At 39.1% G+C, this 144179-nt stretch overlaps 3 protein-coding genes and 1 long non-coding RNA gene across 5 annotated transcripts in view; 2 read left to right on the top strand and 2 right to left on the bottom strand.

Annotated features, from left to right (window-relative positions):
• The window catches only part of LOC112921657 (uncharacterized), a 20002-nt gene extending 5527 nt beyond the window's left edge, over positions 1 to 14475 (bottom strand). Inside the window, exons 1-3 of the long non-coding RNA XR_003235282.2 lie at positions 14331 to 14475; positions 14071 to 14158; positions 13432 to 13533 (exon numbers count right to left, since the gene is read on the bottom strand). This is a non-coding gene — a long non-coding RNA (uncharacterized lncRNA). The remainder of the gene's footprint in view (positions 1 to 13431; positions 13534 to 14070; positions 14159 to 14330) is intronic.
• Positions 14476 to 24764: 10289 nt separating this feature from the next.
• Positions 24765 to 116324, top strand: OXSR1 (oxidative stress responsive kinase 1). Of its 2 annotated transcripts, XM_026001004.2 has the most exons (18): positions 24765 to 25065; positions 40546 to 40658; positions 49124 to 49232; positions 57780 to 57921; positions 70402 to 70457; positions 83483 to 83592; positions 86919 to 87020; positions 88113 to 88246; positions 93283 to 93331; positions 93908 to 93973; positions 96499 to 96621; positions 101888 to 101923; positions 106065 to 106211; positions 107572 to 107636; positions 110085 to 110137; positions 111595 to 111663; positions 112926 to 112990; positions 113609 to 116324. In XM_026001004.2, exons 1-18 carry the CDS (start codon positions 24996 to 24998, stop codon positions 113681 to 113683), a joined length of 1584 nt encoding a protein of 527 aa, XP_025856789.1. In that variant the 5' UTR covers positions 24765 to 24995; the 3' UTR covers positions 113684 to 116324. The 2 variants fall into 2 exon arrangements, with proteins under 2 accessions (XP_025856789.1, XP_025856790.1); XM_026001005.2 differs by lacking the exon at positions 111595 to 111663.
• Positions 47833 to 48467, bottom strand: LOC112921655 (ubiquitin-conjugating enzyme E2 N-like). Its single transcript, XM_026001006.2, has one exon. The coding sequence runs from the start codon at positions 48446 to 48448 to the stop codon at positions 47990 to 47992; it is 459 nt and encodes a 152-aa protein (XP_025856791.2). The 5' UTR covers positions 48449 to 48467; the 3' UTR covers positions 47833 to 47989.
• Positions 116325 to 140608: 24284 nt separating the features above from the next.
• The window catches only part of SLC22A13 (solute carrier family 22 member 13), an 11079-nt gene continuing 7508 nt past the window's right edge, over positions 140609 to 144179 (top strand). The window contains exon 1 of the mRNA XM_026001003.2: positions 140609 to 141114. Within this exon, the coding sequence (XP_025856788.1) occupies positions 140737 to 141114 (378 nt within the window). The 5' untranslated portion in view covers positions 140609 to 140736. The remainder of the gene's footprint in view (positions 141115 to 144179) is intronic.

Below are 144179 nucleotides of genomic sequence, written 5' to 3' on the forward strand. Positions count from 1 at the left end.
AATAACAAGAGTTAGCAAGGATGTGGAAAACTTGGAGCCCTATACACTCTAGGTGGGAATGTAACATGTTAGAGTTGCTATGGAAAATGGTTCAGCACTTTCTCAAAAAACTGACAGAAGTATCATATGATCCAGCAATTCTACTTCTCAGTATATACCCAAAAGAACTGAAAGCAGGGTCTTTAAGAGATATGTATATGCATATTTATAGCAGTGTTATTCCCATCAACAAAACTGTGTAAGCAACCTAAATACCCCTTGACATATGCATGGATAAGCAGAATGTAGTATACACACACAGTGGAATACTATTCAACCTTTTTTTTAAAGGATTTTTATTTGAGAGAGAGAGAAAGTACGAGATGGGGGAGGGTCAGAGAGAGACGCAGACTCCTTGCTGAGCAGGGAGCTTGATATGGGACTTGATCCTGGAACTCTGAGATCATGACATGAGCCAAAGGCAGACACTTAACCGACTGAGCCACCCAGGGGTCCCAGGAATAGTATTCATGCTTAAAAAGAAATGAAATTCTAACATATGCTGCAATAAGAATGAACATTGAGGACATTATGCCAAGTGAAATAAACCAGTGGCAAAAAGATAATTCCATTTTGTGAGGTATCTAAAATAGCCAAATTTATAGAGAGAAGATAGAATGGGGGTTTCCAGAGCCCAAGGGGAGGAGAGAATGGAAAGTCATTGTTTAACAGGTACATGGTTTCAGTTTTGCATAAGGAAAAATGTTCTGGAGATTGGTTGTAGGAAAATGCAAGTGTACTTAACATTGCTGAACTGTATACTTAAAAAAAGGCTAAGATGGTACATTTTATGTATATTTTGCCCCTAAAAAAAAAAAAAGACATCTTTGGGACACTTGGGGAAATCTGGGTATACGATGATGCTAAAGAATGGTCACTATTTTTTAAGATGTGATAATAGCATTGCAGTTACATAAGGAAATGTCCAAATTTGTTAAAAGAGTCCAAATCTGAAGCATATTGACATGAAATAAGTGATACCTGGGATTTTTAAATACTTGAGTAAATTGAGAGAAAAAAAATAAGGAATATATAAAGCAAATGAGACCATACAATAGTTATTAAATAAGTTCACTTTTCTCTTATTCTTGTGTGTTTAAAATTTTTGATAATTAAAAGATGCGTTAAGTTTAAAGGTACAAGTGTTGTTGCTACTCCACTTGGACAGCTGTCTCCCTTGCTGCATCTCCCTAAGGTGGGTCTTTTAAAATCATTAATTAGGAATGACTGAAACAAAAAATAATCTTTTCTCACCTGGTCAGGGAAGTGGAGGGGAAATTGGATAATATATTTTCAGACGTCTGAAAAGCTCATCTCCGACAATTGATTTTATTTTTATTTATTTTTTAAAGATCTTTATTTATTCATGAGAGACAGAGAGAGAGAGATTGACCAAGACAGAGAGGGAGAAGCAGGCTCCATACAGGGAGCCTGACATGGGACTCGATCCCGGGTCTCCAGGATCACGCCCCTGGCGGAAGGCGGCACTAAACCGCTAAGCCACCGGGGCTGCCCTGACAATTGGCTTTAAAAAATTATCTGTTAATTTTGAGATTCAAAAAAGTATACCAAAAATATTTTCTTTCAGGGGATCCCTGGGTGGCTCAGCTCAGCAGTTTAGTACCTGGAGTTCCAGGATCAAGTCCCACATCAGGTTCCCTGTGTGGAGCCTGCTTCTCCCTCTGCCTGTGTCTCTGCCTCTCTCTCTCTCTGAGTGTGTCTCTCACGAATAAATAAATAAAATCTTTTTAAAAAATGTTTTCTTTAGCTCAAATTTTTTTCTGTAACTTTATCTTAAAAGGGACTTTCATGAATGGCATGGCATTCGAGTCAGAAGGACCAGACCTACTGACCCTGGACAAAGGAAGAAGTGCCATGACTCCCTGGCAGCCACGCTGAAAGCCTTGCTTCATAGCAAAGGGGCACCATGGCTCTTTAGCCAAGCCAGGAAGACATGAATACAGTTCTTTCCCACAAACAATGCAGGAGCAACCTCTTTAGGACCTCTGGTTGACAGAGAATTCTGGGCTGTGGCGCTGAGAAGTGGCAAGGGGTGGAAAACTGGAGTATGCCTGTTCAAACCAGGCTAGAATGACTTCAAATTCTAGAAGGTGAACTCAGAGTCACAGAGCAGAACACATTGGGCCATTGTGCTGGTAGGCAGGTGGGTGAGAGGGGAGTTCACCATCAATTCAGGGGAACTTTGTCCCACTGGCGGCTCTGTGCCAGATCATGCAGAATAAATGGTCTAAAAGGCCCTGGGGACTTTTGGTTCTGAGAAAATATGGAGTAAACACACATTTCCCTATTCCCTCTGTTAAGTACAGTTAAAAAAAAAACCTAAACCTTGGATTTCATATATAATAAAACAAAATAAGGAGATTCTGAAAGATGGAGAGAAAAAGACAGACTGGCTAGGGTCCTGGGGACCCACAGAATGACATGGTGACGATTCCCCGGGCTTTCTTTCTGTCTCATATAGCTCTGACTGAGTACTGGAGAAGCCAGCAACCCAGAAATTAATTGGTACAGACTGGGGAGAAAAAAGGCTTGCTCTCTCAAGCTAAAGGACAAGAAAAACTGCAATACCAACTATACCCTGCCAGCCAAGCCCAGACTTCTCCTGCCTGCCAGGGTGGTGTCAGAAGAGGCTCAGTGGAGAGTCTGGATTTTCACCACTGCCAGCAGCCATGTGCTCCATCATGTCAGTGGAGGCCACAAGGGGGGAAGGAATGAGGCATCCTTTCCCCTCCAGCCAGGGTGGTATCAGCGGAGGCCCAGCAGTAACTAGGTACCCCCCCATCCCCACTTCCCAGGGGAACCTGAACTTCGACCTCCATCTAAGAGCACTGAGAAGGCTTTCTAAAACAGAAGGTTGAAATAAGATCCAGAGCCTCATAGTATTCAAATTTTTCAGGACAGAAATATCATTCTTTATACCAAGAACCAGGAAAATCTCAAGAAAGAAAAGACAATCTCACTGATGCTAACACCAAGGTGACACAGATGTTGAAATTACCTGACAAGGATTTTAATTTTTTTTTAATTTTTTATTTATTTATGATAGTCACAGAGAGAGAGAGAGGCAGAGACACAGGCAGAGGGAGAAGCAGGCTCCATGCACCGGGAGCCTGATGTGGGATTCGATCCCGGGTCTCCAGGATCGCGCCCTGGGCCAAAGGCAGGCGCCAAACCGCTGCGCCACCCAGGGATCCCCTGACAAGGATTTTAAAGCAGCCATTGTAAAAATGTTTCAATGAGCAATTACAAATGCACTTCATTTTCTATTTGTTTTTTATGAACAAGCAAAATAATGATTAGAAAACAGCAATACAAAGGGCTCCTGGGACAGAACATGAGAGACTCCTAACTCTGGGAAACAAACAAGGGGTGGTAGAAAAGGAGGTGGGTGGAGGGTGGGGGTGACTGGGTGGTGGGCACTGGGGTGGGCACTTGGTGGGATGAGCACTGGATGTTATGCTATATGTTGGCAAATTGAACTCCAATAAAAAAAAATAATTTAAAAAAAAGGGCTCCTGGGTGGCTCAGTCAGTTGAGTTTCCAACTCTTGAGATCAAGCCCCATGTCGGGCTCCATGCTGAGTGTGGAAACTCCTTAATGTTCTCCCTCCCTCTCCCCCTGCAACTTGCATCCCCTCACACACATGCACGCACTCTCTCTAAAAACAGCAACAACAACAACAACACCAGAACAACCTTAAAATTGGTAGAGCAATGAGTGAAATTGCTGCTGGAGTTCCTGGATGTACCCGGGTCCATGCTCTCTCATGGTGAGGCAGGCACAGGACTGTGCACTTAGGTATATATACAACCAAGAAGAGTCATAGATGGAAACCACTGAAGAACAGAAAGTGTGAAGAGCTTTTCATCAGGCAATCCCAAAGCACTCTGCCCTATTCCTCTTCGTTGCCTGTCTCCCAAATCGTTCCTTCCTCTTTCTCAGCTTCTCATCATCTTCAGACTTTCTGAAGATTTAAGAGAGATTCAAACCAAATCTCTGAGTGCTTTCCTAGATGAGCCCTAGCTCTGGCTTTGCTTTCAAAATATGCCTGGAGCCTGTTGATAAAATCTTGTTTTATTCCCTTAATCTCCAAACCATGAGCAAGACATTCCTGCTTTAGTTCAGCAAGCTTTGCTTATGGAGTTCCACCATCTCTGCTGCCATCTCGTTGTCCCTCTAGACTAACACTTCAAACAAACAAACAAACAAAAAAATATTCTTGATAAAGCAATAAAAGAAATGAAGGACTAATTTGAAAATTTTAAACTGAAAAAAAGTAAGAAAAAAAAAACTTCATTGGATGAAGGTAAATACATCCACTTGGATGTAGTAAAATGGAAAGGACAAAGGAAAGATTCAGTGAACTTGAAGATAGAATAATAGAAATCACCCACTCTGAACAACAGAGAATAGATTGAAAAAATATCAACAGTATCTCAGGAATTTGTGGGACTTTAAGAAAACATCTAATATTTGCATCCCAAGCACTTGTTAATGAGCTGTCATAGGGAGATTTAATTTTATGTAAATTTCATTTGCCTTTGCTCCACACGTCAACTGGAATCCCAAAAGTAGAGAGAGAAGGTGGAATTTTAAAAGTATTCAAATAAATGTGGCTGAATATATTTCCAAATATAGCAAAAGACCTAAACCTACAGATTCAAGAAGCTGATCAAATCCCAAACAAGACACTCCCCTCCAAATCCATGCCAAGATAGATCATAGTCAAACTTCTGAAAACTAAAGACAAAGAAAAAAATCATGAAAGCAGCCAGGGAAAAATGATACTGTCCCTATTTGAATGACATCAAATTTTCATTGGAAGCTTCAGAGGTCAGAGAAAGAAAGTGACACAATATTTCCTTTCCTTTCCTTTCCTTTTTGCACGATTTCCACGTGCTGAAAGAAAAGAACTGTCAACTCAAAATCCTATATCCAGTGAGAATCAGGAATGAAAAGGACGTGACGACAGTCTCAGATGAAGAAAAACAATAAGAATTTGTCAACAGCAGACCTACCCTTAAAAAGTAGCTATAGGGAATTTTTGAAAGAGAAATTAAATGACTAAAAAATTAGAATATTGGAATATCAAGAAGGAAGAAGTGTAAAAATAAGTTAATATAATATGCTTTCCTTCCCCGTTTGAGTTTTCTAAATGACATCTGATGGTTTAAGCAAAGCATTAGCAGTTGTATGCAGGCTAAATTAGGGAAGTTGGTAAGTATGGTTATAATTCTCCTTCAAGCAACTGCACAATGAATAGGAGAAATGAAGTGATGGCTGACCAGGAGGAGGACTCTGTGGTCTCTATGATTTCCTCTTTCCTTAAAAGATCACAGATCCAGTGTAGAGTCCCCTGTCCCACACACTCATGCATTGTCTGATGTGATTCTCAATTTATGTAGAGAAACTATTAAGACTGTTATTTATCAACAGAGAAAGGTAAAGGGACTTGAAAGGAAGAAACTTTTGACACCGCATTAAAACTGGCAATGTCAACACAAGTAAACTTGAGATAAATTATATACATACAATATTATCCTGAGTACTTAATAAATATCTATACAAAGAAATACTCTCCAAACACTGTCAATAAATCAAAATGAAATTCTACTCAAAATGACTAAAATTATAGAAATGGAGAATAGATTAATCAGGTGTTAGGAGCTGGGAACTGGGAGTGGGTAGTCTATAAAAAGGTAGCCAAAGGAGATCTTGAAGGTAAGAGTTTTGTATCCAGATTGTACTGGTGGTTGCACAGGTCTCCACATGTGATAAAGAGGCAAAGGACTGTACACACACATTGTACGATGTCAAGTTCCTGGTTTGACATTGTATCACAGTTACTTAAGATGTATCCATTGGGGGAAATTGTATGAGAGGTTCAAAAACTACCCTGTACTCTTCTTGCAACTTCCTGAGAATCTAAAATTATCTCAAGATCAAAGTTTTTAAAAAATTTAACATAAAAATGAAGTAAAAAAAATTTGCACAATGATTAAGCTTAATTTTCCATCCTGTTTTTCCCCCATTTCATTGAGATGTAATTGGCATACATAGCACTATGTAAGTTTAAGGTATACAGCATAATGAATTGACCTACATGCATTGTGAATGATTACCACAGTAAGTTCAGTTGGCATCCATCATCTCATATAGATTTAAAAAAAAGAGTTTTTTTCCTTGTGATGAGAACTCTTAGGATCCACTCTCTTTAATAAGCTTTAATATGAGCAGCCCGGGTGGCTCAGCGGTTTAGCGCTGCCTTTAGCCCAGGGCGTAATCCTGGAGACCCAGGATCAAGTCCCACATCAGGCTCCCTGCATGGAGCCTGCTTCTCGCTCTGCCTGTGTCTCTGCCTCTCTCTCGCTCTCTCTCTCTCTGTAGCTCATGAATAAGTAAATATTAAAAAAAAAAAAAGAAAGGTGGAATTGTTGGCCACAGATTCAAGCAGTAAGGGAATAATTTAGTTGGGGAAAGTAAGAAAGGAGGCTGGTGCGTTGGTGGGTTCAGTAGGGAGCCCTTGGAATGAAGACTACAACTGAGTGCATGTGTCTGTGCAGGAAAGGGCTAAACCAGAGTGTAGAGATTAATCTAGTGGTTGTGTGCAGGACAGATCAGGGAAGTTTGATAAGCACTGTGGTAATTTTTGCCTCAGACAACTGCATAAAAAATGAGAAATAGTCCCACGTCAGGCTCCCTGCATGGAGCCTGCTTCTCCCTCTGCCTGTGTCTCTGCCTCTGTCTTTCTCTGTGTCTGTTGTGAATAAATAAATTAAATCTTAAAAAAAAAGAAAAAGAAAAAATGAGAAATGAAGTGACTGCTAGTTGAAGTGACTGCTAGTTGGGAGGGAGCAATTCTGGGATCCCCAGAATCTCCTCAAACCTCACCAGGCTCATTCAGGTGACCCCTATCCTAAACTCATGCATTACTATAGCCTGTAACTACCTAACTCTGAGGTCCTGAGGTCTTAGAAGTGGGCCAAGTGTAGGGACCCATGAGGCAAGTCTCATGTGGTCCCTGCTGTATTAGGTTCTTCTGATTGAGTATCCATAAGTGAAAATGAATGTGGCGTTTTAAAAATATTTTATTATTTATTTCAGAGAGAGAGAGAGAGAATGAGCAGGGAGGAGGAGCAGACAGAGAGGAACAAGCCAACTCTCCACTGAACAGGCAGCCTGAAATGGAAATCTATTCTAGGACCCTGGGATCATGACCCAAGCTGAAGGCAGATGCTTGAGCAACGCAGGCACCCTGAAGATGAACATGTTTAAAAACTACCACTCATGCACTTCATTACCTTACTCTAGACTAGCACTATCCAACAGAAACATACAAGCCACAAGCCATGTATTTTTAAATTCTCCAGTAATGGGGATCCCTGGGTGGCGCAGCGGTTTGGCGCCTGCCTTTGGCCCAGGGCGCGATCCTGGAGACCCGGGATCGAATCCCACGTCGGGCTCCCGGTGCATGGAGCCTGCTTCTCCCTCTGCCTGTGTCTCTGCCTCTCTCTCTCTGTGTGTGACTATCATAAATAAAAATTTTAAAAAAAATTCTCCAGTAACTATGTTAAAAAACTAAAAAGAAATAGGTGAAATTAACTTTAAAATACATTTTATTTAACCCAATATGTCTAAAATATCGTTTTAACATGTATTCTATATAAAAACTATTGATGAGATTTTTAACTAGTTTTCATATTAAGTCCTCAAAATCTAGCACGTATATACACTTACAGCACATCTTCACTTAAACTAGCCACATTTCAAATGCTCAATAGCCACACACGCAGCTGGTAGCTACCATATTGGACTATGTAGCTATAGAACCTTGCTACTCAAAGTGTGGTCCCTGGATCAGTAGCATTGACATCATGTGTTAGAAATAAGGAATCCCAGGCACCACTCAAGACATAATTCATCAGATTCTGTACTTTAATAGGATTCCCTGGTGATCCATAGGTACAAAAAATTGTACCTATGGATCTGCCTCATACATTGGGGAAGAGAGATAAAGGGTACAAATGTTTTGGCAATGCAACATCAACATTCCTCCTAGTCATCGAATTTCCGTGCCACGATTTCACTCAGTCCTAACTCCAGACAGGGATCTAAGTCAAGCAGCACTTCTCCTCAGTGCTGAGCACTATGGTTGTTAGGTCAGGCATTTCATGTGACCCAACGAGAGTCAATGAGACCAATGAATCCTTTGATAGATTCCACTGTGTTTGAATAAAAAAGGCTGTGTATTTCTGGAGCCATTCTGGAGCACAATGGGAGAGCCTGCCTGTATATGAAGCCTGTGAATGGAGGAAAATCAGATACTGATGATCTCATTTGAGGCTCTGATTCAAGCCTTACAGCTTGACTTCTCAGATATGTGAGCCAGTACATTACCTGCTTGTTTAAACTTGTTTGGGTTGTGGGATGCCTGGGTGGCTCAGCGATGGAGCATCTGCCTTTGGCTCAGGGTGTGATCCTGGGGTCCTGGGATCGAGTCCCACATCGGGCTCCTTGCTGGGAGCCTGGTTCTCCCTCTGTCTGTGTCTCTGCCTCTCTCTTTATGTGTCTATCATGAATAAATAAATCAAATCTTAAAAAAAAAATAAACGTGTTTGGGTTGCATGCGAATTAGTTATCTGTCTTCTCCTCCACCTCTCCTCCCCTTGTTCTCTACCAGGCTCAGTGCTTCAGGGTATTGACCTTCAAGAATTACATCAATAGGCTCCCTTTGCCCTCTGGTTTTCTGTTGGGCTTGGCCAGTGGGAGGTATCAGCAGGAGATCAGAGAGTAGGAAGAGATGGAAGTTAGGGTATTTATTTGCTTACCTCCCTTCTTATGAGCTTGTTAAGGGCAAACTTCCCATCAAAGGCTACTTTGATAGCTACTTTCTGGTACTTTCCTTCACTTACCTTCTCTGGTTCCGATAGTCTTCTGTCTCCCTGCTCTGTCATGGCCTAGGGCTGTTTGCTCCCAACATTGCGAATCCTGGACTATTACACATTTCTTTTGGTTTCCCTATCCCCTGACCATGACTCTGCAAAAAGCTCTTTGGCCAAATTCTTCTCAAGGTATCCATTTTGAGTGTGCCATTTATTTCCTTTTCAGACCTGACTAGTACAATAATTAGTAACAGGAGTGGTCTTAAATAGGATTCCGTGGATAAAGAAGATGTAGTATGAATATATATAAACAATGGACTATTTCTCAGACACAACAAATAATGAGATCTTGCCATTTGTGACAACATGGATAGACCTAGAGGGTACTATGCTAAGTGAAATACATCAGATAGAGAAAGACAAATACCATATAATTTCATTTATACATGAAATCTAAAAAATATATACATAAAAAAGCAAACAAAAAACAGAAACAGACTCATAAATGCAGAGGACAAACTAGTGGTTGCCAGAGGGGAAGTGGGTGGGAGGATGGGTGAAATAGATGAAGAGGATTAAGAGGTACAAACGTTCAGTTATAAAGTAAATAAGTCATGGAGATGAAAAGTACATATAGGGAATACAGTCAATAATATTGTAATAAAACCATACGGTGACAGATGGTAACTCCACTTACTGTGGTGAGCACTGCATAATATATAGAATTGTTGAAAAAATAAAGGATTCCAGAATTGAGTTGCTTATGTATATGAGGAGGACATGGAATCTCCTTATTTTGGTGAAATGGAGCCCTGGCAATCCATAACATGCAGTGTCATCATAAATAAGCAAATTATCACTGGCAGTAGCATGGGATAAAGCACAGGTAATAAAGGATAAAGACGTGAGGAGATTAAACCAACCTGAAGTACTTATCACAAACTGTGTATTATTTAGTCTAGTGAGCCATACAATTGGAAAGGCATATCAGCCTGCCATTATAACATAGAAATGGGTATGTCCTGGGCAGATCCAAAGGCATAGTGAACTATCTGATTTCCCTGGTATCCAATGCCATTGCCTGACTACATCTCCTCCAACATTCTTCTGCCTATGCCCTCCAGAGAAACAGATAAGGTCAGTTAATGGAGGAAAAGAAAGCACAGGCTTCTTTTCCAGAAGCAGCCAAAAGTGTTGTGCCACAGCCCACTCTGGAGTGGTTCCAAAAGCTTGTAGTGAAGGGACATTCTCCAGTGAGCAGTACTCTGTTGCAAATCCAGCTAATGACAGATCTAACCTGACTTGTCGGTAGTGACTTAAAGGCTAGCCCGCTGGTCAGGAATTTATAAAGAACAAGATCGTCAAGTGAAACATGGACTTCTTGCCATCCACAAAGTATAAAGATATTCATGTTCCACATAAATGTTCATCCAAGGGTCTCTGTTGTAGATAAGACTCTCAATAATCAGGAGGACAAGATGACCCAACCTGTGGACATAAGATGGCCTCTTCCTCAGATTCTCTGGTGCTTGGTCAATAGACCCATTTACAAAGTGGCCATAGTAGCAGGAAAGGAGACAGTGATGGGCTCAACATAGACTTGCCCTCCCCAAGCTGACCTGGCTACTGCCAACATCTTTTGTGTGTGTCAGGGAGGATTTTAACTACAAATTTAAAAATTTGGGGATTACTGGGTGGCTCACCAGTAGAGTGTCTGCCTTTGGCAGCTCAGGGCATGATCCTGGGGTCTGGGGATCTAGTCCCACATTGGGGACTCCTATGAAGAGTCTGTTTTCCCTTTGAACTATGTATCGATCCCCTCGCCCCACCCCACTGCTCTGTGCCTCTCATGAATAAATAAATAAAATATTTAAATATAAATAAATATAAATGTAAATAATTATATATATTATATATAATTTTATATAAATATAAAATATATAAATAAATTTTATATAAATATAATTTTATATAAATAATTAAATATAAATAATTTTAATAACTCTATGCAGGTTATCTATTTCTTCATAAATGAGATTTGGCAGTTTGTTTTGTGTTTCAAGAAATGCATTCGTTTCATTTGTTAAACTTACTGACATTTAAGTTGTTCATGATATTTCTAAATTATCCTTTCAATATCTGTAAAAACTGTGGTGATGTCACCTCAGTCATTCCTGATCTTGGTAATTTGTGTTTTCTATACTTTTTCCTGATCAGTCTGACTACCAGTTTAACAATTGTAGAGACTTTTTTTTTTTCCTCAAAGAATCAAGTTTTAGTTTCATTGATTTTACTCTCTTTTTTGCTTAGTATTTCACTGAATTTCCACTGTGGTCATTATTTCTTTTCTTCTGTTCCTTTTGAGTTCAAATTACTCTTTTTTTTTTTTTTTCAATTTATTAAGATGGAGGCTGAGGTCATTGATTTTTGACTGTTCTGTTCTTCCTCTGTAATATAAGACATTTAGTGCTATACATTTCCCTGAGTACTGCTGCTGAATGCCCCACTTATCTATTCAGAAGCTTTGTTGAGCCCAGAAATGGCACCAGTGCTACAAGAACCAGCCAGACACCCAGTTACTGAACCCCTTTCAACATGCTGGGGAAAGCTATTTGCCTTTATAGGAGTAGACACATAGCATGGGTATGGATATGCCTCCCCTGCCTGCAGCATTTCTTCTAGCACCACCAGTTTATGGACTTGCAAAATGCCTTATTCATTGCCATATTATCTCACAGGATGCTGCTTCCATCAAAGGGACATTTTTTATGGCAAATCAACTGGGACAAGTGGCCTCACATTTTTAGAATTCCAGGACTTACCATATGTCCTATCACCCAGAAAGAGCTAGTTTGGTAGAACAGTGGGTTTGCCTGTTTAAGTCTTAGTTTATAAGCCTTAATAATCAGCAGTCAGTCTTTGACGCCATCTCCCCCATAGCCAGAATGCATGGCTTTGGGAAAAAGGGATAAGGATGGGCATGACCCTCTTGTTAATATGAACACCCTGCTGAAGACCATAGACTAGATTATCATTTAAAAGGCATTGATTCAAAAAAAATAAAAATAAAAAAATAAAAGGCATTGATTCCCTCCCTCCTCTCCTCTTCATGAGAATATACTTCCTGCTCCACTGATGTTGAGCTTGGGTATGCGACTTGTGTTGACCAATGGGATGTTAGCAGACATGATCCAAGCAAAGGCTTTAAATGTACTGGTGAGGGGGCAGCCTGGGTGGCTCAGTGGTTTAGCGCCGCTTTCAGCCCAGGCTGTGATCCTGGAGACCCGGGATCAAGTCCCACTTTGGGCTCCCTACATGGAACCTGCTTCTCCCTCTGCCTCTCTCTCCTCTCTGTGTATTCTAATGAATAAATAGACAAAATCTTAAAAATAAATAAATAAATAAATAATATTTAAATAAATAAATGTGCTGGGGAAATTGGTGGGCTCAGACCTTCATCTTGCCATTCTGATTCTGGACAGGTAAGTAAAACGGTTCAGACCTGTGCCAGGTGACCAATCCTGTTCTAAGGCAACCTTCTCCACATAGCTTCTAACCTATGTACATGACTTCCCAAGGCATGCATGTTGTTATTACCATGAAAGTCATTACTATGAGGATCACATGGCCTGGGAAGCTTGCTGGTGGCAAGAGAATGAGAGATATGGAACAGATCTGAACCCAAGCTGTACGGAGCCATACCCAGCTGAATCCAACATAGACTAGCCAAACACCTGTAGACAGGTGAACAAGGAATTAATGCTTACTGTTGGCTGCCACTGGTATTTTGTGGTTGTTTGTAACATAGCATGTTTGTGGGCATAGCTAACTGAGACCCTGGGTGTGGCCATGTGACTATGTTTTGGGCATTAGGATGGAAGAGGAAGATATATGTGCAACTTTGTTCATAACCTTAACAGAAAAGTGTGTGCCCTCTACTTTCCCTCTTCCTCATGCTGTAGGAATGTGATTATGGGAGCTAAGAGCTGCAAGTTGAGGATGGTAGACACAAGATGGGAAGGGCCTGGGACCTTGGCAGTAGGACACTGAACTATTAGCATAGGACTGCTTATACTCAGACTTTTGTGTCAGAAAGAAACATTTTTATTTTTGCTATTGTTGTGGCAGGAATGCAAGCAGCCTAATGCAGTTGGGTTTTCTGGCACTAGCAACCAGGAGGTCCTAATCTAGAAAATGGGTTTGTTGCAAGCCCCCTGCAGAGTTTATCCAACCACAGTCCCATGATGTCTGCTCCTGGTCTCCTCTTCACTCTACTGTGGGTCCTGTCCATTTTGCTGTGGAATGTGGCACCCATGCTTTGCCTTGGATCACTGCTGCTCCTGTCACAAAGGCCTCCATTTCCTGGTGCACTGCTAGTGGTCAGGGTCTATCTAGCTTGACTGAAGGGCCGACTGTACGTGGACACTATATGCCTGCCCTATAGTATAAAGCACAGGAAAAGTTAAAGCAGGGATGCATGTTTACTCACCCTGTAAGTTGGAGGTGCAGAGACAATGGAGTTTCTTGTTTTCTATAATCTAACACTTCTCATAAGCCCATGCCCTGCTGGATGTGGAGGGGAGATTTAGATCTGCCAGTAAATAACAGATGGGATTAGTTTCGTTCAAACAGTGTCTTTGGGGGTAACTCGGTCTCTCTCTCTTTTTTTTTTTTAATAATAAATTTATTTTTTATTGGTGTTCAATTTACCAACATACATAATAACACCCAGGGCTCATCCCGTCAAGTGCCCCCCTCAGTGCCCGTCACTCAATCACCCCCACCCCCAGCCCTCCTCCCCTTCCACCACCCTAGAACTCGGTCTCTCTTAAGTAAATGCTGCTTCTCTTTCCCCTTCCCCTTCATCTTTTCAGGATGGTATCTGGGAGTATGGGAAAGGAAAGGCACACTCATATCTGTGTGGTAGGAGGAAAGAGTTGCCTTGGATCCCTGTGAGCAAGTCCTTGTACTGTCCTCTGGTTCTGTCATGAAATACTGGGTCTGATTTCTGAGTTCTATAATTATCGGCTGAGATGCAGTGCGTCTAATCTGGTCTTTGGAGTGTGATGCAAGCACCCAGAGCTGAAGTCCATGGTCCCAACATTTGCCTTGTGCCACAAAGTCCTACCTCTGCAGGATTTTCATTTCAGTTCTCTGTGCAAGCCTCTACGGTACTTCCTCATGCCTTCATGGGGAAGAGGGAAGCTTTTGATCTCCTGCAGAACAAGAATAGGCTGTAAGGGACTGGGTATGTTATCCTGGTTTTCACTGGCCTAGATTCTGCCCTCCATCATTGCTACACTATTGTTCCTTCAGTATTTTGGACATGATGCAAAGCCAAGTGCAAGGCTTCGCCTAAGCCTACAGGCAGCCTCCCTCATGCCATACCTGAGGAAGTGGTCCACAAGTCTCTGATGTTTTTGGGTTCTTCATAGTCTCCATATTTGCCTTCTGTAGCTTCCCCTGGTCAAGATCTGGATGGATTGGGGAGGATAGATAGGGGAAAGTGAGAACCCTGAAGCCTTCCTGCCCTCCTTTCTTTCCCTCTTCTGTTTCTCCTCTCCACATCCCTGCAGGTTGGAAAACACAAGTGTGACTTTTATTTCCTCTTCCTTTTTTCTAGGGCAGTGACCCTCATGGTCTGGACATCACAGGTAGGTGGGGTTTCATCCCTACAGTAGGGAAGGAGCACCATGCTCTGAGTGAATTAGGCATGGCTTTTGATATGAAGGCTGCAGGACAACGGTGAACTAGGGCCCTCCAAGGACAATTATATTGATGGTCTATCCCTTGAATTTTACCTGTTAAAAGGTTAAGACACTCTACTTTGCAGGGATGCTTTGTGCAAGCATCCTAGTTGCTGGTTCTACTCTACTACCCTCAGGTTTGCCCACTTCTCTTTTTCAAATATTCAGAGTGCAAATTCCTTTCTATCCTTTCTACATTGGGGTGATGGCACTAAGATCTGCTCCCTTACCCCCAGGCAATCTGTGGGCATGCTCTCCTGGCAGTACATTTCCTACAGCCTGGTTTACTTAATCTAGAAGAATGCCACATTTGTATGTGCCCTTGCATATGCACTGCTTCTCCAGGACACTCCAAGGGGTTCTTGGCACTCCAAATTTGCTTCCTTCCAAGGTCTCCCTGCCAGGTGAAATGTTAGTAACATACCATATGCACATTTATAAGTAAATTCCACAACTCCTTACTAAGGTTTTTTTTTTTTTTTTTTTTTCCTAGCTGCAGCATAGTCTGTACAGCTTTACTTTCTGAAGACCAGTGGGTGTTTTTGCAATACTTGGAGTTAGTTCCTATTTGTTTCCCTGCTTTCAGGCTGTTCCCCAAGGCTTACCTGGCACATATGAAGGCCCATGAGAACATCAACTATTCTGTAATAGTTACCACAATGCTACCAAATCTCTATTTTTTTCTCTAGAATTTGGGTGGATTAAATTTTTGGGCAGGGCATACTGTAGAACACCTTTATGTAATTCTATATAAGGTGGGCTGTATTATCTTCATGTCCAACTAGATGCTCTATGGGAGATGGCGTGAAGAAGTGAGGGGTGGCTAATTGGGCTAGCACTTACCTAAGAAAGATCAAGTTACCCCCAAAAGACTGAACCAGAAGAGTCTGTTAATAGTAGAATAACACCTTCTCTGTCTCCTAGATGGGGTGCTTAGAGTGTAGACTGCTCTAAACTCGCAGGGAGCTCTCCCTCTGTCATGATCCACTGCCCTTCACCAGGGAATTAACACTAGTTCTGGGATCCAGGTCCCTTTGGATGATGGAAGGCAATTTCCTCTTTAGGCAGACTGTTCACAGCTGTGCATATGGAGAATGGTTCACAAATGTCCAGGCACTGCATTTGATAGGGCACTTTTTCCCCTATTTTTTTTTTTTTAAGGATTTTTAAATTTGACAGAGTCAGCACAAGCAGGAGGAGTGGCAGGCAGAGGGAGAGGGAGAAGCAGGCTCCCTGCGAGCTTGACATGGGGCTCAATCCCAGAACCCTGGATGTATGATCTGAGCCACCCAGGCACCCCATCCCCATTTCTTAAGTCCTGAATTTTCCAACTCAATGTCCAGTCAGTTGGGGGCCTAGTTTGGTAGACATGAAACCCTAATTCATTTTTTTCAGTTTGGGTGCTCAAGGCAATGAACCTTCACAATTTACTAAGAATCAAAGAGAAAGCCTTCATTTCCTTCATCAGATTTTGCAATAGGAAATGAGGCAGTGCCATGGGCTGCAGGGCAGCAGCAGTGGTATAGTGTGAATGACATCATGCTCACGGTGGTAGAAACCTGTTTTGTTTTTTTGTTTTTTTTTTTTTTCCTGAGTAAGCAGACCTGGGTCAGACAGACAGCAGGCACTGCTGCTCAACCTCCATCCCATAATACTTTTTTTGCTCTCTTCCTACCAAGTAATAAATGATAGCTATCGCTTACTGAGCACTTACAACAAGGCAGGTACTGTGCTAGGCATTTCCAGGAATTTCTGGAGGCAAGTTCCTCAAACTTTGAGTTTATTTCCTCATCTGTAAAACTGGCATAAAAACCTCACAAGGCTATTTTACTAACTATATATCCTTTAGCATGTTGTCTGGCACATTATAAGCACTTAAATATAATTGTTGCTATAAAGTTTTTATTGGGCTTTTTATCTGAATTTATATTAGGAAACTAGGCATTAAGTTCCAAGCTGTCTGCATCTATTCAGTTCCTGAATTCAGAGAGGGAGGGATACCAAGTTATGAGAAGATAAATGAGTATTAGGTTCCTGAGTTTAGTGAGAGATACCTGTATTTTTAAATGCTTTTATAAATTACAGTCACCCTCCAAGATTCTGGAATCCCTGCCTGAGGTTGAGAAGTAAGTGGCACGTACCTTTTTGCAAATTTTCCCAGAAAGGAGAGAAATGTGGCTCTTCACGAATTTCTAAATTATCATCATGCTGGCAGAGTTTAAGGTGGGCAAAAAGGCAAAACAAAATACCAAACCCCCAAATCCTTTACTTTCTTTCTAGTGAGAGGGTATTCCTTGCCCCTAATTGGTGACTCACAACCTAATTTGAAATACAGAATAATCACAAAAAGAGAAGACTGTAGGTCCATGGCACTGTAGGCTCAGTGCCCAGAAATGGTTTGGGTGAGGTGGAAAGTGTACTTCCCTTAGGCCTAGAACAATCTCAAAGCATTCACAGCAGGGGGTGAGTGAAGGTGGGCCATTGGCTGAGACTGACAGAGCCAGCAAGACTTGTACAGGTGGTGGGATGCTTGCGTGGCTCAGTGGTTGAGCATCTGCCTTTGGCCCAGGACAAGACCCTGAAATACCAGGATCGAGTCCCACATCGGGCTTTCTCCATGGAGCCTGCTTTTCCCTCTGCCTATGTCTTCTCCCTGTCTCTCTGTATCTTTAATGAATGAATGAATAAAATCTTAAAAAAAAAAAAAAAAGAAGAAGACTTGGACAGGTGGAGAAAAGTGGCATCCCTGGAAAGAGGACTGGTTTGGCCAAGGGAGGCGTAATGAAACCTGGTTGAAGAGTGTTAGAGGTCCCCTCAGTTTGAAAGAACAGATTATGGGGTACCAGCAACATTAGTACCACCTGAGATATGAGAAAACAAACTTTATATTATGAAATATACTTTAAAAGAACACATAAACATATACAAATAATTGAACTTTTTTTTTTTAATTTTTAGAAAGATTTTATTTCAGAGAGAGAGCGAGCGAGTGCACAAGCATGAATAGGCAGAGGGAGAGGGACAAACAGACTCCTCGCTGAGCAGAGAGCCTGAGGAGCAGGACTTGATCTCAGGATCCTGATATCATGACCTGAGCTGAAGGCAGACACTTAATCGAATGAGCCACCCAGGGGCCCCATAATTGGGCACTTGTAACCCAAATCTTGGAAGTCTTCAGTGGGCCTGATCCGGGTGGCATCCCTCTCCTTTCCCTCGAGCCAATCACCAAACTGGATTTTTTTGTTTCCTTGCTCTTCTTAGGTATTGAATACAGAAAAGCTTATTCAACTGTGCCTACTTTCGACCTTTTTGTGAGTACAATCATAGTGTATGTATTCTCCTGTTATTTTGTTTCTATTGTTTTGGAGATTCATCTGAGTTTTTTAAATAGCTGTAATAAGTACATTTTTCTGTGGATGTTTTTACATTCCATTTGGGTGGCTTCCTTTAGTTATTATAAGCATACTGATATATTTTTATATATATTACTTGGAATATATGTTCAAGAGTTTACTTAGGATATATACCAAGGAGTGGAACTGTTGGACTGCAGGGGAAGCACAGTTTCTATTTACTAGGTAATACCAACCTGCTTTCCAAAGAGGTTGCACCAAGTGATGTTCTAACTAGCAAAGTCTGAATTTCTGCTGTGCTTCATCTTGGCCAACACTTGGTATTATCTGGCTTTTAAAATTTCCCCATCTGGTGAGGGTGAAATGGAATCTAATTTTAGTTTTAATTTGCATTTTCTTGGTTACTAATGCAGCTGGGGTTTATATTTTCGAGCTCCTAAAATACTGTTGTGGAATCAATCTTTTTTTTTTTTTTTAAGATTTTATTTATGTATTCATGAGAGACACACAGAGAGAGACAGAGACACAGGCAGAGGGAGAAGCAGGCTCCATGCAGGGAGCCCAACATGGGACTCAATCCTGGGTCTCCAGTATCAGGCCCTGGGCTGAAGGCAGCGCTAAACCGCTGAGCCCCCCAGGCTGCCCATGTGGAATCAATCTTAATGAACTACTTTAAGAATTTACTTTGTTAGTGCTATAAATTACTGGAATTTTTTTTTTTTTTTAAGATTTTATTTATTTATTTATTCATGAGAGACACAGACAAAGAGGGAGAGAGGGAGACAGAGGGAGAAGCAGGCTCCTTGCAGGGAGCCCGATGCGGGGCCTGATCCCTGGATCGGGATCACACCCTGAGTGGAAGGCTGACGCCCAACCACTGAGCCACCCAGGTGTCCCTGTTTTTTGTTCTTATAGTTAAAACAACACACATAAAACTAATGTGTGTTGCACCTCCAAACATCTCCCATACCTTACTCTATACATTTGCATACATGCACATTATGGACTGAATGTGTGTATCTCCCCCAAATTCATATACTGAAATCCTTACCTGGAACATGCTATTAGGATTACTTTCTGAAGGTAATTAGGTCAGAAGGGTGGAGCCCTCATAAATGGGATTAGGGCTTGCTCCTGCTCTCTGTCCTACAAGGATGTAATGAAAAGATGGCCACCTACAAGCTAGGAAGAGGGCTCTCACCAGACAACAGATCAGCCAGCATCTTGATCTTAGACTTCCCAGACTCCAGAACTGTGAGAAAAAGATATTTGCTGTTTAAACAAGCAGTCTATGGTAATTTGTTATGGTAGCCCAAACTAAGTAGTGCTGAAATCTAATTTATCTACAACTTGCTTGTTTATCTAATTAGATTATCCCATTCCAGTATGCATAGATGTACTTCATTCTAACTGCTGTATAATATTTTACAGTATGAATGACCCACAGTTTCATGGTCTCCTCTTTAAAATTTTTTTTTTGAACACAAGTAATATTTGGGTTTATAAAATCTAACGTGTACAAGAGCATATTCTTCTTACTCCTCTTCCTCAGCAAGTCAGTAGCACTGGCTCAGAGGCAATCAAAGTTAGCAGTTTCAATACAGATTGGCCAGATGCTGACCATTCCCATTTCTTCTTCCTTGAGCACACAGGAAGTCATGTTCTGGTTTCCTTGACCTAGGTTGGGGTCAGATAATCAGGTCTGATCAACACAACATGGAAGAAAGTAACAGACACAATTTCCAGTGTTCGCCACCTTTTGTGGTTTTCTCTTAGCCTACCAGCTGGCTGAATGCTGAGAGTCCACTTGGAGGACTCCAAGGAGGCCCTAGAAGATAGTGCCTCAAGACATCAGAAGCCAAAAATCTTAGATTCTCTGCTTGATGAAGAGGTACTAGGGACTTTAGGTGAGAAATAAGCTTTTGGGTTAAACCAGCCAACTTCTGGGGTTGTAATTTTAGCTAGCATTAATTAAAACACACACTTTTCTTAGGTATCCTGAAATGTTTCACATTAATATACACAAGCAATTGCCAATCCTCTATTGACATGTAGATTGTTTCCAGTTTTTCCCTATTACAATGATGCTATGATAAACAACCTGATGAGGTAGGTTTTTAGACATATTAAACCCTTAAGAGTAATGTTTGAAATGGAGCAGGTCCCTAGGAACCTGCTCCACCTCAGTGAGGTATTTCCCATCTTCTGGTTAATTTGGCTTGAACTCATCAAGTTGGCAGCATTGTGCCAGTCTGGGTGAACCTCGAACTACTCTCTGGCTCAGAATCCAGCTTAATGCTGAGATTTTCCTTTCTGCACAGACTGATTTTTTTTTTTCCTACGGTAACCTTTGCACCTACCTATTTCTTACAGGTTCTGAGTGCCTGTCCTCTTGAACATTTATTTCCTGGGTTTACCAAGATACCAGCTTCTCACCAGGTCCCATACTCCTACTTTGTAGAAGTCTCCTGTACTCTCATGCTCCATCTATTTATTCAACATGACACCTGAAATATGTGCCTATGTGGAGTACTGTTCCAGGCACAAGGGAGGAAGTACAACTACGTAAGGTATGAGTGTTGTCCCCTCTCCAAACAGCAGATAATGTTATACCACATGTAACGTGTGATAACGGACTCAAGATGAGGGGGGCAGGTTCTAGCAATCTACAGTTGGTCCTGACACTGACATGGAACTGCTGAGAAAACTGGTTTACTTTTTTAAAGATTTATTTATTCATGAGAGACAGAGAGACGTAATCAGAGATCTACATCATAGACCTCCCTGCTTGGAGCCTGCTGTGGGACTTGATCCCAGGACCCCAGGATTATGACCTGAGCCAAAGGCAGATGTTCAACCACTGACCCACCTAGATGCCCCAAGAAAACTGCTTTATAACAAATACATAAAATTGTGCTTTTCTTTTATTTTTTTTTTTAAAGATTTTATTTATTTATTCAGGAGAGACACGCAGAGAGAGGCAGAGACACAGGCAGAGAGAGAAGCAGATTCCAGGTAGGAAGCCTGATGCAGGACTCGATCCTGGGACTCTAGGGCCGAAGGCAGATGCTTAACTGCTGAGCCACTCAGGCGTCCCAAAATTGTGCTTTTCTTTATTCAGGTTATTTATATAGGATACACACAAATTTCTAGACTTCAACATTTTTATTTAATTGAAGGAGCCTATAAAACTTGAATTATTAAAACTGTAGTTACCACTTCAAGGCATCACTAGTCCTAAAGTTAGTCCTTTTTCCTCTATCCTACAGGTGCTAAAAAAGCAGAACACAATGCAAGTAAGCTGCTCAAAGGCAAGAAAGAAGGGGAAGCATGAATATACCTTCCCTCTAGGTTTCTCAGTCCAAGTAGCAATTCTCAAGTTTTGGGTCGTAGATGCTGTCTATACTCTTTGGGCTTACTCTGGAGTTTGCTTTCAGAGCATTCTAGTACATGAGGAAGATTGCCTATGTCTGTTGCCTGAATGCATTCTCTGACTTTAGGAGAATGTTTCCCCAGCACTGAACTGAGTAGAAGTACAGGAGCATTAACACTCTAAGAGGGAAAGGATGTGGTGGGTGGCTACCTTGACTCTTTGGAGGAAAATTCTGGGGGTGTGTTCCAGTTTCTCATTTCACAGTGTGACTGAGCCCACACAGGAACCCCTCATTAATTCATCCTTTAATGGCTTTCCTTCCTGTCATCAGAGTGCCTCTTAGCACCTCCTAAATAAACTATTTGCATCCAAATCCTGGTTTCAGTGCTTGATTTTGGGAGAAATCAAAACTCAGACAAGGACTTCTTTGTAAATGTCTGGAAAAGTAAGATCTCCCTCCCTAGGAAAATACGTCATACTTTCAAGAAACATAGGTAGGATTTGGTGAAATTTTGGTCCAAATTTTGGACCAGGCTTCCAGAATCACCCTAACTTCTCTCCCTCCTCCCACTCCCCATCCTCCAAAACATTACTGAGGGAGCCATATACTAGGACCAGCAGCCTAACAGGAATGAAAGTATCATTTTAATAGCTTCAAAAGTGCCTCAAACCCCTTTCACCTGTTTTAACTATTCTCTGCACGGCTGGCTTCCTGTTTTCTCATAGAGGGTGTTCTCCAAACTCCTCCAGTATCCTCTAGCACAGTATACAGATGGATCTGATTCATAATGGTCTGACTTACAATTTTTAGACTCTATGATGGTACGAAACTAATACACATTCAGTAAACTTGTACTTCAAATTTTGAATTTGGATCTTTTCCCAGGCTAGTGCTCACAGTATTTTCAATTTATGATGGGTTTGTTGGGACATAACCCCATCATAAGTTGGAGATCTGTACTGGTCTTTTCTACATGATGCTTTATAACATATTTATCTATGTATCTGCTTAGTTGTTTACTGTTTCTCTACCAAATTATAAGCTCCATGAAAACAGGAACTAAGTCACTTTGTTTACCGCTGTACACTCGGTGTTTACGACAGCACTCTCACATGAAAGATACTCCAGAAGTTGAGAAAGAGGTTGAGGTTTGGGCTCCTGGGCACAAACAGCCACCAATTCCCTGCTATTAAAAACATGGGAGTCTTAACCTCTATCAGGCCACATGAAGAAAGCTCTAAAGACAGGCAAAATAAAATGACCAGAGAGTATCCTGGCTCAACTACACCATGAAGCTGTGTGTGTGTGTGTGTGTGTGTGTGTGTGTGCAGAAGGCAGAAAACCCATTAATGAATGTAGAGTGGCCCTCCCTGCCCACCAAGAATGTGGGTCAATTAATACACTAATTTTCACTATTAGGTTAGTAGCTACTTTCCATGGGGGAAGAGGTAAGGAGAAAGGTGGTCAAAATCTCTCCCTAGGGCAGCCCAGGTGGCTCAGCGGTTTAGCACCTGCCTCCGGCCCAGGGCGTGAGCCTGGAGTCCCGGGACCAAGTCCCTTGTCGGCGTCGGGCTCCCTGCGTGGAGCCTGCTTCTCCCTCTGCCTCTCTCTCTCTCTGTTTCATGAATAAGTGAATAAAATCTTTAAAAAGAATAATAATTTCTTAAAAAAAAAAATCTCTCCCTGAAGTATATACTATCCTGCATAGAATTTCAAGGGAGTAAAACAAGCAAACAAACAAAAACGTACACAACTTCTGAGGTCTGTCCTGGTCCCTGCAGGCTAACCAGCCCAGGTTAACAATCTCTACGGATTTTTCTATTGGTACAAACCTTGAGATCTCTACTCTTTACCGTCAGCTGTTTAGCTCCTATCTGACATATTTGCTCCTCATCCCTCCTCTCCCTGCAAAAGGCAGGCAAGGTATGGCAGCGAAGGCGTTCGTGGTCATGACCGAAACCAATTTCTACAGCGAGGCCGGTGTTCTGCTTTCCAACTCCGGAAACGGCCTCTCTTCTGTCTCCGCCCGCTGAAATCGGGGGACGATTGCAGGGCCTGGTACCAACGGCACCTCTGCCACCAAGCAGGTGGAGACCCTCCCGCCGCTCCCAGTCGGCTTCTGCTCTGTGGGCAGCTGCCCACCTCCCAGCAGAGCTCAGCACGGGGCCCCCCAGGGCCTCGGCGGAGCTCGGTCTCCCTTAAGGACCACTGCCGGCCGCAAGGACCTTCAAGACGGAGCCGCCTCAGCAGCTGGCCCAATTCTTGCTGATGCTTTTTTCCACTTTGCCAAGAGCGTTCAATTTTCACCTCAGGAGTTTCCCCAACCGACCTGAGTGGCCAACCCAAGAAAACTCAGGTCTAGTGAGGTCACACAGAAGTCAAGACCCTTGCAACGACGCCGAGCCCCATGGACCCAAGCTGCGGCAGGAGAAAAAGCCCAACGTCTCGAGGCTCCGCAAGGCAGGTGCTCACTTGAGCATGGACGAGAGCCCCCTCCCTGCACAACAACGTGACCCGGGGGCGGCGACAGACGCTGCGGGGAGCGCTTCCGCCTTGAACACAGCGTCGTCAAGGGGCAAGCTCCCAGCTCCGTTCCGTCCCACAGCTCAAGGCCTTTCATTCCAGCAGGCGGTTGTCCACACCCCAAGGCTACCCCACCCAGCTGCGCCGGGCAGCTTCTCCACACCCGGACGAGCCGGTGGCACGTCTCGAGGGTGTGACGGTGACGCCGTGACATCACCCGGCAGAGAAGGGCAAAGCGACCAAGGCACCGGCGATTCTGAAGCGGCCCCGGCGCTGAGAAGCGCGCCGAGAGTCCGGAGGAGGGATTAACTTTGACTGACGTCCACACCCACCCACTGCCTTTCCGATTCCTTCTCAAACAAACCAATCAATGAGACGACGGAGACGGCAACGTGCCCCAGCCGCCAGGAGCGGCTCCGCCCCCTCCGCTCGGTCGTCGTTCGGTCGCCATGATTGGTGTGGCTACTGTCTTGGTCTACTTTAGCTCTCCTCTGGCTTTCCGATACCCTCTCTGAACTTCTCCCTAACCATTTATTCCCTCCCACTGTCACCTTCTACCTTCACGGGATTCTTGCTAGCTCGGTTGCCTGTACAGCCACACTTGAGATGGCGGCCGGAGGCGGGGCCACGGCTGGGCCTGCCCGGCGCGGTGACGTCAGCGCGCTGCGTGTCGGCAGGTGGAGGGAGAAGGGAAAGTTTGGCCCGTGCGTGGGGCTGGGGTTGAGGGCGGGACGGAGGGGTTGGGCCCAGGCGAATACCCTGTAGCTGCTGCAGCGGAGGCCGAGGCCGGGACCTGGGCCGGGCGAGGAGTGCCGGCCGCCGGGGAGCAGTGGGCGAGGTCCGCCGGAGCTTCGAGCCCCCGCCGCTCTGCCGCGCGGTGACCCCGCGCCCAGACGCCGTCCGACCCGTGGCTGTTCCCGAGGCGGTTGGTGGGGGCGCGGCGGCGCGGCAGCGGCGGCGGCGGCGGCGGCGGCGGTTGGGGGTGGGGGAGGCGCGGCGAGGAGACGAGAGAGAGGTCAGCGAGTTTGAGGGAGGATCGCGAGCCGCGCCGCCGTCATGTCCGAGGACTCGAGCGCCCTGCCCTGGTCCATCAACAGGGACGATTACGAGCTGCAGGAGGTGATCGGTGAGAGCTGGCGCCGCCGAGGGAGGCGGGGGGGACGCGAGGACCCGCGGGAGCGCGGGGAGGCTCCGGGTGTGTGCAGCGCGCCGGTGAGGCTGGTGGGCTGAGGTTGGAGGGGCTGGAGGGGCTCGGGGGAGATCTGGGCAGTGACAGATATTTGAACCGGAGCGATGGACGGGTCTGGGAGGGGAAGAAAAGTGCGGGCACAGGACAGGCCTTTAGGAGGCTGTGCGAGAAAGGGGGCTGTTGGGGTTGTGGGCACAGCTACCTATTTTGGGGATCGTCTGTAGGGGGTTTTAGTGCATTCCCGCGCGGGTGTGACAACACCTAAGTGCTCACGAAGTGCCAAACGTTGCCGGGGTGGAGCTGGGGGAGCTGGAGATCCTCTCTAGATGCAGCTGAAGGTACCGGGCTCCGCGCTGCGTAGACACAACTTCCCACTGTTGGAGACTGACTTTCTAGTCAGGGAGGTAGGCATTGAATAACTAGACAAATAGAAGGAATTGCAAGGTTTGGCAAGTGCTAGGGAGGAAACAAACAAGATGTTCTGATAGCGAGTGACCTGGAGACCTAGTTAGGGTGATTTCAAGGAAAATTCCTTTTCTGAGGCGTTGACATTTAAGAGGAGCGCGGAAGGATGAGAAGCAGTCTTAGGGTTCCAGGGCAGGTTTTTCCCTGCCGAGGGATGAGGAAGTGCAAAGGTCCTGAGGAGGGAAAGAGCTTGATGTGTTTCAGGACCTGTTGGAAAACTGGCAAGGGGAGAAGGGGGATCTTCGCAGGCATGGTAAGGATTTTAGAATTTTGAGTGTATTGGAGGGCTTCAGGCAGAGGCAGCATTATTTGACGGATCTGGCTGCTGTGTGTGGAGTGGTTTTGAGGGCCCGGAATACCAGTTGGCAGGGACCAAAACTTGCACAAATGTGGATTGTAATTCTTAGGCACAGGGATTGGGGGAGGGCGGAGGCTTGGGATGAGGGGAGTATTTGTTGGACAACAATAATCCAGTGACTTTAGAAATCAAAAGGGGGTGGGTTTAGCTACACAGAAGCTCGGTCTAACTGACATGAGCAGACCCCTCTGTATGGGAGGAAGGAGATTGTCTGCTCTGCTAGATCAGCATCCTGTCCTATAATTAGTTTTATAACAAAGACTGGCTGAAAACTGTAGCTGTCTCAGAGGTGTGTTTATTGCAGTGTGTCTGTATTTTAGGGAAACTTTATCATATCTTTTTTTTTCCTTTTTTTGCCTCTTGTTTCAAAACAAATCTGGGCTAAGTTTTATCTGAAAGAAATCACATCTTTTTCCTTACGCCACGTCATACCCAGTGTCCTTGCTGGGTGTTCGACATATACTGGTTGTTTCTAAAGACAGCTAGCTAGGTCTCTGTCTTGATGGTTTCTCAGTCCCTCAGTCAGTATCCTATGATGAAGAAGTTAAGTGAGAGATTTGAAAATGATGTCTGAAAAGTAAAGGAGGAGGATCTCTGTCATTGTTTTAGAAGAGGAATTTTGCCTTCCTTTCTGGTACGGTATACATCTTTCTGTGGTCCTTTTTTATGCCTAGTAGTTAAGATGGCTCTAGAGATTTTAGAGATTTATTGGCTCTAGGGTTCTAGAGATTTTAGAGATTTATTAATTTGTTATCCTCAAGCAAGTAGGGTGTCTGTGAGTGGGCAAAAGGGAGTCTCAGTCCTCAGGGATAGGGTTAGTTTTCATCTTAAGGTGGGCCATAGGTAAAAGGTTAAGGACTTAATGTGATTTGACCATCTTATTTTTATTTATTTATTTTAAAATATTTCATTTATTTATTTGAGATAGAGCAAGAGCACAGGAGCTGAAGTGAGGGGCAGAAGGAGGGGGGAGAAGCAGGCTCTTTGCTGAGAAGGGAACCTGACGATGCACGGAGTTCCATCCCAGGACCCTGGGATCATGACCTGAACTGAAGGCAGATCTTAACTGCCTGAGCCACCCACGCAGCCCTTCACCATCTTATTTTTAAAATTAACTTTACTGAGGTATAATTTAGTGCTATAAAATTCACCCATTTTTAAGTATAAAATTCAGTGTTTTTTAGTAAATTTACTGTGCTGTGTCCCAGCCAGCATAATCCAGGTTTAGAATATTTTCATCACCCAGTAAGATCCTTGTGCTTGTTAACAGTTAATCGCTGTTCCCACTCCCAACCCCAGGCAACCACAAATCTTTCTGTCTATAGATTTGCCTTTTCTGGACACTTAATATACATGAGATCATAGTAACATATTGTCTTTTGTGTTTGGCTTCTTTCACTTAGCATGATATTTTTTCATTTGTAAAAACAATTTTACTGGGTTATAATTTATATACCACAAAATCACCTGTATTAAGTGTATAATTGTATAATTAAGTGTATAATTTTTTTGTAAATTTACAGAGTTGTTCAATCATCCCCACAATCCAATTTTAGAACATTTCCATCATTCCAAAAAGATGCCTCATGTCCATTTGCAGTCACTCCCTGTTCCCACCCCCTGCCTCAGGCAACTACAAATCTACTTTCTGTCTCTATAGATTTGCCTTTTCTGGGTATTTCATGTAAATATAATCATATAATACGTGATCCTTTCATTGGTTTCTTTGACTTGGCATAATATTTTCTGAAGTTCACCAACATTGTAGCCTATATCAATACATTATTCCTTTTTATTGGACACCACATGATGGACATTGGGTCGTTTTTGCTTTTTGGCTATTTGGAATGATGCTGTTATGAACATTCACTCATCAAATCTTCCATGTGAACATGTTTCATTTTCCTTGAGTGGAATTTCTGGGTCACATGGTAAATTTATGTTTAACTTTTTAAGAAATTGACAAGCCTTTTCAAAATCATTTTGCATTCCCACCAGCCATGTATGAGAGTTCCTATTTATCTTTGTCAGCATTTGTTGTCTTTGATTATAGCCATCCTGGTGTGTCTGAAGTGGTATCTGGTGGTTCTATTTTGCATTTCTTTAATGACTAATGATGGTGAGCATCTTGTCATGTGCTTATTAATTAGCTTTTCATATATCTCCTTTGGTGAAATATCTATTCAAATGTTTTGCCCATTGGGTTGCCCCTGGGTTGTTTTCTTACTAAGTTAAAGGGGGTGTGTGTGTGTGTGTGTGTGTGTGTGTATGTGTATGATGTGTTCGTTTGATGGTCAGTCCTTCACCTGATAGATGATTTCAGATATTTTTATCCTGGTCCCTAGCTTGTCTTTTCATTTTCTTAATGGTGACTTTCAAGGCCAGAAAGTTTTGAATTTTGATAAAGTTTAATTTATTACTTTTTCCTTTTACTGATTGTGCTTTTTTGATGGCTTAACTAAGAAATCTTTACTAATCCAACATCACAAAGATTTTCTTTCCCGTATTTTCTTCCAAGTGTTAACAGTTTTAGCTCTTAAATTTTGGCCTCCAGTACATTATGAGTTCATTTTTTAATGTATGGTGTGAGATGAGATGAACCATCTTGTTTCACAGATGAAGACACTGAAGCATAAAAAGATAAAATGACTGTCTAAAATCATAGAGCTAATTAGTGGCACAGCGAATACCTGTGTTCTACTCTCCTGCTGCCTAATTCAGTATCCTTGTTTCTATGTAGGAATTTGATTGGTTTTTATATATTAAATGGACGATAATGGTCATGGTCTAAGGGAAATTTTGAAGGTTTAAGTGAAATTAATTAGGGGGAATATCCTTACAATGAAAAATCTAATAGATATTTTGAAGGTGACCCTTTTGGATATAGATTTTTCTTCTTTTATTTTTTTTAAAGATTTTATTTATTTGAGGGAGAGTGAAAGTGAGAGAGATCATAGAGGAAGAGGGAGAAACAGACTCACCGCAGAGTGGAGAGCCCAATGAGGGGGCTCGATTCCAGGACTCTGAGTTCATGACCTGAGCTGAAGGCAAATGCTTAACCGACTGAGCCACCTAGATGCCCCGAATTTTTCTTTTGTGTCTCCTGTTTGGTAAATTTTGAATGTCTCCCTCTCATTTGTAAGTTCACTAAAGTTCCTAACATCCTTCCATTCCACGCCTTGTGTCTTCTCTCACCCATCCTCCCAGGAGGGAGGGGGAAAAATGTTTTTCCTTGAATTATAGCTTATTATAAGTACCCAGCCTCAACAGAGTGGTGTAGACTTATTCTGAATTTGCTTCCATGCTGAAATGTTTGGAATACAATGTTTTCTAGTAAGCTATAATCATCAAAATGAATCTTTGTGATTTTTCAAATTACACTTAATTTTTTCTGAGAATCAAATGATTGGAGCTCAGAAAATAAAGGTTTGGAGGATCATTTGAATTTTCTGTTTTCAAAGAATTGTATTTTAAAGCAGTGATTAATTGATGCCTCCTTTCTGATCAAAGTACTTGCATTTTTTGATATGTAAATTTTTTTTTCACCTGCTGCTTAGCTTATAATATTTGTAAGGTTGAGAAGCCTGGAATGCAGTCTGTTGAGCATCAGACTCTTGGTTCTGGCTGAGGTCTGATCTCAGGGTCATGGAACGGAGCTCTGCTTCAGACTCTGCACTCAGAGCTCAGTCTGTGTGGGTTTCTCTCTTACCCTTCCTCAAGCCCCCCCCCCCCCCCCCGCCCCCCCAATCCCCGCTCTCTCTCTCGCTCTCTCTTTCTCTAAAATAAATAAAATCCTTAAATATTTGTAGGGTTAGTTGTTTTTCACATTCTATTTTGTTTTCTCTCTTTCTGACAAAATCCTATAGAGAAAAGAAAAATTCCCTTCCTGGAACATAAAAGCATACAGATTGGGAATTCAAAGGACTTCCTTTTAAAGAATTATATCATCTGAAGCACGCTTTGGCAAGATTTGAAGTTCTTTAAGTATAATTACTTGTGAAAGATGTTAGTAGTATTTTCACTATCACTCATTCACCTCTCAGTGTTTTTGAGCTCCATCCTAACCATTATTACTGTATTAGAATTTATAATCAGGTGTTGTACTGTATGACATGTGTTGAAACAGCTGGAAGAGTATGGTCTTAGAGTTGTGCTGACCTGGATTCAAACCCTGGCTTTTCCTTTTATTAGCTATGTGATCTTAGGCAATTTATATAACTGGTTTTAGTGTCTGCTTTTTGTCTAAAAAATGGAGGTAGTGTTACCTATAACATTGGGGCTGTTATGTAGATTAAGTGTAATTGTGTGGAGAAAATGTTTAGTTTGCATTGAATGCACCTTTTTTTTTGTTGTTGTTTATAAGATTTTATATTTATATATTAGAGTGTGAGACAGCACTAGCAGGGAGAGTGGCAGAGGCAGAGGGAGAAACAGGCTCCCCAAAGAGCAGGGAGCCCGATACGGGGCTTGGTGTAGGGCTCCATCCCAGGACGCTGGGATGATGACCTTAACTGAAGGCAGATGCTCAACGACTCAACCAGCTGAGCCGTGCTGGCACCCCTGCATTGAATGTTCCTTAACATAATGACTTTCGTTATCTCTTTTTCTCCTCCTTATGTTTTGGTATTACCATGAAATATGAAATACTGTATGATTTGAAATCTTATAACACTTAAATACTTAGAATCTGTTGTAATATTTAATGGAACATCACTGACCCCCTTTTTTTTTTCTAGATCTTATTAAAGTTTAGATGGATTTCAGGATTTATGGTGGACATGGTAGTATAGCTACATAAGGCCTTGCCATCTTTGACATTGTCAAGGATATGATATGATGGCAGATAGAGAAAACAATTTGGTGGGGGCTGTGCCATGTGCCTTTTATCTTTTATTTTCCTACATCTTGGAAAGTCTCCATAAATACTCACTGTTTACCTTGGAATAGGTTTTGAAAATTGTTATTTAAGATCTGTTTTTAATAAGGTGTGATTTATCCAGCTTTGACACTTTGGTGAAGACAAACTCAATTAGCTTTATTCTCTACTTTTCCCTCTCCTTTTTTTTTTTTTTTTTTTAAGATTTTATTTATTTATTCATGAGAGATACAGAAAGAGAGAGAGAGAGAGGCAGAGGGAGAAGCAGGCTCCATGCAGGGAGCCCGATGTGGGACTCGATCCCGGGACTCCAGGATCATGCCCTGGGCCGAAGGCAGGCACTAAACTGCTGAGCCACCCAGGGATCCTCTTCCCTTTCCTTTATTATTTTTATTAATTGTTCATTAGCCACACATTTTGATATCTAAAGTAGTGGTTTACAAGTACAGATTCCAGGATTCCACCTCCAGCCCCTCCGTAAATGTGAAAGACATCATACTTTATCAATAGAATGATGTTGAATGGTTAGTGTATTTTCTCCCCCTGGTCAGGAGACTTAGCTATGGTGATATTATCAGTAAAGGCCAGCATTGGATTAACAACCTCATAGGGCTGTATCAGTTAGGGATTGCATTTGGCTGCATGTAATGGAAAACAAATTATAGTGTCCTAATAAAGTACCTTTTTTCCCTTCTGTAACTGGAGTGGCCACCTATATGCCCTAATTAACCATCCAGTCTCCTAGTTTTTACTTCACTGCACTTAACATGTAACTGCCATTCTTATAGTTGCAATGTAGTTAGTTGTTCTACACCTAGCCTCATTCTTGTGTTCCAGGCTGGAAGAATATGGCAAAAGGACAGAGGCACATGATGACTGAGTTGGCACCTTTTCAAAGAACTTTCTTTCCTGGAAGCCTTATTCAGTGACTTCCATTTCTAGTTTATTGGCCAGAACCATGTAATTTGGCCATTTGCAAGGGAGGCTATGAAATAAAACTTTTTAAGCTGGGCACATTAATACTTAAAACAGAATAAGTCAAACTTCTCTTGTTAAAGATGAAGGGAAAATTGTATGTTGGATAGGCAACTAAAAATGTTGGCCTTGGTGGTTTTTTTTAAAAAATGAAAATTGTTAAATAATACATTACAAGTAAATAATTTAACCATAGCAAGCAGTTAATAAATGTTAGCTTTAATCTAAAGAAGTAGTTGCTTACCAGTTAAGAGCATGGTGTTGAGTCATCATGTAGTTCTGGTTTCTAGTCTCTACTCTGCACCTGACTAGTTTATGACCTAAGTCTTATTTTTGTAATTATTATTGTCTTAGATAAAAAACAAAACAAAACGGAAGTAAAGAAAGTGCTCAGTATAGTACTTGGCACACAGAATAAGCGTTCAATAGATGTTAATGCTCATGATGGTAATAATGAGTTCATAGCTTATGCCCGTGAAGACTGGGCCATATTTGTGTTTGCTCTGCCTTAAATGAGTAATTTTTTTCCTTGAAAATGTATGTCACTGCTCGGTTGATTTGTCTTTTCAGCAAATATTTATTGAACTTCTGCTATGCTCCAGGTACTGTTCTGGATGCTAGGGATATGTCAGTGAAGCAGACAGAAATCCCTGCTTTTACAGAGTTTATGATCTAGTGGTGATAAAGGACAAAAATAAAACAGAGAAAGGAGTTGGAGACTGCTAGGGATAGAGGTGAATTTAAAAAAAAAAATTTAAAGATTTATTAGAGAGAGTGTGGGAGGGAGAAGAGGGAGTCTCAAGTAGACTCTACACTGAGTGTGGAGCCCAATGCGGGGCTCAGTCCCAGAACCCTGAGACCTTGATGTGAGCCAAAATCAAGAGTAGTGAGCCCCACCCACTGAGCCAGCCAGGCGCCCCTGGAAGTGAGTTTTAAATAGGTCAGGGAAAGCGAAAGAAGAGACATTTGATTTTTTTTTTAACATTTTATTTATTTATTCATAGAGACAGAGAGAGAGAGAGAGAGAGAGGCAGAGACACAGGCAGAGGGAGAAGCAGGCACAATACAGAGAGCCTGAGGTGGGACTCGATCTGGGGTCTCCAGGATCACGCCCTGGGCTGCAGGCGGTGCTAAACCGCTGGGCCACGGGGGCTGCCCAAGAAGAGACATTTGAGAAAAGACCTGAAGGAGGTGAAAAAAATGAAGATTGTGGTTATCTGCAGGAAGCTTATTCCAGACAGAGGGAGAGGTGAAGGCTCTAAATTGGAATGGAAGCATGCTCATGTGATTAAGGAATAGGAGGCAGGCGTGGCTGGAGCAGAGTGAGATGGGGTGAAGAGGCAGACAGGAGAAGAGATCAGAAAAGTAAGGTGGTAGGGTTGTGTGGTTCTGACCATAAGATGGGATGAAGTCTTGTAAGTCGTTGTGGGTACTTGGGTTTTGGTTTGAGTGAGAATGAAAATCATTGCAGGATTTTAAGCAGAGGATTATTATGACTGTGTTTTAAAGGGATAACGCAGGCTGCTATGTAGAGAATAGTTTTGTAAGGGTGGAAGGAGAGTTTATTTATTTATCTAGATTTTATTTATTTATTCATGAGAGAGACAGAGAGAGAGGCAGAGACACAGGCTCCCTGAGGGGAGCCTGATGTGGGACTCTATCCCAGGACCTTGGGATCCAGACCTGAGCCAAAGGCAGACTCTCAACCACTGAGCCACCCAGGTGCCGCTGGAAGGAGAGTTTATCCAGTGGAGAGAGGTAGCACTGGAGTTGGTGAGAAGTAATCAGGTTGCTGGGTATAACATGTTTTGGAGTTAGAGAGTTGCCATTGGATTAGATGTGAAAAGATTCTAAGAGTTTTGGCTGGAGCATCCGGAAGGATGGAGTTACCATCCTTTGAGATGAGAGATTACCAGAGTGAACAGGGGACAGAGATGATTCATTACAAAACCATCAGGCTGTGTGAATAATTACTCAAAGCATATGGCATTGTGTCTTTATTTTCATCTTTTTTTGTATAGAGAGAATAGCATGATTTTTATGATGTTGACTATTCTTAACAGCTGTTTCACCAGTTCTAGAAGCTTTAATTTTCAGTGTGATGCTGACAAGAGAAAAGGGTGTTCAAAATTGTTATTTCCTTATATTTTTCCTTGATTCAGGTGACAGTGCCTTAATCATCTTTCAAAATGAAGAGTCTGGGTACTCTTTAGTGAATGTAAAACCATACTAAATAACATTTAAAATCTTTCGAATATGTATCTGCTATAATGATGTCTGGCCAAAATTTGGAGGAAATTATCTTTAACTGATTTGGTTTATGTATTTATTTTTCTCACAGGAATAATATCCATTTTTAACTTTCTTTTTTAAGTTTCTGAGTCTAGTAAAGTGGCCAGAGACCAATAATTTTTTTAGTCCTCCTTTGGGCATCTCCTTTTCTGTCTTGAGAGATGAAGTTACCCAATTTGAGGAATTTCAGGAAAAATCTCATATTTTTGTATATTTAATGCATTCTGTATGTATGCATGTATGTTAAGACTGCAGTTTTAAGAGCTCACTAGGAGAGGACAGAAGAGTGGAAGAACTGGGACCTAGGTGCATGGAGGATACACAGCTGTGTTAAGTTTTTGAAAGTCTGAATTAGGATGTTTTATTGGAAATTGGTTTCCATTTTCCATTATATTATTATTCTTACTAGCCCATTAGTAGAGGGCATTACAGCAGTAGCTTTTATACTTTCACTAAACCATTCCTGAGAGATCTCTTTTACAATTTGCATGTGTATTTATACTGAAGTAAATGTTTACAAAATAACATTTGCTTTTACTATGTGCCATGCATACTGATGTTTTTTCTATTTTACTCTTTTTACTCCAAGAAAATGATGGTTGAAACTCTGAAAATGACTTGTAGTTTGAAAATTCCTCATAAAGAAACATGCTTTAAAAAGAGGAATATTTTAAAAATTTGTATCTTTCAATTTTTTTTTTTTTAAGATTTTATTTATTTATTCATGAAGGACACAGAGAGGCAGAGACTAGGCAGAGGGAGAAGCAGGCTCCCTGTGAGGAGCTCGACCCAGGACCCAATCCCAGGACCCTGGGATCACGCTGAGCCAGAGGCAGCCGCTCAACCACTAAGCCACCCAGATGTCCCTCAATCTTTTAAATAAAAATCTTTATTTTATTTTTATTTTAAGTAGGCTCCATGCCTAATGTGGGGCTCCAATTCAGGACTCTGAGTTTGAGTCTCATGCTCTACCAGTTGAGCCATCCAGGGGCTCCAAAATTTGTATCTCTAATCGTATGTTTTCAAAGTCTTACTAAAAATTGGTGAATAGTTAAAATGATTATAAAGACATTATAAAGATATTCTTCCCTATCCTCTTATTCACATTATTAATTGTTATTTTCTGTGAAAGTTTTTCTAATGAAGGATAGAACATGATTGGTATTCTGAATTAGTGGTGTTGTGTATTGAGTTACTGCATTACCATACACACCTTTATGTTACAACTTTAAAATATTTTTTGATTGCTGAATAATGTTTTGGTGTTTGGGGAAGAAAACATGAAGATCAATGAAAGTGATTTATTGTTAGCATGGAACAACTGGAGTGCAAGTCTCTCTTTATCATTAAATGTGGGAAATGCTGGTGACTTTGGCCATTTGTTAAATCACATCTTGTTTCTAGGGATATTTGTTTATTAAATGAGTGACTTTTTGTGTAGAAGAAGGTACTTTAGTATGTAGACAATTATGATTGATAATACCTAGGGTTAGTGTTCATTATTAGTGAAATTAATTCTGTGTTTATTTTATTTTATTTTATTTTTTTATTTTATTTATTTTATTTTATTAAGATTTATTTATTTATTCATTCAGAGAGAGCGAAGAGAGAGGCAGAGACACAGGCAGAGGGAGAAGCAGGCTCCATGCAGGAAGCAGTCTCCTGATGTGGGACTCGATCCTGGGTCTCCAGGATCACACCCCGGGATGCAGACTGCGCCACCGGGGCTGCCTCTAATTCTGTGTTTAATAATGACTAGGAATTAATAACAACTAAACCCCAAATTGCTGTCTGTTTTTAATGCCAGCACAGCTTTGGTTTATGTATGATATGACATTAGTGTGCTTAAAGCTAGTATTTCAGATTTTGTATATATATAAAATAAATAATCAGTGCTTGATCATCCAGGGATACAGTAACTGACTTAATACTGGTTTAAAGGGATGCCTACGTGGCTCAGTGGTTAGGTGTCTGCCTTTGGCTCAGGTCAGGGTCCTGGGATTGAGTCCCACAAGGGGCTCTCCATAGGGAGCCTGCTTCTCCCTCTGCCTATGTCTAATGTGTCTCTCATGAATGAATAAATAAAATATTAAAAAACAAAACAGGGATCCCTGGGTGGCGCAGCGGTTTGGCGCCTGCCTTTGGCCCAGGGCGCGATCCCGGAGACCCGGGATCGAATCCCACGTCGGGCTCCTGGTGCATGGAGCCCGCTTCTCCCTCTGCCTGTGTCTCTGCCTCTCTCTCTCTCTCTGTGACTATCATAAATAAATAAAAAAAAATTAAAAAAAAAAAAAAACCAAAACAAAACACTGGTTTAAAAGCTACCACTAGGTAGCTAGCACATTTGCAAAAATTAAAATGATAAAACATCGAGGAATACATTTACATACTAGAAGACATCTGTTTTCTAGGACCAAAGGTACCCTGTGGAGGCCTCATTGTGTTCTTTGTGACATAAGAAAGCCTCTCAGCCGACAGATCTGGACCTTCATGATTGGGTTCCTTCCTTTGGGGCTTCCCAGAGTAGGGCAGCAGCCTCTCACTGAAGACAAGAGAGTTGTTAGAGTTTTCTAAAGGGATTCCATGCAGAAAGAACTTGGAAAGAGGATGAGAAAGGAACAGTTAATGCCAAGCCACTACTGTTCTGCCTAATTCTGTCCTACTCGTGCAAAACAAAGGGAGTTCATCAAAAAAGCAAACTGCAAACTATTTCAGTAGTAATCTATTGGATCACTTATCAATGAATGTGTTAGTGGTCCTAAACTATTGTCAAAATAATCCAAGTACACTATTGGATAATGTTGTTGAATGGCAAATGTGTCCTTGAATATTGGATTTCATTTTGAATTTTGCATGACATGAGCTTTGTACTTTGTACAGAGTTTTTGCTTAGTTTGTTATAATTGTGATTTGGGTTTATCCATGTCAGTGTTGACTGGTTGTATATCTATGGCTTTGATCAAGGACTTTGAAACAGATTTCAATGTAACAAATTCTCGAATTATGTAATTGTATATGTAAATTATTTTCAAATTTTAATATCTGTAGCACATTTATACTATTAGAAATCTGATGTCCTACTTGAAGAAATGTTTTTAGTAACAGCTTTACTGGGATATAATTCACATACTATGAACATAAATTGCCCTTTTAAAGTGTGCAATTCAGTGTATTCACAGAGTTGTGGAACCCCATCATCAATGTTTAATTCCAGAACATTTTCTTTTTTTTTTTTTTTAATTTTTTTGTTAACTTTTATTTATTTATGATAGTCACAGAGAGAGAGAGAGAGAGAGGCAGAGACATAGGCAGAGGGAGAAGCAGGCTCCATGCACCGGGAGCCCGACATGGGATTCGATCCCGGGTCTCCAGGATCGCGCCCTGGGCCAAAGGCAGGCGCTAAACCGCTGCGCCACCCAGGGATCCCTCCAGAACATTTTCTTTTTTTTTTTATTTTTTTTATTTTTTTATTTTTTTTTTCCTCCAGAACATTTTCATATCTCTGGAAACTCCATATCCATTAGCTGCACTCCCTACTTCCCCTCTTCCTCTAGTCTCTGGCAACCTCTAGTTTACTGTCTCCATGTATGGATCTGCCTGGTCTGGACATTGTACATAAATAGAGTCATACTGATGTGAAATGTTGGGGTCTGGGAGTGAATGGTCAAGAAAGAATTCTTGAGACATCTTTGGTGCCAAAAAGGGTGGTTTTATTAACGCCTGGGGACAGGACTCTGGGCAGAAAGAGCTGCACCGGTGGTGTGAGGAGTGACTGATTATGTATTTTCAAGTTGGGAGGGGGGCAGCATAAGTCTGTAAAGAATTTGGAAGCAAGGTTTCCAGGACCTGGAGGGGCTAGCTGTTGTTGTTAGGAAAATGTTATTTACTGCTGTCTAGTAAAATCTTAGTCATGAGACTCTTCAGATGTGTATCAGTGGGCCATATGCTTGGATGATGACTGCTAACATATCTTGGATGGGTGGGTAGAGATAGAAGAAGTTTCCAAAGGGATTTTTACAGGATCCTGGAATTCAGGCTAATGGCAAGCTAAGGTTGCCTTTTGCCTCTAGCAAAGTATTAACACTGAGGCAGTTAAATTCCTTGATGAAGGTCACTCTGTCTCAAGTACTTGTCAATAGGCTGTCAGTTATAAGGAAGTTCAATTTATTTTCTTTTGCCTTTGTTCTGTATATCAATGCCATATATGGCCTTTTGTGTCTGGCCTATTAGCGTGTTTTCAAGGTTCATCCATGTCATAGCATGTATTAATAGTCATTTCTTTTTATTGCCAAATAGTATTACCAGTGTATGGATATACCACATTTTCTTACTCTATTCCTCAATTGATGGACATTTGGGTTGTTTCCACTTTTTGGCTTTTACAGATAATACTGCAGTGAATGTTTGTGTGAAATTATTTATGTATACATTTTTTTTATTTTCTTGGGTATATACCTAGGAGTTGAAGTGCTGGGTTGTGTGGTAATCTGTGCTTAACATTTTGAGGCACTGTCAGACTCTTCTGAAGCAAGTATGTTATTGTAGTCCCACCAGCAATGCAGGAGGGTTCCAGTTTCTCCACATCCTTACCAACACTTGTTATTGTCTGTCTTTTTGATTACAGCCATCCTGGTGGATGTGAAATGTTATCTTGCTATGGTTTTGTGAAGAGATTTTTAAATTGAAAACTGTGTATTACAAAGTGTTAGCTATTGTAGCTTGTATGTTTTTATTTTTAAAGTAAATATTTGAGAGAATATATAAGAACAATAAATAATTAATGAAATAATTTTAACACTGAAGTAAGTGATAATTACAAAGAGTAAATGGAAATTACCATGATGTCTGAGCCTGACTTTTTAAAACATATTTCACTGTTAGACTGTATAAACAAAGGTAACCTCTTAGTTCATGTTTAAGATTGTCTTTTTTTGGTACCATATTCTCGTGTTCGTGTAAGTTGACTTGTAACTTGAACGTGATTTCAAAATTACCAGGCTTTTTTTCTTTCCTAGAAAGAAATTTCTGAAATTTCTTAGAAATCCAGAAACCTTCTGGAAGATTTGAATATTTCGTTTTAAGATGGTGTGGTATTTCTTGCTCTCAGTCTGATGGAGGCCCCCAAATGTGGGGCAACAACGGGATAGAAGCCAGTGGTGCAGGCAGAACAAAGGAGAGAGGAGATAGAAGTTTATTGAAAACATCGCAAAGGAGCGGCAGGACAGAAAGGGAGGGAAAGGAGAGAGACAGAGGGAAGGTGGGAGGTGGAGAGACAGGCAGACAAACATACACATACACACACGCAGAGTGAGACACAGAAACAAAGAGACAGATGTAAGTAAGTAGCCCATTGGTTAGTTAGAGCCTATGGATATTTTGATATGGGTCTGTGGGTTACTATGGGCCCTTTCTGCATTCCATTGCTCAAGGCGGTTTGCCTAAAAGTGGCTTCTACAGAGATAGAAATGGAAATTACTTCTGGTAACAATACATAATAATATGACTCGTAAATTGGGGGAAATGGACATTTAAGGACAATACTGTGTATTTTTTTTGGCATGATAAGCTTTCCTTTTCTCTGCCTGTTAACTACTTTTTTTTTTTTTAAGATCTTATTTATTTATTCATGAGACACACACACACACACACACACACACACACACACAGAGAGAGAGAGAGAGAGAGAGAGAGAGAGAGAGAGAGGCAGAGGGAGAAACAGGCTTCATGCAGGGAGCCTGATGTGGGACTCCATCCCGGGTCTCCAGGATCATGCCCTGGGCGGAAGGCGGCACTAAACTGCTGAGCCACCCGAGCTGCCCTGTCCCACCATTTAAAAAAACATTTTATTTATTTATTTGATACAGAGAGTGAGAACAAGCAGGGGGAGCTGCAGAGGGAAAGGGCATTAGTGTGCTAAAAGATTAGCAGGCAATCTGTTGAGCACAGAGCCTGATGCAGCGGCGGGGGGGAGGGGGGGGGGCTCTCTCTATCCCAAGACTCTGGGATCATGACTTGAGCAGAAGGCAGATGCTTAACCCACTGAGCCACCCAGACACCCTTACACCCTACTTTTTAGGGTATTATCTTTTGTTGAGTGTAGGAACAAGATAAGAATTATTCTCTTTATTTTATTTTATTATCTATTTTTCTTTTTAGAGAGAGCATGTGCATGAGCTGAGAGTGAGGGGGTGGGGGAGAGAAATCTTAAGAGGGCTCTGTGTTGAGCATGGATGCAGGGCTCAGTCCTATGACCCTGAGATCAGAACCTGAGCTGAAATCAGGAGTCAGTCACAACTGATTGAGCCACTCAGGCACCCTGAATTATTTTCTTGTTTAAATTGTGTGGGAATTAAAAATAATAATAATAATAAAATAAATTGTGTGGGAATTAGAAATATCATGTTCTTATCTATATATCTATTTATTTACTTATTTATGTATTTATCTTTAGGGAGTGGAGCAACGGCTGTGGTCCAAGCAGCATATTGTGCCCCTAAGAAGGAGAAAGTGGCAATCAAACGGATAAACCTTGAGAAATGTCAAACTAGCATGGATGAACTCCTGGTATGCACATCTCATATTTCTTATGTGGAGAAATATACTCCTCTGTATATTCATGTTAGAGTGGGAAATAACTTGAAATTTTTTATTACTTTTCTTATAAAACGTATTGTGATTTGCTCATTAAGTAAAGTTTATTGTAAAATTTATAAAAATCCAGGTAAATAGAAAAAAATTAGTTGTAATCCTCTCATTCTGAGATTTGCACTTGCTATATAGTCTTTAAGATTGTGCAATTTAAATATTTGTATTTTTATGATAATGTAATCATTGTTCTTTTCATTGAAAAATTTATCGAATTCTTTCTGTGTCTATAAATATGAATTAACATGCCTTTCAGTATGTGTAGTATTCTGTTGCATAGGGAAGCCACATTTTATTTATAACCTATTTCTCGTATTGGACTTTTTCCTGTTTTTATCATTTACTTCTTTACTTTTCTCTTTCCTTAAACTAGTATCATGCAATTGTGATACCTGGTCAAATGGAATATGTTTTATTTAAAAAAATTTGTTTTGAAGATTTCATCAATTTATTTGAGAGCACAAGCAGGGGGAGGGGCAAAGGGAGAGAAAGAAGCAGACTCTCTGCTGAGCAGGGAGCCTGATGTGGGGGCTCCATCCTGGGACTCTGGGATCCTGACCTGAGCAAAGGCAGACACTTACCTGCTGAGCCACCCAGGTGGCCCTGGAATATGTTTTAAAAGGCCCTGGCTCGGGCAGCCCTGGGCCGAAGGCAGGTGCTAAACTGCTGAGCCACCTAGGGATCCCTGATCCCACAGAAGTCTGAAGAAACATTGGGAATATAAAGAAGGCTGGATGGTGTTTTTTTTTATGGTGTTTTTATGTGTTTTTTATGGTGTTTATAGTGCCAGGCACCTGAGGTCTGAGTGAGAAGGGCTCTGTTTCCCAGATAAGAAACCCTTTCATTTATCTTAGAAAATCTATTAGATCAACATACCAAACTTGTGGGATTGTGATTTTAATTTTTTTTTTTTTCAAAATGGTCTCTGCTATAATGTAGAAAGGGTGCTAATGTGAACTAGGTTCTAGGTGTGTATCCTGTGTGACAGTTAGTAGTGAGGAGGCAGTATATTGCTCCTTTCTCTTGTCAAAATGTTTTCTTGTCTGACAACCTTTGCTAAAAGTGTGATGGGAAAATCAGCTGTCAAAGCTTACTACTACATTTATTTTTTTCCAGAGATGTTACTCACAGGCACACTAAGCAGTGTTCTGAGGTTTTCTCTTCTCTGGTAGATTCTAGGACTAGATTCATTGGACAGAGAGCTGAAGGGAATATGAGGAGGCTTAATTAATATGTCTTTCCTTCTACCTGAAGGCTCACAATCTAGTTGAAAAGTTTGTTGTTTCCTGTACAAGGTTGAGCGTCACATGCGCCTAGGAGAGATATTAAGTACCGGGAAGTAGGAGGAGGTGTGCTCCTAGTTACAAAGATGGAGGCCTCTGTAGAGATATTTGTGTTCTGGCCCAGCAGGATTGAAGATGCTTTGAACCAGAGATAGAAACCTTATCAGGCAGGGATTTAGAGTTAGGAAAGTATTCATTTTTATGTATATATTCATAAATACAAATGTAACCGAAACATTTTCATGAAACAATTCTTTTTTTTTTTTTTAAGATTTTATTTATTTATTCATGAGAGACACAGAGAAAGAGAGAGAGGCAGAGACATAGAGGGAGAAGCAGGCTCCATGCAGGGAGCCTGATGTGGGACTCAGTCCTGGACCCAGTAGCATGCCCTGAGCCAAAGTCAGATGCTCAACCACTGAGCCACCCAGGCGTCCCTCATAAAACAATTCTTCATTATATTATGTGGAATGCACTCTGATTTTCTGTTTCTAACTTTATCTACTTAGTTTCTGTCGTGGCCCATGTGGCTTTTGTAACCCATGGTTTAAAGGATGAGGCCACACAAAGAGTTAAGACTCTATTTTTTTTTTTTTTAATTTTTATTTATTTATGATAGTCACACAGAGAGAGAGAGAGAGAGAGAGGCAGAGACACAGGCAGAGGGAGAAGCAGGTTTTTTTATTTTATTTTATTTTTTTAAATTTTTACTTATTTATGATAGTCACACAGAAGAGTTAAGACTCTAAACTCAGGCAGTGACAGTGATATTTTATAGATGGAAGAATTGTTTGTTTCAGAATGAACATTCCATGAAGGCAGGGACTTTATTGTGTTCAGTCTGTATGAACGAATGAGTAAATTAACATTACTTGAAGACTGATTGAATGGTGTAAAGTGGAGGAAAACTGCTTGCGTTGGAGTAATTAGAAAACCAGGAGTAAGTGTTAGGAACCAAGATGAGTGAGTTCTAGGAAAGAATGAAAAGTCATCATTCAGTAACACTTGAGAAAGCTTCAGGTGGAGAACAGAGAAGTCCATATCAAAGCTCAGGCAGCATCAGGTAACAGGACTTTCAAGAAAGTGCTTTCAGTAGGAGGGGTGGAATTAACTTGGATGTGGGGGGGCCTACTGGGAAATTTGATTCAGAGTGAATATAGCACTTACGCATTTTTGCTTCTCAAAGGAAAGGGAAAAGGATAACTCCAGTGGGAGTTAAGATAAAGGAACCCTTTTCCATCCCCCACCTTTAAAGGAATAGAAGAGAAGGAAAGAAATTATTTAAGGCCCTTTCAGTTTTTGAATTTGATGGTTCTCTGATAGTCTCCTATTAGAAGATCCTTTGTGGTCCCGCCTCTCAGAGTAGAGCTAAAAACCCTTACCTTCACTTTTAAGACATTGGACAGTTTGACTCCAGCTCTGTGTGTGAATTGTTAACTTCTGTCTCCCCTCCCCCACCCAGTTGGCTCCAAGTCCTGTGGTTTCTGCTTCTTCAGTATACCTCTTGATTCCTTCTTTTCTTTCCATTCATATTGCTACATATTTTCTTAAAACTATTTTGAGGTAGTTTTAAACTTCTAGAAGAGTTGCAAAAGAAATACAGAAAGTTCCCGTATGCTGTTCACCCATCTTCTCCTAACAATAACATGACCACAGTGTGATTATCCAAACTGAATAACTAGTTATCATTTTTCAGGCCACCATCATCTCTCACCCAGGTCATAGCAACAGCCTTCAACATTATGTACTCTTGTCTTCTCTCATTTATTTTCTATATTTGCAGCCATAATGATTTTTATGAAATATATATATATATTAAACCTTTGATGCCTTCCCTTTGCTTTTAGGATGAAGCCTAAATTTTTGAATACAGTTAACATGGTCCTTTATGATATGGTCCCATGTGATTAAACGGTCAAACCCATAATGCCTACTTACCTTTCCTGTGTGAGTGTAGTAAAACTTCTTAAAGGAAGCCTTCCTTGATTATCAGTCCTATTTTCTGATAATTTTCTTCTCCAGTGAAATCATGTAGTATCTGGTACTTCTCCTATCCAGCTGCTTATCATTGTTTGTTGTCAAATTAATATTTGTCTAACTTCTTCACTAGACTGTAAGTTTCTTGAGGGTTTACCATTGTAGACAAACACCTAGCACTGTGCCTGGCACAGAGTAAGCAGTTGGTCGATATCTGTTGAAAGCATGAACCACTTACTCTAGACAGGTTTACTCATTTCGTCCTAAAATATGTCTTGCATATTTAATCTATTTTTTTTTTAATAATTATGTGTGCCTTTCACTTTACACTGCTGTAATTTCCCCACGTCCTATAGAACTAAACCTGGTTTCCACCTGCCCCTTAGAGGACTTCTTGCTACCTATTACTGTTCTTTCCAATGAATTCTTGTAATACTTACCATCTTTACTACTCATTGGCAATACATGTTGTCCTGTATATTCCCTCTCATATATACTTCTCGTATCTCTCTTAATCTTGTGTGACTATGTCAATAGGGAAGTGCTTACTTTAGTTTTACAGTTTTACCATAGAAGACTATGCTGGTGACTTTGGAGGCTGCAAAAATGCATATGACAAAATCCTTGCTATGAAGGAACTTAATATTCAAATAAAAGAAGAGAAAGGAAAAACTAACATTCATGGAGCAGTGCTTTTGAATCAGAGATCATGGGCAACTTTTATACAATTGATTTTTACTGTACAAATACCAAGGTCATTAGGGTGGCAAGTACAGTACTTGAATAAGTAAAAATTGTATAAAGTACTATAGGATTTAGTTCATTCAGTAAATATTTACTGAAGGTGTACTGTGTGCCAGGCACAGTGATAAGTGCCAGCAATACAGAGTCTTAACTTTCACTGAGCTTAAAGTTTTATGAAGGCTGCAGAAAAATAAACAATTGCAGTATAATATGATATGTTCTGCAGTGTTTAGGGAATCACTTTTTTTTTCATGGCTTTTTAAAATTCAAGTACAGTTAACATATAGTGTTACGTCAGTTTCAGCTGTACAGTATAGTGATTCAGCAATTCTGTGTATTACTCGGTGCTCATCATGATAAGTGTACTCTTAATTCACTTCATCTGTTTCATACACACACACACACACACACAGACACTTCCCTCTGGCAACCACCAGTTTGTTCTCTGTATTTAAGAGTCTGGCATTTTGTCTCTTTATTTTCTTTGTTTTATTTCTTAAATTCCAGATAGGAGTGAAATCATATGGTATTTGTCTTCCTCTGACTTATCTCACTTAGCATTATACCCTCTAGGTCCATCCATGTTGTTGAAAATGGCAAGATGTCTTTCTTTTTTATGACTGAGTAATATAGTTCAGGGTGTGTGTGTGTGTGTGTGTGTGTGTGTGTGTGTGTGTGTGTAATATCCACTAGCTTGCATTTAGGGATCCACTTTTAAGTACTTGCCTTTATGGAGTTCTCAGTCCACCAGGGAGGGACAGATCACTAAGTACCCAAGGTACTAGCCAGTACATATGTGCCATGATGTAAAGAGATACACAGAGAGTTTGGAAACCAAGAGACACCTTGCACTGGGCCCAATGCAGGCCAATACCAGGACCTTGGAGTTGGGAAGACCGAATTCCTGAGAAGTCAAGAAGCCAGTGGGTAGGGAAGCGGGCCAGGTATGGCTCAGACTTCCAGAGGACACCAGAGGATGCTGCCAAGTAGGAACCCCACTCCAGACATTCTTGACAGTTCCCAGTTTTCCAGCTTGCAGAGCTGGTGGAAATGATATTTTTGTTAGATCAGAAGGAAGAATTAGCATTTTTAGCCAGGGTAAAATAATGAGGGAAGTATCAAGGCAGAGAGAACAACAGCATTAAATATCCATGGTTAGAAGAAGCATGCTCACCTGAGGTTTACTGTGGCCTGATTGTAGTCGGTATATTGGGATATGGTCTTTAAGTATAATGAGGAAGTAGGATTGAGACTAGAGAGATACGGATGCCTGGGTGGCTCAGCAGTTGAATGTCTGTCTGCCTTTGGCTCAGGGCATGATCCCAGGTCCGGGGATGAAGTCGTGCATCGGGTTCCTGCAGGAAGCCTGTTTATGTCTCTGCCTCTCTCTCTGTCTCTGTCTCTAGTGAATAAATAAATAAAATCTTAAAAAAAAAAAAAAAAAGACTAGAGAGATAAGCAGGGCCCAGATCACTCGGGGTTCTATAAGTCCTTATATCATACTTAACAATTTAAATTCATAACCTGAAGTAGAGTAAGCTTAGAGGGAGCTCAGGTTTCTACTTTGGATTTAGTGTATGACCTTGCTATTTCAGGATATTTCTCATTAGAATGAGAATTGTTCATTATTGCACCAAAATGGGAAGAAACCATATTTTAAAAATAAAACAAAACCCATAAACCAAAAAGCACCCTTTCCCTGAATAGACATTCTTCCAAAGAAGACATCCAGATGGCCAACAGACACATGAAACGATGCTCAACGTCACCCATCATCAGGGAAACGAAAACCAAAACCACAGTGAGGTATCATCTCACACCTGTCAGAATGGCTAAAATAAGAAAGGCAAGAAATAACAAGTGTTGGCAAGGATGTGGAGAAAAGAGAACCTTTGTGCACTGTTGGTGGGAATGTAAATTGGTGTAACCGCTACAGAAAACAGTTTGGAGGCACCTCAAAAAATTAAAACTAGAATTACCATATGATCCAGTAATTAATTCTAGTACTGGGTATTTACCCAAAGAAAATGAAAACACTAATTTGAAAAATACTTGCACCTTTATGTTTATTGCCATAGTCAAGGTATAGAGACAACACAAGTGTCCATCTCTAGATGAATAGGTAAAAAGATGTGATTTTACACAAACAGTGAGATGCTACTCGGCCATAAAAAGAATGGAATCTTGCCATTTGTGACAATATGGATGGGCCTAGAGGATATTACACTAAATGAAGTAAGATAAAGACAAATACATACGATTTCCTTACATGTGGAATCTAAGAAACAAAACAAGTGAACAAATGAAAAACAGACTATTAAATACAGAGAACAATCTCATTGCTGTGGGCTGGGGAGATGGGCGAGACAGATAAAGGATGTTAAGCGATAGAAACTTTCAGTTATAAAATATGAAAGCCACAAAGATGAAAAGTACAGTATGGGAAATATAGTCAATAATATTATAATAATGTATGGTGACAGATCAGGTGACTACACTTGTGGTAAGCAGTAATATATGGAATTGTCTAATTACGTTATATTCCTTTTTTTTTTAGAATAACAAAAAATATTTTACTAAAACATAAGATTTACAGATGTTTCCAGACAAGCCATACAAAATGGTCACAAGCTTTTTCTTGAAGGAAGGATTCTACACTTGACAGCAAAGTCACAATGTTATTAGAGAGGGCTGTGATGTTTGTTTAATGTTCCCATTTTGGTTCAAACAATCAAGCTTGTCCATCTACAGCGTCTAAATAAAGTTAGACTTGGCTAGAGAGCATATTCTAAAGAACTGGTTAGCTGCTTTTAACCGATGCAATTAGATCACCATAAAAAGGGGGAAAGGAGCCCATAAAATTAAAATAAAACTACCTCTCCCCCTCAAAAATAATAATAAAGGAAAACACCCACACCCCTGCAGCTAACCCTGACAACTACCTTCATTCACAGTGCTTTATACTTAAACCATGATGGGGGAAATGAATAAAAGCAGAGAGGGGCCACTGCTTTTAAACGTTTCACAACAATCCAGATGATACTTCTAGCCTCTGCTCATGCTTTACAACAGTGAATCAGGATAAGACATAGATTTGCTAATGTGCATTTAATCACCAAAGGACTGAAGATGTCTGGGCTTTTATTCTGTAATGTTTCTAAGACTGTGTCCATTAAATGCAAACAAAAAAGGAAGAAGTCTTGGCAGAACAGGAGAAGTGATGCACACTTGATGATCAGATCGATTTTAAATATTATTCATGGCATATAGCCTAGTCCATGCTCTAGCTGTTTCTATGGCTTGGGCTTCGTTGGTCTTCCACTGCACCGCTACATCATTTGCTAACAGATCATCTGGATTGGGAGCACTTAACAAAGCCTGGATCGATAGCAGAACTGTGCGGATCTGCACTGCTGGGGACCACTTATCTTTCAAAATATCTAAACATATTCTTCCCAACTTGTCTACATTAGGATGATAAATTTTGGTCATGAAATGTACTTTAGGGGCTGCCATCGGGTATTCTTCTGGAAGGAATAGTTCCAGTTTAAAAGTCCCTCCCTCAAAGGGGGAATCCTGGGGGCCAGCAATGACCACATGAAAATAACGGGCATTGCTCTCATCTGGTTCTGCTTTAATGCCAGGAACTGGTTCTGCCAGCAAACGCTGGGTTTCCTTGATAATCCTGTGGGGCAGCCCGGCCATCTTGTCAGATCCCGAGTTCGGCCTCTGCTCTCGACCCTCACTGTGTTATATTCTTAAAACCAATACAACAATGTATGTCAACTATATTTCAATAATAAAAGTAAATTAAAAAAAGAATAAAATGGGGCATTTGGGTGTTCAGGTCATGTTCTCAGGTCACTGATCTCCACTCAGTGTGGAGTCAGCTGGAGATTTTCTCTCTTCCTCTTCCTCTTCGTTTGCCCCTCCCTCTCTCATTATTTCTTTCTGAAACAGATAAAATTTAAAAAGGAAATAAAGACCCTTTAAGACTAGCAAGGAAAAACAAAAACAAAAACCACCCTCTGTTTATTAGTAATTATCCTCTGTGGCTGTAAAACCAGATTTCCCAAGAGAATTTTTTAAGAGCTCTGTGAAAGAAAAACATGTGTCCTAGTGGAGGCCTCTGTGGTGCAATGTAAGGCTGTGATGAATAGTGCATGTTTCTGGTTTCAAAGATTTTATGAGTGGAATGAGCAGTCAGAATAGACTGAGGGATACTGAGAGGTTTTTGGTTTGACTGCTCTCGAAAGGATCAGAGCCATGGAAATCTCACAAAGGTTGGAATATAGTCTTAGGACTTTCAAATCTGAATTCACTTTTAGTATTGTTTTAGTCTTGCATTTAATTAATTATTGTGTTTTCTCGTCTTCGTAGAAAGAAATTCAAGCCATGAGTCAGTGCCATCATCCTAATATTGTGTCTTACTACACGTCTTTTGTGGTAAAAGATGAGCTGTGGCTAGTCATGAAGTTGCTAAGTGGAGGTGAGTAGAGTACAATGAAATGCTAACTTCCATTGGCTGGAAAGTTACTAAAAATATTCTTTTTTTATTCTGGTTTGGTGTTCATGGACATTTGCATTTGGGGAGATACTGAAAATATAGTATCTGCTAAAGATGCTAATATATGATCTGAGACAGATTTCACATATTGTATTTGATTGTCATGACTTTTTTTTTTTTTTTTTTTTTTTTTATTGTCATGACTGTTAAGTTTCTCTTAATCTGTGATGATTCCCTCCAGCTTCCTCTGTTCCATGACAGAAACTTGTTAAAGGTTCTGGTCTGAAGGGTCTGAGAATAACTGTCCTGTACAATGACCTGCATTTTGAATTTATCTGCTTATTCTTCCTGGTGGCATTTAACTTGATTCGTATTTCTCTCTTTCTTGCAAATTGAAAATTGAACCTAAAGGTTTGATTAGATTTAAGTTAAAAATTTGAGGAAAGTGTTTTGTGGGTGATGCTGTGTGTTCATAGTGCATCACACCAGGAAGTGTTTGTTCTCTTGTTATATCTTTAATGATGACATTCTTTTTGATTGTGTATGGTTTTGACAGCCAGGCCTCACCATGGAAAGGTGGACTTTTTTTCCCTTTGCAGCTAGCAGAGAATCTGTGAGGTGGTGATACATTGGCACTATATCTAGTTTCCCACCTAAGTCTTTCATTTAATGATTTTAGCATACATTCAGAATCCTTGTTTGAATCAGTTATTCTGTCAAGGGTTGCAGAATGGTGACTTTTCTTACTGCATCCATTCTTTTACATTTATAAACTAGCATTCTTCTGGAACTTTATCTCTTTAACTGGGGTTCTTTGGTTAATCTGTATTGTAATTCCTACTAAAAATGCAAGATAAATAATTGATTCTTTTTTTTAAGTACTGATTTTCAGAGTAAAAAGTTGATTGAATATTCACCAATGGTGGTGGTGAATGAGGGTTTTGTTGTTGTTGTTGTTTTTTGTTTTTCCTTTTTCCTGTTGGATAAGGCTCTCATTTTTTAATAATGTCATTATATAGACACAAGGAATTTTTTAATATTTTATTTATTCATGAGACACAGAGAGAGAGAGAGAGAGAGAGAGAGAGGGAGGGAGGCAGAGACACAGGCAGAGGGAGAGGCAGGCTCCATGCAGAGAGCCCGATGTGGGACTCGATTCCGGGACTCCATGCAGGGAGCCTGATGTGAGACTCCATCCTGGGTCTCCAGGATCAGGCCCTGGACTGAAGGCAGCACTAAACCCCTCAGCCACTTGGGCTGCCTGACACAAGGAATTTTATATATTTGTGACTTTCAGTCAGTTTTACTCTATGTTTTGGATGCTCAGATTGTCCAAAATTTTGTCAATGGGTCTCCCTTTAAGCTTACTCTTGTGTCCTCTTGACATGAATCGATTAAGTCTGGTTACTTTATGTTTGGTTCAGGATTTCCTAGGGTCACATTTATTGTTTTCCCAGACCCAGAATCAGCCAATACTCTAACGAGTTATGTTCTTTGTTAGGCGAAAGGTATCTAGAGATCATAGAGGGGATGTTTAGGATAAGAACTTGGAAATACAGTGTATTAAAAATTATTATTTGGAATTAATACTTCCTTTTTTGTTTTAAAGATTTTATTTATTTGTTCATGATAGACAGAGAGAGAGAGAGAGAGGCAGAGCCACAGGCAGAGGGAGAAGCAGGCTGAGCCACCCAGGGATCCCCTGGAATTAATGTTTCCAATTCAAGTTTAACTTTATAGACTTTTAAAACTTAAGATTATACTTGAACCTCTTTCTCCTACACAGAAAATTTTGGTCCCCAATATTAACATAATTAATTATGGTGTGCTTTATGCTGCAATATCTATATAGCTATTTCTGATTGAGTCCTTAGAATGAAATGTAAGTATTGCTGATTGCCAACAGTAGACCATTGTCATGTATAGATTGAACATTTTGTTACGGTTGCCCGAAGGCCCAAGTCATGTAATAAATTAGACATTTTGCTAAAGCATCGGTTTGAATCTTGTGGCAAGATTGGGAGGACCAGTTAGTGATGGAACTGCCCAACCTTCCCATTACTATGCTGCCTGGTTTTTGTTTGCATATGTATTTTGTGTGGGAGCATGATTTTCCATTTTAGAATTGATAATATTATACTTCATTTAACACCTTACTTCCCCAGAGAGGCCATAAAGGAAAGAGCATAGGCTTTAGAATTAAATTCCATCTTTCCTACTTAGCAGGTTTATGTCATTGGGCAAAACTGTTTAAACTCTTTGAACTATTACTTTTCTGTCAAATGGGGATACCTTTCTGTATTTTAGGGTATTGGGGTATAGTAAATGAAGTGACATGTTAGGCATCTCTCATTGTGCTGACATGTAGATGCACAAGAAATTTAGCCATTAATAATAATCCCTTGTTATTTGATGCTTTTCAGTGTAGCCAGAATCACCTTTTTGTTTCAATCCCATTAGTGACACACTGGAGAAACTGGATGGCTTTGTTAAAGGCCCTGTTCATATGATGGTTGGAATCCTTGCTAACACCAACCACCTTTCAAGATGGTGGTCAAGCATGGTTCTTTCAGTATGGACAGATATGGGAATATTAGGTAATACTGTATCTTTCGTTATTGATCACCTGTAGCATAATTTTCTTTATTTGCAATTTACAAAAATGTATATAATACAGAGTTTTTAATGTTTTGCTAAAAAGTCCTCTGATGAATAGGAATACATTGTCTTGCTTATTAATTCCTTCATCCACACCTGTATACTGGCCTATCCTTTCTGCTACTCCTAAGCAGAATGAATATGTATTTTTTTAAAGAATCCCTGTTTCTCTCTCAGGCAGTATATATCCTGATCTTAGAAGAGGCAGGACATATAGCTGGGCAGGGTGTCTTTTAAATGTACCTCTCTGCCCCTCCTTGTCTTAGGTTTCCTGGGACAGTGCCCAATTTTTCTAGCCTGGTACTCAGCAGATTTCCTGGAGGATAGTTTTCAAACATGTTCCAGCCATTAACTCTTTTAAAATTACTTATATTTTTATGAGTCAACATAATCTTGTATCTGAACCTTTTAAAATATTAAAGAATTGACATCTTTTGTTTTAGGAAAACGAAGTCTTGCTGTTTTAGTTATGAAGTGAGAAAACATTTAAACTGAAGAGATATATTAAGCACTTTTTAGAAAACAAAAGCTAGAACTAAGCAGAACTTCAAAATGTTTTTGAAATACAGAGAAACATGCCAAGGTTTATAGCTCAATTAAAATTCCATTCGTTAAATACTTACAGATCACCAATACGTTGGTGAATCATACTGTTAGTTCCTTGCTCTTAGGGGCCTTATAGCTAATACAGAAAAGTTACAATTAAATAATTATAAATTTGTAGAGGACCAGGAAGAAGTATCAGGTGCCATGGGAACAGGTACCAGAATTTAACCTTATTGAGGGAGAATGGATGCAGTGGGCTTAACACAGGAGGTGATGTTCAGCTGAGACCTGAAGAATAGGTAATAATAATTAGCCAGGTGAAGTGGGAGGTGGAGGTGGTATCAAGGGGAAGATGTGAGAAGTGATCCAGATAGAGGGAACACTGCGCAGAGAAGGTTCTAGAGGCAGGATGGACTAGTGTGGTGTGAACTGATGGGGGCTTACAGTTGGAGCCAAGAGAGTGAGAAGAGGAGATCATTGATAAGCAGGGGCTCCCTTTGAGTAATTAAATAACGTAAATAACCAGAGTTAACAGAATTATGTTTAGGCTACTTTCACATCAACTTTTTTCACCAGAATATTTAAAACAGAAGCATATTTTTCATTTAACAACATTGTACTGATGTAGAATTTATTATTATTATTATTTTTTTTTAAGATTTATTTATTTATTCATAGACACAGAGAGAGGCAGAGACACAGGCAGAGGAAGAAGCAGGCTCCACGCTGGGAGCCCGACGTGGGACTCGATCCCAGGTCTCCAGGATCACACCCCAGGCTGCAGGCGGCGCCAAACCACTGCGCCACCAGGACTGCCCTACTATTATTATTTTTTAAAAGATTTTATTTACTTATTCATGAGAAACGCAGAGAGAGAGAGACACAGGCAGAGGGAGAAGCAGGCTCCATTCCAAGCAGTGAGCCTGACGTGGGACTCGATCCCAGGTCCCCAGGACCACACCCTGGGCTGAAGGCAGTGCTAAACCGCTGAGCCACCCGGGCTGCCCTGATGTAGAATTTAATAAGCTAATTAAATCGAAAACTAAATTGGAACTATCACTCTTAATGCCTATCAAGCAGGTGGACATCATAGTTAAAATAAGTTTAATTCAGTGTGTCAATATTATAGTCATTTCTTACTGCTTCCTTATAACTGTGATATTCCTGTGTGAATTAAACTCTGATGTCGAATATTGGAATTTATTAGCATAGGAAGTTAATCTTCAGAAATGAGAAGCAGTTCTGATCTAAATTGCTATTTCTGCAATTTATTAGCACCAAACTACAATATAAGAGTTTTAGAAATCAAAGTAATTAAGAAAGCTTCTAAAAGGAGAAGAGAGAGAATTACCTGTAGGACTCAGAGGTATGAATTGTGGCAATGCAGAAATCTAATTTAAATTCACTGTCTTAGTGCATTTTGTTGTTTAGGGACATTCTCAACTTTGTCATTTTCTAAGACATAAAAAATATGAGAACTTCTTTGATATAAGCAGGACCCAGGTAAAATATCTGATAATAATAGTGACCAGCTTTGGTTGCTCAAGCAACAGTGGAGGGGCATGTCTCTTTGAAATGGAATACTCAGCCCAAGCAAATTTTGTACCCTTTGATACCTTCCACAGCTTAGGAAGACACAAAACCCAGTGTCTAAGTACTGGTTAAAGCTTCTTGGCAGAAATTCTAGTAACCAAAATGAGCTAATTATGAACTCAAAGAGTATTTTTTCATTAAAATAAATTGAGGAGGGGCGCCTGGGTGGCTCAGCAGTTGAGCATATGCCATAGGCTCAGGGTATGATCCTGGGGTCCCAGGATCGAATCCCACATTGGGCTCCTTGTATGGAGCCTGCTTCTCTCTCTGCCTTTGTCTCTGCCTCTCTGTGTCTCATGAATAAATAAACTCTTCTAAAAAAAACAAAATAAAGTAAAATAAATTGAGGAAATGAACATGTCAGCTGAGTTATTTGAGCTGTAATCATGGGACATAACAAGTGTCTTTAACCAGCAGCTGTTTTGCCACTTTTTCAATATTATTTTAATATTTTGTAATAATTTTCTTGTGCAGTTATAGATTTGCATTGCTTTTTAAATGTTTTGTGCCATAGGCTAGGAAAGCAGATATCAGATAGACTTTTAGAATAGGTGTCTACATTTTAACTTTTTGCTTTGTTTCCAAATTTGTACCCATTTCCTCTTATTTTCTAGTCTTCTTTTACTCTGAGAAATGCTTAGGTATCAATGGACAGTGTTTATCAGGGAGTTGAGGGTGTTAAAATACATTGTGGGCTCACCTTAGATCTTTGGAATGACGGTCTGTAAGATCTGGAAATCTGCATTTTTAGCTATTTGCCAACTAATCCCTTCATGTGTTAAAATTTGAGAACTGATTTTCCCTGTAGGATATTTCTTTCAGATTGTGTGCCCAAGGACATAAGGTTGTGTGTGCTGTTATAACTTTCCTTCATTATTTCTACTCATTATTATGTGTTAATTGAATCATCTAGTGATAATCTACAGTCTTCTTCTTTTTTTTTTTACAGTCTTCTTTTATTTAGCATGTTTTACTTTCACATTTCTTAGTTGATATGAAGAGTTCTATGTAATTTTGATTACATTAGGAAGGACAATTGTAAGCAATTGATTAATTGAGGAAGGACAATTGTAAGCACCATCATCACTTTAGATGCTATAAAATGCTGGAGGAATCATAGGGGAAAAAATGTGTACCTTCCAGGACCAAGATTTTCAGTTAAAAATAAAAGTCTTTGTGACATAATTATCCTTCCACCTATAAAAATTATACTGTTGGAAGACTGAAATGGAAAAGAAACTGTATATTAAAAGGGACTTCTTAAATACCTTATTCAGAATGTCTGTCCTGGACATAGACTGGGGATGTGCACTGCTTTAATTTCTCTATTGATCACTGATGATGTGAAATCATTTACCAATCTTTTAAGATTTTTTTTTTAAAGATTTTATTTATTCATGACAGACACAGAGAGAGGCACAGACACAGTCTGAGGGAGAAGCAGGCTCCATGCAGGGAGCCTGATGGGGGACTCGATCCTGGGTCCCAAGATCAGGCCCTGGGCTGAAGGTGGCACTAAACCGCTGAGCCACCCGGGCTGCCCCAATCTTTTAAGATTTTAAAAAGGAATTCCTGCTTCAAACTCTTCAAAAATACAGCTCTAATAACTTTCTATGTGCTCTACGTCTCTATTGTTCCATTTTTTTTTTTTGATCCACCAGACTGGAAGTTCCCAGAAAGTCAGCAGTTATACCATGTGTATCTTGATATATTTTATAGTACCTAGATCTAGATCTTGCATATAATATGGCCAAATTGTTGAAGAGATAAATTGTATTTTTAATTTCTACTAGGAATGTCTCCCTTTGCATTATTTTAGATACTCTTTACATTATAAATATGTAATTCAGTTGGCATTTATTTATACAAATGTCTTCTTACTAAGCAGTTCCTATGTGGCCTGGATTTCTCAAAAGAATGAAACATATGGCCTGTTGGTTATAGTCACTTTGCTTTGGGGACTAATATGTGATTGATTAAACTAAGCAGAACAAAATGTCTCCTTTAGGGCTCTCCCTATGTGAGTCACAGTCTTGTGAATCCCAGCAATAGAGAGAGGGAAAGTGTGATAATGCATATTAAAATGCCACTTGGAATCTGGAGCCTCCCTGATTCATTATCTCCAGAGAGTAAATTGCCTGTCTCCTGCAGGACCTGGGGAGTGGCAGTGACCTGGCTTTCAGAGAGGGGGGAGGAATCTGGGTATCTTCTTCCTTGATATATGAACTTTGAACCAGTTTCTTGTTTTCAGCACTTTCCTTCAATCCCCTCTCACTTCCTCTTAGGTAGACCTTGCAGAATGTGCTCTATAGGGATATTGTTTCCTAGTTGGCAGCACTCCTTCACAGGCATTGGAGTTGCAGATTGCTCTACTCTGCTTAGTCAGTTAACTTTTTGTTTTCCTTCCTCCAAAAGATGATTGTCGTCTCTCTTCTTTATCTTCTTTGTTTTTCATTTTCATCCTGGATTTATGCCTTTTTTAAAAATCAAGTTTATCAAGTTAGTGGATTTCAAATGAGATCTGAAGTAAATGTGTATATTTTGAAGGATTCCATCTAGATCCTTCTTTCCATCTATTTGGAAGTACATTTTTTCTTGTAAGTACGAAATAAAAGCACCTACTAGGGCAAGTTTTCAACAAGTGTGTGTTTTAGCTTTAGTCTTGATCATTGAGATCTTATGCCAAGAAATGGAACTCCAATACTTTCTGTGCCCTTTATGTTATATTCTACTTCTTGGCACAATTTCAATGTTTTGGTTTGTGTTTTGATTTGTGATCTTTATGAGCCATTGTTCTGCCAGAAATCTTCTCAATCTCTAGCAAACTTGTTTTGATTATAATAATTAGTTATGGGAGTCAACGTTCTATGATTTTAATTATTGCATAGGTGTCTCTTCCCTCTCTTTGTCCCGATTTTTAGTCAGAGCATTATTTCTGATTGGGGAAGAATGGGAGTGATGATACGTCTGGGCTGTTATTGAAAGAGAACTGCCATTTTTATTCTTTTCATGTTTTTCTTCACCTATTTTATTATTATTAACCTGAAGAATAATTTTAACCCTTAAGGTAGTTTGCATGTACATGTGATCTTTTTCCTGCCAAGCATTTCTTCTGTAATTTGTCCTGTGTTGTAGTTGTATTTTTATGTTTATTTGTAGAATGTTGCATAATCTGATCCAGTGTTGGAAACCTAAATTACTTTGTGGTATCATATACTAAAGTGTTATTGATGGGTATAGTTTACCTAGGTATTCTTCAGATGTGGTTAAAAATCCTCCACTACTTTTTCCAAATTCTTACTTTAAAAGTCTAAAGGAGGGACACTTGGGTGGCTCAGTAGTTGAACGTCTGCCTTTGGCTCAGGGCATGATCCTGGAGTTCCGGGATCGAGTCCCACATCGGGCTCCCTTCGTGGAGCCTGCTTCTCCCTCTGCCTATCTCTGCCTCTCTCTCGGTGTCTCTCGTGAATAAATAAATAAAAATCTAAAAAAAAAAAAAAAAAAAAAAGTCTAAAGGAAATGCTGGTGTTACACTGCAATTGGATGTTAGGCTGCTTCCTGTTTTAGAAAATAAATTATTAACTTTAAACTTCTGCATTTCCTTGTATTTGCCATTTTTTCCTTTCCTACACAGTTAAGTTTATGAAAAGGCTTACATGTGGTTTGATTTCAAAATGGCTCTGAATTATATTGAGTCAAAAATTTATGGCAAATTTTGTCTTCTGTTTTCAGGTTCTGTTCTAGATATTATTAAGCACATTGTGGCAAAGGGGGAGCACAAAAGTGGAGTCCTAGATGAACCTACCATTGCCACAATACTCAAAGAAGTGCTGGAAGGGTTGGAATACCTGCATAAAAATGGACAGATTCACAGGTATGTAAAAGACAACACTGTTCTTTTTTGGAAACTGCAGGAGTAGTTGTGCTATATCATTTCCTTGAGCCCATTCTTCAAAATGGTTAGGGTTCAGTTACACAGCTAGCAAATATTTAAAAAGTAACAAATACTTGAGTCAAATTGGAAAATACAAAAAACAGGAAAAATTCATAATTTCCTGTCAGAAATATATAAAACAAAACTGTATGCATAATGTTGTCAGTTGCTTTTATTGTTTTTGTTTTATTTTGTTTTGTTTTGACCTTGGGTATTTTCTCAAATTATTACAAGCTCTTTGTAAAATAACTTTTTATTAAGGCACTTTTTTTTCTTTTTTAATGTAAAAAGCTATGTTATCATTTCATGGTCCAGGTATTCCTGGCTGTCTTTTTTCAGTCCCTGGATATAGATAACAAGAATTCAAATGGTGATGGATTCTATGTTACTCAATCTGTTTAATCCCTGGATTTGTTTTTCCTTCATATCAGACAGTCTTTTCAGTCATTCTGAAGGATATTCTCACCGAATATAAGAATTTGCTACTGACAGTGCTTTTCTCTCAGCAGTAGAAAGATGCTGTACCACTTAATTCTGGCCTCTAGGGTTTCAGATGAAAAGTCTGTCCTTGAATTGGTGTTTTAATTGTTACTTTTCTATGACTGCTTTCAAGATTTTTTCTGTCTTTGGTTTTCTCAAGTTTAATTATGATGTCTTGGTGTGAATTTCCTCAGGTATATTCTGTGTGGGTTTCCCAAACTTCTCAAATTTGTAGGATTTCGCCTTTCACCAAATCTGGGGAGTTTTCAGCCATTATGTTTTTGGGTACTTTTTCTCCCATTTTTTCCTCCTCTTTTTCTGGGACCTTGATCATGCAAATGTTACCTGTTTTACTATTGTTACTGTAAGCCCTGAGGCTCAACTCAATTTTTGTCTTTTTTTTTTCTCTGTTCAGATTGAGTAAATTTTCTTGATTTGTTTTCAAGTTCTGATTCTGTCCTCTGTATTCTGCTCCAGAATCCACTAAGTTTTTATTTCAGTTATTGTAATAGTTTAGATAATTTGGTTCTTTTTTATAGCTTTTATTTCTTTGCTGAGATTTTGTTTTTCATGTTTTGATAATCAAATATTACATGTTAAAGCATTTTTATAATGGCTGCTTTAAAATTCTTGTCAGATAATTCCAAGATCGGATTCATTTCGGTGTTGATGTCAGTTAGTGGTCTTCTCTTATTAAAGTTCTTCTTGGTTCTTGGTATGATGAGTGGTTTTTAAATTGTATCCTGAATATTTTGGATATTGTATTAGGTGACTCTTGATCCCATTTAAATATATATTTTAGTAGGTATTTACCCTGTTTGGTTTAGTATGTAAGTCTTGGTTGATTTTAGTGGGCTGTAGTTCCAGTGATGGTTTGACTTTTAGAGCCCTTACAGTGCTGTTCTGGTTTGTTTTGTTTACTTGGCACTCCTGGGGTTCTCTGCTCAATCCCTGCTGATAATCATTGAGAGCAAAAGTGCACCTCCCTAGGCTTGGTGCTGCTAGGAGATAGATGCTGTACCTGTGGGTCTGGGAGCACTTTTGTGGGCCAGGCTACTTGGTGCCAGTGGGGCTGTCATTCATTCTCTTATGGTATTTGGGGGGATGAAAGCATTTGCCTAAGCCACCTTTCTCTACTGAGTAGGGAGTTGGGAGACAACTGGGCCTGGGTTGCCTTTGCCACTGTGTGGAGGACCAGGAAGTACTGAGCCTGGGTTGCTGTGTGCAGCTGGGTAGAGGGCTAGGAGATGCTGGCTGGGCTCTTGGTGCTGCTGGTGTGATTAGTATGGGCCTAACCTGTTGCAGTGTATGTGGGTGGGAGGTGGAGTTTCCCATTTGGTTCTTCATTTAAGCCTCTGGTTCTTGGCATTGTGGGCCAGCCTGCAACCCCAGCTATAGGATCCTTTGCTAAATTTGTGCTAGGTTGCCCCTTTCCTGCTCCTTTTGCCACAGAGAGTAGGCTTGGAGGGTTTTCTGGCGGCTGTTTTTGTTTTTGTGTGTCATCTATTCCTGTTGATATGTCTAGGATATGTGAGATTAAAAGAAAACTCAGGTGGGATACCTGGGTGGCTCAGCGGTTGAGCATCTGCCTTGGGCTCAGGGAGTGATCCCAGAATCCTGGGATCGAGTCCCACATTGAGCTTCCTGCATGGAGCCTGCTTCTCCCTCTGCCTATGTCTCTGCCTCTCTCTCTGTGTGTCTCTCATAAATAAATAAAATCTTTAAAAAATAAATAAAAAATAAAACTCAGGGAAGTTGTATAGTGCTCTTTAAAAGTGGACTTAGAAAAAAAAAGTGGACTTAGATTAGTGTAAATGTTTATAGCAAACTCTAGGGTAGCCGCTAAAAAAAAATTGATATGCTGAGAAGAGAGGAAAATGTAATCATGTAAAATGCTCAGTTAAAAACAAGGCAGATAAAAGGTGGAAGACACAAGATTGGTAATCTTAAAAAATCACCTACCTTTAAGGAACTAGAAAAGAAAAATAAGAATAAACTAAGCCCTAAGTTAGCAGAAGGAAGTAAATAAAAAGATCAGAATAGAAATACATGAAATACAGATTTTTTGGATGTGACACAAATAGCAAAGGCAAGAAAAGAAAAATTAAACAAGTGAGACTGCACCAAACTAAAAAGTTTCTTCACAGCAAAGAAAACCATCAACAAAATGAAAAGGCAGCCTATGCAATAGGAGAAGATATTTGCAAACCACATTATCCGATGGGGGTTAATATCCAAAATATACAAGGAACTCCTATAACTCAGAGACAGAAAACTGCAAATAAGCTAACCAAAAAATAGGCAAAGACTTCAAATAGACATTTCTCCAAAAACCAATACACAAGAAGATGTTCTCAACATCACTAATCCTTGGGGAAATGTAGTCAGAACCACAGTAAAGTACCTCATATCTGTTAGGATATTTGTTTTCAAAAAGACAGGAGATAACAGATCCTGGATGAGGATGTGGAGAAAAGGGAACTTTCTTATATCAGTGATAGCAACATAAACTACTATAGCCATTATGGGAAACTGTGTGGAAGTTCCTCAAAAAAATTAAAAATAGAATTACCATATGATCCAGCAATTCCACTTCTGGGTATATACTCAAAGGAAGTGTGAAATCAGTGTCTCAGAGCGAAGCTGTGAAAATGACCTAAGTGTCCATCAATGGATGAATGGATAAAGATGTGGATTATTTTTCAGCCATAAAAGAAAGAAGGAAATCTTGTGGTTTTTTGACAATACAGATGAACCTGGAAGGCATCATCCTAAGAGAAGTAAGCCAGACAGAGAATGACAAATACTGCATGGTATTGCTTATTAGTAGAATCTTAAAAAAAATAAAAATAAAAAGTTGAATTCATAGAAACAGATAGTAGAAAAGTGGTTACCATGGACTGGGGGAGGGGGTGGTCAAGGGAATGAGCAATTGATGAAAGGGTGTAAACTCGGTTATGAATAAATTCTGCTAAGAGAGTAGAACTTAAATGTTCTCATAAAAAAAAAAAAGTAAGAGAGGCGATAGATGTGTTAATTTGATGGGGAGAATCCTTTCCCAGTGTATATATATATCAGACCATCACATTGTATACTTTAAATATTTTACAATTTTGTCAGTTATACCTTTTTTTTTTTTAAGATTTTATTTATTCATGAGAGACAGAGAGAGAGAGAGAGAGAGAGAGAGGCAGAGACGCAGATAGAGGGAGGAGCTGGCTCCATGCAGGGAGCCTGACGCGGGACTCGATCCCGGGTCTCCAGGATCATGCTGTGGACTGAAGGCGGGATCCTGAGCTAAACTGCTGAGCCACCAGAGCTGCTTTTTTTTTTTTTTTTAAACCACCTTCTTAACCCTAATCCTTCAGTAAATCGATAAGCAAAGGCCTGGAAAAGTATCTGATTATAGATCAGACAACTATCAAGTTCTAAAACTGAGGTTTTAAGGAATAATCATAATGTGGAGGGAATAAAAGCAAGGTATTTCCTACACACACACACACACACACACACACACACACACAAATTTTTAGTTAGGTTATTCTGAGAATAGCACCATTTTAAAGAAATTAAAATGTATACCAGTGAAATCAGCCCATTTATAGAAGTATCTTACCCTAGGAAAAAATGAATAATGTTTGTTGTCTAAATTTTCCAACCATCTTACATCTTCACAGAGAAACATGATCTCTCTCTATGGTTATGAAGGAGAACAATTGACTAACAAGTAATGAATAAACTAGAAATCTTGGAAACATTGAAGGCATATTCTTCAGACAATACGATTTTTCATCTCAAATTGTATCCAGTCATTTCGTCTCTAATTAAAATAATGTGTTAACAGATGACAGAAAAGGGTATGACCAAAGAGTAAACATTTGGGAATGTATTTCCTTTATTGTCAAGAGGAAAAGGAGCCGTGAAAAACAGGATTCCCATCCGCTGGGTTGTAGTACCCCTATGGATAAATACCTTGATACTAGCAATGTTAATTGGCTCCCAGGGTGTTTCTTCTTTTTGAATTATAAAAACATGACATTTTTACCAGGCATATGATCATCCAGAAGAAATGCAACGTTTTGTAGCCTCCCATGAGAGCCAGATACAACTGTATGAATTGGTTTCTAGCTACTATAAGGAGAAAAAAAAGTGTATAATACTTCAGAGTTGTTCCCTTAACAAGTTTTGTCAATCCCCAGTCCTGCTGACATTTGGACTGAACAATGCTCCTGTTCATTGTAGGATATATTTAGCTATTTAGCAACATTCCTGGCTTATATGCCAAGAGCACCCCCCTCAACCCAATGTGAGAACCAAAGATGTCTCCAGACATTGCCAGATGTCCTGAGAACCGCCACTTATAGAAAGTGGCATAACCTCTATTTTCCCCTTCCTCCCATGAAATGTGGATGTGGTGATAAGCCATCTTGGATAATAATGTAGCAAGAACTTAGGGATGGTAGAACAATGAAATAGAAGGAGCCTGCATCCCTGATTCTGTGGGTTCACTATACTGGACTGAGGTCACTTACGCCAAACTACTCTATGAGAGAAAAATACCAATCTCCTGCAGCCATGTAGATCAAGGATTGACAAACTATAGCCCACCAGTTAAATCCAGCCCGATGTCTGTTTTTTTGTAAAAGCCACAACAGAACAGCCATGCCCTTTCATTTACAGATTGTGTCTACTTTAGCATAAAAACAAAGTAACGGTGACAGAGAACATCTGGCCTACAAAGCCTAAAATATTTATTCTCTGGTCCTTTAAGAAAATGTTTGATCACCTCTGGTGTAGATAATAAGCATACACTGAAACCCATGTGCTGTATAGTATTCTAAGTGCAACGTGTATGTTACCCTATTTAATCTTTACAGTTATTTTATGAGGTAGGTACTCTCTCATCCCCATTTTACAGATGAGGAAACCAACGCAAAGAGTAGTAAGTAATTAGCCAAAGTCACCCACCTAGTGACATAGTTGGGTCCCGAATTTAGGCAGTATGCTTCTAAAATCTGCTAGGAAATAAAGATTGTGCTAATCCATGCAGCTTGGTATAATTGTTTTTTTTTTTAGTTGAATTTTTTTTTGTTACTAATTCAGTAGAATTTAGATCTGTTACTGGGGTTACTTCTTTAAGTATACTCTTTGTTGTCATCTTTTAATCCGGCCCCCATTTTAAAAATCAAAATTTTTACTTCAGAACACAGATAAAAGTACATGCTTTTTTTTTTTAATTTTTATTTATTTATGATAGTCACAGAGAGAGAGAGAGAGAGAGAGAGAGAGAGAGAGAGGCAGAGACACAGGCAGAGGGAGAAGGCAGGCTCCATGCACCGGGAACCTGATGTGGGATTCGATCCGGGGTCTCCAGGATTGCACCCTGGGCCAAAGGCCGGCGCCAAACCGCTGCGCTACCCAGGGATCCCAAAAGTACATGCTTTATCCTAAAACTTTACATATACAGATTTTGTATAGTTAAAGGAAATTAACCCAAAATACACATTAATGTCACTGTCTTTTTTTAGAAAGCAATGAATAGATTCACATCAGGTTTAGGCAGAAATTCAGTCTGCTGAGTTTCATATGGCCATAACATCTACTTTGAAAAAACAAACAAACAAACACAAAATATATATATATATCAGCTCTCATTTAGTTAAATGAGTAAAAGAGCCAGAAAAAATACTGGAAGAAATAATGGCTTCCAAAACTTCCAAATCCTGAACGGTGATGAAGACAAATACAGAGAGATCTGAGTAGACACACTATAGTTACACTGTTGAAGCCTAAACACAGAGGATCTTGAAAGATGCAAGATTTGGAAGACAACTCCTGTAGGGGGTGTGGGAAAGACTGAATGTTTATGTCTCCTCAGAATTCATATGTTGAAACCTAATCCCCATTGTGATGGTGTTAGGTGGGGGCCTTTGGAAGGGGATTAAGTCATAAGGGTGGCACATAAATGTGCCTCATAAATGTGACTGTCCTTATAAAAGAGAACCCAGAAAACTCCCTTGCTCCATCTGCCATGTGAAGACATAGTGAAAAGATGGTCACATATTTTTAGAAGGTAGAGGAGGGTCAGTAATGTATCCTCCACACTGAGAAGGTGTTCTGAGACCTAAAAACTACACAGCTGCTCTACATTGTGTACAGTTTTATTCAGGGTAACTTACTGATTAGGGGGATTCCATGGACTGACAATCCAGGCAGCTATGCAGCTATTCTCTGCCCCCATTCTTCATCCAGTCCAAATCTTAACTCACAGTTTTTATAGTGTGAAGAGCATAGGAGTGATATCAAAGGGTGGTTATCTAAAATGGTACCTTCTGTGTGTGGCACTTTAGGGAAGATCAGAATGATTCTTCCCACATCCGGTCAGGGGATGTATTAACTTGGAGGATGTGGCCCCGAGGGAGGTCATTGTGCAGATCTGGACAAAAATGGAGGGCCAAAGATAGAGTCAGTATTGTCAGCACTCCTACACCTATGAACCAGGAAGTAGACCTTCACCAGATACCAAATCTGCCACTGCCTAGATCTTGGACTTCCCAGCCCTCAGAACTGCAACAAATAAATGTTGGTTGTTTAAGCCACCCAGTCTGTGGTATTTTTGTTATAGCAGCCTAAACAGAACAAGCTAAATCAATAGCAGTGTATGATTGAGAGCTGACTTCCTATCAGAACAGTGGAAGCCAGAGGTTAGTGAGAAGGAATCCTGCAATCCAATGACCCCTTCAGGATTCTTATCTTCCTGGTGAATTATTCCTATTTTAAAAATTATATAATGGCTTTTTTCATTCCTAGAAATGCTTTTATATTAAAGACAATTATATCTTTTTTTTTAAAAATAAGGTTTTATTTATTTACTTAAGAAAGAGAGAGATAGCATGGGTGGGGTAAAGGGCAAAAGGGAGGAGACTTCCCACTGAGCAGGGAGCCCCATGAGCTCAATGCAGGGCTCAATCCTGGGACTCTGGGCTCATGACTTGAGCTGAAGGCAGATGCTTAACAGATTGAGCCAACCAGGTGCCCCAATTACATCTTATTTTAATATGGCCATACTAGCTTACTTTTACTAAACATATTTTTCACTGTGGCCCATTCTTTTTAGGGTCCTGGTTTTATGAAAGGGTCTCAATTCTACTCTCAACCTTAAACTAGTCAAGTGCCATGTTTTCTGTTTAGGCAGGTGAGTTTTAAAACTTGAGCTTCCTAGCCATTTGGGGCAGTACATCTTCTCTCTCCCAAGGCTTACTGCTCCAGCTCTTAAGTGTCCCTTTCATTTCTGAAACTTGAGGATTTCCTTTTCTTTATTTCATGTTCAGCGATGTGATGGTTTCCCTTCCTAATTTATCCAGTACTTCTTTGTAGCAGGGGAATGGTGGGTTTTGCAGCAAAGTCCTGGGCAGTAGTGATGAAAGACTGTTTGCCATGCATAGTTCGCCATGTTGTGGAATGCTTTCTCTGTCTCACACTTTAAATCAGAGACTCTCAACCTTGGCTACCTATTGGAATCATCTGGGAAACTTAAGTACTGATTACTGGATCCATTGCAAGAAATTTATTTAGTTGGTCAGAGATGAGGCATTGGCATTGGGACTATTAAAAACTCCCCAAGTGATTCTAATGCAGCCAAGGCTGAGAACCACTCTTTACATGTTAGCAGCAACCACTCTGAGCTTTCAGCTATACTGAGACTTCAGCAGATTAGGGAGTTACTAGGGGGCAGCTGGATCTCTTTGGTGGGTTTTACCACTTCTCATCTTTATTTCAGGTCCATTTGTGTGTTAACCTGGTAGATCGAGTCAGATAATTTTCCTACATTTTCACTGTGTTCCTGCTGAATCTCTAAGGCTTCAGAGGTTTTAGCTAGGGTGAACAGGTTTCTGAATTAGACTTCTTTTCTCGCTGTATCTACCTACTCCAATATTTTTCCCTTTAAAGAGTTTAGCTCTAACAGAAATGTTGGCTAGTCAGTTTAAGATGCCTAAACCTAGTGTATTTTCCAGCTTTCATTTGATTCATTGCTTGTCTTGAACTTTTTCAGGTTTTCCACAAACTGCGTATTGATGAGTCATACAAATGTTATGGGCAGTAACTTGTGCTGTGTACTAAGGAAATAGTCAAGCATGTCTATGATACTCTTTCATTTTACAAGGAATTTGTAACTTTGGTGCAATAGTGAGAAATGGCATTAAGCTGTGAAAAACAAAACTCACTGTTCTTACTTAAGAGTGGATGGTGGATTTAACTGTTGGGACTGCTGAGTTACTTGATATTCTTTGTGGCAGGGTAAAAAAAAGGGTTCTTAAGGACTCTATTGATTTGCATATACTTAGTTACAAATCTTTTCCTTGAAAGATCAGTTGTCTTGTATACCAAGATAAGCTGGTGTGTTTGTCCAGTGAGTGAGCCATTTAGCTTTGTGGTACTCTTTTGCTTTTATTCCTGGAAACTGTTCTACAGATTGCACTTTGGTTTGTTTGTTTCTTTTTTAAAAAAGATTTATTTATTTATTTTAGAGAGAGAAGGGGAATGTGCAAGTGTGAGTGGAGGAAGGGCAGAGGGAGAGAATCTCAAGCAGACTCCCTTATAAGCGTGGAAGCCAATGTGGTGCTCGATTTCATGATCCTGAGATCATGACCTGAGCCAAAATCAAGAGTCAGATGCTTAACCAACCGACTGAGCCACCAAGGCACCGCTGTACTTTGGTTTTGAATAGGAAACAGGAATTGATTATCTGAGTTGTTGATCAGGAAAAGTAGTCAGAGTGCAGGCTCTACTGAAAATGGATTAGTCTCTTCACTTATGAAAGCCAAAAGCTTTAAGTAGATAATACATATATGTGGCTTAAAAATTGAAAAAGCACAAAATGGTATAATAAGTCCTGTCAGTATCAACTGTTCTAAATCATGTGGTGCCATGTACTCTTGATAATGATGTGATGAAAATAGCACTTTACTTCTGTGGAAAATTCCACTAGAGGGACATCCTACAAAATATTTGAGCATTACTCCTCAAAAACTGTCAAGGTCATCAAAAACAAGGAAAGTCAAAAAATGGTCACAGAAAAGAGGAACCTAAGGAGACAGTTAAATTTACTGTAGAATCTTGAATGGAATCCTGGGACAGAAAAATGAAATAAAAAAACTTTTTAAAATTCTGAGTAAATTGTGGACTTTAATACTAATGCATCAGTACTGATCTCATTATATGTAGTAAAAGTACCATACAAATGTAAGATGTTAACAACAGTGGAAACTGTAAAGTGTAGTGAAACTCCTTTGCACTATCTTCTCATTTCCTGTGTAAATCTAAAACTGTTCTAAAAAAATAAGATATTCTTTAAAAAATCTTGTTTCTTTCCTGAACCTCTAGTACCCTGGTCTAAAGGGAATCACTTTTTTTTTTTTTTTTAAACAGGGAACTTTAGTATAAATAAGAGGTCCTGGGGGACAGGGAGGGCCCCGAGGGGCTTCCATAATTTAACACTCTTCAAAAGCACAAACAACAGCAGGGGCAGGGTGGGGGCCAGGGCAGTAAAGGGAATCACTTCTTACCATTTTCCTGTGACTCCTTTGGGAGAGATTTTATGCCAATATGAACACATTATATGCATATTCTTTTCTCTTCTTAAAAATAAAAAAAGACAATGCAATATACACACATAATATTATTTCACTTAATATGTTTGGTGGTTTTTCCACATTATCTTATATATTCATTCCTATGAATAGTATTTCATTATATAGATACACCACAGTTTAACTGATCTCCTGTTACTGAATAGTTAGGTTGTCTTGTTTGACTGCAGGTGTATTAGTTTATAACCTTAACATTTGCAGCAGAGTTAGGAGGTGGGAATTGAGGTTTGGGATGGTGAGAAGGGAATAGTCCAGTTTTATTTTGGTATTTAGTTGGATTTATACATTCATCCATTTAATTTAATATTCCACTTATCCCTGGAAAAGGATTTGAGGAGGATTGTGTCTGTTTATTTAAATCTTTTTGATGAATATCTGGGGGATGCTTCCTATATACTAATCATAATGCTAAGTAAGTGCAGGTGATACAGGAATCTGTTCAAGTACAGGTCCAGATCTTAGCTTATGGTGAAAGAGACAGCTCCAAGAATATAATTGTATTTTTGTAGTCTATGCTAACGCTGCTGCAGAAATACAAATGAGGAACTGACTATACATTTTGAGTTTTTGGTGTCATTCCAGATAAGCTCAATGATATGAAGGTTCAGATAAGCTTAATGATATAAAGGTTCATGGTTGACTCAGTTGGATGTTTTTGTCATCAAGGGAAGAGAAGGTCCTCAGTTTTCTCCTGCTTGTAGTATCTGGAGTCAGAGACTTTATGTTAATAGAGTAGACTTAGTCTGCCTCCACTCTAAGTCAACTTCTGGGAGAAATGTCCTGTAAATTGCTTGGATTTATAAGCAGTGAAGAATACTCAGTAACATGATTACCTTATGCTTCAGTATGCATTCAGGAAAAGTATTGTATACTGTAGTTTGGTGAACCTGCTACACACAGTTGTGAAACCATTGTTGTTTTTTTTCCCCCCAAGGAATGGTTATATCTAAAGACACAGGGAAAGGATGAAGTGTTGTACTTTTTACAACCTGGTTCCTTTTCATGACAAAGCCTTCCTCCATGAGCTAGCCTTGCTCTTCTTTCTTGTCTAGCTTCAAAGACTGGGTCTCTTTTGTTTATTTAATTATATATTTATTTTTAATCGTAAAATAAATACATTATTGTATTTCCACAAGATATTCAAACAGTTTCCCTTGACTCCAATTCCATTCCTCTCCAAAGAAGGAACCATTCATTGCTATCATTTGGTATATGTGGAAAGAGTGTGTGTGTGTGTGTGTGTGTATGTATGTATGCGTGTGTTTTACATTAATGGTGTCCTACAAAATGCACTATCCTCTTACTTGATTTGTTCACTTAGTAGTGTGTATTAGACAGTATTCCAGGGTATAACATGTTGATTGACCTTATTGCATTTTATAGCTATAACAAAATTTGTTCAACCTTTCTGCTGCTGTTGGCCTTCTAGGTTGTTACCATTTTTGGTTTATTATTATGAGCAATGCTGTAGTGGTTTCCTTGTACATTCCTTGTACAATGTAGGGGTTTCTCTAGGTTATTAAGAAGTGGATTTGCTACTCATGAGATTTAGGGGTTTTAAATTTTGCCAGATACTGCTAACATATTGTCGCATGAGAAAAACAAGTTGTAGATTTGATTGGATAGCATGATACCATTTATGTTGGAAGAAGAGCCCAGATATGTCACAAGAACATATTCTATTGACTGGACTGTTAATAGTTGAAAATTTTGAAGAGAAAACTAGGCTTCAGAATGGTAGTCAAAGGGACTTAGGGCTTTTCAGTGATGTTTAGGTTTTTATAACAAGAATGTGTCCATGCCCTATTTGAATTATAAATAGTTACCAATAAAAATAAAAAGAATGTTTGAATAATTTATATCTATTTTTATGCCTCAGGCAGAGAATAGTCCCTGTTTTTAACCCATACTGACCATTTAAAAATTTTGACCATGTATTAGGATGTAGAAAAAAAATCAGTGTATTTCAAAAAGTGGAATTAGGTGATGTTACATGAAGGGTCACATTCTTTGGCCATTGGTATCCCAGTCAAGTATTTAATCATCTTGGATTTTCTGAATTTTATAGTAAAAAGATATCTGTTATTGTAACTTTCTGTTTTTAATATTTAGATTCTAGTAAAAGTGACTAAAATTAAAAAAAAAATTACTATTGACCTTAATTCTCCTTAATGTAAAATAGAGTATTTAAATATTGCCAGTGTTGTGTGAATACAGTAAACAATTGCTTAAATTATGTGACTCCAAAGAATAGGTGTTTTTTAATGTATAACTTTTTTTTTCCTTAAAGAGATGTGAAAGCTGGAAATATTCTTCTTGGAGAAGATGGCTCAGTACAGATTGCAGGTAATGATTAGTATTTCTTTTTATTTTGATTTAATGGTCGGTAGAACTACTTTACTTATCTTTTGTGTTTTCAGAGCCAGTTTTCTCTTCTAGTGCCTGGACTCTGTCTAGCCAAGCAGCCTATATTGGCACATCCCTGCTGATTCTCAAGATACCCTCCACTATTTATCCTTCATTGTTGATCTCAGACATTTTTCTCTGTCCACTAGTCATTACCTTCCAGTTATCACTCCTTACCCCCAGGAGTCATCTTCTATGGGTTCTCATAGCAATCTTTGCTTTCCTTTGAAGGAAAAGTAGTCAAGAAACCTCACTGTGTTTATAAATTAATATGCTTTAGTATCTGGTGAGAGAGGTGATACAGAGCTACTTCTGTCGTGGGGTGATTGGGGTATTTGCCAGTGAGGAGGAGGCATTTGAGAGGTGCAAGTGCACACTTGGTAGATTCAGAGCCGAAGAGATAAGATAGGATATCTTATTAATTATGCCACTCAATGGCATCTAGAATAGTGAATTCTTTCCAGAAGGTTTTCAGTTTACTTTGCCCAGATCCAGTAGAGGATAAGATATGGTAAGTCCGAGGCCTGCCAGAGGTGGCTATGCTGGTGAAATACCCCTCCTCCAGGCTGAGACTCTAGAGTGGCCTTACAGCAGGATTGTTGAGTAAGTCGCTCATCTGAGAAGGCCTTGGCTTGGTCCCTCCCACACTACTGGGACAGTCAGGTGTTTGACAGGAGGAAGATAATCACCCAGACCATAACTTACTTCTTCAGCTTTAGAGGATAATTTAGATGCACATCTTCCTTCATGTCTCAACCTAGGAAGTATTTTAATGAAGCCACATAATGCTTTAGCATTAAAGAAAATATTGATAAATTTGGCTCTTTTAAAATTCACAGCTTCTAGGGACTCCTGGGTGGCTCAGTGGTTGAGTGTCTGCCTTCGGGTCAGGGCATGATCCTGGGGTCCTGGGATTGAGTCCCACATCGGGTTCCCTGCATGGAGCCTGCTTCTCCCTCTGCCTGTGTCTCTGCCTCTCTCTCTGTGTCTCTCATGAATAAATAAAATCTTTAAAAAAATAAAATAAAATTCACAGTTTCTGTTTATTGAAAGAGGGGCAAATGGTTAATCATCATTAATAAGCAAAAAGACAAACCACAGAATAGAGAAGATATTTGCAGCATGAATAATGGATGTAGGGCTCAAATTTAGAAGAATTCATTAAGAAAAATCAGATAAAAAATGAGAAGACTTCCCAAATGAAGACATCAAAACATAAATGTAATAAAAGGCGTTCAGCCTTACTAATAATCAGTTAAGTGCCTAGTACAGACATACCTCGGAGATATTGTGGGTTTGATTCCAGACCACCACAGTAAAACCAATATTGCTTTAAGGCAAATCAAATGAATTTGTTGGTTTCCCGATGTGCATAAAAGTTACGTTTACACTATGCTAAAGCCTACTTAATGCACAATGCAGTATTTCTTAAAAAAAAAAAAAAAAAGTATACCTTAATTAAAAATACTTTATTGCTAAAACATGCCAACCATCCTTTGAGCTCTCAGTGAGTCATAATCCTTTTGTTGGCATAGGGTCTTGTCACCATGTTGATGGCTGCTCATTGATCAAGGTAGTAGCTGCTGATGGCTGAAGTGGCTGTAGCAGTTTCTTAAAATAAAATAACAATGGCATTTGCTACAGCAGTTGACTCTTCTTTTTATAAATGATTTCTCTGTAGCATGCAGTGCTGTTTTACCCACAAAAGAACAACTTTCAAGATTGGAGTCAGTCCTCTTAAATCTTGCTTTATCAACTAGGTTTATGTAATATTCTAAATCCTTTGTTGTCACTTCAATAATCTTCACACATCTTCACCAGCAATAGATTCTATCTCTAGAAAACTCTTTGCTCGTCTATAAGAAGCAACTCCTCATTTGTTCAAGTTTTATCACAAGATTGCAGCAGTTCAGTCACATATTCAGGGACCACTTCTAATTCTAGTTCTCTTGCTATTTATACCACATCTGTAGCTATGTCCTCCACTAAAGTCTTGAACCCCTCAAAGTCCATGAGGGTTGGAATCACTTTCTTCCAAATTCCTGTTAATGTGATATTTTGACCTCTTCTCATGAATCATGAATGTTCTTAATGGCATCTTAAAGAGTGAATTCTTTCCATAAGATTTTGAGTTTACTTTGCCCAGATCAGTAGAGGAATCACTAGCCTTATAGAATGTGTTTATTAAATAATAAGACTTATTTTTTAAGATTTTATTTATTCATGAGAGACAGAGAGGCAGAGACATAGGCAGAGGGAGAAGCAGGCTCTTCATGGGGAGCCTGATATGGGACTAGATCCCAGGACCCCAGGATCATGCCCTGAACTGAAGGTAGACGCTCAACCACTGAGCCACCCAGGCATCCCAAGTAATAAGACTTAAAAGTCAGAATTACCCCTTGATTCATGAGCTGCAGAATGGATGCTGTGTTAGCAGGCATAAAAACAATATTAATTTCATTGTACAACTCCTTCAGAGCTCTTAGGTGACCAGGTCATTGTCAATATTTTTTTAAAGATTTTATTTTAGAGCGAGTGCATATGGGCAGAGGGAGAGGGAGAGAATCTCAAAGTTGATGCTGTGTTGAGTGCAGAGCCCAACATGGTTCTCGATCTCATGACCCTGAAATCATGACTTGAGTCAAAACCAAGAGTTGGATGTTTAACCAGCTGAGCCACCCAGGCACCCCAGTGAGCAGTAATATTTTGAAATGGATCTTTTTTTCCCTAAGCAGTAGATCTCAACAGTGGGCTGAAAATATTTAGTAAACCTATGTTGTAAACAGACGTGCTGTCATTCAGGCTTTGTTCTTCCATTTACAGAGCACAGGAAGAGTAGATTATGCATTATTCTTAAGGGCCTTAGAATCTATGGACTAGTAAATGAACATTGGTTTCAGCTTAAAGTCACTAGCTGCATTAACCCTAAACATGAGGGTCAGCATGTCCTTTGTTTTTTTTTTTTTTATTTTTTTATTTTTTAATTTTTTTATTTACTTATGATAGTCACAGAGAGAGAGAGAGGCAGAGACACAGGCAGAGGGAGAAGCAGGCTCCATGCACCGGGAGCCCGATGTGGGATTCGATCCCGGGTCTCCAGGATCGCGCCCTGGGCCAAAGGTAGGCGCCAAACCGCTGCGCCACCCAGGGATCCCTCAGCATGTCCTTTGAAGCTAGGTATTGACCTCTCTAGCTAAAAAAGTCCAAGATGGCATCTTCTTCGAATAGAAGGCTGTTTTGTCTACATTGAAAATCTGTTGTTTAGTGTAGCTACTTTCATGTATTAACTTAGTTAGATATTCTGGATAACTTGTTACAGCTTCTACATCAGCACTTGCTGCTCCACCATGCACTTTTATATTATGGAGGTGGCTTCTTTCCTTAAACCTCATGAACCAGCCTCTGCCGGCTTTGAGCTTTTCTTCTGCAGCTTCCTCACCTCTCTCAGCCTTCCTGACATTGAAGAGAATTAGGGTCTTGCTCTGGATTAGGCTTTGGCATAAGGGAATGGCTGGTTTCATTTTCTGTCCAGACCACTAAGACTTTCTTCATATCAGCAATAAGGCTGTTTTGCTTTTCTTATTCGTATGTTCACTGGAGTAGAATTTTTAATTTTCTTCAAGAACTTTTCCTTTGCATTCACAACTTGCCTAACTGGTACAAGAGGCCTAGCTTTTTGCCCACTTTGGCTTTCAACGTGCCTTCCTTATTGAGCTTAATCATTTCTAGCTTTTGATTTAAAGAGAGACTATATGACTCTTCCTTTCACATGAACACTCAGAGGCTCTTGTAGGGTTTTTAATTGGCCTAATTTAGGGACACCTGGGTGGCTCAGGGCGTGATCCCTGGGTCTCGAGTTCAAGTCCCACATTGGGCTTCCTGCATGGAGCCTGCTTCTCCCTCTGCCTATGTCTCTGCCTCTCTCTCTGTGTGTCTCTTGAAAAAAGAAATAAAATCTTTTTTTTTTTTTTTTTTAATTTACTTATTTACTTGACAGAGATTGAGAGAGAAAGAGAGACCACTCACAGTAAGGGGAGTACAGGCAGAGGGTGAGGAGAAACAGGCTGTCTGCTGAGCAGGAAGCCTGATGCGGGGTTTGATCCTAGAACCCCGGGATCATGACCTGAGCTGAAGGCAGGTGCTTAACCAACTGAGCCACCTAGGCGCCCTGAAAAAAATAAATAAATCTTTAAAGAAAAAAAGGCCTAATTTAAATATTGTTGTGTGTCAGGGGATAGGGAGGCCTGAAGGAGAGGGAAAGATATCGGAGAATGGCTGGTTGGTGGAGCATTTAAAACACACACAACATTTATTAAGTTTGCCATCTTACAAGGGCCTGGTTTGAGGTGCCCCCAAAACAATTACAGTAGTAACATAAAAAATCATTAATCACAGATCACCATAGCAAATAACAATAATAATGAAAAATTTTGAAATATCGCAAGAGTTATGAAAATGTGACAGACAAGAAGGAAGCAAATGTTGGAAAAATTGTGCTAGTAGACTTGTTTAAAGCAGGGTTGCAATAGACCTTCAGTTTTTAAAAAACACAGTATTTGTGAAGTCTAAGTAAGGTGAAGCAGTAAAAAACAAGGTATGCTTGTAAAATAACATTGGGATCCAAGTTATATTGGCTGATAGGCAAAAACATCTGACACCACAGTTGTTAGTGTCATTGTAGAGCAAAGAAAAATCTCATATTCCTATAGTGGGAGAATAAATTAGTGCAAACACTATATTAAGTTGAAGTATGCATACCCTAAAACTTTGGCTTCTCGGTGTATGGCCTAGAGAAAATGATGCTTATATGTGCCATAGTGCTCATAAGCATTAAAAGTTTGAAACAGTCCAACATCCTTCATTAATAGAATGGATAAATATAAATAAATTGTGGTTAATATATGTATTAGAATACTATATAGTGATGAATGTAGATGGAACTACAACTACATTCAAAAGCATTAATAAGGTATAAAAAGATAAGGTGAAAGAAAACAGTTAAAATAGAATATATAGCATATGAATTCGTTTATATAGGTTCAAAACCAAGCACAAGTATGCTATATTGTTTAGAAAAGTAAACCCAAGTGGCAAAAAACTAAAGAAGAGAGGATTCTGGGAAGATGGTGAAGTGGAAAGCACCTGGAATCTCTCCACAGGTAGACAACAACTAAACCAGCAGAATCTGTTTGATATAACTGTTCTATAATTTTGCAGTTCCTCAGAAGGTATGTAAGATCTAGGAGAAGACTTAGAAGATAAATTGCAGTTAATTTCAGTCAATCTCAGAGCTATATATCCCCCAGCCATCAGTCTCCTGGCAGGCAGCTGGGCACCTGTTTTTGGAGCAACTTGCACAGAACTTTTGGAACCCACAGTGGGCAAAATGGACCCTGTCTTCCAAATATCATGGATCTGTGCTCTGATCATTGATAGCTGCTTCTGATCACATTGGTACAGGTAAAGAGGCAGACAACCATTGTTTGTGGCACTCCCTCCCCTCTAGGGGACTTAATAGAGCAACACCTGTTTTTCCTTCCCTTCATTTTTCTCTTCTTCCCATTTTTGGAGCCAGACATTAAAAAATAACTATAACTACATTGGTGGAGAAAACTGGAAAATGATTGCATATGCCAGGAGAGGTGCAGAAAAGTCCTAAGAAGAGCTTACTTATACTTCAGGCTGATGCTTGACACAGAAATAATCTATAACAACCAAAATAAAAACAATAACAAAAAAAAGCATCAAACTTTGGGAGAGGGAGATAATCTGATTTCTAGAAGAACCACATCATTAGACTCAGTTGTCCAATTTTCAACAAAAAAATCACAGGGTATTCAATGAAACAGTAAAATATAGTCCATTCAAAGGAAACGAATAATAATAATGGTCTCTGAAAAAACTTTGATAAGAGATCTACTAACAAAACTAAAGGAAGATATGAATAAACTCAAGAAAACAAGTATGGATAAAATGGAACTACCAATAAGGAAAAAGAACCTAAGAACAAAAAAGATTCTGGAGCTAAAAGGTACAGTAGTTTGTATTATGAAGTGAAAAGCTTACTAGAAGGATGCAAATGCAGATTTGAACTGGCTAAAAAAAGAATTGATGAATTTGAAGGCAGGAAAATGGAAATTACAGTGTCTAAGGGAAGAAAGGACAAAGATTGAAGAAAAGTGAACAGAGCTCAAGGGACCTGTTGGACACCATCAAGCAGACTAATATACATGTGGGAAGTTCCAGAAGGATGAGAGAGAAATGGGTAGAGAATATTTGAATAAATAATGGCTGTAAACTGTTGAAACTTGATGGAAAATATGAATATAAATATCCAAGAAGCTCAGTGATCTCCAAGTAAGATGAGCTGTAAGTGATCTACAGAGATACCTTATAATCAAACTTATGAAAGCCAAAGAAAAAGAATCTTACAAGCAAGAAGATAGAAGTGATTCATCACATACTAGGGATCCTCAATATGGCTGTCAGCAGATGTCTCATTGGAAACTTTGGAGGCCAGAGGGCAGTGGGCCAATGTATTCCAAGCAGTAGAAGAAAACATAGTTAAGAATCCTATATCTGGTAAAACTATCCTTGAAAGTGAGGAATAAATCAAGACATTGCCAGATAAACAAAAGCTGAAGAAATTTGTTTCTGATAGATATGCCTGCAAGAAGTGCTCACAGGAGTCCTGCAAAGTGGAACAAAAGGATACTAGACAGTAACTTGATGCAGTTTGAAGAAATAAAGATCTTATAAAGGTAAATACATGGGCATGTATAAAAGCTCGTATTATTTTAACAGTGGTTTGTGACTTCACTTCTTTTTTCCTACATGACTACATTACTAAAAAAAAAAAAAAGAGTATTACTGTTAACTAGTTTGTAAATCCAAAATACGTTTGCTACTTAAGAGACCAATGAACTTAAGAGTTAATCAATTCATCGTTTTGAGCACACAATGTGTTAAGATGTAATTTTGTGAGAGTAACCAGCAAGGGTGGGAATAGTGCTATAAAGAAGAGATTTTGTGTTACTGAAGTTAGGCTGTTATAAATTCAAGATTTTTTTGGAAAAAAATACTTTTTTTTTTTTCAATTAAGTGATCTCTATATCCAACATGAGGCTTGAACTCATGACCCCGAGATCAAGAGTTGCAGGCTGTATTGACTGAGCCAGCCAGACATCTCCTAGGCTAGTATAAATTCATATTAGAGTGTTATAACTTTAGAATGCTAAATGTAATTTCTAGTAACCAAAAAATAAATAGTTATGGAATATAAACAAAAAGAAATGAGAAAAAAAACTAAGCATTTCACAACAAAATGTCAACTGAACAGAAAAGTAATGCAGGAAATGAGAGACAAAAAAGCAATAAGACATATGGGAAACAAATAGGACAATGACAGAAGTCAGTCCTTCCTTATCAGTAATTGCTTCAAATGTAAATGGATTAACTCTCCAATCAAAAGACAGAGATTGGCAAAACAGATCATAATAGTTAATCCAACTATATACTGTCTATAAGGGACTCACTTTAGATCCCAGATACAAATACATTGAGAGTGAAAGGATGGCAAAAGGTTATTCCATGCAAATAGTAACCAAAAGAGAACAGAGGTAGCTATTTTAATATCAGGGAAAATAAACCTTAAGTCAAAAAGGGTTACAAAACAAAGACTTTACCTATTAATAAAGTTTCAGTACAGCAAAAAGATATAACAATTATTATTTGTACACATAATAACATACCAACAAAATATATGAAGGAAATACTGACAGAACTGAAGGGAGAACTAGAACTAGATAGCTCCACATTAGTAGTTGGAGACTTCAATATTCCATTCACAAAAATGGATACAACAGGCAGGATTAAGGAAATGAAAGACTTAATACAATACACTACACACCTAAAGCTAACAACTCAACAGGATTAAGATATACCTTCTTTTCAAGTACACATGCTGTAGACCATGTTAGACTGCATATTAAGTCCCAATAGATTTTATTTTATTTTTATTAAAATGTATTTCTTTATTTTAGAGAGAGAGTGTGCATGGGGGGGGGGGGGAGTGAGAGAATCCTGAGCAGACTCCTCCTTGCTGAGTGTAGATCCCTACGTTTGGGCTTGATCCCAGGAGGATCATGAGATCATAACCTGAGCTGGCTGCTTAACCAACTGGGCCACCTAGGCACCCCAAGTCCCAACAGATTTTAAAAGATATTATTAAAAGATATATTGAAAAGATACTACTACTTTAAAAGATACAAAATACTTTATCTGACCGCTGTGGATAGTTAGAAATTAATAGCAGATGACTAAACATTTTACATATTTGCAGAAATTAAACAACACACACTCAACCAATGGATAAAGGAAAGTTTCACAAGGGAAATTAAAAAATACTTAGAGATGAATGAAAACAAAATCACAATATATCAGAACTTATGGGTCATAGCAAAAGTATTGCCAAAGGGCAAGTTTATAGCTAGAGGCACTTTATTTAAAAAATAAGATAGCAAACCAACCATCTTACTTTATGCCTTAAGGAACTAGAAAAACTAAACCCAACACTTAACAGAAAGAAGAAAATAACAAAATTTGGAGAAGAGATAAAGGAAATGAAGTAGAGACTAGAAAAGCAGTAGGAAAAAAAAAAAAAGCAAAGCAAAGCAGTAGAGAGGTGATTCTTTGAAAGATCACCAAAATTGACAAACCTTTACCTTGATGAACTAGGGAAAAAGAGAAGATTTAAATGACAAAAATCACGGATTTTTGTATGTATCAAGTCAAGTAGATGTATCAGACAAAGTAGACTCTAGAACAAAGACCATAAATAGAGAAAGGTATTACATATTCATAAAGGGGTCAGTCTGAAAAGATAAAACATCTGTAAATATTTGTGCACCCAACATGGAAGCATCTAATTATATAAAGTAAATATTATTAGACCTAACAGAAGAAATAAACAGTAATACTGTAAGAGTAAGGGGCTTTAATGCTCCCATTTAAATCAGTGGATAGATCATTTAGACAGAAAATCAAGAAGGAAACATCAGCTTTAAACAATAACGTTAGATCAGATAGACTTAACATATATTTATAAAACATTCTATCCCCAAAGCAACAGAATACACATTTTTCTCAAGTACACATGGAACATTTTTCAAGACAGATCATATGTTAGGCCACAAAATAAGTCTTAATAAATTTAAGAGGCCTGAAATCAAATCAAGCATTTTTTTCTATAGTGGTATGAAACTAGAAATTTATGTGAAGAAAATGGGAAAATTTACAAATATTTGGAGATTAAACAACATGCTACTGAACAACCAATGGGTCAGTGAAGAAACTAAAAAATACCTTGTGACAAATGAAAATGGAAATGTAACATACCATATTTATTGGATGCATCAAAAGCATTTCTTCCCCCTACCCCTTCAATCACCTATTTCTTGTTCTAAGAGGGAAGTTCATAGTGATAACGCTTACCCCAAGAAATAAAGTCTCAAGCAACTTTATATCTCAAGGAACTAGAAAAAAAAAAGAAAAAAATGAAACCTGGTTAGCAGAAGGAAGGAAATAACAAAGACTAGAACAGAAATAAATGAAATAGAGACTACATAGTGACAATAGAAAAGATCATTGAAATTAAGCTAGTTCTTTGAAAAGATAAACAAAATTGGCAAATGTTTAGCTTAGATTCACCAAGAAAAAGGATTTAAGTAAATAAAATGAGAAATGAAAAAAAATGAAAGAGAAGTTACAACTGATATTATAGAAAGGGCAAGAGACTATTAAGAACAATTATATGCTAACAGATTGGGCAATTTAGAAGAAATGGATAAATTTCTGGAAACATACAACCTACAAGACTGAATCATGATGCATTAGAAAGACTGAGCAGACCAATTACTAGTAAAGAGATTGGATCAGGAATCATAAACCTCCCAACAAGTAAAAGTACGGTACCAGACAGCCTCACTGGTGAATTCTACGAAACATTGAAAGAATTGATACCAATCCTTCGCAATCTCTTCCAAAAAATAGTAAGGGGGGGGGGAACTTTTTATTTTTTTATTTTTTAAGATTTTATTTTTATTTATTCATGAGAGACACAGAGAGAGAGAGAGAGAGGCAGAGACACAGGCAGAGGGAGAAGCAGGCTCCATTCAGAGAGTCCCACATGGGACTCGATCCCAGGTCTCCAGGATCACACCCTGGGCTGCAGGTGGCGCTAAACCGCTGTGCCACCAGGGCTGCCCGAGGCAGGTACTTTTTAAAACATATTTTATGAGGCCAGCATTACCTTGATACCAAAACCAGACAAGAATGCCACAAGAAAAGAAAATCACTCTGATGGACATAGATGCAAAAGTCTTCAACAAAAATATTCGTAAACTTGGGATGCCTAGGTGGCTCAGTGGATGAGCGTCTGCTTTTGGCTCAGGGCGTGATCCTGGGGTCCTGGAATTGAGTCCTGCATTGGGCTTCCCACAGGGAGCCTGCTTCTCCCTCTGCTTGTGTCTCTACCTCTCTGTGTCTTTCATGAATAAATAAATAAAATCATAAAAAAATATATTAGTAAACTCAGTTCGGTAATACATTAAAAGGACCATCCACCTTGATGTAGTGGCTATGTCAGGGATGCAAGGATTGTTCAAAATCTGCAAATTAGTATGATATACCACATTAACAAAATGAAGGATAAAAATTATCATTTCAACAGATGCAGTAAAAGCATATAACAAAACTCAACATACATTTATTTTTCTCTGTAAAGCCAGTATAGAGGGACATAACCTCAACATAATAAAGGCTGTGTATGATAAGCCCACAGCTAACATTATACTTAATGGTAGAAAACTGAAAGCATTTCCTTTAAGATCATGAGCAAGACAAAGATGCCCATTCTCACTATAGTATTGGAAGTACTAGCCAGAGGAGTTAGGCAAGAAAAAGAAATTAAAGGCATCCAATTTAGAAAGCAAGAAGTAAAACTGTCACTGTTTGCAGATGACATGATACTAAATATAGCATACCCTAAAGCTCCATCAGAAAACTGTTAGAATAATCAAATTTAGTGAAGTTGCAGAATACAAAATCAGTACATGCAAATCTGTTGCATTTCAATACATTAATAATGAACTATCAGAAATTAAAAAAACAATCCTATTTACAGTTGCATCAAAAAACTAAAATACCTAGGAATAAATTTAACCAAAGAGGTAAAAGACCAGTATATGGAAACTAGAAGACATTATAGAAAGAAGTTGAAGACATAGATACTCTATGTTTATGAATTGGGAGAGTTTATATTGTTAAATGACTATACTACCCAAAACCATATAGGTAGTATTCAGTGCAATTACTATCAAAATTATAATGGCATTTTTCAAAGAAATAGAACAAACAGTTGTAAAATTTGTGTGGAACCGTAAAAGACCTCAAAGAGCCAAAGCAATGTTGAGAAAGAACAAACCTGGAGGCGTCATGTTCCCTGATTTCAAAGTATTTTGTGAAGCTATAATAATTAAACAATATAATACTGGCATGAAAACATTCACATAGATCAGTGGTACAGATTAGAAAACCCAGATACAAACCCACACACAAACAAGCAATTTATCATAAAGGAGTCAAAAGTATACAATGGGGAAAGGATAGTCTTTTCAATAAATGATATTGGGAAGATTAAACAACCACATATAAAAGAATGAAACTAGAGCACCATCTTACATCATATGCAAAAATGGACTTCAGTGTAAGACATGAAATCATAAAATACCTAGGGAACATGGATGGCAGGCCCCTTGATCTAGGTCTTGAAACTGACACCAAAAGCAAAAGTAACTAAGGCAAAAATGAACAAATAGGAGTATCAAATTAAATATCTGCACAGCAAAGAAAATCAACAAAATGAACAGGCATCCTACTGAGTGGGAAAAAATATTTGTGAGTCATATATCTGGTAAGGGACTGGTATCCAAAATACGTAAAGAATTTATACAACCCAATATCAAAAACTGAAAAATCCATTTAAGAAATGGGCAGAAGATCTGAATAGACATTTCTCCAAAGAAGACATACAGATTGCCAACAGATAAATTGAAAAGATGTTCTACATCATTAATTACTAGGGAAATACAAATGAGATCCTCACACACATCGAGATAACATCTCACACCTGTTAGAATGGTTATTCTATTCCAAAAAGACTGGAAACAACAAGCATTAGCAAGGATGTGGAAAAACCGGTACCTTATGTGCTGTCCATGGGAATGTAAATCGGTGCAGCCAGTGGAAAACAATATGGAGGTGCCTCAGAAAATTAAAAATAGGTCTGTTGTATTATCTAGTAATTCCACTTCTGGGTATTCAAGGAAAATGAAAACACTAACTCAAAAAGAAATGTGCATGATCACAGCAGTATTATTTACAAATAGCGAAGAATATACAATGGGGAAAGGACAGTCTCTTCAATAAGTGGTATTGGGAAAATTGATACAATGGGATAGTATTTGGCCTATAAAGGAAGCAAATTCTGTAATATGCTACTAGATGGATAAACATCAAGAACATTATGCTAAGTAAAATAACCCAGCTACAAGAAACAAATAATACTGTATGATTTTACTTATATGAGGTCCTTAGAGTATTCAAAATCATAGAGGCAAAAAGCTAGAATGGTGGTTGCCAATGGCTGGGGAGAAGGAGAATTGGGAGTTATTGTGTAATGGGTACAGAGTTTTAGTCTGGAAGGGTGCTAATAAGAATGGATTGGAGCAAGGAGGAAAATCTACTGAGATAGTGATGTGTGAGGGTGGAGAGTGGAATGAAGGACCTTAATTTAGTCAAGAATTTCAGTGGAAAAAAGAAAATGTCTTGTTGTTTGTATGTAGAACTATGTCATTTTCCTACCCATCTGTGTTAGTTCTAATACCTTGGTCTTGTATCTATTTCAGACTTTGGGGTTAGTGCTTTTTTAGCAACTGGTGGTGATATTACCCGAAATAAAGTGAGAAAGACCTTTGTTGGAACTCCTTGCTGGATGGCACCTGAAGTTATGGAACAGGTACTTTGTCTTTTTTAAATGGTGTATGGTTTTGTGCAGAATGGTGGAAAACAGAGTAGTGTCTGCTTTTGGTTGGTGTACAGGTTCCCCTACTAATGGAAAGTAGTTTATTCTGTGAAACCTTTTGTAAGCTGAAATGGCACAAAGCAAAGAAGCAATTACCACTAATTTATTTGTAAAAATTTTATAGCATCCCCAGACCACAAAATAACCTCATTTAGGCCTTTCTGATACCACAGAATGTATCTTGCTATTGAACACACAAAATAAATTGAGATAAAGCATAGATGCTCACAGTTGAAAGCTGTGGTGGCCTGATGCTGAGTGTAGTTCCTTGGGAAGGAGCTGGGTGACACCAGTCTCACTGCTCGGTATGGGCACTGCCTCTATAATAGCTGACTAGAAAGCAAATACCAAATGTCATTTTCACTTTTTTTGTAAAAGTGAAAATCCTCTTCTAATTTCTTTTGATGGCTTAAGCAGGTACTACCATAGATCTTTCGTATAAGCCAAATGGCTTAATGGGAACTTTGAAAAGTAGAGGATATGAGTGCAGGGTTAACTTTGGGAACTTTGGGAAATACAAACCGGTAGCTCTTTACAAATGGTATATGAAACTAAAGATTTATGCCACATATGATCTAAGGAATAATAAAATGAAGATTGGTTTAATAGTTTCCGTGTTACAAATTAAATGACCTAATCTTTGTACATGTAGTTTCACTGTTATGGTTCTTGAAGGACTAGTTTTGCCCACAACCACATTTCCCGTTTGTTCTCCAACAACTACAGTCGGATGTTGCTCATCTAATCATCTTACGGAAACTCTGCTAATTCTCAAATCAGTGCTTATATCTTATTCCTTGTCAACAGTGTTCTCTTGTCATTTGAAATAGTTGATCATTTCCACCTTTGCTTACGTTTTAGCTTCCCTAGTGTAGTTTCCTCATTCTTCCCCTACCTCTCGAGCCAGGTTGTGTCTCTTTTTTTCTGCCTTTCCTTTTATTTCCCTGGACCTCGTTCTTAAATTCTTCTCTCACTAGTTAGTCTTATCTCTACTTCCTACCTATTATATTTTCTTTTTAGTTTTTTGTGTCCTCTTTTTAAAGATTTATCCACTCGCTCATTCAATCATTCGTTTCTAAGTAGGCTCCACAGCAGTGGGGGGCTTAAACTCAACCCTGAGATTGAGAGTTGTGTGCTCTACAAACTGAGCCAGCCAGGTGCCCCGAAAGATTTTTTTTTTTTTATTCATAGAGTTGCAGAGAGAGAGAGAGAGGCAGAGACACAGGCAGAGGGAGAAGCAGGCTCCATGCAGGAAGCCCGACGTGGGACTCGATCCAGGGTCTCCAGGATCACGCCTTAGGCTGCAGGCAGCACTAAACCGCTGCGCCACTGGGGCTGCCCCGCTAAAGATTTTTTTTAAGGTTTTATTTATTTGAGACAGGGAGCATGACTGAGCCAGGAGAGGGATGGAGGGGTAGGGAGAGGGATAAGCAGACTCTCAGTGCAGAGCCCAATGCAGGGTTTGATCTCATGACCCTGAGATCATCACCTGAGCCAAAATCAAGACTGGGATGCTTAACTGACTGAGCCACCCAGGCACCCCCACCTAACGTTTTTATTTTTAAGTAATCTCTATACCCAAGGTGGGGCTTGAACCCACAACCCCAGGATCAAGAATTGTATGCTCTACTAACTGAGCCAACCAGGAGGCCCCCACCTATTATGTTTTCTAACTTATATCCATGCCAGTCTTATTTCCTAAGCCTCTAGATGGAGGTTTCTAGCTTCCTATAGACATTTTACGTAAATGTCTTTTAAGTATATCAAAGTCAGTATGGAGAACTGGATTCACTTTTAATTTTAACTCTGTTGTATGTAATACCTGTATTCATGCTTTTGGTGGGAAGCACTCCCACTTTGCAGATGCTGAACACCTGATACCGGACTGGTGAGACTGACAGCAGTTTATTAGTCATGTACACACACAGCTGCAGGGAGGAGCATACTACACATCACACGGAGGGCTGCACTCCGAAAGAAAGTGAATAAACAGTTGCCATGGGAAACAGCCTTTATAGTATCAAGAGAGTGAGGTGCCTCTTGGTTTCCAGATTCCTTGTGAGGGTGATTGGCTTGTTTGAATAATTCTGAGGGCTGTTAGGGAGCTGAAATCTGCTACTCAAGCCTGAAATCTGCTACTCAAGCTGAAATCTGCTACTGGCCTGGCCCAGTTGATAAGCAGGGTTGTTGGGCAAGAGACCTTATCCTTAGAAGACTGGGGAGAGGAGGGGAACTTGCATTTAGTTCATTAGAGGCCCACTTACTTTTGCCAGATGTCAAGGCAGCATATTATATGGAGCTTCAATTTCAGGTCTCAAACCATACATTCCTCCTACCTGTTTCTTCTGTGTTGCTTAGAATAGAAAATGAAAATATTTAATTTTATAATGTTTTCATGGCAGTATAAAAGGACAGAAATTTGGCAATATTTTCACATCAACTTTGAAAATATTCATACCCCTTGTATCCTTTTTCATTTATAAAAATTCAGGTGATAATACCATATCAGAAAATTTGGAAAACGAAAGACTTAGCACTACTGCCTAATAATTATGTTCTAGTTCTATCCTTTTTCTAAAAAATAAACAGATTATATACTTCTGTAATAAGTATCAAAACTTGTGAAGAATTTTGTCTTCTTTTTTCTTCATAAATGCTGTATCATGAGTGGTTTTCCATATTTTCATATAAAATTCATTTACATAGCTTTTAGTTGACTATATAACATTTAAGTGAATATTCCATACTTAATAATTTCCCCTTTGTTGGGGAATGTTCATTCAGATTGCTTTTTCTTTTTTCTTCTGTTATCAAGTACCTTTGGCTTTTACCTAGATTATTTTCATGGTTTAAAGCTTATGAATGGGGCAGCCCAGGTGGCTTAGCGGTTTAGCGCTGCCTTCAGCCCAGGACGTGATCCTGGAGACCTGGGATCGAATCCCACGTCAGGATCCTTGCGTGGAGCCTGCTTCTCCCTCTGCCTGTGTCTCTGCCTCTCTCTATTATGAATAAATAAATCTTAAAAAAAAAAAAAGCTTATGAATGCTTCCATGGTTCTTGATACATATTAGAAGGTACCTTTTAAAAGTGCTTTTTAGAGGTGCCTGCTGGCTCAGCCAGAAGGACATTCTACACTTGATTTTAGGGTCATGGGTTCAAGCCCCACATTGGGTATAGACATTACTAACAAAAATAAATTGAATTAAATTAAAGTGCTTTTAGGGTTTTAAAAATAATGTACATCTTTATGTTCTTTACAGGTCCGAGGCTATGATTTCAAAGCTGACATCTGGAGTTTCGGGATCACAGCAATTGAACTGGCCACAGGGGCGGCTCCTTATCATAAGTATCCCCCAATGAAGGTGAATTTCATAGTCAAAATACCACCCTAGCTCATGTCCCAGTTTCTTTTCAGAGCCTGCTCCTAGGAATAAATGGATTTGAGAAGGATGAGTTTTTAAAACTGTAAAGTGGGAAGCTATTTTGAGGCTAAAGGAATGGTTTATTTTTTAAAAGGAGTTGGGGGAGGAAATGAGGTTTATATGCAGGCAGTGAGTCCTGTAATTGTAGCCCAGACATACATGTTAGCCTGTTTGCTCAGAATGAGAAATACCTCTATGCTTTAGTGATATCATTTCAGTAAATATAAATTGAATCTGAAAAGCATGTATTAATTCTGACTACAGCTCCCTTTTATTCTTTACTGTTGACTATGTGTTTGGAAATTGGCTTGTGCTTTTATAAAAAAGTCACACAGAATAAAAAAATCACCCTAAATCCCACTATATAAATATGACCTTCATGACTAATACCTACGTGCATCAAGCTAGTATGTTGCCATGAAAGTCAAAAAGAAGGAAGAGACTTAGGATGGACAGAATAATCAAAATTGTCAGTTACTTCAGAGAAGGTAGGAGGAGTGAGAACTAAAAAAGGCTGTTACCTAGGCATCATCAGTGATTTCTGTGATAAAGGGGCTGAGGAGTTCTGGAAGAGAAGGCCAGATTATAAGGGGTCACGTTAAAACAGAGCTATGAATAAATAAAATCAGCAAAATCACATTTTTAATTTTGCTATGGCTTTATATATTTATTATTTATTTTTATTATTTTATTATTTATTACTTGATTGAGTTTTATTCTTATATTTGTTGTGATTTAAAATTTTTTTTTATGGTTTGGCAGTATAAAAATGGAAACAGAGGACATGAAGAAAGGGTTCTAACTAAAGGTCATTCAGTGCTGATACAGTTGGGCCCTTGTGGGCATTTCACCTGGGAAGCCAGCTATCTGTAGGATATTATTTGTGTGGAAAATATCCAAATAACTCTGTGTTCCAATAACTAGTCCAGTAGTGAACTGCTTATGTGTTGAGAGGCTGTCTATATGAAGACTTCTGGCCACAATACTTTACTGAGTTGTCAGAAGTTTATATTATATTGAAAATTCTTCCAGGTTCTAATGCTGACACTACAAAATGATCCTCCTTCTTTGGAAACTGGTGTTCAAGACAAAGAAATGCTGAAAAAATATGGAAAATCATTTAGGAAAATGATTTCATTGTGCCTTCAAAAGGATCCGGAAAAAAGGTAAAATATGAGTTAAAGCTTATGTTTCTCTTCATCTAATATTGTAAGCCATTGTGGGAAGTCTAGTACATACATAAATTCATGTGAAGTCAATTATTTGTGTGTATTCAAATATATTTATATCTACTTGAATACAAACTTTAGAAAAAATATAGAGAGACTGTTACAACTAGATTGGAAATGAATGAATTACTTTCTCCCTTATTTTTAGTATATGGCATATTCTTTTTTTTTTTAACATTTTTTTTTTAAATTTTTATTTATTTATGATAGTCACAGAGAGAGAGAGAGGCAGAGACACAGGCAGAGGGAGAAGCAGGCTCCATGCACTGGGAGCCCGACGTGGGATTCGATCCCGGGTCTCCAGGATCGCGCCCTGGGCCAAAGGCAGGCGCCAAACCGCTGCGCCACCCAGGGATCCCGTATATGGCATATTCTAAAATTCATGTTTCCTGGTTAATTTTTTTTTTAAGATTTTATTTATTTATTCATAAGAAACAGAGAGAGAGAGAGAGATTGAGAGAGAGGCAGAGACACAGACAGAGGGAGAAGCAGGCTCCATGCAGGGACCTGACGTGGGACTTGATCCCGGGACTCCAGGATCAGGCCCTGGGCTGAAGGTGGCGCTAAACCGCTGAGCCACCCGGGCTGCCCTGGTTAACTTTTTTTAAATTTATATGTTGTGAATTCTGTGTTAATAAAATCCCATGTTAGTGGGATAGCTTGTTTTCAATTTGTATTAAAAGTCATAAGCAATTATTTTAATACTGTTTATAATTTTAATAATAAAAGAAATACACATAGCAAATGTTATATCTAATGCCAAATAATCATATGTATTGCCTTGTTGGAAAGATATTTTAATGAGTAGACCAAAAATGCAAAGCACTTACTTGTTAACACTAGACAGATTGGACGGCAAATAAGTGAATAAATATGATAATCTAAGGTATGTATCTTTATGAATTAAACAGAATCAAATAGATGTAGGAAGTCATTGAATCAGCGTTTTATCTTTGAGGTCAGCCACCTCTACCAGTTATTGAGGTGGGACTTGAATCCAAAACTTCTGACAGCTGGCTCAGGGACTGATGCTGGATTCCTGGGATCAAGTCCCACATTGGGCTCCTTGCATGAAGCCCGCTTCTCCTCCCTCTCTGCCTGTGTCTCTGCCTCTCTTTCTGTGTCTCTCATGAATAAATAAATAAAATCTTCATAAAAAAAAATTTCTGATTCCTTAGCTAGGGCTGTTTCTCATTTACTGTATCTCATTTTTCTATTTCACATATATATTTCACTCATTTTTTTAGCACTGAGAATTTTTAAATTTTGATTTCTCTAATGATAACAAAAATAAATATTTTATTTGACATCCTTAGTCATGTCTTTAGTATATTTCATGAGGCTTCAGAATTTACTGTTGGAAATATTGGAAAGGGTAAGAAAACAGGTAGCAAAGTTCAAACCTCTGCTGTTAGAACTTTTTTCCTATTTCTGAATAAATTGGTATAAAAGATAGGGAACACTTTTGCTTCTGCTTAATTGACTAGAATAACAATTCTTTTGTTGCAAATACCTAGAAATGCTGAATAAATTTGTCAAATTTACAAAACCAAATCCAGAGATAAGCTTGCAATTAAAGGGAGGCCCTTGAGTGCTAGAAATAATAAGGAAGACCTAACTCAGAGAAGAAATACCATGAGCTAATCCCGTAGCTACCCTCACTGGGACACTCTTCATTCTAATAACACGCTTGGTTAGATTTCTAATTTCCACATGGGGGCTGGAAATGAAATATTGGGCCGTAGCCAATGGGGATTCTGAACTGAGATCCCTGTTTATGGCTAGCACCTTTTCAAGTCAGCCTTCTGAGTAAAAGGACAGACCAGAAGACAAAATATGTGACCATCATCACAAAAACACAAATCTCTCCTGAATAATCCAGTCCTCTGACCTGGACATTCTATAAGTTGAGAGTCTGAATTTATATGACCCATATTATCCAGGAACCCACCAAATTAAAGAATAAAAAAAAATTATTGCCAAGTCAGTTTTATTTCTGGCAGAAGCAATTAGAAAACTGGACAGTTTGAATTGTTCCAAATTCCAGATCAATGAGATTCCTGCAAGTAATGCCCTGAAGAGATCTCAAGCTGAAATTATAAAATACACAGCAGACTAGAGTCAGCAAACATAGCAGACTAGAATCAGCAGACACAGCAAGCAGAAGGATTAGTGCTCCAAGAACTTTGGATGATGCAAAGATACCTGAAAAGACTATAAGTATGTTTAAAATAATTAAAATCCTAATAGAGGAAATCAAAACCATAAAAAAAGAATAATATGACTATGACTAAAAAGCAAAGCAAATGGAGCTGATAGTAACTAAAATTTAAAACTTAGCAGATTCCCTTGACACTAGACTTAGTGTTCTGATAAATAGAATATGAAAAAGGAAAAATAGCTTTAACGTGGAGACACCTGGCGGACACCTCCTTCACAAGTGATCTAGTTTAACATCATCTAATAAGACAAACTGATGATTATATACTCCCAGATATGATAAAAGGCAGAGGGCATATCACCTCCGAGGTATTCCTTCCCCAAATTTTTCACTTCAGTCTGTAATGAAAAAACATCAGACAAACCCAAATTGAGGAATGTGCTATAAACTCCCTTAACAGCACTCTTCAGGAGTAAGGAAAGGGGTGACTGAGAAAGTCTCACAGATTGGAGGATATAAAGGAGACATGAAGGCTAAAAGTAAAATGGCTAGATCCTGGAGCAGAAAAAGGATATTAGTGCAAAATTCGGGAAATCTAAATAAAGCCTGTAGTTTATAATATTGTACCAATATTAATGTTTTAAAGTCTGTAGCAATGTTAATATTTTTAGTTAACTTTTTTGATAATTATACCATGGTTATGTAAAATGTTAACATTGAGGGAAGCTGGTGACAGGTATATAGGAACTCTACTATCTTTGTATCTCTTCTGTAAGCCTAAAATTATTTAAAAAGATAAAAGAAAAATATCTAGAAGCTATAGAACATCTTATTTCCAGTTTGTAAACCAAAATTATACCTTATTTAGAACATTTCTACGTTAAAAAAAACAAAACAACTTCAGTAGGTTGTTAAACAGAACAGCCAATAAAACAAAAAAGAGGTAATTTATTGACTACTGATAAGTTACCAAGTACTTTTATAAACACAACATATATCATCTCATTTAATATTTACAGTGAACCTATGAGGATGGCACTGTTATTTCCTGTTTTACAAATGAAGAAACTGAGTCACAGAGAGGTTATGTGACATTGCCCAAAGTCACACAGTTAATAAATGTTGGAGCTAGAATTCCAACCCATACAGTTTTAACTACGGAGTTTCTGCTCTTAACTTCATCACACTACAGTATACTGAGGAAATTGCTCAGAATGCAGCACAGAAAGATTTTTTGTTAATGGAAATATAAAAGAAAAATGAATGGGGGATCGAATGGAAAGGTTTAGTGTGTGTGCACGCACATGTTTATACATATAGATGTATGTATAGACTTTACAGGAGAGATGATAGAAAATGGGAGAAGCAAAATTAAAAGCAATAATGGCTGAGCATTTTCTAGAATTAATGAAATATCTATATCCTCAGATTAAAGAATCACCCCACCCCACCCCCAGCATTCCAAGCAGTATTTCCCTTTCTCCATTTGTACACAGGTCACAAAACTGGATACAAAGGCAAAGAGCATGTGTTAAATTAAATGCAAGCTACGGGGGCAGATTACCTACTGAAAAATAGCAGGTTAGACTGACTGCCACTTTCTTAGTAATAACAGAAAAGGCCTAGGGGCCAGAATATGCTGGAACAATGCTGAGAGAAAATAACTGTTAACCCACAATTCTCCATCTAGTCAAACTACTGTTTAAGAATAACTATGGAATCAAGATTTTTTCAGACAAAAATTGAGTTTCCAGCCACATTTTATCACTTCAAGAACTAGAAATTTTTCTTTGGAAAGAAAGAAATGATCCTAGAAGAAAGGGATGAATCATAAAAAGCAATGTTGTACAAACTGTTGAATATAATGAAATCCTGACTGAATGAGAAAATAGGAAGGGTAATGTCTACTTTCAATTTGTATCACACTTTTACATCTGTTCTCTTAATCTGTACAGTAATCCTCTGAGGCTCTGGTTCTCCAGCATGAATGCCCATTAGCATCACCCGAGGAGTTTTCAAAACTACCAGTGCATGGGTTTTCCCCCACAGATTCTGCTTTAATTGGTACAGGATATAGCCTGGATGTCAGGATTTGTCTTGAAAGTCCTAGCTATTATAATGCAGTCATGTTTAAGAACCACTGCCTTCAGGGGCTTGACCAGATAATACAGAACCTTAGAGAGGGTTATGTGGTAGATGTGCGGTGTACCAGATCCAGTCTCTTAAGTGTAGGATCGTTTATTCTTTATTCTCAGTCATACTAAAAGTTTGTACATTTGACAGTGATGATGCCTTTATTCCAATTGTACATTTGAGTTAAAAACTTAGTTGAGATTCATTTGGGAGAATATATACATTACTTTTAGAGTCTCTTGAAGGATGGCACGCAGGCATATGTTAAGAGACATAGGACTTCATTTGGTCCACTTTCTCTTTGTGAAGTTAAATATATTTTTATGCCTTGTTAAAGTAAATATTATCTAGTCTTCCTGAAAAATGATATTCTTGGGAAAAGAATAGCAAATATTTTGGAAGCCACTAAGAAGTCATGATTCCAAAAGAAACATTTCACTAATGAATTTTGCAAAGGACCTACAATAATTATAATCAGCATTTCTGTTTGAGTTTTCTTCTCTACTCAGTGTCTTGTACCGAGTTAGTTTATCCTGCTTTTTGCTTTTTAGCCCATTAAGGAAAGTGAAGAACACTGAGATTTTCTCTTGCTGCTCAAGAAATCATGTTTTCATTTTTGAAGATGGAAACCCACAGTTACGCTTGAATTAACTATTAAAACATTCTTTTCTGGTTTTAGGCCAACAGCAGCAGAACTGTTAAGGCACAAATTTTTCCAAAAAGCAAAGGTAGGAAATTCTTACTTTTGATTTTATGTTCATGTGATACTCCTCAGTTACCTAAATTAGATTCACTGCCCAAAGTTGCTTTTTCTTAAATGATAATGTTTGGAAAAGTGATGGTAGATCAAATAAAAGCTGGGGGCATTATCTGTATAATTTTTGGTAATTAAGATACATGCTCTAGAATTAATAAATGTATTTTTCATATAAATTAATTTAAACATCAGGTTAAATTTATAACAGGGACAATGCATATTAACTTTTGCCATTATAAATATAATCTTTGAAAAATACTGAACTCTTATTTCAGGGTTTACTACGGAATTAGTAAACATCTCATTTCCCAAAGAGAACAGATAAGTGGGATTTTACCGTAGTTAGAAATGTGGGACCATGGTCCCAAAGAATATAGGGTAAAACAAGCTTTTCATAGATCCTGGTTCATTCAGTACACTAAAGCTCTGTCCAAATTGGGAAACTGTGGTAGTAATGTACAATTACTTTAATTGTAATGAATATTTCTGTGTCAGTTTCTTTGGTTTGGTAAAACTTGTAAGAAAAAAAATTATTTTTCTTCTCCAGAATAAAGAATTTCTTCAAGAAAAAATACTGCAGAGGGCACCAACTATTTCTGAAAGAGCTAAAAAGGTAAATGGGGATTTAACTCTGGTTTCCTAGGAAATTGGTTACTTACTTCTGCATTTTGAAAGTATATGTTAAGTGATGCTTTGTTAATAATTTCTTAGTATTACTCACTTTTTTCCAATCCTTTCTTTTAGCATTCTTTGATATATTCATTCAGCAAATATAATTACTCTAGTATGTCTAGGTTTGCTGTCTACTAGAATGAAAAGGTATGTTACACAATTGATGAATTAATTCTAGACTGTTAAATCATTGTTTGTAGCTACCAGAGTGAGTTGTGACATTTGGCCCTTTCTTCACACTACACAAAAAACAATCAAGACATATTAGGAGGACTATAATAGAAAAAGACAAGTGGGATAAAGATGTAGAGAAATTGGAACCGTCACATGCTAGTGATAAAAGTGTGAAATGGTACAGTCATTTAGAAGTAGTCTGGAGGTTTCTAAAAAAACTAAACAAAGCTGCCGTATGACCCAGCAATTCCACTCCTCGGCATGTGTGGGAGAATTGGAAACATACACACAAAGATATGTACATGAGTGTTCCCAGTAGCATTATTCATAATAACTAAAAAGTGAAAACAACCTGATTATCCATCTATGGATGAATAGATACATAAATGTCACATGTCCATAAGATAGAATATTATTCAGCAATAAAAAGAAATGAAGTACTGACAGATGTCATAATATAGATGGACCTTTAAAACATTATGCTAATCATAAGAAACTGGTTACAAAAGACCACAAAGTATATGATTCTATTTATATGAAATGTCCAGAATAGGCAAATGTATAGACATAAAGTAGATTTGAGGTTGCCCAGGACTGGTATTATACAGAAATGGACAGTGACTACTAATGGGTCTGGGATTTTTTTGCAGTATGGAGGAGTGATGAAAGTGACCTAGATTTAATTATGGAGATGGTTTCACAGCTTGGAATATACTAAAAAATGATGTATACCTTAAATGGGTCAATTATGTGGTACATGAATTATATCTTAATAAAGCTATTACTTAAAAAGAGGAGCTTTTAGACACTGACACCACCATGAATAAAAAGCTCTTGGAAATAGGAAACATTATAGAAGAAATGAAAATAGTTAATACACAGGATATATGGTGAGGCTGAGGAAATTTCCCAGAAAATAAAGCCAAAGGCCAAGAGATAGAGAACAGGAAAAAAAAAGACAGCAGCATTAGAGGATTATTTGAGAAGGTTCAGTCTTTGAGTAAAAAGTTCCAGAAAAGCAGAATGGAGAAAATAGAAGAAAGGAAGTCACTGAAGAAATAATTCAAGAGAAGTTTCCAAAAAGGATAGTCATGAATTTCCAGATTGAAAGAGCCCAAGTACGTAGCACAATGAATGGAAATGGGCCAGCACTAAGGCACATTGCTGGAATACTAGAGGCAAAAAGAAGATCCTATAGCTTTCAGAGAAGGGGAAAAGATCATGGACAAGATTGGAATTGTAATGACATTAGTAGCTCCTCTGTGTGTCTGGTCACAACAAAGCAGTTGTATACAATGTTATGAAAGAAAGTGATTTCTACTAACCTAGACCTTTTTTAAAAAACAGACAAACTATAAGTGAAGTGTGGGTTGGAATCAAGAAAAGTTGAGAAATGCATGGCTTTAATTAACATGCCATGTTAATGGAGGAAGTGCTTAAACTGAGAAAGAGGGAGTCATGTGGCAGGTGATAGAGTGAGATCTGAAGTCCAGACCTGGTGTGAAACCAGTCTAGGGTGGAGCAGATCAGGAGGCTTGGGTGACGGTCTTCCTCAAGAAGATAATCCTGATGAGTACCTAAAGTATAGCGATGTGGTGAGAGGGGATTTACACAGCTGGGAGAGAATTGGAGGCTAAATATGACAAGTACCTAGAGATAAGAAAAATATTAATTCTTGGAAACAAGAGTTATACAGGAAAGAAAGGTAATTATACGATTAGGCTTAATTATCTCATTTATATAATCATGTCATGGAAACACTGAAAAAGATAGATTTAACCAAAATTTCACTGTATCTTGAGAAAAGAGTCAGAGGGGTTTATAATAGGATTAAGTTCTCATCTTTCATAGTTGGAAGTCCAGTAGTAGATAGTTCCTAAAACCAAAAAAATCTAGGGGGAATAATTAGAACACATTACTTAGAAAAATAAAAATTGAAGAAGAGTGTGCCGAAATGAAAAACTTACACAGCTACAGTACTCTTGAAACTGAAGGTATAATTGTGATTTTTAAAATAAAAAAAAAAAAAGAATCTTCTTTATCTTGGTTTTATTTTGAGGGCTGAGGTTTTTTAAAAAAAAAATTTAAACCTCAGAATGTGAAACCATTAATAAGATTTGGCCTATGACTTCACATAAGGATTTGGATGATGTTTGGGTCCAAGAGTATAGGGAAAGTCAGTGGTTGGAGTAAAGACAGGTAGTGGAGCACAGAGAGCAAGTGAGGGGTGAAAGATATACATAGTGTATATAGCAAATATTAAACACTACCATAATCGACATCCATGTACAGGTTCGGAGAGTACCAGGTTCCAGTGGCCGCCTTCATAAGACAGAAGATGGTGGCTGGGAGTGGAGTGATGATGAATTTGATGAAGAAAGTGAGGAAGGGAAAGCAGCAATTTCACAACTCAGAGTAAGTCTTGTTAAACTGTATGCTTAATATAGAGCTCTTTTTGTCTGAAGCCTCTGAGATAATACTATATTCTCTGGTTCTGTTCAGCTTAACCAGCTAAAATATAAAAAATAAGATAGTGACAGAATTTCCTCAAGCAAGTTATCAACAGTAAGAGCCCATTTAATTCTACATGGAATTAATTCTACATGGAAAAGTAGACTGACATCTTTTTTAATATGATATTTAGAGTATATAAAAATGGCAAAATCTAGAAATATAACCTACTAGGCCTGAGGTGAGAATACACTGGATAAGATTAATGGCTTGATTAGACATTGCAGAAGAGATCACTGAACTCAAAAGCCAAAAAAAACAGTCCCTGAAACTGCTAACCTTTGACCTGAAGAGGAACAGTATACCTTTCTTTAGTTGGTATATCCTGGATAGGCGAGGTGTGTGTGTGTGTGTGTGTGTGTGTGTGTGTGTGTGTGTGTGTGTATCCTGGATACGCGCACTATAAGCAGTGAAGACAAAAGTCTTGTTTTGATTTTTTTTTTCCATTACTTTTGCCTAAAGTTAATACCTCAAGTTGATTGATAGGACTCATTCCCAGGAATAGAAATGTATATGGGAAATATTAATGTTTAAGATTCATCATAGCCTTGACTGCCTAGAACCTTTTTGTGGTATGAGTGGTGAGTAGGTGGTATATCTCTGCTTCAAAGATCTGCTCTACCATAGCACTTACGACTTTGCTTATCAACACTGAATATTTGTTGGTCTTGTCAGATGAAGTCTGAGTCTAGTCTTTTTGCAGAGCTAAATTTGTAAAGACCTTGTCAATGAAAATGGGCAAAAATTTATTATGGTCTAACTTTGAAAAGTTCTTCAAAAGATAACAAATATAAATATTCATTTGTATACGAGTTTATTAAATGTACGACTGGTTTCTTTTCTCCTTTTTTCATATGATTCCTCTTTAAATTGATTTTTTGGTAATGTTACTTTAAAGTAATCAGAGGAAGCCAGAGATACATGAATCTTGTAGTTCTAGCCTCCTGTGAAAGAGTTGATACAATTTTTTCTCTGGCCAAAAAGTAATATTTGGGAAGATAAATTATAGTATTTTCAATTCTGATTATTATCCCCTAGCTATCTGCAAGAAAAATTTATTTAAAATTTTGTAGTTCTGAAATACTCATAGTAGCTTTTCTATAACCTGACACACTGGTGTATAAACAGCATTGAAAATTATGTACTTTGTTCTCAGAATGAGTAACTTTCTGTATTTCTTATGTTATTCTTTTTTTTTTTCCTTGAAGATTTTATTAGTTTATTCATGAGAGACACAGAGACACTGGCAGAGAGAGAGGCAGGCTCCATGCAGGAGCCTGATGTGGGACTTGATCCTGGAACTCCAGGATCACGCCCTGGGTCAAAGGCAGATGCTCACTTGCTGAGCCATCCAGGCGTCCCTCTTATGTTATTGTTACAGCCATTTTTGATGACATGAGTTCGTTTGTAAGAGGAAACTCTTTTAAAACTAGATTGAATTATATTGAAAATATACAGTATAATCAAGGAGGTGGGGTGCAAGGATAGTTCAATATTAGGAAATCTTGTGATATTAATAGGCCTAAAGAGAAAACAAATACCATTCCTATTTTCATACATTCTGAAAAAACTTTGACAGAATCTAATAGACCTAACAAGAGGAAAAATCATACTTTTTTTTTTTTTTTCTTAAGATTTTATTTATTCATGAGAGACAGAGAGAGAGAGAGAGAGAGAGAGAGAGAGGCAGAGACACAGGCAGAGGGAAATGCAGGCCCCATGCAGGGAGCCTGATGTGGGACTCCATCCCGGGTCTCCAGGATCAAGCCCTGGGCTGAAGGTGGCGCTAAACCGCTGAGCCACCCGGGCTGCCTGAAAATACATTTTCGTATTCTTACTTTCATATGTTCTGAAAAAACTTTGACAAAATTCAGCACATGTTCATAATAAATATTCTTATAGATCCACATTTCCATCTTTTATATCATTTTCTTTTTTCTGAAGAACCTCCCTTCACATTTTTTTGTAGCGTGGATCTACTTGTGGTGACTTCTTTGAGGTTTTTGGTCTGAAAATGTCTTTATTTCACCTTTGTTTTGAAAAGATATGTTTGGTAGGTATAGACTTAAATTGATAGGTTTTTTTTCTTTCAGTATTTTAAGGAAGTTTTCCCCGAATTCTTGTTTGTATTGTTTCTGTTGAGAAGTCTGCTGGTATCCTTGTCTTGTTCTTTTATAAGTTCCATGTCTTTTTACCGTGGCTGCTTTTAAGATACTCCTTTTTGAACGATATTGAGCAATTTGATTATGGTATGCCTGGGTTTGTTTGTTGACCATGTTTTTTGTACTTGGGATTTATTGAGTTTGCATCTGTGGGTTTCTAAGTTTTTATCAAATAGGGACATTTTTTAGCTATTATATTTTCAAATACTTTTTTCTGCCCTTCATACCTTTAAGGCTCTAATAACCTGTATACTAGGCTGCTTAAAATTGCCAGTTCACTGATTTTTTCACTCTTTAAAAATTCTGTTTTTACTCAGTTTCATTTTCTACTGCTGGCTTTCAAGTTCATTTTTTCTTCTGCAGTGCCTAATTGCTGTCATTCCCATTTAATCTATTTTATATTGCAGACATTGTAATATTTTAGAAGTTTGATTTTGTGTTTGTTCATTTTTACATCTTCATGTTTCTATTTCTTGAAGATAACTGTAATAGTTACAGTTATAATAACTATTTTAGTTCTTACTCTGCCCATTCTAAGACTTATGTCAGTTCTGGAGCAGTTTGTTTGATTATTCCCTTCATTATAGCTTGAAGAATGTTTTCCTGACTTGAGGAAATAGGGCTAAGAGTCCAAGGAGACTGAGGCAGATAAAATCAATCAGGTAAAATACCATGGAGAAGATAGCTGCACACAGAGAGAAGCTTAGAAGTCTACAGAGCTTCCCTTTTGAGTGTTCAGCAGAATACTCTTCAAGGAATACATATGAGAAAACCACCTGAGACTAGATAACAGCATCCAACACTCACAGAGAGCCAGAGTGGAGAAGCCTATAATTCACAAGACATTGGGTAGAGTTCTTAGAAAGGTCTGGTCTAAGTAGTGGGGGAGCATATGATCCTAGGCTGATCACTGCTCCAGATCCAACTAACAACTCATAAAGCAATATTCAAAAGGATTAAACAATTTCTAAGTAACTTTACTGTATTCCAGAACAAAGCTTAAGAAGATTTATAGCAATACAAAATTATCAGCATGCAACAAGGTAAAATTCACAGCATCTGGCATCTAATCAAAGATTACCAGGTATACAGAGAATCAGGAAGACAATAACGGTGAACACAATTTATGCTCAGGTCTTAGTCTTTAATGTCATTCTCTACTAAAAGAATTAGGACTCCTTGGAGAAATGGCTGATCCTGGGGCTTACATATGGAAAATTCAAGATGAATTGGGAGTATCTTCTTTTGTCTAAAAAGTTTTTTTTATTAAAAAATCATAATTTTAGAATACAAGGGCCGGGGCAGCCCCCGGTGGCACAGTGGTTTAGCGCCGCCTGCAGCCCAGGGCCTGATCCTGGAGACCCTGGATCGAGTCCCATGTTGGGCTCTTCGCAGGGAGCCTGCTTCTCCCTCTGCCTGTGCCTCTGCCTCTCTCTCTCTCCCTCTCTCTCTCTCTCTCTGTGTCTCTATGAATAAATAAATAAAATCTTTAAAAAAAAAAAAAAAGAATACAAGGGCCAAGTTGAATGAGCTTCCACTGACCAAATTAGAGAGAATTTAACTATCAAAATTATTAGGTGCAGTAATAAATTGCAAATCATTTTAAAAAATAGGGATTTATGAGTCTATGCCAAAAATGAATAGGTGGATAAATAAGTGGTGGGAAAGGACTATAGTTCATTTTTACAGTAAATTACCAGTGCTGACTGGTAAGTGTGAAAGAGTATTGGAGTGGAAAATCATCATTTTATAGCCATGATAAAGCAGTCATAAAGATTAGTTCATCAGAGGATGCAAAGTATAGGGGAGAATTTTGATGAACAGGATGTTTACAATTCTTACAAATCTCCACAGATTGCCTATTAGTTGCAAAGGGAAAAATAATTACTGCATACTGAGAATTTGGAAAATGCCTTCACTAGATGTTTAAAATTTACATTACTGTGAAATTTACTGAAGTTGGTACCTTTAGTAGTATGAAGTTATATAAGGGAATATCTCTGTTCTTAAGAAATACATAGTGACTCTTCAGTGGTAAAACAGCTATGTTAGATGCAACTTATTCTCAAACAGTACAGGAAAAATATGATTGGCGAAATAAATATATTTAAAAAGAGAAAATTAACATCTAAATAGTAAAGCAGATAAGAATAAAAGGTATTCTTTTATGGGTGAATCTGGTATACTTGTGTTCTTTGTACTATTCTTATTCTAATAACTTTTCTATGTTTGAAATTATTTCCAAATGTTAAGTTTAAAGAAAAGGTTTTGATTTGGCCATATACTCTCTGTGATTTACTAGCTATCACTTGAATCTTGAATTTCCTTAATAAAATGGTGATGAAAATTCACAAAAACCTAAGCTGAGCTTTTAAGTAGTCTAAATTTATGCTTAGTAGAATTTACCATAAATTGATATTTGTTTAGAGATATGTTGAGGTTTTTGTTGTTGTTGTATTCTCCAGTTGCCTATATCTAGAACCACTACTTCTGATTTACTAAATAAATTTAGATTCTATTTTCATATGGCAGATTACAACTGGTTTTTCAATTTTGGCTGAAGAGTGTTCTCCATTAAAGCCCATAACCCAAATTACTCTGCTTTGAGGATGTGCTGAATAATTAGTTTGAAGGCTTATATTTAGTGTGAGATTTCATGTATATAATATGTTCATAATCAGTAGAAAGAATTGTACTTTGAAGAATGTGACCTCCCTGCTGCCTGAGGACTTAGGCCTTGAGTCCCATTATGTTTGCTTATAAACCTCAAGTTATGAACTCTTAGAATACTGTAAGACATTGATGTATTAAAGGCTACCTGGACAAAAAATACAATAGTATCATGATATTTTCTTTTTCCAGAAAACTTTCACTAGAGTTACCAGTGACTTAACTTATGGATCAAAATGAAATGGAGTTTACTTACATTTCAACATTCTGTGCAGTTTGGAACTGACTACAAGTAACCTAAGTTGTACGTTAATAAGCATTTTTTGTATTTCTTTTAGTCTCCCAGAGTGAAAGAATCATTATCAAATTCTGAGGTAAGTAGTTGTGGGTTTTGATTCATTAAAGGTTATGTGCTTTTGTTTTGTTTTGCTTTAATGTTAAGCACTTTTTTTTTATGTGTGCCTAAATGGGAATGAGAATTTATAGCATTCAGATTTCATCAGAGGTATCAATTCTAAGTTTAAATGGATTTCTGCAGTAAGTTGGTGCCATTGCACTCACTTTAAAAGTTGACCTAAAGACCCAGAAAGTTGTTTCTTCCTTTCTTGCCTGACTTTATGACTTAAAGTCTTGGGCAGCTTGAAGTGGAAGGTAGTCTTTTTGCATTAATCAGTCCAGGTATTTGTCATATGCTATCTTTCCTTTTTGTTTTTCCCCCCTATTGTTTCTCTTATGATGTAGATTCTTGTCTTTAGTTATTGCCTCTTGTGATAGGGAATCCTACTAAACTGTTAGGTTGGCCTGCCTTATGCTCCTTACAATGAAGATAACCAACAATCATTTCAGGGGATGCATCCTGTAATACATTCTTCCTTCTGGCAGCTTGCATTCCAAGCTCGGTATTTGATTTAATGATACATACCTTGCCCTCTTAAATCAGTCACCCTCTTAAATCAAGCACAGTTTTTGGCCCTGTGCTTAAAAGTACTATTTTTTTCCACTTGATTTGTGGAATATACAATATAAATTTTTGCACACAATTATGTACAGGATTTGTGTATTGTATTGTTTAAGCCTGAAAATAAATAACTGTATTTCAGCATATTTACAGGCCCCGTATCTGACAACTTCTATCAGAACTCTGGTTCGCTAAGATTTCTGGCTCCTTTTTTTGTTTCATGGTAGAATTGCATCTCCCTATCCCTCGTTACTCATGGCCACGGCAGTTACTTTGGGCAATGAAATGCGAACAGAAGGAGCCCTTCTGTTCCTTGGGTCCCCCTTGCCCCTACCACCACAATCTGCATCCCTGAATGAGGATGATAACAAATGTAGCCTCTGCTGTGCTCCCTTCGGCAGCACATATACAAATATAGCCTCTGCTGACCAGAGATAGACATGAAGTGTGTGTAAGAAATAACTTCTTTATGTAATCTTCTGAGAATTTAAGATTATTTCTTACTCTAATTTAATCTGTCTTGACTAATTCTTAATTTCTCCTCTAATTTAATCTGTCTTTACTAATTCTTAATTTCTCCACAGTTGAGTGGAGAGGGCATTTTACATATTATCCAAAGTTGTGGGCAGCCCCGGTGACACAGTGGTTTAGCGCCGCCTGCAGCCCAGGGTGTGATCCTGGAGACCCTGAATCAAGTCCCACATCAGGCTCTCTGCATGGAGCCTGCTTCTCCCTCTGCCTGTGTCTCTGTCTCTCTCTCTGTGTGTGTCTCTATGAATAAATAAATAAAATCTTAAAAAAAAAAAAAAGAATTCAAAGTTGTTCTTGTGATCTCCTTGTCCTTTTGCCTTAATTGCAGCCCCACATGGACTCTCAGGCACCTCATACACTTCTGTCCTCATTACTTTGTTATGTTTGAAATTAGGGTGAAGGAGCAACTGAGTGTCTCAGTGGGTTAAGCATCTGCCTTAGGCTTAGGTCATGAACCCCAGGGGTCCTGAGATCTAGCTGTATTGGGCTCCCTGCGTAGTGGGAAGTCAGCTTCTCTCTTTCCCTCTGTGCGCCGCCCCCCCCAGCCCATGCGCTCTCTCTGTCAAATAAATAAAAGCTTTTTTTAAAAAAAAAAAATCTGTGGTGAAATAGATGTAACATGGAAGTTACCATCTTAACCATGTTTAAGAGTACAGTTCAGGGATCCCTGGGTGGCGCAGCGGTTTGGCGCCTGCCTTTGGCCCAGGGCGCGATCCTGGAGACCCGGGATCGAATCCCACATCAGGCTCCCGGTGCATGGAGCCTGCTTCTCCCTCCGCCTGTGTCTCTGCCTCTCTCTCTCTCTCTGTGACTATCATAAATAAATAAAAAAATTTAAAAAAAAAAAAAAGAGTACAGTTCAGTGGCATCCAGTACACTCACACTCTTGTGCAGTCATCACCACCAACCATCTCCAGGTGAACAATCACCCCATTTTTTCCTTCCCCCAACCCCTGGCAGCCACCATTCTACCATCTCTGAATTGTACTATTCTATGTATACCTCATGTAAGTGGAATCATATAATATTTGTCTTTTGTGACTGGCTTATCTCTCCCAGCATAATGTCCTCTGGGTTCATCGATGTAATATGTGTCAGATTTCCTTCCTTCCTCCCCTTTTGAGGCTGAATAATATTCCACTGTCTGTATCTACCACATTTGTTTATCCATTGACTGGATAGCACTTGGGTTGCTTTCACTTTTGGGCTGTTGTGAATAATTTCATTCTCAACATGGCTGCATAAATATCTGTTTGAGTTCCTGCTTCCAGTTCTTTGGGGTCTGTACTCAGAAAGGAATTGCTAGGTCATATAGCAATTCTATTTTTATTTTATTTTTTTTATAAATTTTGATTTAAAAAAAGATTTTATTTATTCATGAGAGATATATATAGAGAGAGGCAGGGACACAGGCAGAGGGAGAAGCAGGCTTCATGCAGGGAGCCTGACATGGGACTTGATCCCGGGTCTCCAGGATCACACCCTGGGCTGAAGGCTGCGCTAAACCACTGAGCCACCTGGGCTGCCCTATTTTTAATGTTTTGAGGAATCATCTTACTGTTTTCCACAGTGGCTGCACGCTTCTCTATTCCTACCTGCACTGCACAGGGTTCCAGTTTCTCCATATCAGTTCATTGCTTGGTTTTCTTTAACCTTTCTGTTCTTATTATAGGTAATTATGTATCTGGAATTTGGAAACTGTTCTTTTGAAATATTGCTAATACTTAATGTTAACATTTTCTTTTTGTTGTTGTTTTTTAAGATTTTATTTATTCATGAGAGACAGAGAGAGAGAGAGAAAGAGAGAGGCAGAGACATAGGCAGAGGGACAAGCAGGCTCCATGCAGGGAGCCTGACGTGGGACTTGATGCCGGGTCTCCAGGGTCAGGCCCTGGGCTGAAGGCGGCGCTAAACCGCTGAGCCACCTGGGCTGCCCAATGTTAACATTTTCAAAATTAATCTTAACATTCTGTTTTTCTTTCAAAATCCAGAACCAGAGTTACAGAGTTACTTTTTATTTCCTCTGTGTGATATAAATGAACACAGAATTATACTTCTTTTTCTCTTGATTTTGTTTATATAATATCAGCTATTAAGCCTCTCTTGTTGCCCTTTCAGTTTTATTCTCTTTCAACTCTAAATTTTAGTATTTTTACCCATCAATTTGTAATTTTGAATATGTTTAATTTGACTTTTTACTCAACATCAGTCTTTTTCCCCCTACATTACATACTTAATATTTATAAAAATATTTCAAACACACAAAATTATATACATATATATATAAAATATCTGTGTTGGTTATAAAGCTTCACATCTGTTTTGAAAAGCATGTCAGATATGTTAATGTATCACTGGTTAATTGTCTTTCTTTTTATGTAATGGAAGGTTCCCAGAAAAATGGAGCTTTTGTAATTTAGTATTACTACTTAAATCTGTATCTTGGAGGTGCTGTTTTATTGGGCAAAGTGAATAGAATAGATGTAATTAGAAATAAATATGTGAACTAGTGTTATATGGGCTTTAGTGTGGCTGAACTTGAAAAATCTGTGCTAAGTGAAATAAGCCAGATACAACAGAGTGCATACATTCTGTTTATATGAAAGATCCAGAAAAGGCAAACTGATGAAGTCAGAATGTAGATCAGTGGCTGCCTAGGGCTGGGTGTGGCAGCAGAAGTGAAATGTAAATGGGCACCAGAGAACTGAGTTGATGAAAATGTTCTCAAGTTAGAGTGTAGTAATATTTGCACAAGTATAAGTTTTCTAGAAACCATTGAATTGGATACTTAGAGTGGATGAATTTAGTGGGATATGAATTACACCTTAAAAAAGTTGTTATAAACAAAAAAACCTAGTAGAAATATTTGGCTTCCATTTGAAATAATATTCAAGAGAGGTAGAGGTGTGCCAGTGCACTACACAGAAACTGCTTTGAAAATGTCACTCCGGGAGGCTCTCCTTGCCCGTCAGCAGACTTGCTTCCCTTTCCATTCAGCTAAAGCAGCACTGTCTGGTTTTTTACAGCTATTTTCAACAACTGATCCCGTGGGTACTTTACTCCAAGTTCCAGAACAAATTTCTGCTCATCTACCTCAGCCAGCCGGGCACATGCCTGCACAACCAACTCCCGTCTCTCCCCCACCCCCGGCAGAGCCAGCAAAAACTGCTCAGGTAAAGCAGGAGTGCACTTTCATGGTCGGCCTTCAGGGTAGATGGAGACAGCAGAAACTGATGTTGTGGTGGAGTTTAAAACAAACTAGAAATTCTCTTCTCACAGTTTTCATTGTATGCAGGTAATAGAGCTTTTCAAGGATCACACAGGTTTTCAAGCAGCAAGATAAGTTAGTGATGGAAACATTCCAAACATCAGAAATTTGGGGATATTCTCATCAACTTTTTATGAGATCAGTATTATATCTGCAGCTGACCAAGTTCGTCTTGACACTAGGATTGTCAGTTCTGTTTACTTTTTGTTCAGTTACACTTGTATTATAAATACATCTCCAATCCATGATTTTCTTTTATTACTCTTTTTTTTTAAGATATTTGTCAATTTTATGAGGGTTGATTTTATTGAAGTGATGGAATATCTATAAATGCACATCATTTGTCACACACAAATATCATTAAATCCTCATACACTGAAAGCAGTCAAGGGAATAATGACCCCGCTGTGAATCACTCCCTGTTGTCCTTCTGGAAACTCCAGATACTGTGTGCAACACGTGACCTTATGCTCCATGGTTGGAGTGAGGTTTCCAGAGTCTGTTCATTTATTAAATATTAGAGAGTTCATTTTTTCCCCCTAACATTTTAGACTGAAAGAGGTAAAGATGGAAGTTCTGATTTTTTTCTTTTGCAATCTGATGGTGGTCTGCCTTTGGAGACCTGCTCTGAGAGCTTCTGGGTAATCATGGTGTTGACTTCATGTCACCTTTTTATTGAATGTAAGCTTCCCATTTCTTTCCACCATATCCAGAAAGATACAGTTATCTTATGAAAACTGATGGAAAGATTAGATTCACTTTATAAAAAACTTCAGTAGAATGTATATTCTCTAGGAAGCAAGGGATACCTTACACTTTTCAGAGAGGATTAGTTTAGTCATTAAAAGACTTGGGACCTCCAGGCTAGGTGGATTCCTAAGGGGCAGCTGGTTTAGATCTTACCTTGTATATTGCTATATGATACACTGGCAGAATTTTTTAAAGGGAAAAAACCAGCTATATTGTTTTTCACCCTTGTAGAGGGAAAGAGGCATCTGAATAATACAAAATACAAATGTAGCTTGTATGGCATTTCATGTGGGTTTGAGAATTTTCTTTCTAATTGTGCTTAACTCAGGCTGACATCTCTTATTGCTGCCTCGAAGTGCATCCTACCATAGCAAGAAATGTCCCAGCAACTGATCTGTCCTCACTGAGAGATGAAGAAATTGCTACCACGTGGATGTTTCCTCTGCTGATGACCATTAGTCACCTCATGCTTAGTAGTTTATACACTGACTTTATACCTTTTGATGCTTTTTTAGACTCTGCCTTCAGGAGCAGGCTCACAAGAGACCAAGATCCCAATCAGCCTAGTACTCAGATTAAGGTAAGTAAACACCTTCTGGTTACCTTTTGAATACTCTAAGTATGCTGTTTTCTCTTTGAAAGTGACTCTTTTTTCTAATAGTCTGTGCCTGAGAGTAACCAGCAAGATTCTTTGCCGTCCAGTATCAAGGGCTGGGCATTGCAGGGATGCAATACTGTTGCCCTCATAGTCAGTTGAGTGTCTGACTCTTGGTTTCGGCTCAGGTCGTGATATTAGGGCTGTGAGATCAAGTCCCATGTCGGCCTCCACACTCAGTGGAGTCTGCTTAACATTCTCTCTCTTGCTCCTCCCCCCTTCTAAAATAAATAAATAAATAAAATCTTTAAAAAAAAAGAAAAAAGAAGTAATAGCAACAGCACAAGGACTTGGATGTTAACTAGTGCACACATTCTCTTAGCTGTTTCTCCATTAATGATTTTTTCCAAACAACTAGTTTAGGTTCTGTAATTGAGTACGGTCTGTAATTGAGGAATAGTTTTTAGGGGAACAGCACTTGGTTGGCTTATCTGAAGATTAGGCCTTTAATTTTGACCATATATCATGGGCTCTCAGATCATCTGACCCAAGAGTGGAGTGCTTTCTGATTGTGATAGATCATATTAAGGCCTTGTTCTTAAAATGATGAAGGGAAAATCCTCTAAGGATATAATTGGTCTGTTTCTCTGTTTTACAGAAAGTGTTCTAAATCAGTGGTTCTTGCTGGGGTCATATAGATAGGCTCTGACAGATTGCTCACAGGAAGTGCCATAGGTGGCAATCTGCTCATTCTAACCCTCTCTCCTTTTGCAGGTAGTTAGATTAAGATTGCAGAGCATTCTTGTTAGATTAGCAATGGCTGTTGTATTCTAATTTGGTCTCATTCTATTCATAAAACAAAGTTATCACTTAAGACAACTCAGATCTTCTTTAACTATTACTATATAATTCCAGTATTAAAATAATTTAATTCCAGTTATCTTATGGTGTTTCAGTTGTACAGTACAATAACTCAACAATTCTGTATATTACTGAGTGTTCATAGTGTACTCTTGATCCCCATCCCGTTTCACACATCCGCCTTCCCACCTCCCCTATGCTAACCATCAGTTTGAATAGTTAAGAGTCTATTTTTAGGTTTATCTCTTTTTTCCCCCCCTCTGTTCATTTGTTTTGTTTCTTAAATTCCACATGTGAATGAAATCATATGATACTTGTCCTTCTTTGAGTGACTTCCTTTAGCATTATACTCTCTGGCTCCATTCACATGGAGCAAATGGCAAGATTTCATTCTTTCTTATGGTTGAGTAATATCCAATTGTATGTGTATACTGCATCTTCTTTATCATTCATCAGTCGATGGACACTCGGGCTGCTTCTGTATCTTGGCTATTGTAATAATGCAGCAGTAAAAGGGGTGCATGTATTCCTTTGAATCAGTGTATTTGTATTTTTTGTGTAAATATCCAACTGTGCGATTACTGGATCATATGGTATTTCTGTTTTTAACTTCTTGAGGAATTTCCATGCTGTTTTCCACAGTGGCTGCACCAGTTTGCATTCCCACCAACAGTGTACAAGGATTCTATTTCTCCACGTCCTCACCAACACATGTTGTTTCTTGTGTTGTTGATTGTGATGAGAGTTAGGTGATATCTCATTTGATTTTGATTTGTGTTTCCCTAATGATGAGTGATGTTTTCATGTGTCTGTGTCTGTTGGCCATCTGGATGTCTTCTTTGGAAAAATGTTTATGTATCCTGCCCATTTTTTAATTGGATTATTTGGGGTTTTTTGGTATTGAGTTGTATAAGTTCTTTTATTATTTTGGATACTAGCCCTTTCGTATCCTGTATCATTTTAATTATACCTTCCTGTGCTCATGCATTTTCCTCTTAGTTTATTTGATATCTTAGAGGGACTAAAGATGGGAGTAGGCATATAAGAATCTCCTCAAAAGCATGAGGGCTTTTTGTTTTTGTTTTTGTTTTCATGAGGGCTTTTTGTTTTGTTTTTTCTTAGTTTGTGCTTTGGTGGTTTTTTTTCCCTATTTATTTATTTCCGTTATCAACGTACAGTGCTATATTAGTTTCAGTTGTACAATTCAGTGATTCAGCAATTCATTTCATTACTTGGTGCTCATCACAATAAATGTACTCTTAATTCCCTTTACCCATTAGCACCAAGGTTTTATATTGATTAATATAGAGTACATAAATTATATAGAGTACATAAATTACGGAGTAATTTATGAGTACATAAATAATAGAGTACATAAATTAAAAGGGTTGTATGACAGTTAGATGGTCACTCCTAGTAGTTTGCTTTGAGCCCTGAAATATGAGCTCATAGAACAGATCATATGATCTGTGGGAATCGAATGGTCTTTCTTGAGTTCTTTCCTGTTAAATGTTGGCAAAGTCAGTATGCATAAATCTAGAAATTTATTTTACACATTGTTTTCTTTTGTAGGAATTCAAAAAAAGAACTAAATGATATTCGATTCGAGTTCACTCCTGGGAGAGGTGAGGTATCAAAAACATTAAAAACAAAATAACTTCTAATTTATCATTTTATGAAATGTATTGTGATGTTTTTGTCCTTTAGATATATTTTGCTTTTAAAAGATGAAAATGTTCCTGGTTTAAAGGGTTTGGGTGACATATGAATAAAATAAAAAATTCAATTTACTACTAACCTCATTTTAAAACCTAGTATAATACAGACAGTAATGAATGTAGCTGTAATTTACTACCTGCTGTAGTAGGCCAGGCATTGTGCTAAGCTTTCTATCTCATTAAATTCTCAGAATAGCCCCCTAAGGAAGATTATGTCCCCATTGCATAGATGCTGAAACCATGGTTTAGAGATAGGGGAGGTAACTTCTTGTCATTCACACAGCTGGAATCATATCTACACCTGTCAGGGTGCAGAGTTCTCGCTCTCATCACTGAATATGGTTGTCCTTCTCCATGACAGGACAAGGAAAAAGTAAGACTTCCCGGCTATTCTCCCCAGGCCAAAGCTGAGTCCTATCAAGCATTGTTTCTGGCCATGAACTTCTCCCTGGGATGAGGCTTGTTTCTTTCTTGCCATTATTACTCAGGATTCAGATTTGGGAGGTGGCCAGCAGCCAGTACATTTGTCCTGTGTGCCATGCTCATTCTTCCTGCTGTTTTGGTATCATCAGCGACTGAGTATGAAAGAGAACAGATGCAGATGTGGAGAGGTGTATCTGTTTCACTGTTTAAAACCAGGAAGAGTCTCATCTTAAACTAATTCAAATCGCTGGTCATCTGTGCAGATGTGTACTCATCCACTCTCCAGAGGTCCTCTTGTTCCTTTCAAGGGCTCAGCCCTCAAGAAGCAGCCTCACTGAGTCAGTTGGAGATTAGATCAGTTAGGGATGCCCTGTCCTTGTCTTTTCATTTCTGTTACAACCATTGATCAGATTGTAGCACCTAAAATCGCTAGATATGAAGAAAAGCCCACCAGAATAAAAAAGAAAATGCCTTTAGCAAAAAACTTGGGGTATGATCTCCAAAGAGAAGAGATTACAATTTTTTTCTTTCAAGATGTACTTGAAAAGAAATCATTCCAAAAAAAAAAAAAAAAATCATTTCAGTGTACTAGCCCTGGAGATGTTGCATACTCGCCATCACATCTCAGAGCTGATGTGGCTCAGGGCCAGGGCTGCCCTCAGAATGGGACTTTCCTCTGAAGCATCACTGTCAGCTGTAAGTTATCTTTACAGTGAGCATCTGATACTGGTCATCTGATTGGTAGAGACCTAAGAGAATTTCCTACTTGAGGTAAGCCCAGTGGTTGGAGAAACCTTTCTGTGGGAGGAAGACCCCACCAGCCTCCTTGGTTTTGTGGATTTAGGAGCTACTGTGGGCTTGGCAGTGCCACCAACCACTCTAAGAGTTAGCAGTGACATGCGTGCACAAGAAATGGAGCACCTTCTTCTTTGTCCTTGCAGATACAGCAGAGGGTGTCTCTCAGGAACTCATTTCTGCCGGCCTGGTTGATGGAAGGGATTTAGTAATAGGTAACTACTTTGTGCTCTGCCCTGTGCCCCCGTGTCTTTGTCTGTGTATTTAGGACCTAGAGAAGCAGACTTTGATTCCATTGAGCAGATCTCACAGGTCTTGGAATGGTCTTGGCCTCACTGAAATAATAGGTATTGGAGACAGTTTCTCATAAAAATAGAAAAATCTCATTTTTGAGTTTGCTTTGTGACTTCCAGTGATAGTAAGTGAAAGCTGGGAGACTCTAGTAGAATTGATGACGTGTTACAAGTTAAACTTAGCCATATCTAATCCATTTTGGAGGGTGAAGCTCAGCCCTTGTAGAGTTAAGAGGTAAGCAAAATTCATTAGAGGTTTATTTCTATAATAATCAGAAAGTAAGAAAAGGCACAGTCGGGCCATGGGTACATGTTATTTGAGGGAAAAACTCATTGTGTAGGGCCAGTCAGCAAAATTTTTCTATAAAGAACCAGATGGTAAATAGTTTAGGCTTTGTGGGCCATACACTGTCTCTGTTGTCTTTTTTTTTTAAGATTTTATTAATTTATTCATGAGAGACAGAGAGAGAGGCAGAGATGTAGGCAGAGGGAGAAGTAGGCTCCATGCAGGGAACCTGATGTGGAACTCGATCCCGGGACTCCAGGATCATGACCTGAGCCAAAGGCAGACACTCAACCACTGACCCACCCAGGCGTCCCTGTCTCTGTTGTCTTTAAACCATTCTTAGCCTACAGCCAGACTAGAAATAAGCTGCAGGCCAGTTTGCCCATTCCTAGTTTTTGGCTTTCTGGCTCATGAGTAGGCAAATCCTACCTCTCATCTGTCTTTTTTTTTTTTTTTTTTTTTTTAAGATTTTATTTATTCATTTTACAGAGAAAGATCACCCAAGCAGGTTGAGCGGCAGGCAGAGGGAGAGATAGAAGCAGGCTCCCCACAGAACAGGGAGCCCAGTGAGATGCAGGGCTTGATCCCAGGACCCTGAGATCGTGACCTGAGTTGAAGGCAGACATGTAACCGACTGAGCCACCCAGGTGCCCCCTTTCACCTGTGTGTCTTGCCCCAGTTAGTACAGCATCTTAAAGTTATTTTGATCATGATTCCAGATTTATTTTTGCTACTTAGAGTTGAATTTAAAAGATAACTTTTGTTTGCAGAGTAATTTATCTTTCTGCTTCCATTTTGGTTGAACATAGACCATTCTAAGCTACCATTTAAGTTTTTAAAACATGATAGAAAGTGGACTTACTTAGTTTCTCATTATGTTCTGTTTGTATGATTACAGTGGCAGCGAATTTGCAGAAAATTGTGGAAGAACCTCAGTCAAATCGATCTGTCACTTTCAAACTGGTACTCTTCTTTTTTTTTTTTTTTTTTTTTAAAGATTTTATTTATTTATTCATGAGAGACACAGAGAGAGAGGCAGAAACATAGGCAGAGAGAGAAGCAGGCTTCATGCAGGGAGCCCGATGTGGAACTCTATCCCAGGACTCCAGGATCATGCCCTGAGCCAAAGGCAGACGCTCAACCGCTGAGCCACCCAGGCGTCCCTCATCTCTTCCTTCTTATTAAACTGTTCTTACACAGCAGCAGCCTCTGCAGACCAGCTTCTATATTCCCTGAGTGATGAGAATATTAAAATATGGCGGATTGTGTTCATTTAGCTTCCCCAAGGCCCTAGGCCAATGTCTCCTTTTGAGTGACCTCACGTTCTCTCTCCATCCCAGGAAGCTTGCTTCCTACCCCAGGCCCTTGACTCTTCTCAAGAGAGAGTATTAGCCAGTCTGACTCCAGCTTTGTACTCAGCCCCCAACTTTTCTGGAAGAGACAACTTCATCTGTGTCCTCTATGTATCCCAGGGACCTGTACCCCACTGTTTTCCTTCCCACAGTCCTTATATCAGTTTTAATTGCTACCTGAAGTTTTGTTTACAAATAACCACAGCTTCTCATTTTGTTTGGTTCTTAGGCATCTGGTGTTGAAGGCTCGGATATTCCTGATGATGGTAAACTAATAGGATTTGCCCAGCTCAGCATCAGCTAAACCACAGCCTTGGAAGAGGCGGCCTAAGGAGATTCCATACATGCGTATCTCTGTTGCTTCTGTTGGCCTAAACCCACTACTGCCAAAGAACCCAGCAACAAACCTCCCGGCTAGGAGCTTTAGAGGTCTTTCTTTATGTTCTTGCCATCATTCCCCCGTTTTCCCACAGAGAAAGAAAAGTTGGATTACCAGTGGCCAGCATCCCTTCAAAGAGTTCCGTTAGTAAACTTAACTGCACATGTTCCCTATCTTCCTCCATCTGAGACAGGAAATGTGCCTCCAAGCCCAGGAGGGAGAACTGTCAGCTCATCTTGCCTTACTCCAATGGTGGCGCTGGGTGGAAAGTAGCAGCTATATTGGGCTTCCTCATCTTGCCTGTTCTCCCACACCTGACAGGATGTGGGCATATTGGGATATCTCTTTACCACTGAAGTAGCAATTAAAAATTGATTGTTTATCTGGAGCCCAGAGAATTTAATTTAGTGATTTTTTTTTTCTTTTTCTTTTTTTAAATCTGATGTGAATTCTAGCAACCTTTGTTAGGAAAAAGCACAGCCTCAGAAGGAGGCAGCCTAAACTGTGTTCTTGTTTTGTTCGTTTCTAAGCGTTTTGCTGAAGCTGCTCTCAGGCACCCCTCTTCATCACTCCCTCCAGAAAGGGTTGCTAGCCTTAACTTCAGCTGGTGCAAAACATCTGACTGTAGTCGAACTTCAGCCATCAGACCCTTCAGAGTGGAACTTTGGACTGTTTTTAGTGAAAACACCAAGTAATGGCGTGTAAAAGTGAATTTCCCCAGCAGTGGTTTTGAACAGGAAAAATTGCAACTCATATCATTGTGGAATAATTTATTCTCGGATCTTAAAAATTCAGTTGAAGAAAAATTGCTCCTTAATCCTCCCATGAAAATTTGCCTGGCCTCCACGTCATGAGGAAATGCAAGGCTGAGCTTTCTACAGCAATAAAGGAGACTCACCAGGCCAGCGAGGCCTGCCTTCCGCCCCTCTCCTGCACTGACCCTTTGGAGAGGGTCCACACTTCTGTGCGCTGAACCTGACCCAGGATGGAAAGTGAAACCACATGTGCCGTGACTTAGGATTTATGAGTAGACAGTGTTCATTTGATTTTCTATAGAAATAATATAAATTATTCTTTGGGTTTAAAAAAGAGCACTCATAATGCAATATGTGAGTAATCGGTGGGGCCGATTTTCTTTCCTACTGTTTTGCAGTCAGCCTCTAACTGCAAGTAGCCCGAACAGTTTTTGTATAAGAAAGGGACACTCAGTCTGGCCTTAAAACGACACACAAAGATGGGCTTTGGCCTCACGGAAAGGGGAGAGCTGCCTCTTATAGAATTGCTCAAGCCCTTTCCAGCACTGTTGGTCTGTGAATAACAAGATTGCTTTGTCTAGTTTTCTCTTGGAGCATCTCCGGAAGCTTTCCCCACAACTCTTGTTTCATTCTAAGCTTGTAGTTTTAGTCCTGAGCTTTCTTCCCCTTCCCTGGGTGCAGAGGCATACTGAGTAAGGAGTGGGTGTTGGGGAGGAGGAGGGGGTATGGGTTTGGGGTGGCCATTGAAAGGAAAATAGATGAAAGGATCTAAGATCAAAGTCCAGGGTCCCAGCAGGGTTGGTAAAAATCAGGAGCCTGCCAAACCTAGAGAGGGAAAAGAAGACTGATTAGCTTGCTGGAAAAATATTTATCTTTTTCTTTTCTCCCCCCCCCTTTCTTTCTTTCTTTCTTTCTTTCTTTCTTTCTTTCTTTCTTTCGAGAGTAGGAGGAATGGGGGGCAGGCAGGTAGAAATAAGATGTGAAAGAGAGATAGCATCCTCTTTGGCACAGGACTAGTGGCTTACCTTTGAGCCCGTATTTTGGTTTCAAGCAAGCTATCATCATCTACTTATTGATAAATCCAAGGGGTGATGGCATCATTCTGTTCTAGCATTCTATTCGGAGGTGGTCTGGAGCCAAGGCTGGGTGTTAGCAGCAACCCATTTCCCTGTTCAGTTTCTCCAGCCAGCCACTCTTAAACTGCAGTGGAACAGGCATGCCAATAGAAGTGGGCTGGGGCTTTCTCTTTTCTTTTCAGTTCAGCTTTTGCCCTGCTGGGAATTAGGAGCCAGACACCAAGCCCCAGCACAGTGTTATTTCTTCTTCCGCGTGATGTATGGTGGACTCCCTGTGCTGACTTAAGCAGTGATGCTGAGGAAATACGTGAACAGAAACTTCCCTGGTTGGACAGCACGCGACTTAGTGAGCGACCTTGCTTCTCTCCAGGAGCAGTGGCTTAGGGTGCACCTCTGTCTCTAGGTCCCCAGGATCCCCAGGTCCCTTGGGGTAGAGACTAATTTAGCACAAGATAACATGTGCCAATGTCATTTGTGAAATGTATGGTCTTATTCTAAGTGACTGATGGATTTGTTTGGGGTTTTTGCTTAAGTTTTGAACCAAATCCTAGAGCCAGCTGATACTATTTAATAATCTGAGGATAGAATAATGGTGTATCAATAAATGGAGGTTTCTCCTATGATGTCTGGTAGATTATGGAAGATGTAAAATATTTTACCTCCCCCTTCCCTTTTTTTGACTTTGTATTTTGCTGCATGTTTCCTTCATTTTTAATCAATAAAGAGTAAATTGTCTGTGGCGGTGTAAGGATTCTTTACTCCAGTGCTTGCTGGTGGGGAACAGTGAGGAGTGGGTCAAGGAGTCACTACTAACTTAATTTTTCACACGAATGGACAAAAACCAAAGTGCACCTAAATTAAAAAAAAACTGTGTGTACTGATCTACGAATTATTAGAACAGCTTAAATCCATTGCACAGATGGGGAAACCGAAATCCCAAAAGGGAAAGAGAAGATATGGCCAGGGAAATTTCATAGGGTAGGGCATGAGACTCCTTGTACTGATCTTTCCTGTTTGATTCTTTTTTTTTTTTTTTTTTTTTAAGATTTATTTATTTATTCATGAAGAGAGAGGCAGAGACACAGGCAGAGGGAGAAGCAGGCTCCATGCAGGAAGCCTGATGTGGGACTCGATCCAGGATCCCCAGGATTACACCCCGGGCTGCAGGCAGCGCTAAACCGGGGCTGCCCTCCTGTTTGATTCTGCTTATGCTGTTGGATAGGGGAAAGAGGCCAGACTCCAGCTGTTGGGGTCCCTTTTGGAAAATTCAGAGCAGGGCTGACCTTGTCCCTGTTTGTCTTTGATATTGAAATGGTGGGGTTTCAAGTGAGATTCTGGCTCCTTTGTATTCCTACACCTCCCAGATAAGTAATCTCCCTGAAGGTGGCCTCCTGGGAGGGACTGCTGGTGGATCCTTATAATTCAGAGCTCAGGCATTGACAGCATTGTATCTGAGTGAATTTGATTTCATTTATTTTTTTATTTTTTTATTTTTATTTATTTATGATAGTCACAGAGAGAGAGAGAGAGGCAGAGACACAGGCAGAGGGAGAAGCAGGCTCCATGCACCGGGAGCCCAACGTGGGATTCGATCCCGGGTCTCCAGGATCGTGCCCTGGGCCAAAGGCAGGCGCCAAACCACTGCGCCACCCAGGGATCCCGTGAATTTGATTTCAAGATAAGCAGGTTGTGAGAGTGGAATCTGACTGGGGCACTTGGGTAGCTCAGTTGGTTAAGCATTCCTACTCTTGATTTCGGTTCAGGTCACGATGTCAGGGTCCTGAGATTGACCCCTTGTCGAACCCCATCAGGCTCCACACAGAGTGGAGTCTACTTGAGATTCTTTCTCCCTGTGCCCCTCCCTCCACTCACGTACTCTGTCCCTCGCTCTAAAATAAATAAAATCTTTGTTTAAAAAAAAGTGGACTATTGTGGGGACAGAGGAGGTGCTAGTTACTTAAAAGTGTGGTATGTGTTGGGGGAGGTGGCAGGACAAGAGTAAAAAGAGCCTTTCCGTTGTCCATTCTCTAACAAGATCAGGTGTCAAGGGGCCTGATTCCTTAGCTGTACCTCATATTAGCAGTTTTCCATGCCACAGTACATGGATTGCTCCTTTGGATCAGTTCATCTACGCCACACTTTTTGCCCTTTTAAAAAAATAGACTTCATTTTTTAGAGCAGTGTTAGTTTCACAGTGAAACTGAACAGAAATTATACAAAGTTCCCATACGCCCTTTGACCCCACACAGGCACAGCTTCCCCTACTGTCAACAACCTGCTCAAGAGTGGTACACTGGTTTCAATCAATGAACCTACATTGACACGTCATTATCACCCAAAGACAATAGTTGACATACAGGTTCACTTTTGGCTGTGGAACATTCTATAGATTTAGACATGTATAGTGACATGTATCCATCATTATATAAAATAGCTTCACTACCCTAAAATCCCCTGTATTCCACCTGTCCGTCTCCCTTCCTTTTAGTCCTTGGCAACCACTCATCTTTTCAGTGTCTCCATATATAGTTTTACCTCTTCCTATGTGTCATATTAGACTCCTGCAGTACATAGCCTTTTCAGAATGGCTTCTTTTGCTTACTAATATGTAATTAAAGGTCTCCTCTGTGTGTGTGTGTATGTGTGGTTTAATAGCTCTTTTTTTTTTCTTTTTTAGTGCTGAATATTCTATGTTTGATGTACGAGTTTATTAATCCATTTACCTATGGGTTGCTTTCAAGTTTTGACAGTTATGAATAAAGCTGCTATAAGCATCTATGTGGGAGTTCTGTGTGGATATGAGTTTTTAACTCCTTTTGGTAAATGCCAAGGATCCCAATTACGGATTGTAGGGTAAAAGCATAGTTTTATAAGAAACCACCAGCTGTCTTCTAAAGTGGCTGTTATTATTTTGCATTCCACAGTGAAGGAGAGTTTCTGTTGCTCTACATCCTTGCCACCATTTGGTGGTGTCAGTGTTTAAGACTTTGGTAATTCTAACAGGTGCTTAGTGATACCTTGTTTTAAGTTGCAATTCCTTACTGAGATGACCTCTAACATCTTTTTATATGCTTATTTGCCTTCTGTATACTTAAGGGTGTCTGTTCAAGTCTTTTGCCCATTTTAATTTTTTTTATTATATTTTTGCCCATTTTTAATAAGACTTTTCTTATTGTTGAGTTTTAAGAGTTCTTTGTATATTTTGTATAAAAGTCCGTTATTAGATACAGGCATACCTCATTCTACTGCACTTCACTTTATTGTGCTTTGCAGATACTGAGTCTTTTGCAATTTGAAGTGTGTGGCAACCCTGCATTGAGCACACCTCCAGGTACCATTTTTTCAACAGCATTTGCTCATTTTGTGTGTGTCAATAAAGTATTTCTTAATTAAGGTGTGTATATTGTTTAAACATAATGCTGTTGTACACTTAGTGGATTACTGCATAGTGTAAACATAACTTTTATATGCAGTGGGAAACCAGTCATTTGATTAGCTTTATTGCAATGTTTGCTTTTATTACAGTGATTTTGAACCCATTATCTTCAAGGTGTGTCTTTTATGTCTTTGCAAATATTTTTTCCAGTCTTCCTTTTTTCCCCGGAGCATGTTTTAATACTAATATAGTCCACCTTATCTGTTATTTCTTTCATGGATCATGTCTTTGGTGGTATATCTTAAGAAATCTTTACCACACCCAAGGTTATCTAGATATTTGCTTATGTTATATTCTAAGAGTTGTATAGTTTTGAATATTAGACTGCAGTCTTCGATCCATTTTGAGTTAATTTATACAGAGTTTAAAGTCTGTATCTAGAGTTATTTTTTGCCTCTGCGTGTCCAGTTCTAGCACTGTTTTTCTGCTATTGTCTTAATTGCCTTTGCTCTTTGGTCAAGGATCACTTGAATCTATGAGTCTATTTTTAGGCTTTATATTCTGTTCCGTTGATATGTTTATTCTTTATACTCTCTTGATTACTACAACTTTATAGTCTATTTTTTTTAAGATTTTTTTTTTTTTAGGGCAGCCCTGGTGGCCCAGGGGCCCAGCGCCACCTTCAGCCCGGGGTGTGATCCTGGAGACCCCAGATCGAGTCCCACATCAGGCTCCCTGCATGGAGCCTGCTTCTCCCTCTGCCTGTGTCTCTGCCTCTTTCTCTCTCTGTGTCTATCATGAATAAATAAATAAAATCTTTTAAAAAATTTTAAATTTATTCATGAGAAACACAGAGAAAGAGAGGAACACTTAGAATTAAGTCAATTTTTGTCAGTTCTTTTAGGTTTTCTAGTAGATGCTAGTGTCTGTCTGATGGATAATCACGTCATCTACAAACAAAGACCACTTCTTTCTTCCTTGCCAATCTACATACCTTCCTTTCCTTTTTCTTTTTTTTTAGGATTTATTTATCAATTAAAGAGTATACATGAGTAAGGGGAGGGGAAGAGAATGAATATCTCAAGTGAACTGGACTCCACACCGAGCACAGAACCCAATGCAGGGCTCAATCTCCTGATGTTGAGATTATGCCCTGAGCCGAAATCAAGAGTTGGATACTCAACCAACTAGTCACCCAGGTGCTCCTCATTTCCTTTTCTTGTATTGCATTAGTTGGGATATTTAATGTGATGTTGAAAAGCAGTGGCGAGAGGGGATATTCTTGTCTTGGTCCTGATTTTAGTGGAAAAGCTTCTATTTTCTCATTAAGTACAGTGTTAGCAAATGGGTTTTGAATTTTGTCAGGTGCTTTTTCTCCAGCATGTGATTTTTCTTTTTTAGCCTGTAGATGTGATGGATTGTATTAATTGATTTTTGCATTTTGAACAAGGTTCATATATCTGAGATAAATCCCACTTGGTCATGGGATATAAATCCATTTTTTTTTTCATTGTTTGATTTCATTTACTAATATTTTGTTGAGGTTTTTTGCATCTTTGTTCATAAGAAATCTTGCTCTCTAGTTTTTTTGCAGTGTCTTTAATTTGCTCTTAGGGTAATGCTGGCTTCATAGAATGAGTTAAGAAGTATCTCCTCAGTTTCTGTCCTCTGGAAGGGATTGTAGAGAATTGGTATAATTTCTTAAATGTTTGGTAGAATTCATCAATGAATTGATTTGGGCCTTGTGATTTCTTTTTTGGAAGATTATTGTTGATTCAATTTCTTTAATTGATACAGGCCTATTCAGATTGTGTATTTCTTCTTATGTAAGCTTTAGCTTGTGTCCTTTAAGAAATTGGTCCATTTCATCTAGGTTATCAAAACTGTAAGCATAAAGTTATTTATAGTATTACTTTGTTATTATCTTAATGTGCATTGGATCTGTAATCATGACTCTTTCATTTTTGATGTTAGTAATTTCTGTCTTTTCTCTCTTTTTCTTAGACTGACTAGAGGCTTATCAATTTTATTGATCTTTTCAAAGAATCAGCTTTTGCTTTTATTGATTTTCTCTATTATTTTCCTGTTTTCTATTTCACTGATTTGTCTAATTCTTTTACTTCTTTTCTACTTTTTTTGGATTTAATTTGTCCTTCTTTTTCTACTTACCTAAGGCTTAGAATTACTGATTTTGGATTTTTCTTCTTTTCAGTGTCAGAAATTTCACTCTAAATACTGCTTTTGTGGCATCTCATTGATTGTAGTATGTTATATTTTCATTTCATTCAAAATATTTTAAAATTACTTTTGAGATTACTTTTTGGGTCCATGTGTTCTTGAGAAGTATGTTGTTTAACCTCCAAGTATTTTGTGATATTTCAGCTGTCTTCATCTTATTGATTTCTAGATTAATTCCATTGTGGTTTGAAAGAAGACATTGTATGATTTTTTTTTTTTTTTTTTTTTTTTTAAGTTTTGGGACACCTGGGTGGCTCAGTGATTGAGCGTCTACCTTTGGCTCAGGTTATGATCCTGGGGTCTAGGGATCAAGTCCCACATTGCACTCCCTGTGGGGAACCTGCTTCTCCCTCTGCCTCTGTCTCTGCCTCTGTGTCTCTCATGAATAAATAATTAAAATCTTAAAAAAAAAAAAGTTTAAGTTTTTAACTTTAAAATGTGAGTTATGGCCCAAAATGTAGTCTATCTTAGTAAATGTTCTATGTGAGCTTAAGAATGTGTACTCTACTGTTGTTGGATGAAGTTAGTCTATAAATGTTAGTTGGATCTAGTTGATTCGTGGTGTTTTCAACCATGTCCTTACCAATACCTGCCTGCTGGATCAGTCCATTTCTGATAGAGGGATGTTGAAGTCTCTATCTATAATAGTGGATTAATATATTTCTCCTTGCAGTTCTATCAGTTTTTGTCTCATGTATTTAGATCATCTGTTTTTTATGAATACACACTAGGAATTGTCCTCTTGGACTCAAATAAAATCAGAAATGAAAGAGAAGAAATACCACCACCACCACCAGAATAAAAAGGATTGTAAGAGAATGTTATAAAAAATTATATGTCAACAAATTGGACAGACTAGAAGAAATAAATTCCTAGAAACATACAACCTAACTGATAATGAAGTAGCCGAAAGAGAAATTAAGAAGGAAATCCCATTTACAATTTCATCAAAAATAATAAAATGCTGAGGAATAAATTTAACCAAGGATATGAAAGACCTGTACTCTGAAAACTATAGAACATTATTGAAAGAAATTAAAGATGGCATGAACAAATGGATAGATAATCCATGCTCAGGAATGAGAAGGACCAATATTGTTAAAATGTCCATACTACTCAAAGCAACCTACAGATTTAGTGCAATCCCTATCAAAATACTAACATTTTTCACAGAACTAGAATGATACTAAGATTTATGTGGAACCACAGAAGAACCTCCAAAAAGAAGAACAAAGCTGGAGGTACTATAATCCCAGATTTAAAAATACACTACCAAGCTATAATAATCAAAAGTATGCTTCTGGCACAAAAATAGAGACATAGATCTAAGGAGCAGAATAGAGAGCCTAGATAGAAACCCACACTTAAATGGGCAATTAATCTATGACAAACAAGGCAAGAATATACAATGGAGAAAAGACAATCTTCTAACAAATGGTGCTGTGAAAACCAGACAGCTCAATGCAAAACCAACCAGACCTCCTCTTACACCAAACAGAAAAGTAAACTCAAAGTGGATTAGAGAACTAAATGTGAGACCTGAAACCATAAAACTCCCAAAGGAAAACATAGGCAGTAATTTCTTTGACATCAGCCATGGAAACATTTTTCTAAATCTCTTCCTTCAAGCAAGGGAAACAAAACCAAAATTAAGCTATTGGGACTATAGTTAAATAAAAGACTTTTCTACATGGGGGAAACTATCAACAAAACAAGACAACCTACTGAACAGGAGAAGATATTTGCAAATGATATATTTGGTAAGGGATTAATATCCAAAATATACAATGTATACAACTAACACTGAAGAAATCCTATTTAAGAATGGGCAGTGGTCACCTGGTGGCTCAGTGGTTGAGCATCTGACCTTTGGCTCAGGTCGTGATCCTGGGGTCCTGGGATCAAGCCCCACATGGTCTCCCTGCAGGGAGACCTGCTTCTCCCTTTGCCCATGTCTCTGCCTCTCTCTCTTTCTCTCTCTCTCTCTCTCTCTCTCTCTCTCTCTCTGTCTCTCATGTAAAAAATAAATAAAATCTTTAAAAAAATAAATGGACAGTGAACCTGAATAGATACTTTTTCAAAGACCTACAGATGGCCAACAGACACTTGAGAAAAGACGCTCAACTCACTCATTAGAGAAATGCAAATCAAAACCACAATGAGCTATTACTTTACAACTGTCAGAATGGCTAAAATCAAAGAGACAAATAACAAGTGTTGTTGAGGTGGTGGAGAAAAAGGAATCTTCACACACTGTTCGTGGGAATGCAAACTGATGCAGCCAGTTTTTTGAGGTTCCTCAAATAATTAAAAATAGAATTCTCATATGATACAGTAACTCTGCTAACTGGATATATATCCAAAGAAAATGAAAACATTATTTTGAAAAGATACATGCACTCTATGTTTATTAGAACATTTATTTAAAAAAAAGAATATTTATTATAACTTCCAAGATAGGGAAGCAACCCAAGTTTCCATATAGATGAAAGGAACAAGAAGTGGTGTATATATATATATACTATGGACTGTTACTTAGCTATAAAAAGGCATGAGGTCTTGAGGTGCCTGGGTGGCTCAGTAGGTTAAATGTGTGCCTTAAGCTCAAGTCATGAGCCCTGCTTCCAGCTCCCTGCTCAGCAGGGAGTTGGCTTCACCCTCTCCCCCTCCCCCTGCTTACACTCTCTCTCTCTCTCAAATAAATAAAATCTTTAAAAAAATTTTTAAAAGCATGAGATCTTGCCATTTGCAGAAATATGGATGATCCCACAGAGTATAATGCTGAGTGAAATAAGAGAAAGACAAATACTATTTCATTTGTATGTGGAATTAAGACACAAAGCAGATGAACAACAACAAAAAGGACCACTCTTAAATACAGAGAATATGGGGCACCTGGGTAGCTCAGTCAGTTAGCTTCTGCCTTCAGTGTCATGGATCAAGCCTGGAGTTGGGCTCCCTGCTGGGCAGGGAGTCTGCTGCTCCCTCTCCTGCAGTTCCTCCTGCTTGTAATGCATGCTCTCTGTCAAATGAGTAAGTCTTTAAAAATATATAAATAAACATATATTACATACAGAGAACAAACTAGTGGCTACCAGAGGGAAGGTGGATGGAGGAAATGGGAGTAAAATAGATGAAGAGGATTAAATTTACCTTAATGAGCACTGAGTAATGTATAGAATTGTTGAATCAGTATATTGTACTCCTGAAACTAATATAACCCTATATGTTGATTATACTTCAATTTTTAAAAAATTTTCTCCTTGGAGTATTGACCCCTTTATTATTATGTAATGCTTTCCTCATCCCTAATGACTTTCCTTGCTCTGAAGTCTGCTTTCTGAAATTAATACAAATATTCCTTTATTGTGGGTTAGTATGATATATCTTTTTCCATTCATTTACTTTTAATCTATATGTGTCTTTATATTTAAAGTGGTTTTCTTATAGACAACATATAATTGAGTCTTGTTTTTTGTTTCACTCTGGCAATCTCTTTTTATTTGATAAATTAGACCACTATTAATATTTAAAGTCTTTACTTGGATGGTTGGATTGGTATCTACCATACGTGTTTTCTATTCTTGCCTTTGTTCTTTATTCCTGTTTTTGTCTTCTTCCCTTCTGCGTTTTGTGGCTTTAACTGAGAATTTTATCTTTTTATATTTTTTAAGATTTTTATTTTATTTTATTTTATTTTATTTTATTTTATTTTATTTTATTTTAGAGAGAGAAAATCCTCAAGCCGACTCTCTGCTGAGCATGGAGCCAGAGTCAAGGCCAGTTCCAGGACCCTGAGGTCATAACCTGAACTAAAACCAAAAGTCAGATACCCAACTGACTGAGCTACCCATGAGCCCCTTTAGTGGAGTTTATATGGTCATTTTCTCTCCCTTCTTAGGAGTATATAAATTATACTTTTTTTTTTAAGTAGCTGCCCTAGGGTTTTTGATATATATTTAAAATTAATCAAAGTCCATTTTCAAAAAACATCCAAGGTAGTATCAGTACCACATAATAACAAAATAATCCTACTCCTCCCTTTTGTTCTTTGTATCATTTGTATCATTGTCGTTCACACCATGTATAGGTGAACAATCCCAAGGGCAATGAGTGTATTTTTACACATATATACATACTTGCATTGATAATCTTATAGTTTCAATCATTATTATTGAACAAATTGTTATCAGATTAGCTGAGAAAAGGAAAAATAGAAGCCTTTGTTTTACCTTCACTTATTCTCTCTCTGATGCTCTTCTTTATGTAGTTCCAAGTTTCTGACTCCTTATCATTTTCCCTCTATATGAAAAACTTCTTTTAATATTTCTTATAAAGAAGTTCTCTTGGCAACAAATTTCCTCCGTTTTTTTATCTTTCACTTTTGAAGGATAATTTCATAAGACATAGAATTTTAGATTAGTGGTCTTTTCTCTCAAAACTTTAAATATTTCATTCTACTCTCTTATTGCTTGCATGGTTTCTGAGAAGTCGATGTAATTCTTATATTTGCTCCTATATGAGGTGGGTTTTTTCCCCCCTCCCCTCTGTCTTCTTTCAAGATTTATTCTTTATCTTTGGTTTTCTGCAATTTGAATATAATATATTCAGGTGTAGTTCTGGCATTTCTCCTGCTTGGTGTTCTCTGATCTTTCTGGATCTGTAGTTTGGTGTCTGACCACTAATTTGGAGAAATTCTGTCTTTTTTTTTTTAATTTTTTTTTTCTTTATTTATTTATGATAGTCACACAGAGAGAGAGAGAGAGGCAGAGACACAGGCAGAGGGAGAAGCAGGCTCCATGCACCGGGAGCCCGATGTGGGACTCGATCCCGGGTCTCCAGGATCGCGCCCTGGGCCAAAGGCAGGTGCCAAACCACTGCGCCACCCAGGGATCCCCTCTGTCATTCTTTCAAATATTTCTTCTTTTCTTTCTTCTATCTGGTTTTCCCATTATGCCCATGTTACAACCTTTGTACTTGCTTCACATTTCCTGTTCTGTCCCCACCTCCCCATCTTTTTTTCCCTTTTGTTTTTGAGTTTTGGAAGTTCCTACTTGACATATTCTCAAGCTCAAGGATCTTTCATCAGCTTTGTCCAGTCTAATGAGCCCAGTTAGAGGAATTATTTCTATTGCACAATTTTTTGTTTGTTTTTTTAAAGACTTTATTTATTTATGTATTTACTTATTCATTCATTCATTCATTCATTCGAGACACAGAGAGGCAGAGACATAGAGCGAAAAGCAGGGTCCTCACAGGGAGCCCAATGCGGGACTCAATTCCAGGACCCCGGGATCATGACCTGAGCCAAAGGCAGACACTCAGCTGCTGAGCCACCCAGGTGTCCCTCCATTGCACAGTTTTTGATCACTCATGTTTCTGTTGTTGTTGTTGTTAGAATTTTAATTTTTTTCCTTACAGTACCTGTCTGCTATTGTATGTTGTCTACTTTTTCCATTAGAATCCTTAGCATGTTTATATATTTTTAAAAGTTTATAGTGTAAACATTCTAGTGTCCCTGCCATATCTGAATCTGGTTCTGATGCCAACTAGGTAGGTCTCTTCAAACTGAGTGTTTGCCTTTCAGTATGAATTGTAACTTCTTTTTTTGAGACCCAAACATGATGTACTGGGTAAAAGGAATTCCAGTACATAGACTTTTAGCGATGTGGTGATAAATTATAGTGATAAAAGAAGCATTCTATGGTCCTGTGATTAGGTCTCAGTTTTAAAATGAGACTGTGTCTCACCTGTGAACTACAGAAGTTCTTCTCAGTCTCCTCTCCTCCCTTAAGTGGGACAGGATGGCTAGAGGACTGGAATTGGGTATTTCCCTTTCACCCTGTGGAAGGCTAATGGGTGCTAGATTTGTGGCTAGTGAGAGTCTGATAAGAACCCCAGTAGTTTAAGCTCTGGTCAAGAAGTTTCTCTTGAGGGCAGGCCCTATTAAGAAGTACAGAATACTCTCACATTTCAAAATGGTTACTTTCCCCCTCCCACTGCTGGAAGCACAGAGGACTTCTCTGGGATAACTCACGGTGAGAACCAGGAAGGGCTCCTGGAGGTAAACTTACAAAAGTGTGTGGACTCTCCCCCGTGGAGTTTTTGTTTTTTGGGTTTTTAAATTTTTTTTATTTTTTATTTTTTTAAAGATTTATTTATTTATTTATTTTTATTTATGATAGACACAGCGAGAGAGAGAAAGAGGCAGAGACACAGGCAGAGGGAGAAGCAGGCTCCATGCCAGGAGCCCGACGTGGGACTCGATCCCGGGACTCCAGGATCACGCCTTGGGCCAAAGGCAGGCGCCAAACCGCTGCGCCACCCAGGGATCCCTGTTTTTTGGGGTTTTTAAAATTATTTATTTGAGAGAGAGAGAGCATGAGTACAGGGAGGGGCAAAAGGAGAGGGAGAACCAGACTCCCCACTGAGCAGGAAGCCTCACATGGGGCTCAAACCCAGGACCCTGGGATCATGACCTGAACCAAAGTCAGACACACCCACACTTAACCAGCTGAGCCACCCAGGCCCTTTAGAGTTTTTAATTCTCAGACTTACCCACTCTGAGCCTCCAGCAATTTGTCAATTGCAATTCAGGTTTTCCTACTCTGACACTGGTTCCTGTAGAAGTTTCTGTTTACGAATTTCTTTTCCAGTAAGTTCTAATTATCTGGTTTACCTGTCTCTCCAATTTTAGGGACAGCAGTTTGCTCTATGACCTTACTTCCCTGATGGATCTATAAGAAGGCTATTGATTTGTTGATTTTTTTAGTTTGTCCAGCTTTTTACTTGTTAGAACAAGACCAGAAACTGGAAATCCTACCTCCATTTTTTATTTACTAGCATCATTAATTCTCAAATATGAGAGAGATTTGAGATACCATCTAGTATACTCCTATAGGGAATTTTCAAGGACCACTTCCTATTCCTGCTCCACCCTCCCCACCCCCCCATCCCCAAACACCACCTTCTCCTCCATTGACAGATGATTGCCAGTGATTGTCCTGAACACTTCCTATAAGGAGAGTGTGTTCATTCCACTTAAATTGCTCTGATGGCTTGAAAACTCTTGTTACACTCTCTTTAGTCTTAGTTGTACACTTGAATGATGGCAGGTATAAGGAGAAGAAGAGGAGGGAGACAGCCTATAAGTTCTCCCTGAAGGGCCAGAGGCAACCCTAGTCCTATCCTACAGTCTTTCATAAGGTGGTAGGGGTGACTAGACTGCATTGGGAAGTCCAAGGCCAGCAGTGCATGCGTGTATTGAACTTACAGTCCCACATCAGTGAGGCCACAGGTTAAAGAAAGGTTACTACAGTGATAATGATCCTTGGAAGGCTTCCTCCAAGAAAAGACCTGTTTGTGGGCCCTATAGCTTCATGAGGAGCCTTTGGTATGGTGGCTAGGATCAGGGGTGGGAGTTACAAAAAGGATTAAGTTAACTAGAAATTTGAGATTACAAGGAATGTAAAGTGAAGCCAGTGGCATCCAGCACCTTAATATCAAGATTTGGGAATCATAATTCCTACTATGGAAGGTCTTTGGTTACATCTCATTCATCTGTCAGGAGTTTTATCATCTATTTTAGTATTACACATCAAGAAATGGAGGAATCCTTAAAAACCATCTAGTTCAAGCTTTCCCTTTACATAGATGGAGAAATTGAGGCCCAGAGGAGGAGTAGGGTGTTAACAAATAAACAGGTCCAAATGGAGTCACGTATGCTAAGGTCTACATCAGCAAACCAAGGCAATACATAGTTGAAGTTTCAGCCTCTCCTGGGAATGTGACCCTTAACCAGTCAATCCTGAAATACGTGATCAGCAGTTGTGAGGTAATCTGCCTGGTAGACCCCCACCTTTTCCCAAAGGAAGGTGATCTTGCCAGAAATAATCCACTCTGCTGGAAATTTCCTTTTCCTGCCCCCTTCTGCCTATAAAAGCTTTCCATTTTGTACAGATCTCTGAAGCTCCCTTCTACGGTTGTACTTTGGAGATATGCACGTTTGGTTCTAGACCACTGCAATAAAGTGAGTATCACAATACAGGGAGTCAGATGGATTTGTTGGTTTCTCAGTGCATATAAAAGTTATGTATACACTATGTTGTAGTCTATTAACTGTGCACTAGCATTGTCTTTTTAAAAAAGTACAGTAAATAAATAGTACATATATAATCTTAATTTAAAAATATAGACAAGACATGAACAAATGGTGTTGGAAAAATGGTGCTGATAGACGTGCTCAATGCAGGGTTGCTACAGACCTTCAGTTTGTAAACAAAAACCCCAAAAACCAATAAAAATAAGAACAGGATCAGTGAAGCACAATAAAATGAAATATGCCTATACTTGCTAGATGGGATGCTGTCTAATACATGAATTATTTACCAAAGCCAATTAGAATTTCAAATTTACTCAGTCAAATTTTTATTTTTTTAACAGATTTGGTAGAAGTGGTGGGACTGGAGGGGACAGCTTTGAAGACAATGAGAAACACATGGTACTCACAAACCCTTTGAGTTCTCTGTCCTTCTCGTGATTTCCAAAGGCTGTGGGTAAGTTCCTCTCAGTTCTGAGCTCTGCTCTTTAACCAATTCATGGTTAAATTGATTTTGCAGTCGTTCCCACATTTGGAGCTGCTGGTTTAGACCACAGTTCCCTATTTGTATGGAAACCCCAGCCTTTGGTTCTGTCCCCAGGTAACAAACTTATTGGGATACTGCTGGTAGTTTAGTCTGCCATTTCCCATTTGTTTGAAATTAGTCCATAGTGTCCATTCTTTGAGGTCTGCTGGTTCAGTCCTTTCCCCAGTCCCCAGTTCCACTTTGGGAATTGGTGGTAGTGGACACAGGGCCTTCTCTTGTCCAGGCCACAGTAATATCTCTTAATTACTGCTGCTGTGGTAAGGTGCACACATTTGTTTGTCTTGTTTTCTGTCGATAAAGGGTATTGCTAATGGGGATCTCAGAAGCCAAAATGTTATAAAAATTGGTGAGCATGGTTTGAGCATTTAAAAGCTGCTAAAGCACTTACCACCTAACCCAAAGACTCGTATGTTATGAAGGATTGGTCATGGAATGGGTTGCATTAACACTAGGTCATCCTTTGACCCCAAGAAAATTAATGTGGTACACTAAAATATCATACAATTCCCAAGTTCAGTTCAGTTCTGAGAGACCCAAAGGCTTAGCTTTAATTAATAATAATACATAAATAAATATATAAGTATAAACATATGTATAAATAAGTACATATATATATTTGAAGTGTCAAGCACCTTGCCCACAGCCAGCACATAGGAGCAGGTGCCCATCAGATACTAAAAAAAAAAAAAAAAAAGGGAAAAGAAAAACTGACCAAATCTGCTGGATACCAGAGCTATACTCTCTAAACCTACAGATGGGATCCTGGGAAAAATGGCAGAAGGTGGCTAAAAGAATTCTCAGCAAAGTCAGTTCCCGCCTAGCTCTGTGTGTAGTACCTGGTAGACAAAAATAAAATTTCATGTTTTCCCTTTCTAAATCAGGCCTTTGGTTTTTGATGTTTGGGAGTAGCTCTAGATTTTGTGAAGATAATATCTTTTGTATCTCCTTTGTGTGCATCTCTTGGGTTCATGGGCTTGTTTAATACTGCCAGAAATCTCAATTGAATCTTAAAATATTTGAAAAGATTTAATAACTCTATGATTAAAAATTTGACCAAACTGGGAGCTAATATTCTGGGCTTGGTAGGATTTTTTCTAAAGCCTTCTCTAAGCTAAATGTACCCAAAGAGAAAGAAGAACCTTCCAACATAGTGTGTGGATGTGTCAGTCTTTCAATATAATTCAGACAACAGCCCAATTATTTGAGGAATTAGAAGCAAGTATACTTACCTACAAATCTTTGCAAGACCAGAAATGTAGCTCTAGAAATAATTCAAGGTCCACTTGTCCTTTTTAACAATTAACCTCGCCTATTCATCTCCAAAAATGTCTAGGTATTGTAAAATTCTGGCCTCCCAGAGCAAAAGTCCTTGGAGGAATTTGCATTCTTTCCACCTTTGAGATGTAAAATTTCTACCAAGTCTTCTCCAGGAATCCTTCTTATCTAGGCCATCTTCTTGAAATGCAAACTTAAGGGAGGAAATTCTTAACAGAAGAAAAACTTTAAAAGGGGAGAGGCTTTAAAAATACAAACTGCTATAGAAGCACTCTTGCCCAATACAGTCCACAGCTTCCATGGGATCACTTTGTCAAGGACAAAAACAAATCTTAAGTGTCTTCTCCACAAATATTAACAGAAAGAGCTTTGACCATCTAAGCAGCTAATTATTCCAACTCTTCTTTTAAAAGCTAGTGAGTTTTGCATTATTATACCCATCTCGTGGCTAAAAAAACGTTTTGAAGTTTTTGTTTTAATTCCAGTTAGTTCACATACACTCATGGCTAAATTTTTAAGATGAATATTTTAAGAGCTCTGTGTCTGTCTAATATGTTTATGTAGATGTGTGGTATTTTCTACCTCTAGATGTCATTGCCACAATTAATTTGCAAAAGGCCATATTTAATTGGCTTGAAGAAGATCAAGCACTTACATGAAATAAGGATTTCTAAAACTCTTAGAAATATAAAAACTTAACCCAAATATTTTTCATGTTCTGTGATCTAGGATCAATCTTTAGTAAATAAAAGCTGGTTTAAGATTGTTAGTTTAATTAAAACAGGCATATCTCTACAGTTATCAGCATTAAATATAATACTTTTGTTCTATCTGTATTTGCTAATCAAATAAGTTCATTTATTTCTTACAAAATTTGTCAGCCAGAAAAATCACTTAATATGATGACTGACTTTGTCTACTGTCCAGTGAAGTTTTTGTAGGTAATCTAAACATAATTGTTAAGGGAACTTTTCAGCAAATAGTTTCCAAAATATTTTGGTTTCTCAAAACTTTAAAGTTTTGCTATTTGGGGGCACCCAGATAGGTCAGTTGATTAAGTACCTGCCTTCAGCTCAGGTCATGATCTCAGGGTCTAGGGATAAAGCCCTGAGTCAGGTTTCCTGCTGAGGGAGCCTGGTTCTCCCTTTCTCTCTGCTGCTCCCCATGCTTGTACTCTCTGTTTCTCTCTCAGATAAATGAATGAAATCTAAATAAATAAATAAGTTAATAAAGGTTTGCCAAGTTAAATGAGTTAAGCCAAATTCATTATTGAATATCCAGATTCTCTCTAAATAAAATCAAATACTAAAACATTACTGAAAATAGGTTTATCCACTTTTGGCTCCTTTTTACAGAAGAATTAAAGATTTGGATCTATTGATAAACATGTTTTGTGTCACACTGAAAAATAAACTATGAGAAAGCATGTGTTTCTAGAAATTATAAAAACTATTTATAAATTTGCCAGTAACAGACCATTCACAATTGTTTAAAACTACTAGAAATAATAAGGGAAACATCTCTGTGGGGCGACCTGATCCTGTGGAAGCTGGGTGGTGCGGATGGTGAGAGAATTCACCAGGGGCAGAAGAGTGGAGGTAGTTTATTGAATGATTCACAAAGGAGGAGTGGACAGGAGCAAAGCAGAGTCTACCTGGAGGCACTAGTGGGGACCTATAGTTAAGGGGGAAGGTGAGAAAGTGGGAATGTATGGAATATCCCTTTTTTGGTACCTGTGTCTGAGTGTAAGTAGCCCATTGGTCAGCTAGGGCTTATGGCTATTTTGAGGCAAGTCACCTATTGGGCCTGTTTGCATTTAGCCGGAGGGTTGGGATCACTGTGGGCCCTTCTCCCTGACCTGCTGCCTGAAAGTGGCCTATACAATTTCTGCATCCAAGGAAAGCAGGATGTATGTTTTTGCTAAGAGAAATTATGAGAAATGGAAATGAATTTTTGTTGAGGGAAAAGAAAATAATTTCGTCCTGAAATTTAAGCTCCCCTCGTCACCCAGAATAGGAAAGAAAAAACAGGACAAAATGTGAAGAAGAGAAAAAAAAAAAAAAAAAGAAAGAAAGAAAAATGGCAGAAGGCTTATAGAAAAGAAATCTTGGAAAATAATTTTATGTGTGGTCAACTGACTAAGATTGGGATGGATCTAAAAGTACATTGGTATAAAGTTAGAATTGGTTTCATCTCTGTTAAAAGGACAAAGTTTCAGGCTGCCTAGGTGGCTTAATTGGTTGAGCGTCTGTCTTTGGCTCAGGTCGTGATCCCAGAGTCCTGGGATGGAGCCCTGCCTCAGGCTCCCAGATCAGCAGGGAGTCTGCTTGTCCCTCTCCCTCTGCTTCTCCCCCTGCTCATGCTCTCTTTATCTCTCTCTCTGAAATAAAATCTTAAAAGAAAGAAAGAAAGAAAAAGAAAGAAAGAAAGAAAGAAAGAAAGAAAGAAAGAAAGAAAGAAAGAGAAAGAAAGAAAGAAAGAAAGAAAGAAGAAAGAAAGAAAGAAAGAAAGAAAGAAAGAAAGAAAGAAAGAAAGAAAGAAAGAAAGAAAAGAAAGAAAGAAAGAAAGAAAAAGGAAAAAAAAGGACAGGGGCACCTGGGTGGCTCAGTAGTTGGGCATCTGCCTTTGGCTCAAGATATGATCCCGCGGTGCCGGGATCAAGTCCCTCATTGGGCTCCCCACAGGGAAACTGCTTCTCTCTCTGCCTGTGTCTCTGCCTCTTTCTGTGTCTTGAATGAAGAAATAAAATCTTAAAAAAAAAAAAATTTTAAAGGACAAAGTTTTCCTACACTCTTTGCTCTTTAAGTGATTATAAAAGTTTTTTTTAACCTTTAAGTAATCTTCCTAGAAAACAAAGATTTTGTCTTGTCGATATAATTTCTTGTGTTTCATATCAGATCTTTGATTACTGAGTCTTCTCAGTCCTAAGAAAACTGAGACTTCTCTATTAAAGGAGCTAAAGTTTGTTTTACAATTATTTAACTTTCTGTATTTGCCTGTGAAGTTTTTAATTATCACTGTGGTTAAATAGATAACTAAATATTCTTTCACCCTGAACTATGATCCTATTTGACCAACTGTTTTTATAATCTTTTATTATTTTTTTTTTAAGATTTTATTTATTTATTCATGAGAGACAGAGCCTGATGCGGGACTAGATCCCAGGACCCTGGGATCACACCCTGAGCCAAAAGCAGACATCTGCTCAACCACGGAGCCTACCTTTTGATATTTCTGACAAACTTCCCAAAAATCAAATGCAAAATGAAGTCTTTTTTAACCTCTAACTTACTGTGGGGTATTTCAGAGGGCCTCTGGAACATCTTAAAAGGTTTGTTCTTGGGGCCCTTGGCTGGCTCAGTCAGTGGAGCATGTGATTATTCATTTCAGAATCATGGGTTCGGACTCCCTGGTGGCTCAGCGGTTTAGCGTCTGCCTTTGGCCCAGGGCCTGATCCTGGAGTCCCAGGATCGAGTCCCATATCAGGCTCCCTGCATGGAGCCTGCTTCTCCCTCTGCCTGTGTCTCTGCCTCTCTCTCTGTGTGTCTCTCATGAATAAATAAATAAAAATATTAAAAAAAAAAAAAGAATCATGGGTTCAAGCCACTCATTGGTGCAGTTACTTGAAAGAAAGAAAAAGAAATAGAGAGGGATAGAGATAGAGGGAAGGAGGGACAGAGGAAAGGAGGAAGAAAGAAAAAGATTGATTTTTCTCTCTCTACTTATAAAAAGAGAGTTGTTAAACAAATTAGGTTTATTTTATGTTAAATTACATGAGAAGTATTGTCGAATAAGAAATAATAGTAAGCCCTCTTTATGTTGTGTTTGTATAGTTATATATAAGTGTTCCAGAAATTGTGTGAAATTCCTGGAAATCTTATATGTCCTGGTATAATGTTACCAGTTGTAATTATAGTTACTATCTTAAAATGTATGTCATAGAAATAACCAAATTTCCTTGTTGAACCATTATAATAAGCTCTCATCAGATCTTTATGGCCATTGTAAGTCTTTATCATTTACAGAGAGTTATTTCACTTCACCCAAATGCTTTTGCCAAAGTGTTCTCGCGAAAGTGCTTCATCATTGGGGCGCCTGGGTGGTTCAGCTGGTTAAGTATTGACTCTTGCCTTTGGCTCAGGTCATGATCTCGGGTCATGAGATCAGACCATGTGTTGGGTTCTACACTGAGCCTGAAGCCTGCTTGAGATTCTCTCTCTCCCCTTGCCACATTCCCATGTACATGTATGCACTCTCTCTCTAAAAAAAGGAAAAAGAAGAAAAAGTGAGAAAAAGTGCTTTATCTTCAAGGAGATTCAGGGAAAGGATGTTGTAAAGCACAAGTTGCTGATAACTTTAAGATCATAAAACAGAACTGGGTTAGAATTTTCAGAACTAATGGAAAAACTAGATTCAAGCAAAATGATATTAATTACATGAGTCTGAATGAATGGAGGAGGATAATTATAATTTTTTATGACTTTTTGTTTGAAACATTGCTGGTCCTTAGTGTTCTGTTTTTCCAGATTTAAGGAAACCTTTTCTTTTAAGCGACCTAAGACTTACTTGGTAAAGAACACCTGTGTAAACAAAGATGAAACATTTACTTTTTCTTCCTCTTTGGTCCCTCCAGAATTCAGAAATTTTTGAGTATTCTTAACATACTAATATAATTCTTTATTTGCATAAGTTCAGTAGGAATCTGGTCTCCTTGTAACAGGACATAATTTGAAACATTGACTATATTACCAAAGCTTTGACTGGAATTTTATATTTGAGAGAGATATGTATAGACTCAGAAATGACCACAGCTTTAAGGAAATGAAGTTGATTTTATGAAGCCAATGAAGCCCCTTGAAAAAATCAGCCAGGTACTCTACTTACAGGGTTGCTGGCAGTCTTACCAGGTGAGTAAGGAAGGTTATCTCTTAAAAGGCCTGGAATTCTCAAAATATTTTGGGGACCTCAAGAAAGGAGGAATTCACCCAAACTATAGGTATTGCAGCTAAAATCTAATCATGAGCCCTTGACTTGGCTTTCTGGCCTCAGAAGTTTTTTTGTTTTTTAAGATTTTATTTATTTATCTGAGGGAGAGAGAGCACGGGGGTGCAAACAGTGGGGCACAACAGAGGGAGAGGGGGAAACAGACTCCCCACTGAGGACACTGATGTGGGGCTCCATCCCAGGACCCAAGGATCATGAACTGAGTCAAAGGGCAAATGCTTAACCAACTGAGCCACCCAGGTGCCCTGCCTCAGAAGCTTTTAAGAGTTCAATAGAAATTCCTTATAAATAGTTTAAGCAAAGTAGTCTTTAAAAGGAGCTTATAGGGGCCCTTGGATGTCAGTCAATTAATTAATTAATTTGTAAAAGGAGCTTATATGGCCAATCATTATTCTTACTGCACTTATATAAATAATCAGGCTGAGTTTTTTTTTTTAATTTTTTTTTAATTTTTATTTATTTATTTATGATAGGCACACAGTGAGAGAGAGAGAGAGGCAGAGACACAGGCAGAGGGAGAAGCAGGCTCCATGCACCGGGAGCCTGATGTGGGATTCGATCCCGAGTCTCCAGGATCGCGCCCTGGGCCAAAGGCAGGCACCAAACCGCTGCGCCACCCAGGGATCCCAATCAGGCTGAGTTTAATGCATATTAGTTTTATTGTGATTATCTTTAGTAAAAAAAAATGGAGGTAATTGTAGAGAGAAAAATTATATGTGCACCATATAGATATTAGATTCTAGTCCTGTTAATTGTCTTTAGGATTAGTTAGACACACGTGAACTAGACTAAATTCTAATTTCCTCTGGTATCTGGCTACAGCTCTCCAAACCAACATTTCAGTTTCTCCCACCCTTCTGATTTGGAGTTACTGGGAGCAAAGTCTGCACTTGAACCTCCTTGGGAGGGAGGATAGATACAGGTCCTCCTGACTACCCAGATGGCAGCCAGACTTCAGGGATTGAACCTCATGGTCCACATCTCTCAATTAAAAAGGGCTCTTTCAGGGTCCAGGGACTGCAGGCCACCTAAGTGCTCAAAATCAAACCGATGAAGAAGAGAAGTAGCTGACATCAATGTAGACTGCTTCCACCCAAGACACCAGATCAATACTTCCTAGTTTAACTAAATGCAAAACACTTTCTTCTTTTCTTTCTCTTACTCTAGCATTGGCCTGGAAAAAAAACACCATCATCTGTATCTCCTTGGCCATTGGAAAGGGGGGTAACCTTGCAGACTGTTGGATTTGTCATCAAAAGCTCTGACCTCTCCATGATACTAGCAGTGGTGCTGCCTTAGCAGGAGTGGTTTGTGCCCAACAGGACTTATCTTTGTCTGTGGTGGTGATCATCCTCCATGGGCCTAGGGATGCCCAGATTGCTGGCGTGTAGCCGGGCAGTGCCTCTAGCTGTTCACAAATACACACCTCGCTGGTTGACTCCCCTGAATTTACATTGTCAAGTTAGTGAGGACCTACCTGGAGGCTTTCATTGTTCAGGATATGCTTCCTTTGGAGGTCCCTGTTTCCCCTAGTTAGGAATAGGTTCAGCTGAGGCTATGATCAGGAAACTCTCCTTACCTCTGGAGAGTATTATAGAATCTGCTTCCATAGCAATAGCTACCAACAAAGATCATTAGACTTGATGGCCAAAGTTGTTCTTGCTAATAGGATAGCCTTTATCTTTTAGCTGAGCAATGAGGTGACTGTGCTGTGGCCAACACCACAGGCTATACCTAGACTAGCACTTCTGTGGAAGTTAAAACTCAGTTATATGCCATCACTGAGCAAACAACTTGCCTTAAAAAGGTGACTCCTTCTACAGGATCTTTTTTTTACTTATTTGATTTTTATTGGTTTGGGTCTTGGGGACCATGGCTCTGAAGTGCACTCCATACATTGGGAATTATTGTGCTTACAATAATCATAGTAGTCTCCTTGGCATGCTGTATTCTCTCAAAAGTAAATGCATGTTAGCAGCCACTAACCACCAAACAAATGATCTCCCTAAGACTGGACTGTCAAAAAGGACCAAAGAGAAAGATGAACTAAAAAAATGTGAAACTGAAGTTATGATCTGTGAACACTACAGAGATTCAGCAAAAAATATCATGACCAGTGACTGTCACAAAGAAGATAAGTTAAAGCTGTGAGAACTATAGCATGGTAGCTGAGAGTGGCACTTAATGCCTTACATTTTTAATCACATCTCTTGGTTAAGCTTAGAGTCTGATTAAAAGGAGGAATTGTTTAAAAAAAAAGAAAGAAAGAAAGAAAAAAGAAAGAAAGAAAGAAAAGAAACAATAGGCTCAAAATGGAGTCACTTGTGCTAAGCCCCACGTCAGCAAACTGAGATTTAATACCTGACTTCATTGTAATTTCAGTCTCTCCCAGGAATGTGATCTTTAACCAGTCAATATGGGATTACCTGGTCAGCACTAGTGAGGTAATCTGCCTAATAGATTCCTACCTTCCCCCAAAGGAAGGCAACTTTACTGGAAACAATACATTCTTTGCTAGAAATTTTCTGTTTTCTGCCCTTTCTGCCTATAAAATTCTGCTTTGTACAGCTCCTTGGAGCTCCTTTCTACTTGCTAGATGGGATACTACCCAATTCATGAATCATTGAGTAAAGCCAATTAGATCTTTCAATCTACTCAGTTGATTTTCTTTTTTTTCTTTTAACAAGGGACAGACTCAGGATCACAGTGAATCAGTAGCAGAACCCAAGCTTCCTGCCTACTAGCTCCAGCTCCCTTGGCTACCTTGGAGCCAAAGAAACAAAAATCTTCTCCTTGACTGGAGTAAGAAGATGATTCAGACTGAGGACAGGCTTATGTCTCCATCTCTGTTCTTTCCCAATAGGGGAACACCATATTGGGCAGTGGCACTAGCAGCATCTGTTTTCTTGCTAGTTCAATTGAGGTTGATGCTGAGGACAAACACATGCAAGAAAACTGGGTAAGGAAGAAAAGATAGAGCTGGGGACAGTGGTGAGACTGGTAGGGAACTTGGGATGGGGCAGAGAGGGAGGTGCTCTTCTTTTGCAGGGTCATGGTGCCTTGCCTCTGCCCTTCACAGTCTGACCTGCCTTGACCTGCTCTGCATCCTGGCTGACTAATAAGGAGCCAGCAGCTGTGATGACCAGGGGCTAGATATAGCCATGTCATATCCAGAACTGCTCTGTACAGCCTTGATTCCTTGAATTCCCTTCACCTGTATTGCTCAGCCTCTCTTAAAATGGTTCAAAATTCAAAGATGAGAAGGCTTCCCCATGCACACACAGGCAAATATGTGTGTGTGTGTGTGTGTGTGTGTGTGTGCACGCACACATACATGTGTGTTTTTCCTGAATGCCATCTTTAATCCTAACATTCCCCATCTCCCATGACTGAACTAGATGCTTTCCAAGCCCTTGGTCTACCTCTTCCAGGTCTTCCAAGTAGACTTCTTCCAGGGTAAAAAGGATGGGGGCTTTTTAATCTTTGGGAGATTCCTCCTCTCAGAGGTCCTATAATTCTCCAGTCCTGTAAGAATCCTGACCTACCAGCCACCAGGCGTCCCATCCGAACCTTGACTCCAGCTTCCACAGGTGAGGTTGTGGTGGAGGGAGACTTTGTCCTGTGTTTCTCTGTTATCACTGAATTACCTATTGTGATTGAAGCTACCTTTCAGCAACTTGCGTGTTCCTTATCATGAGAATGTGTTAATGGTTTCCTCCTTGATTAGAGTAGGGCTCAAAATGCAACTCTTGGCTCATTGGTAATTGTTGGGTGCTCTTGGATTGTCTTTGGTACTGAGAAGGAAAGGCATTTATGCCCTTGATAGGTCTCTTGGCCTTCATGCTGCCTTACCACATCCCAGAGACCCCTAGGAGAAAGATAAGATCAGCAGCATCAAGAGGCCAGATTGGGCTGCTGACCAAGTTAGTATGCAGGCTGGGTCCTTGCTCTTCTCCTGACTTACCCCCATTGTCTAATGTGGGCTGGTCCCTAGAAGGGACTTCTGTGTCCCTCTGAGTGTTGGAACTACTCTCAGAATTTGGAGTCTAGGGGATCCCTGGGGGGCACAGAGGTTTGGCGCCTGCCTTTGGCCCAGGGCGTGATCCTGGAGACCCGGGATCGAATCCCACATTGGGCTCCCGGTGCATGGAGCCTGCTTCTCCCTCTGCCTATGTCTCTGCCTCTCTCTCTCTGTATGACTATCATAAATAAATAATAAAAAAATTAAAAAAAAAAAAAGAATTTGGAGTCTATTGTAATGGGAGGGATTTGAGCCAGGAGTGACTTGTTTAGGATGTTGTTATTGGAGGGGTCTGCTCATGCACTATTTAACATTTGGCTAAAGCTCGTTCCTGTGCTGGGCCTGAGAAGGTACTTCTTATAATGTTTCTGTCCATCATACTAGCAATAAAGCATCCTTGGATTCTGTAAACCAGAGTGGACTAGTTTTTCATCCTTCCCAGGCTACAGCCAGGAAGTTGAAGTGTGACAGGTTGGGCCAGGCAAGGCTGGATTAAATATTAACACAGCTGTCATTACTGCTCACAAGAGCAAGTGCCCCAAAGCCAAGCTGTGGAGCTGTTTGGTGGCCCCAAGCTGACCGGCAGACATGGCTCAGTTTGTCCAGGTCCTGGACGAAATAGGTGACTTCAATCGCTTCCAAGTACGGCTGCTGATACTGCTGAGTATCCCCAACTTCCTGTGTGCTTTCTACATGTTTGCCCAAGTCTTTATGATCCAGGATGAGGCCCACTACTGCTCAGTGGCCTGGGTCAAGAACCATGCTTTGAACCTGAGTGCTGCCGAGCAGCTGACACTGAGTGTGCCCCTGGATGCTGCAGGCCGTCCTGAGCCCTGCCTCATGTTCCGGCCTCCTCCTGATAATGCCAGCCTGGAGGACATTCTCAGCCACCGCTTCAATGAGACGCAGCCCTGCGAGGCAGGCTGGGAGTATCCTGAACATGGGCCCCTGTCCCTACAGAATGAGGTAGGGCTGCCCTTCTGCCTGTCTGCCTGTTTGAGGTTGGTCAGCAACGCTGTCTGACCCTCTGCCCTCAGCTGCTTGTGTTGCCCCTTCTGTGTTCTCCCCTTAAGCACCCAGGCCTGAATGACTGACCATCGGTGTGCCTTTTTTTTGTTTTTGCCAATCATCCTGCTTTTGTCTTTGTCCTCTGGCTGTTGGTCCATCTATCCATATTCTCTGTCTGGTCTGTCTGTCCATTTGTCCGTTCATATTTACCCATCCTTTTGTCCGTTCCCCTCTGCCTGCCTGCCCAGTTACCTACCTTTCTTCCTATCCCCTCCTGCTTTCCTGTCTTTATGCCTTTCTCTCTTTCCATTGTTCCCATCTGTCTCTCCATTAGCCTTTTTGTCTTTCAGTCTGCACCAGTCTGCCTGCTTACCTATCCTCCTGTATGCCCATTCACTTGTCTGCCCTCTGGCTTGTCTGATGTGGGTTTCCTGCCTACCAGCTGCTCTCTCTAGGGCTATGCCTGCCTGCCCTCTAGGGTGCCTAAGGATGTCCCCGACTCTAGGACTTGTCCTGCAGATAATAGCATTTGCTCTGCTAAACTCATTTTCTTAGGAAGGATCTAGGCAAATAAACAGATTCCCATTCCAGCCAACAGAGCAAGTAAGGCTCTCTGGAAGCATCCTGGCCACCCTGCTGCTTCCCAGAAGCTGAGGCTGAGACACAAAGTAGGGAGATGATTTGGTCAGGGCAACCTAATGAGCTGATTGTGGAAGTTGGGCTCCCATTCAGATCCCTACAGGAGCAGGAAAGAGCATAGAAAGATGGTCCAGAATCCTGAGATGTGGGCATTGCTGGAGGATCTGGACAACTCACCTTGATGGTGGCAAATACTGAGCCTTTGTGGAAAGGAGAATCGAGTCCAGAGATTAAACATTCTTTTTTTTTTCCCCTGTGAGTAAAAAAGTATTTACTTTTTAGAGGCTTTCAGAGGACAGTGTTTTAACCAAATGTGTTCGCATGTTTTAATTATTATTATTATTTTAAAGATTTTATTTATTTCATGAGAGACAGAGAGAGAGAGAGAGAGAGAGGCAGAGATACAGGCAGAGGGAGAAGCAGGCTCCCCACAAGGAGCCTGATATGGGACTCGATCCCGGATCCTGGGATCATGCTTTAAGCCGAAGGCAGACGCTGAACTGCTGAGCCGCTCAGGCATCCCTAATTATTATTATTTTTAAAAATTATTTTTGAATTAAAAAATTATTTAAATTCTATTAGTGAACATATATTATTGGTTTCAGAGATAGAGTTCAGTGATTCATCAGTCTTATATAACACCCAGTGCTCATCATATCACATGCCACATCACTTGCCCTACTATCACCTAGTTACCCCATTTCCCTACCCTCTCCCCTCCAGCAACACTTAGTTTGCTTCCTATGATCAAGAGTCTCTTATGGTTTGTCTCCCTCTCTGATTTCATCTTGTTTTATTTTTTCCTCTCTTCCCCTATGATCCTTTGTTTTGTTTCTTAAATTCCACATGAGTGAGATCATATGATAATTGTCTTTGACTGACTTATTTCACTTAATATAATACCCTCTAGTTCTATCCACGTCACTGCAAATGGCAAGATTTCATTCTTTTTGATAGCTGAGTAATACTCCATTGGTATATATATATATATACCACATCTTTTTTATCCATTTATCTGTTGATGGACATCTGGGCTCTTTCCATAATTTGGCTGTTGTGGTCATTGCTGCTATAAACATTGGGGTAAAGGTGTCCCTTCGTTTCACTACATTTGTATCTTTAGGGTAAATGCCCAGTAGTTCATTTGCTGGGTCATAGGATACCTCTATCTTCAACTTTTTTTTTTTTTAATTTTTATTTATTTATAATAGGCACACAGTGAGAGAGAGAGAGAGAGACAGAGACACAGGCAGAGGGAGAAGCAGGCTCCATGCACCGGGAGCCCGATGTGGGATTCCGATGTGGGATTCCGATGTGGGATTCGATCCCGGGTCTCCAGGATCGCGCCCTGGGCCAAAGGCAGGCGCCAAACCGCTGCGCCACCCAGGGATCCCTATCTTCAACTTTTTGAGGAGCCTCCATACTGTTTTCCAGAGGGGCTACACCAGCTTGCATTCCTACCAACAGCGTAAGAAGGTTCCCCTTTCTCCACATCCTTGCCAATATCTGTCGTTTCCTGACTTGTTAATTTTAGCCATTCTGACTGGTGTGAAGTGGTATCCCATGCAGTTTTGAGGCATTAACATTTATTAAAAGATATTTTTACTTTTAAGTAATCCCTGCACCCAATGTGGGGCTCAAACTCACAACCTTGAGATTAAGAGTTGTGCACCCTACTGACTGAACCAAACAAGTGCCCCAGGCATTCACTTTTTTAAATGTGACCCCAGAACTGTTGCAGCCTGAAGATATGTCCTGTCTGTCTTCCTCCTAACCCTCCTAACCCTTCCTCCTAACCCTCCTAACCACAGTGGTGTAGGCAGCCTAGGAACTCTCCAAACAGAGCCCAGTCTGGTCCTCATTGGCCTCTCCATGTCCCCAGCATCACCCTCATGGTAGGATCAGCCTCCACTGGTCCTCAGATGCTATGGGTGCCTACCTCCACATGTGCTCAAACTCTGCCAACCTGGCCAAATAATCATCCTTAAAGCCCAGGCAAATTTCCAGACTGCACGAAGACAGCTCTAGCCCTATTCACACCCTGTGCAGTACTGTTGTGCATTTTATTCAGCCAGAGCTCCCTGAGTGTTAACTGTACAGGGAGCAGTCAGAGGAGGGAGGCACCTTATTCTTATCTGAGGATTTGGGGCTCCCCTCTTTGTCTCTAATCATCAACCTAGAGTGTGCTGGCACTGGGGTTAGGTGGTTGATCTCTTGCCCTTCCCTACCATGCTTCTCCTGCTCTAACCCTCCCAAGGACCTCAGTTCCCAAGAGAATGTACATCCTTTGGTATTTTATGTCCTGCATCACATGATAACTCCAACTTCACATCCAGGGCTACTTTGGTGTGAGATCTTTTCTTTTCTTTTCTTTTCTTTTCTTT

Source organism: Vulpes vulpes, chromosome 11 (assembly GCF_048418805.1).
Source record: "Vulpes vulpes isolate BD-2025 chromosome 11, VulVul3, whole genome shotgun sequence".
Classification (NCBI taxonomy): domain Eukaryota; kingdom Metazoa; phylum Chordata; class Mammalia; order Carnivora; family Canidae; genus Vulpes; species Vulpes vulpes.

Excerpts from the sequence above, each read along its gene's own strand:
- OXSR1 (XM_026001004.2), top strand. The coding sequence starts at position 24,996 with ATGTCCGAGGACTCGAGCGCCCTGCCCTGGTCCATCAACAGGGACGAT. Across the intron at positions 70,458-83,482 it reads TGGCTCAGTACAGATTGCAG|ACTTTGGGGTTAGTGCTTTT; the intron begins GTAATGATTAGT and ends TATCTATTTCAG. Across the intron at positions 107,637-110,084 it reads AGCCTAGTACTCAGATTAAG|GAATTCAAAAAAAGAACTAA; the intron begins GTAAGTAAACAC and ends TTTCTTTTGTAG.
- LOC112921655 (XM_026001006.2), bottom strand. The coding sequence starts at position 48,448 with ATGGCCGGGCTGCCCCACAGGATTATCAAGGAAACCCAGCGTTTGCTG.